Here is a 114613-nt window from a genome sequence, read left to right as displayed (position 1 = left end):
CGGGGCCGCGTGTCCCCTGGGCTTTGCGGGGACCGTGGGGTCCTGGGAGCGCCGGTGAACTGGGACTGAACTGGAAGCAGGTGTTGGGCATGTCCCGGAGGCAAGGGGCTGGTGGGGAGGAAGGGTGGGGGTGCAGGGGGCCGGGGGGGGCACAGCCCATGGAGGGGAGCGGGGTGCACATCTGGCAGCGGAGGGGTGGCAGGAAGCGTTGTGCTGGCTCGCCCCCCCCCCCCCCCCTCGTGCTCGGGGTCCCGGGGGGCCGCGCCGCTGCCAGATGTTTTGCAGCTGTCTCCAGTGCTTCCTCTCCCCCCGCACCCCGCATCCTCCGGGAAGCTCTCCCCTCCACTTCCTCGGCAGGGAGAGCGGGGGGAGACCCCCCCCCAGCCCCCTGCTCCTCTGGCCTCGGCTTCCTGAGCTGCCGGGTCTGTCTGCTCCCGCGTTCGGCTCTTTCACCGCCGGCTCATCCCCCCCATCTCCTCTCCCACCTCTCCCCAGCCCCTCGCTCCCTTTCTTCTCCTGCCAGCTGCCCCCCAGCTCCCAGTCCCGGGGGGTCTCGCCCCTCTGTTGCCTCCCAATCCCGGGCCGCATCCTGCGCTCCAGCCTTCTGCCCTGGCTGCAGAGCTCGCCCCGCTCCCTGGGGCAGAGAGGAGGGCAGGGAGGCGGAAGCGTCAGGCATCATTTATTGCTTTTCTTCCCTCTTCTCTCCAAGCATTTTGCATTTTCCCACAGCGCAGGGGCTGGGCTGGCCGGATCCTGTCCAGCACCCAACCAGCGCCGGCACCATGGGCAGGGAAAAGCCGGGAGAGCCGCAGCGAGCGTGGCCATGGGCTGCCGGGCAGCGTGGGCTGCGGGAGCCGGGGGGAGATGGTCGTCGCCGGCGGCTCACGCCAACTGCGGGACGCAGATAGGATTCGGGGATTAGAGCAGCTTAGGGAGCAGGGTTTTTCCAAGCGGCAGATGGTGCTGGATGGATCCCAGGGCGAGGTTAGCAGGGTGGGAAGCAGGTCCCTGAGCAGCCCTGGGCAGGGCAGAGGAAAATCAAGCAGAAGCGGGGAGGAGGAGGATTTTTGCCTAGCCCGTTTCCGGACAGGAGCACGAGGGAGGGCTGGAGGGCCGGATCCTTCCCCCAGTTCCCAAGCGTGCCGGGTGCCAGCGAGGACATGCCACGCTGATGCCCAGTGCCGGTCACAGCTGCAGTGGCAGCAGCACGGCTCTTGCACCCCGTGCCCCCCGGGAAGCATCCCTTGTGCCCCAGCCGGGCTGCGGAGCTCAAGGTCCCAGGGATGGGACGTGGCTCCATCACCCATTTGGTCCTTCGGGTGTGCATGTCCCCTGTCCCCATGAGTGCACGTGTCCCCATGAGTGTGCACGCACCCGGGTGTGCACGTCACTCTGTGAGCGCATGGGAAGCCCCGGGACCAGAGGCTTCCCCCCACGAACCCCCACGTCCCCCTGCATCCCCCTGGGGGGGGGGAGGTTTGGCCACGGGGATGGGGCTCGTGGGCAGCAGGGTGCTGCCGTGGGGCTGGAGCAGGGCGATCCCTCCTGCCCCACGGCGCTGGCGGCTCCCCGGGCTTTGCTGCGACTGCGAAGATGAGCAGCTTCACCCCAAACGCTGCCGGGGGAATTCCTGGTGACAAGGCTGGAAACGAGAGGCGTAAGCTAGTTCAAGAGGCGGCGAGGTGGGGACCGGAGAGAAACCCCACGGCCGGGGAGGCAGCGCCGGTGGCTGGCAACGGTGTGCTCAGGCAGCCCCAGGAGCTGCTTCGGAGCTGAGAGCAGCCAAACGAGCCAGGGTAACGAAGCAGAAATTAAGGGACTAATTTCCAGGCAGAGGGGTGCAATGAGGGGCCCCAAAACCAGCCCCAAAGGAAGCGGGAGGAGGCCGGTCGGCCGCAGAGAGGAGTCCGACCTGCCCCGGCCGGGATCGGTCCCACGGCTCCTGAGGGTGTTTGGGGTGGGAGCCAGGGGGGCTCCGGCTGCAGGCCGGAAAGCCCAGCCGCCGGCCGGGGAGTCACCGACACTTTCCAGGGAAGAGCGGGACCCGGGCAGGAACCCCTCGGGCAGCCCACGGGTGCACGGGGCTTTCTGCTCGGGGCGGGGAGGTGGGTGCGGGACCCCCCGGGGGATGCCGGGACCCCAGCCCACCCCAGGCTGCTCCATGGGATGGAGCCACACGGTCCTTGCATCCAGACCAAGCCATCCGTACCGGTGGGGAGATGGCAATGTGGGGAATGTTGAGTTGGTCCCAGCAAGGAGCCGGGCATCCCACAGAGGATGCTCCGGATCCAACCCACGGGCCCCACGCCTGACGTCTGTGGCCGCGGCTGCACCCACGTCCCCTCGGTTCAGTCCCGCTCGAGAGTCCCCGTCCCTTCCCCAGCGGCGGTGGCTCAGAAAGAGGAAGCGTCGCCCCCGGCATCCCCCCACCACGGCCCCGGGGTTATTTTGGGTCTGGAGAAAAGAGGAAGGCAGCAGCGGGCGGGCGGCTGCTGCGGCAGCGGGTGGGCAATGCCCCCAGCACGCAGGGGACGGTGGCGGACAGGGAAAGAGGAACACCAACACCGCCCCGTGCCCCGTGCTCCTGCCTGGGGGACAGGGAAAGAGGATCCGTCTCACCTGAAGCGTAAAAGGGGGGTTTTGGGGAACACAAGGGGGGGCTCGGGCAGCCCCCGGGGTGACGCCTGGGGAGTGACGCTCGCAGGAGACCCCCCAACGCTCCCAGTTCCCAACTGCCGCCTTCGTGTCCCGAGACCGCAGGAGCAGAGGAGGGGGGGGGCTGCTGCCCGCGCCATTTTGTAACGCTGCTTGTTGCACTGAAGTGTGTGTTTTGCCACCAGCGCCCAGGTAAAACGGCACCCTGTGCGGCCGCCCGGCGCCGGCGGCAGTGAGCGGGCAACTGCTCCCCGGGGAAGGGTCGGGTCCGTAACCGCGAGTGGGGTCTGGCTCTGCCGGGGAGCCACGGATGGATAGATGGAGGGAGGGAGGGAGGGAGGGACAGATGGATGGATGGACAGATGGATGGATGGATGGATGGATGGATGGATGGATGGGCAGATGGACACAGGGATGGATGGATGGATGAAGGGATGCAGGGACGGATGGATGGATGGGCAGATGGACACAGGGATGGATGGATGGATGGACGGATGGATGGACGGGCAGATGGACACAGCAATGGATGGATGGATGGATGGATGGGCAGATGGACACAGGGAGGATGGATGGATGGACAGACGGATGGGCAGATGGACACAGGGACGGATGGACGGATGGATGGACGGATGGGCAGATGGACACAGCGATGGATGGATGGATGGACAGACGGATGGACACAGGGATGGATGGATGGACGGACGGATGGGCAGATGGACACAGGGACGGATGGATGGATGGATGGATGGGCAGATGGACACAGCGATGGATGGATGGATGGATGGATGGATGGATGGACGGATGGATGGGCAGATGGACACAGGGATGGATGAATGGATGGATAGATGGATGGATGGATGGACGGACACATGGATGCACGAACGGACGGATGGGCAGATGGATGGACGAAATGATGGATGGACAGACAGGCAGCACAGTCACGCTGCACCCACACTCAGCTGGAGGCCGTCCAGCCGTGCTCCCTCCCCGCTGCACCCCCCCCGGGCGATGCTGTGCCCCCCACGTCAGCCCAGGCACAGGCGCCCTGCTGGGGCCGAGGGGTGGGAGATGCCGGGGGCTCGGCGGGAACGGGGGGCACTGCCGAGGGGGGAGCAGGCAGGGCCGAGGGCTGGCCGTGGGCCATCACCGCTGCGTCTGGGCGCCCGTCTGCAGAGCAGAGATAGCCCCGCCGGCCGCCCCTCCGGCACGGGGGATGCTCCGTCCGTGCCTCGCACCCGGGAATCGCACTCGGCCGGGCAAAACGTGATAGGGCTCTATCAGCCAGCGCAGGCTCGCTCCCGACGGGGCTAATAGCCACTGGCTTAACGAGCAGGAGCCAGGACTGCTCTTGCTGGGCCCTTTCCAGCCGCGGGGAGGAGTGACGGGGAGAGCAGAGCCCAGCCGGCTTTGCAGCGGGCAGGGAAATCTAGGTCAGAGCTTGCTTTAAAAGGGGGCACGGAGCCCAGATCGCGTCAGCTTCCAAGCGAAGCCACGGAACAGCGGTGCCTGCCCGAGCCCGGTGCGGACGCGGGGAACCGGTGGCTGGGAAACGTCCATGCTCAGCCGGAGCATCCCCATCCCGGGAGCTGCAGCGGCCGAGGACGCCCACGGGTGCTGCTTCCCGTCTGCGCGGCCGTTCACGCAATTCCTCGCTTTGCTGGGAAACAGCGGTGATTTGTAACTCGGGCTCTGCCAGGGCTGGAAAACAACGCGCTGCCCAGGGACGTGCGTTTTCCAGAGACACGGAGCGATGCCCGGGCACAGGGAGATGCCGCTCACCTCCCAAACGAGACATCCCACCGCCCGTCAAAGCTGGCCCCTTCCCGCCCCTCCGCCTCCGCACGGCTGGAAGGGGATCAGCAAAGGGAACCGGCCCCAGGCCTGACATTTCAGCGTTCGCCAGCAAATGGCAAAAAAAAACCCCCAAAACCAAAAAAAAGCCCCAACCAGGCGAAAAGCCCAGCGGCAGCAAAAGGGGAACTCGGGGGAACACGGAGGGCGCGAAGCTGAGGGCTGCCAGGGCGAGCGAACGCCTCTGCAAACGGCGCAGACATTTTGCCCCCAAATTACCGCCCAGCCCCGGCGGAGCCGCAGCGGTTTCAAACAAAAGCAATGATCCTCCACAAAGAGGATTTTTTTTTTTTTTCCTTCCCCTCTGCAAATGCAGGATTGCTCTCCGCTTCCCAACACCCTTCAAGGGCTTGGGATGGGGAATAATTAAGTTGGCAGCGTGATGCATTTAATTAAAAGCCAGCGCTTGAAGGTAGAGCGAAATTAGCCGCTGGAGCAGCGGCTCTTTGGAGGGCGATGCTCCGCGTCCCCACAGCCTGATCCCTGGCCGTTCGGCGAGGCTGGACTTGGCAGCGGGGTTTCACGCCTGGCAGAGCTGGCAGAGGCCGCCGCAGCTCCCTGCGAGCCGCAGCCCTCCCGGCTCCTCCTGCTGCAGCCGCCTCTCAGGGCCAGATTTTCAGGAATCCAAGCACTGGCGAGCCCGGAAAAATCCAGATTTTTCGCATGGGCTCAGCATTCGGCCACTCCCCGCGTTTCCACTGAGCTCAGCTTCAAAATGAGACCTGCGCCGAGGCTCCAAACTTCACAATAACTCCCCCGCCCCCCAAAATCCCCCCCAAAAACAAAAAGCTGAGCTATTAAAATGCTCCTCCTTTCCAAGACAAGCAGACATGCAGGGCGGACAGCAGGGCCGGGCCGGGCCCAGAACGGGCATTTCCAGGAGCGCTGGCGAGCGCTAACTGCAAACCCTCTGCTCGGGCGGCCGAGGCACGCTGTTGGAAAGGGATCTGAAAAATTCATGCCCCTTTCCCCATTTCTATTCACTTCCCTTTTCACGCTCATCCTGGGCAACGCCAAGAGACCCAGTGGAAAAGGCTCTGAAAATGAAAGTAGCGGGAAACGAGACTCCAACCGAGCGCCGAGCGGGGTTTTCACCCAGGCGGGTTGCAAAATGGATGGAAGCGGAGCAGCCCAGGGCTTCCCCGCGCCCTGACGCGCTTCTCAAAACCGAGGCAGAAACGGAGGCGGCACTGCCGGGGCGTCTGGGCTCCCCGCTTCGCTTCCAGCCCCTCCAAAATGAACGGCAAGGTTTGTCGCCGGCGGCCCCGAGCTCTGCCTGCCCGCAGCGGGGAAGGGCGAAACCTTCCACTCCTGCGATCGGTTCCCCGTTTCGGTGCCGCTGCCGCCAGCTGCAGGTGGGCACCTCGTGAAAATCTCATTTTTGAGGCACATCTGGAAGCGGGCGATGGCCCCGTCCCCGCCGCAGGGCACCCGGGGGTGGGCTGGGGGTGCTGGGGAAGGCCCGGGGCACCGCAACCACCCTCAGATCACCACGGGAGCCCCGAACCCCGCAGAGGCCGGTAGGCGGGAAGGGCGGAAACGCAGCGCGGTTCACGATCGCGGTGAATTACCAGGGTTAATTAACGAGCTCGGCGGGAGAAGGCCCCAGCACCGGCCTGCAGCGGCCCCCTGGGCTCCTGCCTCGGCCGGCTGACAAGGGCCGGGGCACGGAGCCCGGGACCGGGGCTGCCAGGGGGTCGCCTCCGGGGGATCCCGGAGGCGGCGGAGGCTCTGAGGAGCCGGCTCTGCCCGGTGGCGCAGGCCGGGGCGGGCGCAGGCCGGAGGCGGCAGGGCCGGGCCGGCGAGGCCCGTGCTGGTGCTGCCCCCTTCCCTCCGGCCGGGCGCACGGCACCGCCAGCCCCGCCCGGCCCCGCTGACCCCCCCCCCCCCCCCCTCCCCCGGGGGAGCGGAGCCACCGCCCCCATGACGTCACCCCGCCTTGCCGCCGTTTCCGGTGGCGGGGTAGAGGTAGGCGGTGGCGGGGTGGGAACGTGGCGCCGTCGCCGTGGCGACGCGGCGGGTGACGCGCTCTCCCCGCGACACTCCCCGGAAGCGGGCGGGCGGCGCGGCGCTGATTGCGTCACGCGGGGGGGGCGGCGGCGGCGGCGGCTGGACGGGCCTGGGGCGCCGCCATGGAGAGCGCGAGCCAGGGTAGGGGCGGCGGCGATGGCGGCGGCGGCGGCGGTGATGGCGGTGGGCGGGGGGGGGGCTGCCCTCCAGCGCCCGGGGCCGGGCCTTCGCCCTCGGTCGCTTTGTGAGGGGGGGCCCCGGGGACGAGACGGCCCGGCCCTTGAGGGGAGCGGCCATGAGGGGGGGAGGCGGCCCGGGAGGGGGCTGCTGCCGGGGGGGGGGGACACGACACGACACGGCCCGGGGAGGGCTGCCGTGCGGGTGGGCCTCTCTGGGGGCTGCGGTTCCAGGGCCCCGCGGAGGGCGGTGGCGGCCCCGGGGCTCATCCGTTCCCCCCTCCCCGGGGTTCCCCCCTCCCCGGGCTCGCGTGGGCCCTGGGGGTGTTTAGCAGCCGCTGCCTGGCGCTGGGCAGAGGAGCTATTTTCGACGAGGAGGGCTCGGTGCTTCTGTCGCTTCTGGTAGGTGCTCATGGAGGAAACTCCACTGGAGGTTTCTCTTCCTCTTTCTGCGAAGCCCCTTTCTTCACCTTTCCCGTCAGACTGCCCAGGTTTGCATAACGCGCTTCGCTTGCTGGCTGCTTATTCTGTCTGCCCTCTGCTCCTTGTCTGTGACAGATATCAACCTTAACTCTCCCAACAAAGGTCTGCTGTCGGATGCCATGACAGACGTTCCCGTGGATAGCGCGGCTTCGGCCAGGACCTCCGTGCCCGAAGGGCTGACTCTGGCTGAAGAGGAGGAGTTGAGATCTGAGCTTGCCAAGGTAACGGGGTGCTCGCGTTTGTCAGCGGGGGCCGTCTGTGGCCGCGGTTGTGTTCTGCTGGGAAGGGACAAACAGGAGACAAACAGAAGGGACAAAAGGAGCCACAGGAGCAGGACTCCGGGTTTTGGTTTTTTGGTGTTTTTTAATTTTGCAGTGGTGTTACCTTTGGATCTCTCAGCTAATTGTTGAAATGCACAAAGCTGGCAGATACTTCAAACACTGCGGTGCGTTGCGTGCTCTTTCCCAGAATGACTTAATTTAGGGCTCTAAGGAAATAAGTGGCTTTTGATGCCGTGAGCTTAATCGAGGCTTTTAGCTCCATTTGAAGCGAGAAAACACTTTAGGCAAGTGGTATGCAAAAGAAACTCGTTTTTCCTTGGGAAGCTGAAACAATGGAGTGCTTAATGTGCTTTCTTTTTCTACCTTTTTCTCTTAAATATTTATTACACTTTATAGGCAACTATTTTTGGTGCCTATATGCTTTTGAAAAGCTGAGAGTTTGTAATGTAATATCCTAAATTTTGGGCACCTTTTGGGCTTCAAAAGTCAGTTTATAATTTCTGTCTGAAACGTAGCTGAAGATAATTGCAGCTGTCCTGCTGTAGTCCTTTCTTTCGTTTGAGAATCTCGTGGTAGTTCTTTGACTTGCAAGTTTCAGCAAGGGAGGACTTCGCTGCTCTGGGTGGTCAGACAGATCTTGGTGAGCTGCAGTTCAAGGAGAAATGAACCCTCTCTGCCTGGAAACAACTCCAGAGTACTTTGAAAATGTTGTAAGAAAGATCTCTGAGGAAAACCTCTTTGCTTTAATGACGTCAGAGGAAAAGAATCATAAGATAGAAACCTTAGTTAATAAGGTTTGGCAACTGATTTTTATCTACCATTGAAATTAAAACACTAGAAATGCGTTCTGTTAATGGTGGTGCCATTAAGTGACCAGTACAGTGACTTGTATGGATGTTTTCCCGATTGAAGTCTGAGCTGGAGGCCTCCCATTCTGGCAACATTCATGTTCAGTTGAATTGTTCTGCGTGCACCTGAAGTTCCTACCAATTCTTTATGTTAACGAAATCTTGCTAGTTTTCAGGGAGGTAGAAAGTTGGCTTTATTTTCAGAATTTTGCTAAACTGTGATCCAAGACAAACCTCTACCCCTCTCTAAGGTTGAAGAAGAAATTGGTACTCTCAGGCAAGTTCTGGCTGCTAAAGAGAGGCACTGTGGAGAGCTGAAGAGGAAACTAGGTTTGACTCCCTTGGATGGATTAAAGCAAAACCTGTCCAAAAGCTGGCATGATGTCCAAGTCTCCAATGCGTAAGTGTTGCTTGTGATGCGCGTTTATTTAAATATGACTCTGTAGTAATTATTTCCCAGCAGCATATTCCAGGGCTCTTCCAAGTGGCTGGAGGCTTTTGCTCTGATGGGTATACAGAATAAAAGGCACTTTAAAAAAAAAAAATTTTTTAATTGCTCTTATATGTCAGTGTCTTTATGTCAGCATAAACAGAAGTTTCATATCTGTGATTGGGATAAATTGTTGCTGGATGCTCTTTCCCATGATGTTAGAGATCTAGATCACCGCTTAACAGTTCAGGTTGCCCGTTTCTGCCCGTTCTTTGAGACGTAGGCAGCTGCTACCTAGTTCTGAACTCAGGCTCAGAGAGAAGTGCAAGAAATTTCAAAGCTCTACTGCGTAGCGCGAGTTCAGAAGCTGTTTCCTGAGTTGTATAGCTTGAATTAAAAAGCCTGCACTTCCTAGGAAAAAAATGCTGTAATGTTAGCGTGCATTACGCATAGTCATCTCTGCCTAAAGAAGATCTGAAATTAGACTGACTGTTCCTGAGCAGGCATTAAGGATATGGTCACTGCCATGCTTGACAGTGCCAAAAGGAGAGTCAGAGGAAGTTTGACCCTGCAGTTGTGCCTGGATGAAAGGGACTCTTCGGTGCCCTTAGAGATATCGTTCAGTCTAAAAAGTCTCGTGTAACTTAACTGGGATTTGGAGTTACTGACAGTGCTACTGCACAGCAGAGCGTTGAGCTGTTCATCTCACTGTTTATTTTTTCCCTTTTCCTCATCTTCCCTCCTACATCCCTGCCCGATTTCTGTTATTCCTTTGTAACTGAAATCTGTGTCATTGTCTTCTAAAAAATGAATATTAAAGTTATATTCATTAACACTTTCTGTTTCTAGTTATGTGAAAACATCTGAGAAACTTGGAGAGTGGAATGACAAAGTGACACAGTCTGACTTGTGAGTGCCTCGGGCTCCTCAGCAACACCTCCTTGCTCCTTGCTGCGTTCCCCGATTTGTGCTGCTACTTGTTCTCACAGGCATCAGGGGTTGATTGGGAGCTGGAGGCATGGTGAAGCAGGACTGTTATTAGCAGCATGCCCGGCTTCCAGCTATAAGCATCCCTCAGTTGCAGAGGAGATGAGTAAATGTTACTGCTATCATCTCTCTCATGGTCTTGCTATCGCAGAAGAAAAATTCCAATCAGTTACCAGACCACATTTTATTAAAAAAAAAAAAAAAATTGCAAAAAAATCAACCACAGTTTCCCTTTAGCTGGTCATTGGTAGGTTAGTCTGTTGTTATTGGATGTCTTATTAGTGAACCTCTATCTTTACTGTGAAACTGTTTCTCTTCTCATCATCGGACGTGGTAGGAATCAGTTTGATTATTGCCTTTCTGTACGGCCACCCAGGAGAGAAGGTGCCTGAAGGCATTTACCTGCAGCTGGAAACAGGGGCTGTGCAAATGCAAATATGTATATTAGCTTTTGAAAGCTGCCTCAGTGGCTCTTCTGCATTGATGTATGTGAACCTTTTTGATGGTGTCAACACTAGAAAGCCATGAATTTTAGTCTTTGCAGTATATACCAGCAGGTGACAAAGAACATCTGGCTGCTTTTGTCTCTGGAATATATTCTTTAATTATATTAGACCTCCATTCATACTAGACGTGAATCATTTGGATTCCTGCTGCATAGCTGAACGTAAGGGAGCCCTTGAATGTTTTCTGCACTGAAGATTCTCTCCTTTCTATGTTTTGTGTTGAAGGAGATGATTATTTAGCTAAGAGGAAAATGTGGATTGGGAGCATCCCATCGTTAGGCAAGATGGCACTGATCTAATTGGGGAAGGTTAAACTTCTGGGTGACGCGAGCTGCCTGCTATATGTCACCTTCTCTGAGCACTTCTGCGTGTTGCCTGAGCTGGGAGCAGATGCTTTCTGTAGTACTTGTATTTGTTCTATATCTCCAGTGTTAATTCTCACAACCCCAAAGGTACTGTTTTGTATGTAGAGAAACATGATTTCTAAAGATTAGAAAATGAAACTCAGTTTAACAGTTTGTCCAGGTCATGCTATGTTGGTAAAATACAGCTTTGGGTGCGGCAGTCAGATTTTTTTGGGGCTTGAGCTCAGTTCACTGCTCTGTGCTTTTAATACATAGCCGCCACGCAGCATGTAGGAAGGGAGCAGAAGATGCAAAGTCTTTCAATTCCTGACACCTTCTGCAGGCTTTGTTTCTTTGTGCTCAGTGTTTGAACGCGCTTAAATAAGAAAGAACCCGGGGTTTAGGTGTCTCCCGCCTCTCAAACAACAGCTCTTTTCCTTCTGGCTGTAACAGAGAAGGGGGGAAGCTATTGTCAGAGAAATAAAGCCTATGATACTGTAAGTGTAAAGAGACACTAATAATGTGGAAAGTGTCAAAAGAAGCATCTGTCGTGAATCTTGGCACCGTATCTAACCTCCATTGTGTTTGTAGATATCTTTCAGCCAGCAGCACACTGGAGGACTGGAATGAAAAATTAACTCAATCAGAAGCGTGAGTGTCTTAACCTTCAGCGTTAACAAATGCTTTCGTGAGAGTCTGCTGCCACTAACGTTCTGTGCCCCTGCTCACAGTCCTCTGCTTTGACTAGACCTATTTAAACATTTCTCTTTTCTAGCTTTCACTTTTTTAACCCAATAAATGCCTCTTCTGGGAGAGGGAGCTTTTCCTCAGGTCAGTATTTGAATGATTTCATTGTGGTCCAAGGGATACTCTTCAAATGCCTGCCTGCTCTCAGAGGAGAACTGGCTGAAACCGCTGGGTAGCTGAGACCTGTGTGCCACACGTTCTATCTTCAGCTGACAAGCTGTGGAATACCCAGACTGACCTCTTCTTGTTACCCTCAACATGCTCTGCAGGGAGCAGGAGCTTTTCTTTTTGCTGTCGTTACCTGATGAGAACAAATAGAGCTGTAGTGTCCAAGGCAACTGTTCTGTCATGTCGGGGCCCCAAATGGACTTGAACAGCTTAAACCTCACAGCTGTTAAACTCCAGTTGTTGGCTGCGAAGGTCTCTTAGCTGTGTTTTTATTAAATGCCTGAAATTAAATTCTCATCTGGACTAAATTACGGAAGCATATTATGGCCTTCGTCCTCCTCCCTGCATCTTTCCCACAGTATATAGGGGAATCCTTTACAGTGAAGCAGTGGGAGCAGGTAGCTAGTGTCATTGTTTTCTGAACTGATTTAAACCATGGTTAAGGTAGGTCTTAGGAAAGCCAGCTTTTCCTGTTCTCTGGAGTGGGTATGAAATTCTGTCCTTTGAGCTTGTTATTGGCATGAAAGGTGAGCAGAGATAAAAAGTAGGAGTATTGGAAAAAACTTTCAAGTACGCAGGTCTACTTTCAATGTTCTGTGTATGTTTTCTATATTAAGAAGATGTAAATTGTCACTATTTCACTTGCTAAATAGGATGACCTTGGTGTTCATGCTTGCTGACAGTGTAACCGACTCGGTGGTGTTTAATCAGAGTTCCTCCCTGGGTGTGCCTGCTAGAATAGAAAACATCTCGTTATATCTGTTTCCTTGTACTTAATAAGTGCCAGAAATGTGGCGGAAGCGTGCTTTTGTAGAGCACTGAAGGCCTGAATAGCTGTGGCACGCTAGTTTTCCTGCTTGCTTTGGCACTAGACAGAGTGACAATTCGTGCTAGCAAGGTAGATGCTGATTAAAATGGAGAGGCAAGGGGGATTGAAAGGTAAGATTCCAGCATCGTTTCAGAAAACAAACAGAATTTCTACTTCCTTTGTCTAAAGCTCAGTAAATGCGAGGAGTCAAGTTCAAGAAATCAAAGGATGAGGTTTTATTTGGATGGTTTGGGTTTTTTATGCAAATGCATCCTCTTTCCTGTTTCAGAGCTTCTCTGCATTATAACTAACAAGCATCCTGACTGAACTGGGAATGGACCTAACTCGTGACCTTACGGTGCTTTTGTGCACTGCTGAATTTCCTGGTAGTTGCCATTCCTGGCCACAGACTTGCCCTCTGCCAGCAGCACATAGACAGGACAGAAATCAGCCCAGTCCGTCCCCAGCCCCAGTTTCATTGTAACTGGGACGCAAGATGACTTAGATGGTTTCTGTACTTAGCCAGACAGCACAAATGGTGATTGCTGGATAAGAGCAAGTGAGAGGAAGCTGGTATTAATGGATAAAGGAGGATTTGAGGGTGCAGGTCTGGCTCCTCCCTGTCAGGGTTTATAGGAGAGGGATGCAATGAAATGTTTGAATACCGCAGGATGAACGCCACAGGGCAGAGATCGTTTCTGCAGCTTCTGCTGCAGCCAGTTGCCTGTTAGTAGAGCAAGGTATTAATCAGCGCTCATATTTATTACTCCCAGATTTTCATTATTCTATTGTGCTTTGTACTGGTGCTAAGGGAAGAAAGTGAGTGAGTGTGAATTTATAGCCATGGTAAACCTGGCCGTGTCACTTGCAGGAGAGTAGTTGCGACTTCTAGGTCAGGGCTGGGTATAGCTAAGTTGCATTAGAGTCTTGTATAACCTGATCCCTGGTTGTCACAGATGCAGTTCCACATGTGTGTCTGATGGCAGTTCTGGGTTAAAGAGCTTCTCATCTCAGCTGCACTTTCCTGGCTCTGCCTCCTGCGTTGCAGCGGTGGAGGTGTGTACGTGTGTGCGGGAGCTGTGGATGCAGGACTAGACTGGCGATCTGATCTGGCTGCTGCTGTCTTTTTTTGTTCTTCCAAGTTTATATTTCAGCCGGATCGTTTCCTTGATCTAGATTACTGTGTCAGCATAAACAGTTGTGCTGGCATCAGGAAGGAGCACACTCAGGCAGAAGGAGCAGTGCTTGAGTGCTAGATCTTCAGTTATCTTAATAATACTGCTGTCAAGTGTGGAAAATACGGTTGGAAAATCTCTGGCCTTTGTCTGCTGAAGCTAGACGTAATACCTGGGAGTTTGCAGTGTGTGCGTGGCATGATGGTGTCCTTTGAGTCTGTAAACCATTCCTCTTATCACTGCTCTGGTGCTCAGTGCTGATCTCTGCAAGTTGAGTACCATGCAGACGTAGAATCAGCACAACATACTTCGGTGAGCACAAGGTCTTCGATGTTTCTCTTGTGCAACTGTAAATCAAATCCCATGATAGGAGTCAGCCAGGGAGGAGCCTGACTGCTGAAGGCAGGGATTGAGATCCTCCTCTTCCAAAGCAGCTTTGGCCCTAGGGTTCAAACATAGTTATTGCGATAGGAAGGCATGTGTAAGAGCAAGCAGCGTTGATGCTGACCAATTCACTACTAAATTGTCCTGAGATGGCTACTTCTTGCAAAAGATTGTGCTGTGGAGAAGCAGTATTGAGGTCTTGGGCCACGCTCAGGTTCTTCTGGAGTCACTGAATTCAAGAGGAATTGGTCTGAAAAATGTGTAGGTTATAGAAATTTTCTTTCAGGAGCAGGAAGAGGGAAAGTAAAGCTGATGCGGTTTTGCCCTGTTCTGCGTAAGTCTCGTGTACGTTCTTGATTCAGAAGTACTTGGCTGTGGTCTTAAACAAAAAAACCCTAACAAACCAATGTGTTGTAATTGGTGTTGCTTGAATCCAGTTCAGGTGCTGTGGTGCTGTCTCCCGCACTTCTCTCTGGAGAGAATGAGATGTAAATAAGTCAGCTGTCATCATGGTGCTTCTAGCCTTGGGAGCTCAGGCATGAGAGAGAACGTCAGGCTGTTTATAATGCCCTTCTGCTAAATATCCTAGTCAGACAAAAAAAAAAATCTCAAGCTGAAATATTTGGAATAAGAAAACTTGGCTTAAATTGTTGAACTTATTTTCCAGTCTGAGGGTTTTTTTTATAATGTGAAGAATGCCATAAATCTAAATGTTAATCACCAACTGTGGAGTAGCGTAGAGAGGATGAGTTAAAGTGGCTCAAAGAATCTTTGTTCCTCAGATTAGTCTCATCTGAGGGAAACAAAGGTTCTCAAGTGTCTGTCTTCTCCAGCTCTGATATAAAGTCAAATGTAATCAGCTGACAAAATACAAGCTGTCAGACTTCTTATGTATTGTGGTTAATGGTAACTGATAGGAAACTTCTCTACCAATTTATTTCTAAACTGCAGTTGTAGAGACAATGCTGATTCCTCCATTTCTTTTCTATACGGTGATGTTAGTCTTGCCTCTTTCCTCCATAACCTAACACTACAACAAATGCTGTAACTTCTTCAAGGCTGCAAGGATATTATGGAATAGGTTCCTAGACTTATTTTTCAAGGAGACGAAGAGATAGTTGTAGAGCAAATAGGATACGATGCTATGGTATTAGAGTTTCCACATGGAAAATTGGGGTTTGGTTTTGTTTGTTTGTTTGTTTTCAAATGTTTGTCAGATTTAAGAACATATGGTCAAAATGGTAAAGTGAGTGTATGGAAAGGTTAATCCTACACTTGCTGCTTTTTTACAACTTCAAGTCTTTGAATATATGCAAGACTGGAAGGGGCTCTTTCAGTGAAGTCAGTGCAGCTCACTAACCTAGCTTCTTTCCTTTAATATGGGTTCCTTTTTCAAAATGGGGGGGGGGGTACTTCTTGCTTTCATATCTGACCCATTAGTTCAATTTATGATGGTTTTTTCTATTTAGTTACAAGAAGACCCAGGAAACCCTTTCCCAGGCAGGACAGAAGACTTCAGCAGCCCTTTCCAACGTAGGTTCTGTTATCAGCAGGAAGCTTGGTGACATGAGGTAAGATTTCTGTTTTGCGCTCTGGTGCTTTGATCTTGGTTTCAAACAGTAATGAGACTTCAGACAATAACTAGGCGCTTTTTCCATTTTTCTGCTTAGTTGGCAGCACATTGCTGTTGATGGACTACCTTATTCTGTGTGGCCCTGGACTTCATAGTTTAGGACAGATTAAACACTTATTAAAGACTTGTTGATGGGATAAAACCTGTTCTAAGGCATTTAAGTTTGATTTGGCTTAGGAGAACTGACAGAACATTTTTAGCAGCCTTTCCCCTTTTACTGTCATATGGTTTCACTGCAGCTTTTATGTCATATTTAAGAAACTAGTACTAAAGTTTACCTTTTCCATTCATTACTGGATTATAGAGGTGCATTTTTCTCAGTGTTAGTGCTTAGGATTAGAAAGGGGTCATCGGTCCTGTGCTCTGTTATGCTTTAAAATGGAGAAAAGTCTAGATGCTGCATTTCATGCAGTTTCAAGCCCTGTGTGTCGACTTTCTGCGGAGAAGGGCAGTATGCCTTCCAGGCACAGTGATGTCATGTTGATTGGAAGATACGAATTGATTCAGAAGATCATGACAATATTAAAAATTCCTTCTTGTGGTTGGTGGTTACCTAGATTCCTTAAGCAGATGACCACTGAAGTAACTGCAAATTTAAACCTCTCTGAATTGGAAAGTGGAGGGCTGGTTCCCTCGGTTGCTGGCTGAGGTTCTTGCTCTGTGAGTTTCTCAGCTGTACAGAGTTGAAGGTTAGAATTGGTGATTTACCTGATCTTCAGAAATCTAAGCTAAAGATTGCTTCCCCATTAATGGTGACGTCCAAGTTTTTCATGCAGAATACCTCGACCACATTTTTTCTTGGAATTGAGAGCTAATTCTGAATATACAACCTGTCTAGGCTACTGAGGAAGTATTCTTAGAGCTTGTATTTAACATGATGTATCAGACCTTGGATTGAATGGGTAGCTGTCATTCTTTGTAGGGAATTTCCTATTCCACTGTGGCTGGGACTATCCAAGTGGTAAGAACTTGTTGGCCTCTGATCTCACAGTACTGATTTATTCTAGTTTCGTCCCCAGTGAGTTATTTACTGTGTTCCTGGAGGGTAATTTTTGGTGTTCTCAGTAGCTCACTTCTCTGAATTTGGCAGAGGACTAGCTGGCTTCCTACCCTTTCCAGTATTCAAGTTTTAACTTTTTTTTCCTGGAAACTACCTAGTCTGCCAGAAGAAGAGATTTACATGTAATCACAGTAGATTACAGATACTGGCGCAAGATGTGATGGTAACACATTTTGCTAAACTGATAAGTAAATTTGGTGCCTGGCTTCGTCAGTCTGGTCAGGCTGTTGTGGCAAAGGGATGGGAACTGTGCTTTTGGGACCAAACGGGGAACTCGGGATCCAGTGTTGGCACCAGAAGAAGCCGTTTTGACAGGCTTGGTCCTGCCTGTTGTGTTTTGGTTGGGAGAATCCAGTTCACCATGCAACTGCAGAAATGTTTGTGCCATCCCAGATGCATGGCCGAGTGAAGAGTGCGCCTGTTACTCCTGGTGGCAGCTGCCCTGACACAGTCGTAGTGAAAACTAGCTGCGTAGTCAGCTGGCCTGCAAACGAGTCAGACCTTTGGAGCAATGGTATTGCTCAGCATTCATCACCAGTTTAAACATCTGCATTCCTTTTTATAGCTAATACCTTGGGTGATGTATTATGAAATAGAGGCAGCTTCTGTCTTAGAACTTGGGAATCCCTGCCAAAGTTATTTCAGCAGGATTTGCTTGGTGTATGTCGCCCTGTGGGGGAACACAGTAATGATTTTTTTTTTTAAGCTTTCAGTTTTTCTATATGTATATAAACAGACTTCTGTCTCCTGTGCTGCATTCCAGCCTTGATATTTCTGATTCTGAATAAGGTTTAACTCTGAGCATAAGTTTCTGCAGGAACTGTCCCACTTTCTACCCTTGCCAGGTGAAGCTGAATGGTGTTCTGATATGTGATCAGAGCTGACGAGGAGTGAAGTCTGTTGTATTGTTGTGATCACTTTTCTGAACGAGTGGGGATGCTCTCGGTTCCCAGAGAATCTCTGTAACAGGCCTCGTAGCCTACACTGCAACCTCCATTACTGTACTTTCTTTTTTCTTCTTACACTACAAATTCACTTGTAAAGCAGGTTTATTTTCCGTCACTGGAAGTGTTGAGATAACAGAAGGGATTTCCTTGTTTAGTCAGCCTTCACCGGTTGATAAATGCAAGGAAGGCGTGATGAATGGTACAGACGCCTCCGATACATGGAGGGCGTAGTCGTAATTCCATTAAAAATGCTTGGACCAAAATGCTATGAACTACAAGTAATGTGTCCCTGGGTTAAATCTTTAGGGTTGCTGTATTCTGGTCAAAATAATTTTAAATGTTATAGCTGTGGATTGTCAGGAGACATTGTGAAGTTAATGCAGTAACTGTGCGCCAACTGTATTCATGTTGTTGCTCTGTTAGTTTGCCTTGAGGGGAGAAAATGTAGCTTAATTAGTGGGTGGGATTTTTTTCAAATCTTGGCCAATTCAGCTTTTTCTGTTATCTCCACTTACAGTTAAAAAGTAAATTGGCTTTTAGAGGCTCTGTTCCTGCATTTTACTGACCCCAGTAAACTGCGAAATTGAAAGTGTTTTCTTTTTGTTGGTAACAGCTTGCTTTGTGGTATTGTGTCCCCCAATACACTTCATCTTGTCTGAAGTTTGCTGCTGTACATAATACTACAAGCGAATTCATTATGAAATGTTAGCCTGAGCCCCGAAGGTGCCTGCAAATTCCTGAATTTATGTAAACTTTAAATCCTTTTGAAAGGAGGAACAGGGTTACTGTTAGGTCCAGGCCAAGATACTGAACAACCGAACCAGTGCTTGTGGTATTGCATACAGAGTAGCATGGTGCATGGACATGTGTTATCTGTGGTGTTCTCCTTTAAGCAAGAGTAAGTAGAAAGTTAATTTATTTCGCATGCAAAGACAGCATTTCAAGGAGTCTGCCCTGCCAAAGAGCTGACTTGGATGCATGGGGAAATGAAACCACAAAGCCTAACGTCTTTGCTCTGGCTGTAAGGAAAAGCCCTTGTACTCCTTGCCAAGTACTTCAGATCCAACTTGCTGCGACTGCTTCCTGCTGCAGAGACAAAAATTATATTTAAGTGGAATAAAACACTGCTTCTGGTCGGAGAAGCTCTTTTAGAGCATCCTGGTAATCTTACTAGTAGAAGTAGGAAACTTTTGGTCTGTTATTTCAGACTGCTGAGATGCTACTGCATTGCAAAATCACACGTGGAAATCTGGTAACCTGGTGGGGGATAGTTCGCCTTGAAACCTAAAAATGGGCAACCAGGTTGTGGGGTAAACATGATACCTTTAATCCAGATACTTTTGTCTTTATTATGCTGAGATGTGTTTGTACTCCGAGCTGTAACTTTGAGATCTGCAGGCTTGGCAAGATAACGTGCAGGTATCCATCGCAGGTTCCTGTTACAGAAGTTCTCAACCAGAAGTCCTAGCAATGCTGTCTTTGTATGAGAGCTCGTGGAGGGAAATGGGGGAAGGAGGTATCTTTACCAAATTAGCTAGCGCTTGGTAAAAAAACCTCAGTTTAGGAAAACATACTCTAAAAAAAAAAAAAAAAATTCCCATGAAAGCAATGGATAGGGGTAGGTAAAATGTTTTGGTTTGTTGTTGCACACCCACTCCTTTCCCTCCCCAGCACCCTGGCTCTAAGTTGCTGTAGGTGCTGTTACTGTTTTCTGAAAAACATCTTCGCTTGGCTTGAGTTAATAGAAAGCAATTGTTTTTTGCTTGCTTCTGTCATTTTGAGAGGCTTCCTCCTGGGTAGTTGACTTTGCTGTCCCATGATCCTATGACCATGTGCCTGCGTAGCTGCCCTGCATTTAGTGTTCAGATCTGCACAAGTGTCTGACTGTTGCTTCCCTTTTCTCTCTGCTGCCCGTGGCTTCTCCCAGGGCTCACCCCTTCTCGCATTCCTTTAGGTAAGACACTCTTCAAGGCTGCTAAAAGAGCATTTGTTTCTATGCCAGGCCCTTGCAGACGTTAAAGGGGAAGCTGATTATTTAAGCCTTGCCTACACTTTTGACACAGGTTGAGAAACCTACCACAAACCAATGCCCTGTAATTGACTTGATATCACAGTTGCAGTTTGCAGTTAAATACTCGTGCTTACTGTCCTGTGTCTGGAAAACTAAGTTCTGGGCTGCAGCTGTTGAATAAGGGAAGAGAGGGCTGGCTCTTACCGCTTCGGTTGTCCACAGCAGCCTGTGTGTGGACAGTAAGTGCTTAAGAACCAGGGGTGTGCTGCTTTTGCACGGTGTCAGTATAAAATTGTCATTTAACTTTTTCCTCCTTATTCTGAATGCTTCCGAGTAGCAGTTACTCCATTCGCCACTCGATAAGTATGCCAGCGATGAGGTAACGTAGCAAATACTCGTGTCTCCTGAGTGGGGTTGGTGGGAGAGTACCGCTGACTCTGCCATTATTGGGTTTTTTTGTTCTGATTTGTACAACTGGTTCCCTCCTTAAGCAGACCCCACTCAGAGTATGGGGTAACCACGTCCTGCAGTTCGAGTAATTCAGGGTGGGTTTTTTACCCAATCTCTTTTTAGGGTTGTTAGCACCTGTGGTGTTCTTGGACTAAGCGCGGTGTCGCAACTGTACCAAAGTCGAATTGAAATTCGCAGCTTTCAGAGGTCGCCGAAGGGCCAGGATTACAGTCCTCCCCTCGCAACGTACGGCATGGCCATTGCTCATACCGAGACGAATCCTAACTTGAACCCTCTGTCTCCAGCCTGGAAGCTCAGCGCCCTTCTCGGCGTGCCCTTGTCGTGCATTAAGTGGTGATCTCCTTGCAGGAGAAACGACTGCCAGGGCTGGATGAGGCCCACAGAAGCCTCCTCTCTGTTCATCCTCGTTCCAGATCGACGGAGGTTATTCTATGGGCGCAAATATAAAGCGATTCTTTGGAACAAAAATAACTGAGATGAGGCTAGTCAGCTCCCAGCGCTCCCGCAGCCTAGCCCGGGGAGAGCAGCTCTGTATGAGTAATTGCTTGGTCTGAATGCTCGGTACAGAGCGCTCCCTTGGAATCGTTTGCAAGCAAAGAAGCTTGTCAGGTTATCAAACAATTGACCTGGTTTTCTTGCTAGAAATGTGAAATCCTCTGATTAATTTATTACGCTGTGGGTTTTATGAGCATTTCCAGATGTAAATGATCACTCCTGTGGTAATAAAGCTGCCCATAGGTACAGGCACATGGCCCTTCCCCTTCCTGCCCACGGGATGTAATATGGGAAACTGAAGCCTTTGTTTTAAACCCTTTTCAGCTTTTCCTTTCCATTATTTAAGACAGCATGCTTTTAGTTGGAAGCCTTGTAAAACGGAGCTAGTTTCTTCTCTACTTATCGTGCATTGATTCCCTAGTGAACTAGGACTTGTTTCCCTCAACATTTTAGCCTGAGCCGTTGAGTGGATCGCACATGGTATAAATGTTTTCCTTCAGAGCTTGTACATGGTGGTGTTCTTCTCTGGTGTGCCTGAGAGATTTGTGTGAAAGGCTGTGAGGAGCTGGAAGTGTTCTGGGCGCTGCTGTCACTGCATGGGAATGGCCGGAGAGCCCAGTCATGCTGCACGATTTGAGTTAAAGAACTAACTTGTCTTGATTTGCTCTTTGTTTTTTTCCTCTCCTTTCTTCAAGGAATTCTGCAACCTTCAAGTCATTTGAAGATAGAGTTGGGAGCATAAAGGTAACAGTCTGCTTTGTCTTGTAAACATGTAGTGTGAAGCCTTATGCAGAAACTTTAATTTCTGCAATGTTTTTCTTGTAGACTAGTATTCGGGCAAATGGCCTCTCAGATATGTGAAGTCTTTGCTACAGTAGGTGACCTTGACAAGGGGGAATTGACTTGGTAGTCTCAGTGCTGGTTTCTTGTTCTCCTAACTCTCTTCTCTCCTTTCAGTCCAGAGTGGTGGGCAGCAGGGAAAATAGCACTGACGGCCTCCACTCCCCCTCGGGAGCTGGAGACAAGCCTCCACAAGACAACGCTCCTTTCTAGACCTGCGACGCGGCTTTGCACGGCTGTGCACAACTGTAAGAGCGAGCCCCCTCCCTCCCAAATCTTCACAACAGCAACAACATGCGAATCCAAGAAGGGGCTGAGAGCCAGTCTGGAGAGATCCATCGTTCATTCATAGACACTGCTGCTGGATCTAAGTCAAATAAAGAGAATGCAAAGTTTTGTACACAAATAATATTTTACACTAAAGTTTGTAGATTAAATGTATCACTGCTGTCCTTTTGGGAGAGCGTGTAAGATGGAGTTTCTTTCAAGTAGCTCAGAAATGCCACTGGTATAGATAAAAGTTTTCCCTTGTCTGACAACTTGGAACAGATACATCGCCCTGAGCAGCGCGAGGAGGGCAGTTATCGGAGAAGCCAAATGCATGGGCACCTTAGCTTCAGCTTCTGGCTGCGTTCTCCGTTCAGGGTATGCCATGCAGCTACTCGGTGAGCTCCCAGGCTTCTCCCGTTACTGTTTTCTCTGGCTCTGATTGGAGTAGTCTGGTAAATGGGGTAAATAGTTGGGTTTTTTTCTGGGCTCCCAAAAGGGAAACTTCACTTAGCAGCTGCCTCGTTATTACACTAATGCTCTAGCTTTAACAAAACTAAAAATCTTTATTTTTAAATGCAATGAACTTTAAAGAAATAAAGCTTAAAAAAAAAAAAAAGCTTCAGCATCATATTAGGGAAATGCTCCCTTGGACTCTGAAACTGAATTGCAAGCCTTACATCACCTTATGCTTTACTTGTTCATGGTTTTTTTTTTCTATAGAGAAGACTGTAAGGATTATAAAGCTGGATGTTGAGCACTGGAGTTTTGCATCCTACAGTAGTAGCAGCATGCTTGTAAGCCAGTCCTTGTGTTAAATTTAGTGGTGCACTCCATTTCCTGAGTGTATGAAACTTGCTTCTCCCCTCTCGGTTTATGCCTTCGTTCTTGGAGGAAGAATTTCTGAAGGCGGCTAGCAACAGGGCCGGATTAAAAAGGCCAAAGCTGTCTCTAGCAATGCGGACACCATGTTGGAGGGACTCTGCTCTGCTCTCTATGGACTCCTCCATCTGGTACATCTGACTGTGACTGCATGGGTGTTTCAGTTGAAAGCCCCAGCTCTAATCTTGGTTTACAAAACTGGCAGAGAGTCATGGAGCTCAACCAGTTCCCCCAGGGGCTGGAAGTTTTGCTCGTTTGATGTCCAATTTCATTGCTCAGGAGCTGAAAAATTCTGAGTTTTCTTCTAGAGGCCTGATCTTATTCTAGGCAAGGTGCCTCCACATAGAAATACCTAGAGCGAGCAATTCTGTGCCTTAGAGGCGAAGTGGGACTTACTCAGGTCTTTAGACTTGCTTATGTACATATCTGGGTAGTTCTAGTGGTTTATCACCCTCGAGGGACTGAACTGTCTCCGACCCCTCTTTAGAGAAGCAAGTTTTGACACTTATCTGGTGATTAAGCTCCGTTTCCCCCACCCCTGCTCCCCTCCCTCTGCAGACCTGGGGACACAGGATGGAAGGTTCGAAGGCAGATGTACTAGGCAGTCGGTGGAGTGTAGCGTGTCATTTACTGGCGCTCCTTGTTTGACTGAAACTGGCCTCCCTGCGAGGAACAGAGCCAGTGAAACGGGGACTGCTGGGCCTTGGGTATTGGAACTGTTTCTCTATACAGATAAATAGTGAGGAAACTTGTCAATAAAGCATTCCTTTGGGAGAAAATGGGGTGAATGTTCTTGTCTCGTTCTATCTAACGGTACTGAAGTCTGCTCTTGGGTGCGTGTTATGAACTTGTCAGGCAAATACCAACTGCCTGCAGCAGCTTGAGGCGAGAAGCAACTGAAATATTCTATCCTATCCCTCTGGCTTGGGTGTCCGTCGGCTCTCCGGATGCTTCCTCATGAAGGGATGTACTCAATAATATTTACGGTCCGATGTTTCCTTTTCAAGACGCCGAACACCAGCTAGTTCCCAAGAGAGATCTGTGCTCAACCGAGGGCTGGGGAGCTGCGTGCCCACGCTTATCCTCCAAGTACCATCACGTTGCTCCCTTCACGGCCGGTGCCGCAGGTGAACCAGATGTGCCTCGAGCTCCCTCACGCCGTTTTTCCTGAGCTCGGAGCGTGGGACCGCAGCCGCAGCGGTAACCTTGGCGGCAGGGACCGAGGCTGGAGAAACTTCTAACGTGGAAAAGCAGCAGCTGCGGCGCTGGCTCGGATTTACGGCGTGATACCTTAGGGAATCGGCTTCTTGGAAGCTCTGGCAGTCGCTACTGATTTAAACAGCACGGTGCAGGGGGAGCAGTGAATGTATGACTGGAGCTGGGAGCTGCTCTCTTAAATTTAAAAGGGCAGTGGAGAGCAGGCAAATAGGTTGTGAGAGAGGCCAGCAGAGCTCCGTAGCTGCTTGGTGTGCTGTGCTTCCAGAGGAAGGATGCCTGGCTAGGTTTGAAACATATGCTTGGTGGTGAGGGTTTGGGTTTGTTTTTGTGGGGTTTGGGGTTTTGTTTGTTTTGAAGGTCGGGGGGTTTTTTGCTACTCGACTTCCGTAGGTAAAACTATATCTCTGCAACTGGGTCTAAGAGCAAAGGGGTTGGTATGATACCTGATCCTGGAGGAGAGATGCTGCAGGGAGCACCCAGGCTGCAGAGCCGGGGCTGTGAGCTCCCCTGCGAGAGCCCCAGGGGCGGGAGGATGCTTTTCCACCTCCCCAGTCCCTTCCAGCGAGGGATCTCGGGTGTTTTGAAGGAAGGTTAATTAAGCCTTCCCTTCCTGATTACGGGCTTGACAGTGTTTTTGTCACTTCCCGGTTTCTAAGTGTGCTCCTGGCAGCTCTCGTGGGTGCAAAGCCCCGGTTTCCTTCAGGGCTGGGCTGCGGACTGCAGTGTCCTGTGCAAAGGACAGGGGGGACGCAGCTTCCTTCCCTGCCAAAACCTGGGACCAGGAGCGTACGAAGCCCCGGCAGCCTCGTGAGCACCCGCCTGCTCTGTTGTAACCGGGGGAGAAGGCTTTGACAGCAGTACTCCTCTTCTGTTCATCCCCTGCCAACAGCCTCGCTGGGCCAGAGCTGCTCCGAGGGGCTCGGGGGCAGCCCGGTGTCCCTGGGTGGCTCTCCTGCTGCCTTGGAGCCTGGAGGGGGTTTGTCCTGGAGCTTTTTCAGAGTCACTTCTCTCTCCTCCTTCTTTTTCCTGTTGCTTCCCTTAAATGAAACATCCCGGTATTAGATCTATGCTAACGAGGCCAGCAGATGAGACCCATCAGAGCTGGGATCTTTGCAGGCAGCGACAGAGCCAGCAACCAAAACAGCGTCTCCTCTTTCCTGCTCCTCTGGTTTTACCGCATGATTTTCCTTTTCTTTCCTCATCGCTGAGGACTTGCTGGGCCTCCTCTGATGGCTCCCATGTTTCCAGGGGGTCCAGGCTGAGCGAACGTTATCGACTGGGGACGCGGTAGCTGACGAGAGGCTTTTCCCACGGCGGTGCCTCCGGTGCTGCTGCCTCGCTGGGAGGATGCTTGTCTCTCCCCACAGCTCCTGCTGCTGCGGTTGGTCTCTGCCGGCTCCATGGTGCAAAGCACGGGGCCAGGTGTCGCAGACGGCCCGTTCCCGATGCGTTTCCAAGCCGGGTGCTCATGCAGCAGCGTCTCTGCATGGCCGGGTCCCGCTGTCAGCCTCGGCTGCTCTGCTGGATGGGTTGGGGGGATAATTTAGGTCCGTAACTGGGTGAGCACCCAGCAAACAGGAGGGAGCTGAGGTTCACTGGGGAAGGGAATGCGGCAGGTGCTCCCGAGGAAGCCTGAAGCCGCATTTTGGGATGTGGTGACACATGAAAGAGACTCAGCAGTTGTCATTGTCCCCTGCCAGCAAGCACCCAGGGACAGGCTCACCCTCTTGGCTTGAAATGAAAACTTCCCAGGGGATTTGGGATGTTTGTCTCCTGCCCGTGAGGAAGAGGATGGGAACCCTCATCCCAGCAAAGCACCGACCCCTCACTCCTGCATCGCTGGGAGTTTTCCTAAACCCCAAAGTGCAAGGTGACATGCGGTGGCTGGGCAGCGCAGTGTCCTGTGCCCTTGCTCTCGGTTTGTGCACCGTAATCGCCTGGCTTGGAAAGGAGAGTTTGGGAAAGTCCAGCGCAGGGCACTGGGATACCTGAGCCATCAAAAGGAAACCTGCATCGCTTTAAAGGAGGGGGTGAGCACCCACACCCAAAGACGGGACGGCTCGGGCAGAGGAGTGCGAGGTGCGGAGGCTTCATGGGGAGCATCGAAGGTGGGGGGAAGCCAGATCGCTCCATCCCACAAAGTGGGAACAAGCAGATAAACAGCAGAATCGAAAAGTAACTAATTGCAGAAAGCTAGGAGCCACTGTTCCCTGCTGGCACCGTGTCCCAACCCTCAGCCAAAACCACGGCAAGTGTTTCATGAGGAATTTGACATTTATGCTCATGAGATGGGTTGCACAACTGCTCCAGCAGCCAGGAGCCTGCGCTCGTCCCCGGCTGAGCGGGCAATGTCCAGAGCCAAGCGCTGGCCCAGGGCTCCCAGCCTGGGCCCACTTGCTGTGCCCCTGTGGGTGCAAGCAGCCGGGGTTGGCCCTGCATGGGTGCTGGGGTGGGTTCAGCATCTCTTCTTGGGTGCAGGCTCTGTGCAAGGTCCAAGGTGCAAGGTCAGTGCTGGGAAGCCCTGTGCGTAGCCCGTGTTTTGGAGGGGGAGAGGTACTGGGCATCCTCTGGAGCATCAGTGCTGGAGCTGGGCTGGGGCTGGGGGCTCGGCAGCCACCGAAGGAAGCCGGGGCTGGAGCGAGGAGAGGGCGCTGGCATGTGATTAACGGCGATGACTCCATTGGCAAATGGGATACATCATCGTTCATTTCTTTAAAACGTGAGTCAGAGGCAGCAGACGGGAAAGGCCATTAGAGCGGCGCAGGGATGTCATGTCGGGGGGCCATGCCGGGGCGGCAGGAGGGACGGCCGGGGCGAGCTGCGGTGCCTGGGCAGCGTTCCTGCACTGGCACTGGGGTCACCCGCTCCAGGACACGCTGGATGGGGGGAAGTCTGGCTTTCACCCGCTGGTGGGAAACAACAGCGTTCCCCAGGGAGCGGCCAGGAGTGCCAGGAAACTTGAGCAACTGGGAAAAACACTCAGACTCGTGAGCTTAAAAAAAACCTGTTTTCCTCTAACTGTAAGTGCTCGTTTGTTCATTAAAAGGAACTGGCTCAGCACCGTGCTCCTGGGGCACGCAAGGGCCGGCAGCCCGCGCGGGGGTGGCAGGCCGGGCGCAGCGCCCCGAGAAAAAGCGCAGATGCCGAAGGCGCTGCACAAACCCGATTTAAAACCGAGGGTCGATGTGCATGAGCTCCCTGGACACCGCCCGGAAAGGCAGGGAACCCCCAAGTCTGCAGTCCCAAGGCGATGCGCTGCTCTTGGCCCCGGCCCCGCTGCAGCCCCTGCCCGGCCCCGGCGGCAGCGCGGGAACTGCGGCGCGCGGGAATGGCTCTTATCGCTCCCTGGTGGTCTAGTGGTTAGGATTCGGCGCTCTCACCGCCGCGGCCCGGGTTCGATTCCCGGTCAGGGAAGTTTCTTTTTTTCTTTGGTTTGCCGCGCTCTGCCTGCTTTTCGCCCCCCTCCCATCGCGGCCCCCCCCCCACGTTGCGCGCTCCACGCACCCACGGACACGCGCGCCGCGTGCCCGCGCCCCGCGGTGCGGGGGGGGTGTGTGTGGAGTGGGGGGCCCTGCGTGCCGGCGGTGCGCAGGCGCGGTGCGCTGGCTCCTCCCCCGCCCGCCGTCGGCGTCGCCGGGTCCCGCTCGGTGTCTGGCGGCGGCGGCGGCAGCGGCTGAGGGAGAGCCGCCGCGACCCGGCGGGGGGCCGCTCGACGCCGGGAGTGAGCCGCCCGCATCGTGGGGCCGCCCCCGCCCGGGGCTGCCCGGCCCCCGTCAGCCCGCCGGGGCGCAGGTGAGCGTGACGGCGGGGCCGGGCCTCGCCGGGCCCGGCCCGCGGGTGGAGGCCAAGATGGAGCTGGTGCTGCCGGCGGAGGCGGCGGAGGGGGGGGGGGAGGGAGCCGTGAGGGGAATGGGGGGTGTGGGGGGGCCGGGGACCGGGCAGGGAGGGGGCGTTTTGGGGTGGGGGGAGGAGATGGAGGAAGAGGGGACCGGCGAGGCAGGGTGTCCCGGGGGAGGGTGGGATGTTGCTGCCCGCTGCCCTGCCCGCATCTGCCCGCTGCCCTGCCTGTGCCCGGGTGGCATCGGCCGGCGAGGGGCTGTGGGCGGCTCTGCAGAGCATCCCTGCCTGGCAGGGCGCCGTGTCCCCCCTCCCCGGGAACCTCCTGCCCCGGGAGGGGTGGGATGTGTGTGGAAATCCCTGCTCCCCTCCTCCCACCCACATGCGCATTCCTCCGTGGCGGTTTAGGGGCCTGCGTCCTCTGCCTCGGAGCTGTAAAGATTGAGGGGGGGAAAAAAAAAAAAAGAACCCAAACAAAAGGCCTGGAAAGGTGAATTCTAAATGAAAGTCATTCGTGTTACGCGTGAGCCGTGATTCACGATGACTGGTTTTTCGCTGGAGGGATCTCGGATGATTTTTGCTTCCTGTTCCTTACATTGTTCTGCTTAATTTTTAAAAAAATAACTTGTAACTGCTCAGATTATTATGTGCTTAATGAGTGACGTATTAGCAACGGGAAGTAAATCCAGCCTTTATAATGAGAAACTTGCAAAGGCAGCATAATTCTATTTATTTGTGCAGTGTCTTCTGGTTCTCGAATTAAGAATTCCGGTCAGGTAATTCTGGTGATACGGAATGCAACTGGACGAAGCGGAGACAGCGAATTCACTGATAACGCCTCGCTCTTGCTTTTATGCTTTATCAATATCTTGCTGTTATACACATCATGACACAAAGCCGTTGACTTTATTACCAGTGTATATTACACTGATGGAGCCATTTCTCCCTTGGAGAGCAAGGTGAAAGCCATCCGTATGACACAGAAAGGAAAGGCAAACGTTTTTATCTTTTTTAGATTTGTTTTTATTGGCGTATTAATTTTCGTGTGCTGTGAGACATTGCTGTAGAGCTGTGTATGCTTAATATTCTCTCTCCTGCAGTAAAGCTTAAAAAAATGGCATAAATTTGGTACATCATCTTACACCGGTATGAAATAATACAATTCTCGTAGCTGATGTCTGCCTAATATCCTCATGCTAGCTTATCTTAAGGAAACGGAAATGTTATATGTGTGTTTAAATACTGTATTAGTTTGCTGCTGTTGAAGCAAAAACTTGTAGGCCGCATTCACCCAGTGGCTGACCAGTGGTGTTTCACCCATTTCATTGGGTAAATTAAGCTATCAAAAGTATGTAAATCTGATGGGATTTCCTTTTGAAATGCGTCAGGATTGTACCTGTTTAAATTCTTGAATAGTAGGAGCCACCTCTAAGTGGGATTTATTCTTTTGACCACAATTTCAGTAGAGGCATTTTCAGGTTCTAAGGCATCTGTTGGTTTCAGGCTGCTTAGGATCAGTGTTTGCATTTTTGTTTGCTTTTGATAGAAAATGATAGAGTCCTAATCTGACTAAGAGATCGCGAGAAAGAGATGCCAAATTAATTTGCATTAATGAATTAGCTCTAATAATTCAAGTACGCTGTGCTCTGGGAGGGAGAAAAGAGGGGAAGCAAAAGCTGGAGTCGAAGAGAAATTGACTTTAATATATAGAGTGTAGGATGAAAAGAAGTTTATTTTTATTGAGCAGCTTCCTGTGGTTTTCTGGCGGTGCTCTTAGGACTCTGGAGAAACTTGTCATGATGCTGGCCATGCAGAATCTGCTCTGTGGATAACCCCGAGTTAGGAGATGAGATTTTCTGTCAAACAGCTTTTTATAAGCATAAATAAATGCTTCTTTCCCCCCCTCCTTTATTTCACCTTAGTGATTGTCCACGGCATTTAAATGAAAGGGCAGATGCTGCAACGTGGTCATTCTCCTCCTAAATTTTTCATGTATTGTATTGATAAATTGCAGGCTGTAGGTTCAAAGTGCGGGTGAAACCAAAGTAGAGATTTCCCAACTTCACAGGGTAGCTGTGCTATGTTTAACCATCTTTTATCAGTGAGCGTCTGAAGAAAGTAATGTCTTTGTAGTATGTTTTGTCTCGTAGCATAGACCTGATATCCATGTTGATTATTCCCCAGAAGTATAAACTCTCTTTCGGTCTTCCCTAAATGCCAAGCAATCCGCCTCCTGGTCAGTTGGTGGTGTGCCTGCTTTTACAGCTGGGTTGCAGTAAGTTGATGCGGTTTGTGGCTGAGGTGGCACAGTCAACCGACCTGGCTTCGGTTATGAAGTTGCCCAAGATGGTTGGAGCCTGCCAGAGACTGGTTTTGCAGCGGGAGATCAGAGCAGGGGTCGAGATACAGCTGTGATACAGACAAGCTCTTCTTATCGTGCCCTGTGAAGGCATCCATCAGGTCAGCGGTGGCGTTTGGATCTTCATACTTCGGAAAAAATTGAGCGGTACTAGAATTCGACTTAGGAACCTAACAGTATGAACGTTGATTTTGAGACTTTTGGCCTAATTTGCAGGTTATGCTGTTAAGGGAGGTGGTAGTTGTCAGCAATGATGCTGTTAATCGTCATGTTTCTTCTCTTTGTGAGCTTCAAGAAGGATTTTTGTCTCTGTTTAAGCATTTTGATAGTGAATACTAATGGAAGCCTAACTGGATTACTTAAGAAATCCAGGTTAAATGTAAAAGTTGCTGATATGACTCTTTTTTCTGAATTTAGGAATTCAGTTGCCAGAATATCCTCTCTGGGAAAGTGGGCACAATTTAAGACTGGAAGGTGGTTCTGCAAATCCAATCTGTTCATTGAATGACTTGACTTATAATAACAATGCTGTAACTGGCCTATGATAATTGCCGTATTTCCCTCTTTTGATCGGTTTGCCAGTGTTTTCTCTTTTTTAAGTATCATTAATAACCAGATCAAAATATTTTTTCGGTTTGTTTGGGAAGGGAAGGGGTTGGCAGAACTTTTCTGCAAAGCCTATACACAGGACTGAGCACTCCAGTATCCTCCCCAGAGCATGCAAAATGGCATCTGCCGGCATTTTCACTGCTCTCCCGTCAAACACGCAAGCATGGGGATTAATTTAAGGTAATTTTAATCCACTAACTGGTTTCCTTCACGATTTGATCTCGAGCCATGCAAGTCCTCTTTGTTTGGCTTTGCCGCTTGCAGTTCTAGCTCAGGGCTCTGCCACAACTCCGCTCACGGCCTCTCTTCTCCACGTTTACCTGCCTGGGTAGAAAACGAAGCAGCGCTAGAGAGGGATTGCCTCTGCCCGGGAAGATGAGGCTCTTCTGTCGCTCTCCACTAGTGTGAGGAAAAGACGTTTTCAGGGAGCGGGTGTGTGCAGTTTGGCGCATCGCTTGGTTTCCGTGAGGTGACCCCCCAACTTGGAAGCAGATGGCACAGAGGGCTGCAGTGGGCCAGTCCACGGTCTCAGGAAATAGTTGTGTGGCCACCTGTGCCGTAAGACAGATGGGTCATGGCAAAATACAGAGGGATGAGGAACGTGGCTAACGCTGAGGACCGAAGCGAAGTGTAGCACTATTTTTTTTTTAACATGAGAAAGTTGTTTTCCTTGTGCTCCAGTAATTGAAGTAATTTGAATTAAGCAATATGGGTTTAGAAGTGTCCATGTAAATATTTTTTGCATATTTAACTCTAGCTACCTGTCCCGGCCATCAAAGCTCTTCCACACGTTCAGGATGATTTGGTGACTGACTGGACATGTGCAAAAGAAAAGACTTGGAGGATAAAAAGGAAGTTGAGGAGTGATCTTGATGCACCTGGTGAGCGTATGCTGTCAGCAGGTTGCCAACATTTATAATCTCTCAAGAGCTGTTCAGGAATTCTTTCCATTGTTTTAATATATTTTTTATTCTTACAGTTTTGTTACTATGTCAACTACTATGTGTTGATGCTGGTTGGTTAAAAGCAGTCACCGGTTAATGTTGAAAGACAGGAGTTTGAATGGTGTGCTATATCTTAAGATTTACTTAGGAGTTCTGTTAAAGTATTTTCTTAATCAATAAAAACATACGAAGCATAGTTGTTAGAAAGTACATGTTTTAGTTTCGGAGGTGCTTTGTTTCCTATTTCAGGCAGTGTAAACTGATATAAAAGAACTGCATTCCAGAACAAAAGTGCCTCAAAAGACTGTTTAAATATTTTTAACAAAGTGATAGTAGCTACCAAAAAAGGTAACAGATTTTTTGTATGTGCTTAGAATAGCTAAATAATAACAATTACTGGTGTTAGATTGCAGGGGTTTTAGTGCATTATTGATGTGTAGGTTTTTCTTGGGAGAGAACGTGAATAAGATTGCTTTAGCATACATTCAAATTTCTTATGTCCTGGCAACTTCTTCTAATTGCACTTACCTTGTAACGGCATTGCACTAAAATGTGCCTTTTTAAAGTCCTTTTCTGCCTTCTTCAGTAATGCTGAAACACTTTCAGTGCCAGCATGTTGTAGGGCCAACTGTAAAATTTCGGTATGTTTTTCTTCCAGGTGCAAGTCTTTCATCCTCTTGTGCATGCATTGGTAGAAGAAAATTGAAGGCGTGTGGTGCACAGCAGTGCGGTAGCTCCCATGCAAACAGAACGAGTCTTCTAGGCCCAAGTTAACTTAAATTAGCAGCTGCTCTCTCCTCTTTCATAATCTGCTCGAGGATTTTGTAATGAGAATAGAGTTTTTTGATGAAAGATTGTTGAGGGGTTTTTTTTTCCTTTTTAATATACTTCAGCACCGTGATCTAAACTTTGTTGGATGAATGGTTGAGCAAACAAAAAACCCAGTGGCATTTAGTTACCTCTTATCAAAGCACCACTAATGAACCTTTTTTTTGTGTGTGTGTCGTGGTTTAACCCCAGCCGGCAAGTAAGCACCGCACAGCCGCTCGCTCACTCCCTCCTGGTGGGATGGGGCAGAGAATCGGAAGGGTAAAAGTGAGAAAACTCGTGGGTTGAGATAAAGACAGTTCAATAGGTAAAGTAAAAGCCGTGCGCTCAGGCAAAGCAAAGCAAGGAATTCATTCCCCGCTTCCCATCGGCAGGCAGGTGTTCAGCCATCTCCAGGAAAGCAGGGTTCCATCACGCGTCACAGTGACTTGGGAAGACAAACGCCATCACTCCGAACATCCCCCCCTGCCTCCTTCTTCCCCCAGCTTTATGTGCTGAGCATGGCGTCCTATGGTCTGGAATGTCCCTTTGGGCAGCTGGGGTCAGCTGTCCCGGCTGTGTCCCCTCCCAGCGTCTTGTGCACCCCCAGCCTCCTCGCTGGTGGGGTGAGGAGCAGAAAAGGCCTTGACTCTGTGCAAGCACTGCTCAGCGATAGCTAAAACATCCCTGGATTATCAATGCTGTTGCCTGCACAAATCCAAAACACAGCCCCATACCAGCTACTGTGAAGAAAATTAACTCTATCCCAGCCAAAACCAGTGCATCGTGACATGATATAAGTATGCTTTCATTAACTGGTATTTTTGTGATGGTGATGGTCTGGTGGCTTCTGACAGATGAACGATGCAAGTAAATAGTTCTATAGATCTGATTGCAATGACGGGCAGTATCTAATACCGGTGGGGAGAAGTTGATAGAAGAGCACAAACCAGAGATCCAGCCAGCACCGCACGCTTCCCCCCGCCAGCCTTCTGGGCTTCCTCTTCCCTCCGAGAATATGTCTTTATATATCCGTCAAGAACCGTTTTTTAACTGCTTGCCCTAGGAACACTGACGTACACCATCCTGCTTTTGCTTTTGTCACACGGGACTTCACAATCCTTACTTGGTTTCATCTGTGTCTTACTAAAGTTGTGTTAGGTGGCAGTGGTGGGGATTCTGGAACGTTTGTGGCTTTGACAGGACAATCTGTAGGAAAAGTGAATTTATAGGACCTATATGTTGATAGTATCTTGCAGTGCGGATAGGAAGAGTCCAAAGTTTACTGATGTCATTACAGTAGCCAAATATGCAGTTACATAAAGTAGAAACTTGCACAAGTTTTCTGTTTGCTTTTCCCCTTTTATGTCTTTAAATTTTTGGCTGTATTTCAAATGAAAATATTCTTTTCCCTTCCATCTGTCATTACATATTTTATGTCTTAACAGGATTTTCTGTTACTGTGGTGGTAATATCTTAGCAATTTTATTTATGCTCAGAAATGGTTTGTAATTTTGTGTCACAGTTCCAGTGCACGATGTGTAATGCGGGCCTTTGCCTAGGCTGAATCAGTCATTAAAGAATTTTCCTTACGAATCTGCTTCTCATGGCAGGAGGATTTAGGGACACTTACTGTAAAAAGACTATTAGGTTTAAAGCTGCTTGTAGAGAGGAGGGGGACTTGGGAGCCTAACTTCAAACCTTTTCATGGGCAGTTACTAGTGACAGCGCCTGCAGTAATCTAGAACGTGCCAGGTGCAGGAAATTCATTCTACCAAGACTAGGTTGCACCAAGTGAGATACTTACAATTTCAGGTTGCATCTAGTGTTACTTGGTGGTATGCAATTAGGGGAATTTAAAAAAAAAAATGTGAAGAAATGTCTTAATTTTTCTTTACTTCTCTGTAGTTATGAGGTCAGCGTCAAAGTTGGCAGTCCTGCTTCTGATATTTAGAAGTGTGAGAAGGGGGATCAGCGGACAGAATGGGATGTGTTAAGATCTTGTTCAGATACTGGAGCGTGGCAGTGTGTCTTTGGGAGACACATGATGTTGTGAAAACAGCGGGTAGAAAGGGAATAAAATTAATGAGTGTTCATGTGTTTTTACAAAGGGCATACAGGATCCCTGTGAAATCACCTGGTATCTGCACAGGGAATTGAAGCAGTGCTTTCTTTTTTAAGTTCTGCTCTAGTTCAGGTCCATCAGGGACTGGAGTTATCCTGATAGAGTTCCAGGTCAGACTGATAACCGCTTTGATCCGAAACAGTTGGACTGATCCGAAACAGTCGGACTGATCCGATACGCCTCAACTGACTTGATCTATGTGACGTTTTGGGCCAGGGACCTCGCTGCATACTGCGAGCTCTGGAAGAGGGTGAGGTGGTTCAGCATGGTTGGTGGGGCCTCGGTGGGAGCAGGTGCCTGTTCCTTTTCCTTCTTGCCTGCATGGTCTAGCTTTTGCCGCTCCTAGATCCTCCGCTCTTCCCAGCACCCCTCTGGCATCTCCTCGCCTGCTACTCCTTGAGGAGGAGGGAAGGGACCGCGAAATTGTTCAGTGCTTCCATTGAAATCTGAGGCAAGCTGTTTCTCAGAAGCTATAACCAGACATTTTTCCCATTCTAAATTGAGTTAAAAAAATGGATTCAGTTACTGTTCAGAGCAGTGGATTGATTTAAGTTCCAGGTTCATTCTGAGTTGCTGTTCTTTGTGAACTTTAGGAATATATTCCATCTGATAACTAATGAGCTCTGTCGCACAGGGACGCTGCTTCTCTGCACGTGTACGATTCTGATACGTGTCTCGAGGAGTTATTCTGGTCTGAGTGGTGAAAGAAAAATAGGGTATGAACCATGTCTTTTCTTTAGAAAATGTCTTTTGTCATCATTGGGGTTTGGTTTGACAAATCAGTAGTAAATCAGTCATTCTTTTGAAGGCCCTCACGTTAATGTTGGGAAATAACGTTCTTGCTTTGGGTAGACCATTTTTATCACCGAGCAAAATAAATGCATATTGAACAGAAATATTTCGCCTGGACCATAATTAGTGAAAATATTTATCTTCCTTAATAACTGTCTCACTCCTCCTTTCTTTTCCTACAAAATTCCTGATTTCCACACTTGCTCACTTCATTCTTGTTGCACTTCTAAAAATTGCTTTGCCACAACATTTGCTATTCACAATTAACTTGGGAAAACCAGGCAAACAGAGTTTATTAAAAGGTGTTTGGAAAGTGCATAGTTAAAATTTCCCAAGCATACCTCACTATTTCACTGAGTGGTTTGGATAACAGGCACAACAATCAACATGACTTTATTTTTTATTACTGGTCCTGAAATGGAATATATGTTGGATGAAATATCTTGGATGATGAAAACCCAGCATCTTCTGTCGTTGTCCTATAACGTGCAACTCCTTAACCCGGTTCCTGCATCTTATCTTAAAACCATGTTTCTTCCAGTGACTTGTTCTGTTGACGTCTTCCAGTTAGTCCCTCTTGCATGTTAAAAATTATCTTTCTGTGATGGCTTTCACTCTTCCTTCCTTGCTATTTTGAGGCTGTTCAAATGTGTAAATGTATAAAATATTATTTAAAAATAACCCTAAATGAGGAAAGGTGCTATTTTGCAACTAACTCTGTTCCTCTTAAGGATCTTCAGGAAGATGTACTCTTGGTTTGGGGAATATATATAAGAATAACACTGGTTTAACACTGCCTTGACAGCATTGTGTCATGTATACAGGCAGACTGAAGAGACATCTGTCGTGCTCCGGTGTTAGTTAAGATCAGAGGGAAGAATAAAAGCATCACAGTCACAAAAACTATGGGGTTTTTTGGCTTTGTTCTCAGTTACTACTTCAGGTGGAAAAAAGACTAAATGTGATAATTCTATACTTTACACTGAAAGTAAAACGCATGTGCATTGGGAATGGCAGTGATTAAATGATGCATCAGTATAATAGTGGCCTTTTTGTTCTAAGTCCTCTGAAGTGTGATTCCAGTCTGAAAATTTAGTTTATAAAATCTATGTGCGTTTAGATGTTCTATTTCTTATCCCAATTACAATGTTAGAAAACTCAGTTACAATTAAAGTCTAGAAATATGGTTTTTCCTTAAGTGCCAGGTTTGCAAACTAAGTCTACGGTCTGAAATTCAAGCTGTGTCTTTTCTTGTTAATCACTAGTGAGTTAGTGGGAAAATCAGTAGGACAAATACCATTCTCAGTTGCCGTATTATTTCTAAATTATGGGCTGGCTTTTTTTTTTTTCTTTTTTAAGCAGCCATGAAATACTGTTGCCAGACTGCATGGCGGAACTGAGGACATACTTCATGCAGTTTGCAGGTTAAATGTGTGCAGAGTGAGAGAACAGTGGAAATAAACATCAGTATGGTTTCTGTAGGAGTAGTATAAAATAAATCTTTTTGTTGGTGAAACCACACTGTATAGTTAGAAAATACCAAAGAGTTTATCTCCTGTAAGAAAATGTCAGTTTAAATTAAAACCACTTTTAATCCAACCCTGTGATTTGTTTGGATATTTCTAGCCAAATGAGCTGGGTGGAGACGGTGTACAAGGTCTTAGGTCCTGAGCACCTCACAATCCAGACTGACTCAAACGTCTGAGTTGTATACCGGTTAATATATTCTGGGTGAATTATAAGACTATAGTTACATTAGCAGTGCATTCATAGTGACTTTCTTCAGTGCTGTGAAAACTTTTGGATCGCTAGGGAATCAATGCGTCATTTGTCCCAAGGTGCTTTCTGCTGTGTTTTACTGTGTGTTTACCGCTGGACATGGGCTCTGTTTTAGTTGACCTAAGAAGAAACAAAAATACTTGCAATGAAGGCATGCCTCTCCAGCATCGCCCAGCCTTCAAAAGAAAAGGAATTCTGTTGTATTTTCCTGCCAAAACAACAAGTAAAAGTTTGAGTGATACAAGCTGTGTTGGTCAGTTCCGATTTTATTGTGAAAATCCTAAGTCTTAACTTCCTTTATGCTGCTAAATGTCTATGTGCTGGGGATTTGAAAGGGGCAGGTGCGAAACTCATCTCCTCATGCATTTTAAACCATTTTCTGTAACATCTGACACTATCCAGTGAGGAGAAATCTGTTGTACGAAGATGACTGAAGAATGTCTTGCATGTCCAAAATATATATATTTTATTTATATCAATTAGTTTCGTAAATCTGTATTTATGACTTGCCATTTCACTTGCAGCTTTTTCAGGTCTGTTCTACCGCTCTGCGTTTGTGCAGGGATAGTTCTGATTTGCAGAACTGCGGGGTACGCTTTGAGGTCTTGCGATCGCTGGGGGAGCGTCGTCCTTAATTCAGATGAGACTGGCTGCGGAAAAAGCCATTTGTGGTTTCTCTTTTCAGTTGGCAAGTTGTGTTGGGGGCAGAGGTTTACCTGGGGGCCTGGAGATGGTCTGCTTGGGGGCCTTGGTCTGCTTGGGTTTGTGCTCACCCCCTCACCATAGCACAGTGTTTGAGTTCGAAGGGTTTTTATCTTACAGCCTGTGCCCTGTTTGTAATGAGGGGACCACTTATTCCTGGTGATGTCTTGTTTTGGGGTTTTTTGAGGCTTAACTGGACGATGCAGTTTGGTGGCAGGCAGTACTCATGTCAGTATTGCAGCTTGCTCCCAGCACTTCAGTTCGTGCAGAGTCTGGTGATCCTAGGGTGGAAAAGAGCATGCCATTTAAAAAATGTTATTGGTGTGATTATAATTCTAATCTGTACGTTTTTTGAAAGCAGTGGTTTTGAGGGTGTTTTTGAAAGTTATCGAAAATGTTATTTTCAAACTTTAAACATCTTTTACAACACCGATTGCTCTGTCCTGGCTTATTTTTCTCAGCTGCAGGACTGCAGGAGCGACTTCCTATTGTGTTTGTGATGTTTGCCTAACAGGGAATGGTGACAATCGGTGCCTTTACGCCAAGGACTTGTCACCTGAAGTTGCTGTAGCTCTGCTGACCTGGATTCCCGAGCTGTTGTCATGGCTTGGAGCGCCTTAACGTGAAGCTATGCCGGCAAGTTGCTCGATTGCCAGATCTGCATCAGAAAGTTATGTCAGTGCGTACCTCTTGAATAGAACAGGTTGTTATTAAAACTCTTATTTCTTGGCGTATGTATGTCCTTACTAGGCACGACCACTAGCACAGCGGTTGATCACCAGTACAACTCTTCTCGTCTTTGACTGCTCTGCTGGCTTTTCTGGCTGAAGCTTGTGGTGTTGGATGCAGCCTTGCAATTAGGAAAGGAAAAAGAGTGGTGGGTTTTGGTTTTTTGTTTGTTTGTTTTTTGCTTTGGTTTTTTTTTTTGTTTGGTTTGGTTTGGTTTTTTTGGTTTTGTTTGTTTGGTTTTTTAAACATTTCTTATTAGTGTTCGGTCTTACCTGAAAAGACAAATCTGTTGTGCTGTTTTTGCCTTTGTTTCTTTATGATCTAATAAAGAAGTCTTTAAATGTACGTTAGAAGCCTATGTTTTCGGTTTTTACAGGAGGAAATTAAAATGTTCTTTTCTCTGGCAGTTTCTGTGAGGAAGTGAAATAATGAAATAGTGAAGTCTCCTCCCCGCTCTCCACAAAAACTGGGGAAATACGGTTGAGCAATTAGGAGAAGGGATTTTTAGATATGCTTAGTTTTTAAACTTTGCAAAAGATAAAAATCTTTGGAACTAAAGTCTTACTGAGCGGATACAAGTGTTGCTTGAATAATTACGCATCTTCTTAGGCTGGGAGGACCTGATCAGATACATGAGGTAGAAGTAAATTGGGGAAAAAGTTTCTTTTCTGCCTGTATTATTAAATAAATAAGCTTAATTTTTTAGAGTAAAATCTTGTAGGTTACTAAAAACTAATTACCCTGTGAAGTAGAAAGAAAGGCTCTGACGTTACAGAGACAATTGCATTGGATTCCTGGTGGTCGTATAAAGGCCTTTTAGCTTTTCTTTTCCTGAGCTAGGTGGCTTGGTGGGTGGTTGTTTCTGGAAACTTGGCTTTATAAATTCTGCTGTTCAGTTCTGCTTGTTTTGCTTCTTTATTCATAACTTTTTAAGAGGAAGACTTGTGTGCTTGGTGAGGGAAGAGAACTATTAAAGAACTGAATGGCAGAGTTTAATAACCTGAAAATGGAGGTAAAATTTCTCAAAGGGAAGCACCAGACCTGATCATTTTGGATCAGGTTGAAGATATGTGAATTACCTTCTGCTGTTGGTACAACCTGGTCTTCATTTTTGCTTTTTTACCCATTAAAATAAACTATTCATTTCAAAGTCATTAACAAAAACTGTTCATGATTGAAACTGCCAGGAGTGTTTATTTGACAACAAAACAATTCCAATAACAAATTAGTTGTGAAATAATTTTGGTCTACGTTTTGCAGTTTGTAAAACCATACTTTTACTTTATTTAAATTTGGGGGGGGGGAGAACCTTTATTTACCTTTTCATCTGCCTCCGCAATTGATAGCAAAAGAAGATAGGAACTTTATTTTTTTTTTTCCCCCTCCATCTCCTGCTACTGTAGATGAGTACAGAGGGTAATCTTCCCCTGCCCTGCCCTTCCAGATTAATTTCTGATAAATCTCTTTTTCTTTCCCTTTGCCGACCAACTTGTGATTTGAAAGATGTGTTCAGGTCTGGGAAGATCATTGCGTCATTTCTTTTGCCTCTCGGAATGCTTATATGGCTTTTTTCGATCTACTCTGTAACCTCACTTTGTTCCTTCTTTTTGACCAGGCAAAAACTGCCTGTGCTGTAACAGGGTGCTGCTTAGATCAGCGTTGTCTCCTTAACCTGTTGCTAAAGTTTTGCTTTTTTGTATGTTTCTTGTACAGTTACTGCTTCATGCAACGGAGGACTCGTCCTAACCTACCGAAAGTGGCGAAGCATTCGGAGCAGGCTGTCGAGAGGTGGGTGAGCACGTTTTGACAATTGATCCAATTTTGCTGAACGTGTTGTCACATGAGACAATAGATGTTTTTTCTTTTATTGCTGTTTAAAAGCCTTTAGTTGTCTTACCTACGGGTGTGACATAATAGTATAAATCCCATTTTTATGTGAGTAAACCCATCTGTTTGTTCCAAGACTTTTTCTATATTTTAAAGGTTTAATGCTTTGACTATATTGCTATAATAATTAGCAATGTGATTTTTTAATTGGTACAGTTTATTCAATGCACCTGGCACAAACGGAGTTTTACCTCTGCATTGATGCTTTTGAAGAAGTTTAAGATATTTCTTCTCTAGAAGAAATGAGTGGCATCAGTATCACTCTACCCACAGTAGTGAATGTTGTGGGTTTTCTGATCTGTTCTAGTGCACTGGCATGCTACGAGTAGTTACAGCAATTCGTGGATTTATATAGAGAAAGAATTAAGAGTAATAATGAGGCAAGCAAACAGAACCACTGTTTTTTCATGAACTTTTAAATAGCTGAGTAAGCAGATGTAGGGTTTTTTTGTAGCTGTATGCAGTTTGTGACACTTGCGCTCTGCCATATAAACTACTGTAATGCCATAAACAATAATTTAATTTTGCTGAAGCATTAAATAGGAGCAATGAAATCCTAAGTAGGGAATCCGCTAAGAAACCCAGGGTTTTAAAGAGTAATTCTTTTAGTTGAGGAGAGAGGATAGAAAATGTGAATCTAATACTTTACTTTCCCCCCCCCCCAATATGGAAAACCTTCTTTAGTAGGTTTGAATCTTACTCTTGTATAGGGTACAAGGTCACAAGTCTTTATAACAGGTTGGTCAATCAGACTTAAATGGCTAAATTTTAATCTGCTAAGCTTATTAGAGAAACAACACTTGTATCACTGTAGTTAAGTTTGTCACAAGTTTCAGTGTAACATCTCTTTCAGTTGTTAATGACGGATGTTACATCAATTTAGACTTGGATTTAGCAGAGAAGTTGTGCTGTCCCAGATTTCATTTATTTAAAAGCTCTGTGTTGCTGTTTTTAAAAAAAACCCTCATACTTAAGAAAATTTAATGAAGATTTTAGCATCGCAGTCTTTCAGTGTTGGAGACCTATCTTCTGTTCCCAAGGCAAATGAATTTGGCCATAGTAAGGTTCTCTTTTTCTGGGAGAAAGATGTATGCATTTGAATTAATTCCCTGGGTACTAGGTTAGCTTTACATCAGGGTTTATATGTTAAAACAGAATGTTTTTATGGATATAAAATTTCTCACATGACCTTTAGCAAAAGGCTACAAACTGAATAGCAAAATTTAGCTAAAAGGCTTTTGTGCTGTGATATAAAAAAATATAAGCAACACCAAAACACTCACTCTTGGATGCTTTAATGAAATAGTAAATGTTAGTGCTTCAATTAATAGGTTTAAAAATTACTATTTCAAGACACTAGGAGAATGTTAATGAAGAGTACTTTAAAATAGTAGTAGTCTTCTGAGTGCACTTATTAGCTGGTTTGCTTTGCCTTCAGCCTTGTCACATGATTTTTCCAATACTGATTCATTTTGCAAGTGATAGGAGCAAGTAAGGATGTGAAAGTAAAGACTTGGGAGTTTCTGTTTTGTCTATTGATTTTTTTAGATTTTTTTAAATTTTATTTGCTTTAATTGCAGCATTATTTCTTTAAATACTTGGTAACTATGACACAGCTCATGTACATGATGGAGGTGGATTATCAAGCAAGGTATCCTAAAGATACTTACCTCTTTTTGTGAACAACATACGGAGCAGGTTGATGACAATTCTGTTAATAGAACTGTTAAATAAAAATGGTTCTCCTGCGTCTGTCAGAGGAGGTTAGGGTAGACAGAAGAAACAGATGTGCTTTTTATCAAAAAGAATAGATCTGAGAACATGTCTGATTTCTGTAAGGAAAAGTAGCATATATCTCTTGGTTAGAGGAAGAAAAGGTACTGAGCGCTATTTATGGTTGCAGTATATAGGGAAAATATAGTATTAGATAAATCGGATTCAAATTTGCAGGACAGATGAGGCTAGAAGAGCTGGTTTTGGTATGAGCAAAATGGTTGAACGAACAGGCAAACTTCCTAAGCGTATTTCTTCATTTGTGTTACAAAACTTATCACAATTTTAATGTGTTGCTGAATTTAGTTTGCATTCGTGTAGCTTTGCTTGCTTTTGTTATCTTCATCATTCTTTACTCCTTTCTTCTGATTTTCATGCTTATATATGTATTCTCTGCCTCTGAAACAATTACTTATTCCCTTCCCCAGACTCCTTTTCTTTGAATTTTTGTGGTTTTTGAAACGGGGTAACAACCATTAATCTTGATTTTTAAACGCTTCTGTTTCTTTTCTGGCATCTGTCCTTCCATTTTCTCTCCTTTTGTTTGTGTTGTGAATATCGTGTAATAAGGAGGGGAGATATTTACAAGTAATTACAAGCAGGGTATTATGTAGAGCTCTGGGTCAGTGGATCTGGCCTGCTGAATAATGAGATTGGATGGGTAGATCAAAACATCCCTGAGTCACTAAATTAGAATTGCCAATTGCAACAGAAACCAAGCGAGCAAAACCCCAGAAAGGCGTGCTGCGGATGGCTGCCGTGCTGGCAGGGAGCGCGCAAGAGAGGATGCGGTAAGGAAGGGGTGATGCGAAATAGCTGGCATGGGTTTCTCATGTACTTCGATTTTTTTATTAGTAGTAGCTTCCTTTGGAATTTATTTTGGTGGTCTTTGGTTATTTCCAGCTGTAAATCAGGCTTTCTGCTGTTAGTGAAACTTTGTACTGGCATAGCTGAGAGACTAAAGAAAATACTGCTGCTTGCATCTATATTAAGATAAAAATACTCTTCTATATATTCTGAGTTCTGTACATGGCTAGGTATTATGTATGTATGCTGTAAAAAATAAAGACTTTTCTTCTGATGGAGTTTTGATGAGGCCTGGGCCAGAATCTTGTATTTGAATCATTTGAAGCTTCTATCCACACATCCTTGTATTTTCGTTTACTTCATTATATGCCAAATGCTGACTTTAGCGGGATAGCTCATTTTGTCAAAGGCAAGCAAGTATAATCAAATCTCCAAAGTACATTTGGACTTTGCTTTCTTCCCCTGTTTCACTCACAGATTTCCAGCTGTGTACCTCCATAAATTGAGCATACTGTAGCTGTTCTTCAGTTTGACTGTCAACATTTCTGAAGCTTAGGTTGCTGACTGAAACAGAATTAGTGGTAAATTTAAAGATGGTCTTCACCTAGGTATGAAGGCAGAGCTTATTTAGGAAAAAAAAATTACTGTGCATCTGCTAGCTGGAGATTGAAAGAAAAGATTTCCAGTGACCACAGGCAAAACTGGTGGACTCGTTCATCTGAGTAAGTCTGTTCTAGTCCCCACTGTCCTAAGAGCCTGGGCCATAACTCTAGTTGCTAACCCTGTTAACCATCCGCAGCTTTCTAAAGATCGCTTTGAAAATGTTCTCTTGTTGATTACTTTGTAATGTAGGAAGCGGTGGTCAGGGAACCTGGAAGCTTTTGTAGGTTCACAAAATAGGACATTTTGCATCTGAGAGGTAGTCTGGCCTTTAATATTGCACACACTTTGAGTGGGAAAGTTTAAATTCTGCCTGTAGCTTTGTCCTGGTTTCAGCTGGGATAGAGTTAATTTTCTTCCTAGCAGCTGGTATAGTGTTATGTTTTGGATTTAATATGAGAATAATGTTGATAACACACTGATGGTTTTAGTTGTTGCTAAGTAGTGTTTATACTAAGTCAAGGATTTTTCAGCTTCTCATGGCCAGGCAGCAAGAAGGCTGGAGGGGCACAAGAAGCTGGGAGGGAGCACAGCCAGGACAGCTGACCCCAACTGGCCAAAGGGATATTCCATACCATATGATGTCATGCCCAGTATATAAACTGGGGGAGTTGGCTGGTAGGGGGGATCGCTGCTCGGGAGCTGACTGGGCATCGGTCGGCCAGTGGTGAGCAATTGCGTTGTGCATCACTTGGTTTGTATATGCTAATTCTTTTAGTATTATTATTTTAATTTTATTATTATTATTACCATTATTATTTTCTTCCTTTCTGTCCTATTAAACTGTCTTTATCTCAACCCAAGAGTTTTACTTTTTTTTTTTTTTTTTTAATTCTCTCCCCATCCCACTGGGTGGGGGGAGTGAGCGAGCGGCTGCGTGGTGCTTAGTTGCCGGCTGGGGTTAAACTGTGACAAGCTTGTGCACTCCCTGCCTTTCATTTTTCAGGAAGAGTCCTTTGACGGTATCTATTAAATGAACTAAATAGATCCATCAACAGTAGGCTGATTATTTTCTTGTTGTTTGGTTCATTCTTACTCATTTATGGATATGCTGCTAAGATGAAGCAGCTTCTTACAGATTGCATAAAACAAATTCTGTGGTCAGTAATGTTGACAGCTTACTGGGTGTATTCCCAACATCTCTGTTTGCCACACCAAAACCTTCAAGTTCGTGAAAGGCATACTTTTTAATTGAATGGGGAGTTTATTTCTCAAGTGCATTCAGAGCTTGTTCTTTGGAATCTGTTGAAAGGGTTTGGATGATGATTAAGCGATGACTTGCTGGGTAAAAGCTGCTCTGAAGTCCCACTCATGAAGTTTATTGTTTGGTAATCTAATTCATAAGTGACTTTGTGACTAATGACATGGGTTAGATGTATCCTGTACCTGCTTAATCGGAAAGATATTTTAATCTGTTGCAGTGATTTTTCCCTAAATTTTTCCATAGCATCATCTAGCATTTCCCAGGCTCCTCTTGCCCATTCATTGTCTTATTTTCATGTGATTGGTGATCCACAGCAATCTGTCTGACTTCGCCTTGACCGCTGAAAGAAGGGGTTTGTGTTGCTGGGTCATCTCAGGTTCTCTTCCTGCTTGTATGCCGAAGTGAGACTTGTTTCTTCTTTGGGTAATCTGCTTCAGGATGAAGGAATGTGCATGGGATAAAACTGTGGTTTTCTTGATGGAAATTTGTCCTGGCAAAAAGAGCTGGTATTGCTCTACAGTTTAAGTACAGGAACCAATTTTTATGCCAGGTAGAGTGTCATTAGAAATGGCATAGTGGCATTCAGCTACTCCATGCGCTTGCACATCTCCGTCATCTTAGTGGCAGTGCTGTTAATAACTTGTGAAGAAAGGTGCCGTACAGACAATACGGGGTTTCTATTGAAATAAAAAAAAATTACGTTTATTTGTCAGGAAGGCATCTGGAATCTGAACACCACTAAACCTCTCTGCGCTGTTGCAGAGTCTTACTCTGCTGTGGTTCGCCTTGCCCTGTGCCCGTGCTTGACTGCTCCCTTGCAGGGTGGCACAACAGGCTGCGTGCCTGCTGTTCGTGTGCCGGAGCTTGCAGTCCGCTGTGTTAGCTAAGCTTCTTTTGCAGTCTCTCTCTAACAACATTACAGATTATCAAGACTTGAAAAACACGCTTCTCTTGTGTTAAGTTGTCATGGTTTAACCCCAGCCAGCAGCTAAGCACCACACAGCCGCTCCCTTGCTCCCCCCACCCCGCTCCCGGTGGGATGGGGAGGCAAATTGGGAAAGAAGGTAAAACTCGTGGGTTGAGATAAGAATGGTTTAATAACTAAAGTAAAATATAATACTAACAATAATAATAATGATGAAATATAATAGTTGTAATGAAAAGGAATATAACAAAAAAAAGGAGAGGGAAAAAGAAAGGAAAAAAACTAGTGATGCCCAATGCAATTGCTCACCACCTGCTGACCGATGCCCCAGCAGCGATCCACCCCTCCCGGCCAGCTCCCCCCGGTTTATATACTGGGCATGACGTTCCATGGTATGGAATATCCCTTTGGCTAGTTGGGGTCAGCTGCCCTGGCCATGCTCCCTCCCAGCTTCTTGCTCACCTGCTTGCTGGCAGAGCATGGGAAACTGAAAACCCTTAACTTAAGATAAGTGCTACTGAGCAACAATTAAAACATCAGTGTGTTATCAACATCATTCTCACACTAAATCCAAAACACACTGTGCCAGCTACTAAGAAGAAAATTAACTCTATCGCAGCTGAAACCAGGACATTAGTACAGATATTTCACAAATGCCTAAGTTGAGAAAGTCTAAAGTCTTAAGCAGATAATGGTCATTAGAGTTTCTGTGTGACTGGTATCTTTATTTTAGATAAGTGTGTGTCTTTCACATTGTAAAAGGTTTGGGAAAAGAAGCTCAAGCTACAGATAAAAGCATAGAGCCCTTGAATCTATACTTTAAAATATTTGTTAACTTACTTTGACGGTTAATCAATTCTAAAGATAAGTATTTACATTGTGGAGACTTGCTGTAGTATAAAATATTTTGCACAGTAAAAACACTTCTGTTTATTCTGGACTTTCACATCAAGGCAGCGTTTGAGTGAAAGCATAATGAAAATACTTAAATGCAGCCTTTAAAATGTCTTCTCTGATGCCAGCTGACTGTGTTGTAGGAAGGTATGTGCCTATTAAATGCATCCAGACTGCAGCATGCCTCCACATTACTGGTGGCTTCAATACTTACCTGCTTTAAGTGAAAATTCTGTATAAGTATAGAAGGTTACACTTCTGTTATTTCACTTCCATCTTGCCTTTAGCATATTACGAAGGATAGTTACAATAAAATAATGGGATGATAACTTTGCAGTGAGCCCTCAACATATGAGTTAGTGAACAATTGATTTGCTTCTGTTTTGTCTTTAGGAGTTTCAGTTTTAGAGGTGTGTGGAGGCTGTTACCACTTACCTTAGAATATTCGAACTAGATACCAGGTAAGTGCTGTATTTTTTTATTTCTTGTAGCTAAAAAAAAATCCACTCATTTAAATGCAAAATAATGCCGAGGAAACAAAGTTTGAAGTTTCTTATAGGAACCTCTAATGCCTCATCAAGCCAAGCTTAAAACACCTCGTATTTTTCTTGATAATACATTCTTGTGTGTGTTTTTCTCCTCTCCCCTTTAAAAATGATTTTTTTCACCCTAGAAAAATACCAGATTGTGAGAACGACTCTAAATGAATCTGAGACAGATGGACAGGATGCGGAGGCCAGTGGTGCTATTTTGTTTTTTGTGATAAATCAATATTTACTAAAGTGTTTTCTGGCTTCGTGTTTTTATTTAGACTTTTACTAGTAAATACTGGTTGAGACAGAATAATTTAGTTTAAGATTAACACCTGTAGTTAATTTTCTGCACTGGAAATCTTTGAAAAGCTAGTAATCTTAAATTTAACTGACATTATATTTTACCACGTAGTCAGTAACCAGAAATACTTTGTGGAATACAAATCTTTCCTAAAATACTCTAGTGCTTCCTAAAGTTGTATAATAAAGCATCAACCAGACATAATTTTTGTAAGAGCTGGCAAAACATCAATTCCAAGCTAGGCTCTTTAATCATCTGCTAATATGCTCTTAAAACTGTCACTGCAGAGGGCTTGACAACGTTACAGATAGTTTGTATTAAAGACTCTTGCAGGGTTGGTGCCTCGGTGGTGTTGGGCCGTGCTAGGACAGCAGCCTACCTCTTCTTTTCCTGTCCAGCACTTCCAGCATGGCTTTGAGCTTGTCTTTCTCATTCCTCTAGTTTCTTATTTGTCCCTTTTGGGGATTTCTCTATTCTTTGTGTTACTGGCGATGTATGGAAAGACTGGGAAGCTGTTTTGTTCTTCTGGTTTCAACCAAATTCATTTGCAAACGTGCAATTTGGATAGAGAGTATCCATTAAGGTTAATGACCTTCCATTATCCTATGTCTAGTGGGTAAGTATCATTTACCATGTCAGGAGGTGGTGGATTTTGTCTGTTACAGCAGGATTTCACTTTTTGGAACAACTGTTGACAGTCAGATTCCCTACATTGAAGATAGACACTTCACTAAAATTGTTGTGAACACGTATTTAAAGGTCTGTGGATTGGCGCATGTGTTCATGGTGTGATATTTTTTTTTTCTTTTTCAGTAACTTAAACTTATGAATATACAGGTATTAAGAAAATTAAAATTCTGGTGAAGATTGTACCCCATTGTCCTGCTGTAGTAGTGTTTTTAAAGTTAACATTGTTTGGTTTCCTCTGCCCCTTCTGATTTTTATCAGTGGAGCTGAACAGCCACAACTCCTTTCAAAAGCAGTTTTTCCTCCAGTGAGGAAATTCAAGTGAGCGGCTGTGCCTTTGTGACTTATGTGGGAAAATGTACAGAATTAATTGGAAATGTGAAAAGTGATATTTTAGGCAACTTGGTACTTTACAGTTTCCAGAGGTTTGTTCATGAATAAATACTTAATGCTTCAGCCTTGAAGTGAAATGAAAAGTACCGCTGTTAGCCTGCTTTCAGATGCTAACGACACTGAAATATTGTTGATACCGTCCATCGAATTAGCCCTCCATCCCTTTGTTGCTACAAGGCGGTTCTTTCTAGCAGGGATCTGACTCCTGCGATTCAGTGTTGTTACGAGCATCTGCTCCCTGCGTGAGCAGCGTCAGTAACCTCCACCCTCCGTCCTGCCACACAGCTAAGCACGTTTTCTTGGAAAAGTTGATCCCCCCTCGCTGCCCCCTTCCAGTTAAATTCTTTGCAGCATCTTGCGGTGGGATCAGATGAAGTTTTAGTCCTCCCTCCTTGCTTCTGCCCACCTGATCTGCTGTCATCCTTTTTGGTGCTGGCATTCATTGGGATGTTCTGCGAGTATTTAATTCCCTAAACTGACAGAGAACTATTCATTTTTCTTGGCTGTAATAATAGTTTGCCATTTTAATGAGTTAAATACAACTTATAAAAGGATCAGCAGACCTGGCAGAAACTAAGATATCACCAGTTTCATGGAAATTGATAGGATTCTTTTGGGAAGCTAAAAAGAAAATTAGTCTTTCTAAGGTTCAGTTTACCACTGATGTATTTAAAATGTTAAGGCTGGATTCCATATAACCTATCAGGTGTAATCTAAGTCTTTTCAGCAAAGTGGTACCAATTATACTTACCTGGTCATGCTGAAAACGGTTGCATTTTCTGGTAAAGCTGACTAACACAGGATATTCTGGTACACAGATGGTTAAAAACTGTGCTGTTTAATCCAGGGGATTACCTTTCTTCAGAGCCTTCTGAGAGAAACCTCTTCAGGGCATCCTGCTTGGTTAGAATATGTAGCAGATGGCTTGTTGCTGCTGAATACAACACTTTTTTAAAGATACAGAGCAGCTTTGAGTATTGTGAATTAGAGCCACTTGTAAAAACAGTAGGATAGATAATATCCTGGTTTATGAAGTACTCAGAACTTAAATAACTTGCACCTTTATTGTCTGTTTCATATTTGAAAAGCCAAAGGTTGCGTTCCTAGTAATAATACTCTTCTGTTCCCTTAAATAACAAGCTTCCCAGATGAATTCCCATTACCACCTTGTCCTCCGCTCTCCTGCCAAGGCCAACGTGTCCGTTTCTTACCAGTTTTGAAAAACAGACACCCCATTACACGGAACTCCAGATACCCTGAGCTGTTCAGATTGAAGCGATTAAAGACTGCAGCAGCGTGGAATTTTATTCCTATGCCTGTCTTTATTCATGACAGGCAGCCTGCAGGCTGATAGACATCGCCTGGGTCAAATTGAATTCATTTTTATTAAACAAATTGGCCCTAATTTAAGAGTAGAGATTTTCTTAAGCAGAACATAGTGTATAGCTGTGATCTGCTGCATCAGTGCACCAAGGGCATGTTGGATTGATTTTAAAGGAAGCTTGTTACCCCTAAGTAGAGCTACAGACTTTAAACAACACAAAATGTTCATAATGCCCTTGAAGCTCCAGTTTGAAGCAATACCTTTGGAAGAGCTAAATTAACATGTACAATCTCAACCAGGATGTTTGGGGTTTTTTTTCTCCCCCTGGCCCCCGACTTCGGATTAATCCCACAGGTCCCTGGCAAAGAGCAGTAGCGATAGACACGCTCCCCTTGGCTGGATGCTGCTGACAGGTCACCGGCGTGATAGAGCTGCAGGAGAGTTTCCTGGGAGGGCTGCGAGGATGCGGTGGTGGTCGTGGTCGGAGAGCAGGAGAAGCTGCGCAGGGGAGCCGGGGCAGCGGTGGTGAGAGCAGGCCTGTGCGATTAGCTAGATTACCAGATAGACGTCAGGATCATCAGTCTTTGACCTCAGCAGTGGGACCGGTTGGGTGGAGGGGGCTGGGAGGCTGTGGCCAGGTTGACCCATAGCTGCGATGGGAAAAGGCTGTCGTGGAGGGTTGTGCCTGCTGTATTCCTGGAGGTGGGATTTCTTTCCTGAAAAAAAAAAAATTTTTTTTTTTTTCCTTTCACTGAATTAGATTGTGCCCAAATAAATGAATCAGTTGTATTGTGTCTTGCAGCACTCAATAATTTTCCTGTCATACAGAAAGCTTTTGGTAGCTGAACAGTATCCTTGAAAAGAAAAGATTTTCTCTCCCTGCCCACATACTCACCTTCCAGATTTGGGGTATATTTTGAATTCTTAACCAAAGCACTAGAGTTTAGACCTTTTATTATTACTAATAATAATTTATAGCTTCCGTATTAGGTAGCTTTTAATTAAACTTACCAGAGCTGCCAAAGACTTCTTGAAGGAAATTAGATGAGAGTTTGCTAGTTTAGCCGGTGTATTCCAGTCAAAGAAACTGGACGTAGTGCCCAGTGTTAAACTAATGTAAAGTTGGAGGGGCCAAATGTGGAAGAGTAGTTAACAGTAGGCTCCGAGATGAACAAGAAAGTTGTAATGTCTATATCCACATCCTTGCCACCTAGTCACACGTGTACAGGCATGACGATACTCATGTGTTGGTACAAACAGAACTGTGTTTTCTGTGAAGCCTGTCAACAGTATGAGGTCATAGCAAGAACCAGGCAGTGCAAGATGCGACGTCTGAGAGCATTTCTTTCAGGTAGCCTTTTAAAAGCTGAAGTTATTAACTTTGTTATATAAGATAAAGGGTTAAATTAGAAGAGTCTGGTGCTTTAAATATCTTTTTCAAAGACTACATAATCTGGTGTAGGCTAACTGTAATGACATAATCCAAAAATAGCCAATAGTCTTCTCTTCGATGCTCATCCTTGCTGCAGTTCTGCAGCTAAAGAATGGTAAATGCTAATCTCCTCGGCATGTTAGAGGACATAACCGTATCCGTCCGTGGCATGGCACAGGGGAGACCTCTGGGGTCTTTCACATTTGAATTTGGAGTGGGAGGTTAATCCACGTTCAAGTAGCATGATTTTAACTAGAAAACATGTTAAATGTTTGATCCATGACTTTAAATGAAGAGAGGGGAGATCTCCTCCTCTCTAAGTGGGCAGGTGTTCCCTCTTTCATAGTGGGATGCACAGGCCTAGTCAAACTGGATTTTGTTTAAAGGATTCTGCTCGACCTGGTGTCTGTGATAAGATGGGAGGCTGGGGTTTTGGGAGGTGCGTGGAGGCTTGGTTTTGGGTTTTTTTCCTTAATGTAACAGAATGTCTGCAATTGAAAACGCAAATGAAATCACTTACCCCTATGCAAGTGTGGTGCAAAAAGGCAGCCTCAACATAATAGCAACCTCTCTGTTGTCAAGTTGTTTTTATAGGTATTATCACAAATAAATAATATTAAGACTAAGAAAGAAGATGAATTAGCTTTAGGGATGTGTTATGTAGTACATATCTATAGCTATACCTCAGGTGTTGATGTTTAGTTTTTGGAAAGAAAAGTTGAGTATATACAGCAGTGATTCTGGGGTGCCTGGTGGTGTGCTGAAAATGTAATGGTTGTTTTCGCTGATAATTCACTGAGTTTTGTAACTTTTTAACTTCCACACATGTTAAGAGCCTTTTCTTTTCAAATCACATTTAAACCTTATAAAAGATGAATTTTCACGCGCAAACTCTGGTTTTAAGGATGATATGATTAATGAGGTCTGTGTTGTTCTTTGTTTAAGCATTCCATAATCTTTTTTTGGCAGGGGCCAGTTCTCTCTTCAGGTTACTTCAAGATGGCAGACCAGAGGCAACGTTCGCTCTCTACCTCTGGAGAATCATTATACCACGTGCTGGGCTTGGACAAAAATGCCACTTCAGATGATATCAAAAAGTCATACAGGTAAAGGTTCAAGTTCTATGCCTGTTGCCCAATAGCACAAATAGCTTTAATTAAGTGTTCCACAGATGGCCTATTTATGTATAGGCTGGAGTTGGTTTATTTAAAACCTTTTGCAAGAAAAACATGTAAGAAAACCAGGTGAAAACATGGTTGTTTCTTGCAAAAATTAGTGTGAAAACATGCCTAGGCTTTGTATATAAGTGCTGTTAAATTTTTACATCTTATCTTCAGTAAGTTAAATTCTTAAATACGGAGTATCATTCTGAAACGTCTTTATCTAAAGTTGAACGGAGTTTTAAGACAGTGTAGCCTTGTGTCTGGCTTACAGGGAGCACAGATGTGCAGTACTGCCCTTTTGTCCATCACTTCCAGTTCTGGCACATAAAGGTATAGATTAAAGATGCAAATAAGGATGAAAACTGAGTATCACAATGACTTTTTTCCTAAAAATCCATTCAAAATTTCTTATTCTATGTGAAGTTACTATTTTAGAAGAGGATTTTTTTCTGTATTTCTTTTCTTAAAGAGTTAGACACATGAAATGGTTTCATATTGACCAAATAAAAACAACAACAACAACAACAAAGAGTCCTGTAACATCCTCCCTTCCCACATTCCTCCAAAATCTGCTTAAATGCAATTGCTTCTTCACCTTAAGCATGAACTACGGTCTTGTAGACTATTTGACAAGTGGCAATGTATTTAACATTACACTAGGGGTCAGTAGTAATCTTTACATGAGGATACTCTTTTTCGAAGTTGTTTTCTTTTAGTCTTCAACATTTACCAAAACTTTTTCCCTTTCAAAGTTACATCTTAATACTGATGGCAACTACATGGTGAAGTATAAACTGGGTCCACAGATTGTCAAAAATTAGCTGTGTCTTCCTAAAACCTTTAAGTGGATGTTTCAATCAGTAATCTTCAAGCCTTAGCAACTGGAAAATAACTTTACCTTCTTGGTGGAAAAACTGCAATAGTTTTTCCTTTGGAGAAATGGCCCAACTAGATCCTAGGGTGAAATGTAGCCACGTCATACTTACCTGAACCTTCATCTAATCTTGTTTCCTCTGCTGCTCCTTTACAAAAAGGGCACTTAACCACCTCGTTTTCATTCCATTTGAACATCCTTTGCTGGCCTGTGGGCTATGGGGTTGGTGTACATGTAGGAAATGGGAAATGAAGCCCTTTCCAGGTTTGTATAATTTCCCTCTAATTATAAAAATTGTTATTTTCAGTCCTCACTGACACTACGGCATCAGTGGCAGCCGTGGACGTTACTTACCTGAGCAGCATCATTTACAGTTTGATTGTTTCAAGTGCACACTCAATTTATTGTTTGAATGCTGTGATGATATTTGCATGCACATCCACATGTGTGCTTGCACAAGTCTTTGTTTTATGTTTGTCTAAACATTTCCTCACTGCAAAGCTGATGTGTAAACGTCTGCAGGTTTCTAGTGCATTTCTCAAATATGGGACTTCATGGTAATTTTCTGTAGGAGGACAAGTACCTTTTTTGGTGGAGGAGAACTGTTAGCATACAGTTCTGTATCATTTTTCTACTTGGGAGCACATTTTTTCTGTTTATAAGGAGGTGTTTGGCCAGTTATTTCTGCTGATTTCTATAAATAGCCTGGGCCATGTCAGAAGTAGCAAATTTATCAATGTTTAATCTGATTTTTTTTTTTGTGCTATGTTCAGAGACCTCCAGGGACTGTAAACTGCTGTCATTTAGTTGTAAGAGATCTAGCATGATTAGGGGAGGTACGTTGTGATTTCCTGATATCTCGAAACTCTGAAGTGTTTTCTGTTCTAGGAAGCCTTGAACTGAAAAGTACTTTGTTCCTGCAGAGGAGTTGGTGAATTAACCAACCACAAGTGATTGTCTATTCTATTTTTGTGTTCAGACACTGCAGATTAGCTGTGGCAGCTTGCTTTTGTTTTGTCTTTGGTACTATATCTTAGACTTGTGGTGTGTCTTTTTTTCTGTTAGCTTGGTCTTTGCTTTAGCAGGAGCAAAACTTACTGGTGGAAATTGCTGGAGCTGAGGGGTAAAAAAAGAGTACTACTTTTCTTCAATGTCTCTCTTTTTTCCCATTGGATTTCTGAGGGCCAAATCCAACAGTCTGAAGTCAATCCTGTGAGCTAAACTAGACACTGCTGCAGCCTTTTGTTATCATCTAAGGAAGAATCATCAGGGAAGTTGAATCACAGATGAAGGAAACCAACTGGAACTTGAAAGTCTCCCTTGAGTGACAGGCTACGGAATTAAAAAAAAATAAATCAAAAAGCAGGAACCCAAATCCCAGTTTTTAATCTGTCATGATCTCTTTTTTCTTTCTGCAGGAAACTGGCATTGAAATATCATCCTGATAAAAACCCTGATAATCCGGAGGCAGCAGAAAAATTTAAAGAGATCAATAATGCACACGCAATATTGACCGATGCCACAAAGCGAAACATTTATGATAAGTATGGTTCTCTGGGTCTGTATGTAGCAGAGCAGTTTGGTGAAGAAAATGTGAACACATACTTTGTGCTATCCAGCTGGTGGGCAAAGGTAAATAAAAGTGCAAAGAGAAGTTATTCTGGATTGGCATTTAAAACTCTTAAAGAGCTTCATTTGATAATTGTATTTGGTTTTACTTTTGGAAATTGCTGAATTTCTGACACCTGGTAATTAACCTTCTCTTACTGTGTTGCAATCTCTAGTTCAGAAGTATTTTTCTATTATCTTTCAGTGATACAGGCCTAATAAGCAAGACTTAGCTTACTAAGAGAAGCTTGGACCCTTCTAGTGGATTTAAAAGTGATGAGGATTTGGGGGGTGTTCTCTTTGGTAATATCTGCTAAATGATTTTGCAAAACGAGTCCTGGCTGTGAACTTGAGCTCACACAGGAGATGCTGTTTAGAAGTATGCTTACAAACTTACTCAGAGGCTTCCCTGAACAAATGTCATTTCTTCAGCTCTTCTCTGATTTGAGAGACTCCAGGTTATTTGTTCCCTTGCCCATCCTTGTTTCTTGTGCAGCAGAGAGAGTATCACCAGTATACCAAAATTAGGCGGCAAGCCAATGTTTCCTCACAAATGCACGCAAAAAGCTGTTTGAAAGTGTTGCATGCATGCAGTAGATGTAACAATTATTGTATAGATGCCTTGTAGGAGTCTTCTGCCAGTACCAAGGAATTACTATATTTTACTGGACTCGAATCATTTTTAAGCATAATATGCTTCTATCTTTTTAAGTATTACATTTTAAGATCACCACATTTACTCAAAAGTGTGAAAAACCTCTACATTGCACATTACACATTTCTCATACTGAAATTGTTCAGGCTTTTGCATTTTGGAGTTCATGTGATTGCAGTCTGCTTGCACAGAAAGTAGTAAGTAAAAGACAGCGTGACTATGAAACTGAAGTATGAAACCATAACTGCACCAACTTACTTAGTGACGTGACGTTGTTCACGGTGCTTTATGGCTGATTGATTAAAACCTTTTCCTAGTTTGGAATGCCTCATTTTGGCATTTCATTTCATGGGTTCATTTTTCTGCCCTTTGCCAGCATTGTCTCCATCTTGATTCCCCTGCAGTAAGAGAATAGGAATATCACCGTGCTGGTTTGCTATTTTTAAAATTATTTTTTCGAACAATTACACAGTGACCTATATGAAAATTTTAATTTTGCCTGTTGTCACTGTGATAAGCACCCGGCAGACTTGGCTAGCTTCGGGTAGCCTTGCTCCCGTATTGGTAGCATCTAACCTCAGCGCCCCGAACTTCAGTATGGTGAGCTTTGCAGCCGTGCCTACAGCCTTGGGTAGGTCATTGTCCCTGCTGTAGGTGCATCGCGACCTGTGCGTCAACTAGCTAGCGTAAATCTTTTCCAGGGTTATTTATGCAAGCTACAATCTGTCCTAAACTATCGTACCTCTGGATTTTAATACAGATACACTTCTTAGACCTGCATCTTCTTCCAGATGTAGCAGAGTGGTCCACTTAAATTGTAGGAATTCGTCAAGTAGACCAGGTTGGCAGTATTTCCCTCAGTGTAAAATGTTGAGAGCCGTAGCCAGTTTTGCACATATTTTTAAATATATCTTGGTGATGAAGTATAAAACTGTAGCTAGTAAGTCCTGTCTCTACATTGCTGTATTTTTGGTCTCTGGTTTCTGTATCTGAGTCTCACAAACTCAGTGGTCACGGCGTGGTAGGCACAGGTTATGAATATTTCTTTGTCTTCTGTCCTCTGCAGGCCTTGTTTGTGTTCTGCGGGCTCATCACAGGCTGCTATTGCTGTTGCTGTCTGTGCTGCTGCTGTAATTGTTGCTGTGGGAAGTGTAAACCTAAACCTCCTGAAGGTGAAGAGCAGGAATACTACGTCTCTCCAGAGGACTTGGAGGCACAGTTGCAGTCAGATGAAAGGGGTAGGTAAAAACGCTGTTGAGATTTCTAGAATGACCGTCAGTCTCTGACCGAGCGCTTAGTGTGCTGGTTGAGGAGCAGTGCTTGCTTTGTAGAGATCAGCCCGGGTCTCGGATTGTAGATGGTGGTGAGGGAATTACTCGTGGCGCAAGAATTAATGTGGGTAATGCCAACACTGGAGATTTAGTTGCTGAAAACTCCTGGAGGGTCTTTATTGAACCTGGGGTCAGCTTCAGAGCAGCAGGTCACCATCTTTTAGCTTCCTTCCCGCGTCGCTGGAGTAACATACCAGCCAGACACGCGTGGTTGTACAAGGGGGCTCTTTTACCCCAAAGGATGGGGGGTGTCAAGGCAGCTTTGTTAACTGCGTCAGGCACAAAGGAAGTGGGACTGCTACCCTAGTAGCTATATCTGATACTGTTTAGGAAGATATAATGCTATTTCTGTAGAATTAGACCGATCATTTAAAAAATTGTAGAGCCTTGTGTATGCTCTGATCATGTTTTTAATGGGCATTGCTGAATGGTGGGCAAGGATCAGCTGTTGTTACGTGAAGAAGGAAACATAAATGTTCCGCATATAGACTTGAGTCGAATGGCATTGTGTGCAGACTGAAAAACAGTAAATTAACATCATGCTCTTAGAGGAGTGTAAAATTGTGTTATCGAAGTGCTGTAGGGAGATGTAACTTATCCTTACCAAAACATACGATGCTGTTTTTTTTCCCTTGGTGTGCTAAGCCTTTTGTCTTCGCTTTTCAGAGGCCTCAGACGCACCTATTGTGATACAGCCAGCATCAGCCACAGAGACAACCCAGCTCACAGCCGACTCTCACCCCAGCTACCACACTGATGGATTTAATTAAGTTAAGGAAACACTGTAATTAGAATGGATAAAAAAAATTCATGGCCAACTCAACACTAGATTCATGAACATTAGAAGTAGAGAATGGGGAGGGGGAATAATTCTGCCACAGTAAGAAGGCAGCTTTCCAACCTGCCGAAAATATTTTGTAATCCCTTCAGCCTTTTGTCACCTTTCAGTGTCGTATCTTGATGATACGTGAAGTGCTGTAGCATGCAGTATTTAAAGCAGTTTAGCTACGGTCTTATTTGTTTCCTTTCTTTCCCCTCCCCCCGTTTTTTTTTATAGCATGTATGGAGTTATGTTAAATGTCTGTGGTGTAATGTATTGAGTGGTCACAATATAAGTGTGATGGAGACATTCTGCATTTTAAGCAGTGGTACTGGCCTAAAAATGAGGTTTAAAAAGTTTCACAGAAGCCACCGTTCTTCCGTACAGCTGAGCTGTCGAAGACCTTTAAAAGTTCATGATTTTCATTTGAGTGCAACAAACCAATTCTTTTATTCCTCCTTCTATTCCTGCGTTGTTACCTAAGCAAGTTTACAAAGCCAAGAACCAAAAAATGCCAGTCCTGCAGAGCTGGAGTTCTCTCTAATGCTGGTTTTCAGCTTAAATAAATCTACCTTGAAAAATAAAAAGGGAGAGTTTCCAGTCTTTGAACAGTAAATTGATGAACAGCTCTCTATGTGTAAGGCGATCCTCAGTGACAATGTAACCACAAACAGTAGTTTGCCACAAAACCAACTGTGAATGGGCTTATTTGGTGGTGGCGGTGGGATTTTAACTTCAAGCACAATCCTGTTTTGGTTTGAGCTCAGTCCTTTTCCTGAAATGCTGAAGACCAAATAGTGCAGCTTTTTTTGAATGCATGAGAATCTTAAAGTGAAACTGGTTAATTGGTTTTCACTGGGCAAGTGAGTAAAATGCAGGCAGTAGGCAACTGCATAAATGTTTAAAAAAAAAAAAAGTTTTTAAAAAATTGTTCTAATAATTTGAGATTTTAATAGGCAAATGGGGTATTACGTGTCTTTTTTAAAGCTTTTATAATACACTAGCCCTTTAATTTTCTCATGAACATCTTTGTGGAGTACTTAAATGGATTTTTGAGAACAAACCACCTTTCTTTGTGTTTATATTGTATAATTTGCACATTGTCTTGCATTTAGGTTTGTTTACACCAGTGTTTTTCTTTTCCTCAGAACAACTATGGGGAAACCATTGAAAGGTTTCCTGTACTATTTTGAAACCAAATCATGTTTGAATACTGCTCTAGAAACTGTGGTTTATTGAGATTTAACTGTTAAAAAAGCATTTTAGGCAGCTGCCGAATTGCTGGTACATTTTGTTGTTAATAATCCTGCTTTCGATGATACAGAATCAGGATCTAGAATGGCTACCAGAGAACCTACACTTGGCACTTTCAGCGGTTAATTATAGCCTCTTTAATTTTGATCTTTATGGTTTTATATCACAATGCCTCTACCGTCCTTTGTATCCCCCGTCTCCCCTTTTCATTTTTCACCTATTTCTGTTGAGAGGCTATTTACAGCCTTCCCCCTGCTGTTTGCTGCTCTTTTACAAGATCCAGGTGTTACTTTTGAACGGGGTAAAGCACTGTCGGTCTGTAAGAAAACCACCAGAAAGGGAAGGGGACTCTCCTGCCAGAGAACCGTTCTGAATATATTTTCACGCTATCTTTGCATGAGCCGAAAAGGACGGAGCACGTAAAATCTGACGTGAAACCGTGTTAAACATGCTGGGTAGAAGAAAATGTTCTTAACGCAGTCTCAATGCTAAGTGAGGGATGTTTGCAAAGTCAGGCTTTCCTGTAGCTGTTGGTACAAGCACATGCTGGTTGCCTGCATGTGAGCTTGTTGCAAATAAGCATGCTTGTGATACCACATCGGGTCCCAGAAATTCAAGAAGAGATGTTACTTTTAATTAACTGGCTAGATTTCAGTAGCACACTTGTTAAGTCATTTCTTCCTCGTCGATAGTCCTTTGAGACCTGAAACTTGGTGGTTTACCGGAAGATACTTTTAACTTTTTCTGTCTGGAAAAGTCTCTTGGGTGGCCTTGAGGACAGTCGTGTATGATTTGGCTTGAGGTCCTTACTTAATTAAAGTCTTTGTTTGACCCCTTGGAATGAAAAGCAATTTTTTAGGCTTAAAAAAATAACGTCCCATTGGCTGTCCTTGTGGATTTTGCCTGAAGCCTGTTCTTGATGTTGAATTGCACGCTGGATTATGCTTGAGTTATCTGCAGGCTTTCTCCCCTAAAAACTCACTGGTTAAAATTGCCCTTATCTGTGCAAATTATGTTCTTGGTAAAAAAAAAAAAATAAAGTGTTAGGGGGGTTTTTTTGGCTTTGTAAATGAGCATAGTTGGTCAGAGTGACTCATTAGAATGAGGAAAGGGCTGTTTCCCTTGTGCTGTAGTTTGTCATACTCCGTGTCCCCGTGTTCATCTAGATGGGTGACACAGAGCCAGTTGTTTCGGTTGTTGCTCCACTGCGGAGCAGCTGTGACCCCCGATGCTGGAGGCTGGTTGTCGGTGTTAATTTGGAATAATACTCTTATTTCTTAACCCCTCTGGGCTACTTCTACTGAACTAGAAAGGCTGGCGGGAGGTTGTGGCTCCGGGGAGGTGTGTAATGCAGCTGGAGTTGCTCCGCAGGCTCCTGACAGCGGAACCGAAATGTGGGCAGCAAATGAGGATTAGAGGCGATACCGTTACCCGTGTTTCGCACTGCTTGGGAAAAGATGACATCCAGGATAAATTTGCTGGTTTAGTTCTTCGCTTAGCGAGGCATGAGTTTGAGAGAGACTGCTTTCCTTTCAGCTGTGTCCGTGGGTGGTGTGTGAATAGTAAATTAGTCTGTATGCTGTTACATGCCAGAATGATGTTAGATGCTCCAAGGGAAACTACTCTGAGATCCCAGTTACAGAGAATGACAGGAAAACACGTTTTTAGATGAATATTCATGGGTTTTGAAACTGTTTTAACTTTACCCGTGTTATTCTGTAATCTCTGAATTTAAGATTATTGTGTATTAATGTAGTTCTTCTTGAACTATATAAGAAAGCTATTTAAACATTGCTTCTTTAAAACAAAACTTGTGTAATTGGAAAATAAGTAGGTTAATGCCCACTTCTTTTCTGCTCTTGTAGGTAAGGTACAAGAGTATCCTGGGCTCTAACATGAGTTGCACTTCAAAATGGCCAAGTTGAATCCTAGTGAGTGCAAAGCTGTATTGGAAATAATGATTAAAAACCTGGTGCAGAAGATCACCCAGCAGTTCTGAGCTTGGGCGGATGGAGCTGCAGTGTCCCCGCCAGAACTGCAGTAGCAGTAGCGTTGCAGGCACTGCAGCCCGTTACCTGGCTTACATGCAGAATGTTTCCTTCCAAAATTAAACCTGAGCGCTGTTGATCTCTGTTGAGCGTGTTGCCAGAATTCAAACTTGAGCTTTGCTTTTTTTTTTGTTTGTTTGTTTGTTTTGTATCTTAAAAAGTTGTATCATCTTTTACAAGTTGCCTGAGACCTCCGTTTCAGTAGTTCAGCCACCTCCATCTAGCTCATCGAACCTCTTCAGCACCAACTTTCTTAGCACTTGTAGCTCCTCCTGACGAGGAGGAGTATCTGATCTGGAGAGCTTCCGCTGGCTGGTGTTAAGGACCACTGACTTTATTCCCGAGCTGTGTTGCGTGGAGAGCCGTTCGTAGCTTAGGGTGAGTAGGGAAAGCTACTGCCTCGCTGCAGAGAGCGCTCAGGTACCATCCCTCCTGGCCGCCGCAGAGCTGCTGGCGAAGGAGGTGGTGCTGGACCTGCGGTGCCCGTCCTCCCTGGGGATGGGGAAATCCCCAACGCACTGTAGTACAACCAGTTGTACGCTTCACTTGAAGTGAATGAAGGGGCGTTGCACCCTTTAAATGCCAGTTTCATTTTGTTAGCGATGTTTGTAGGAAATCCTTTAATATTTATCTGTATATAAATTTGTTTATGTAAACCTCAGTGGCGTCTGATAGGGTGTCGATTTCTGCTGATTCCACGCAGTGATGTTTTAGAGCCATGTTACCTTTTCAGTCTTATTTTTAGATTTGTAATATTTTTAAACTGCTTTAGATATTAGTGCTCATAGTGTTCTTAAAATGTGATGCTGTTTGAGGTTTGGGTGAGCACAGCCTGCAATCTGAACAGAAACACCTGCTGAGGAGGAAGGCTCGAGCACGGTACCGAGAAATACCGAGTCCTGCAGCGGTGCCGTGGTTGGGGGAGCACAGTTTTCAAACCCCTTCATTTCAAAACCCTTCAAAACCAGGGCAGGAGCCTGACTGAAAAGATATTCCTGTCCCATCTATGAAGCGGTTGTGTCGTGTGGTATAGAGGGACACCAGTGTGCTTTTGGGGGGGTTATATCGGAGCGTTTGTACCCTATGCACTGCTTGAGAGAGGTACCCGCTTTTCTCAACTACTTTGTGCCCTTCGTCTGTCCGGTGCCCTTCGGTGTTCTTGACGTTTCCAGATAATTTAGGAAATGCGTTTGTGCTGCAGGTTTTCCTACCCGATGCAACTGGATATTGGCGTCATGTTGAACAGGAGATTCTTGCAAGGTGGTCAGGGAGGCTTTTGCAGCCCCCGCCTCGTGTTAATAATTCTGGATGCTGTTTAAATCCGCATTAATCTTAGAGCACTGAAACGTAACCCCCCCCCAGTACAAGTGTTTATAGTGTAAGGTTGGTATAAACTTAACATGCTTAATCATTTGATGCCGCTTCTCTGTATTATAGTGGAAATCATCTAGTTTGTAGTGTATCATTACACCAACAACTGCTTAAAATATCTTGAAAGAAATGTAACTGATAGCTAACAAGGTGGCAGGAAATTTGTCAGTGTTCAAGTCCTGCAAGAACCGTGGTCTGCTCCACGTCCTGCGTTGGGAGGCTTACGTGCTATCTGGGACTCGGCAAGACTGAAATTCCCGTTTCCTTCCCAGAAGATGCTTTCTTTACAAGAAGAAACTGTGTGAGGGAAGCCGTCTGTCTTTGACGTTTGCACAAGCCAAATGCCATAAATCTGGAAGACAAAACCTTCATTTGGAAATCAAATGCCAACGTTACATGCACAGCTGATTTTGTTGTTAAAAGGATAGACGCTGGGAATTTCTGGTGGTTTTTTATATATATATGTACATGTATAGAGGAAGCTCTTATATAAAATGGCCATTCATTCTCGAGTGCTGTTGTCTTCTCTGCTCCCTTTCCCCCACAGCCAGCCGTGTGGGCGTACTTTTGAAGTCAGCCAGTGGTTGCTTGTCATACCCTTCCAAAAATTTTGACCATCTACTTGAATTCTGCGAGCTGCCCCTTGTCCCCAGCCCCTCCGGCCGGAGCTGGGCTTTGCCTGCTCCAGCTTTCCTTCGGAGGAAGGAAGGGAAACCCGACAGTAACGAGGAGGGCAAGGGGCCGTCTCTGGAATGACTTGGAGTTGTGCAGGCTGGTACGTGGGGTGTTCTAAACGTGGTCGATGCGCTCCTCGCTAGAGGTGTGATAGAACACGCTGAATTGGGTTTTTTCCTCATACTAGTTTTCACCACGTTGTACTCTCCCAAGCGGGACTTGGTAAGCTCACAGAGCAAGGTCCAAACCCCCGCTGTAGGCTTTGGGTTGCAACATCATGTGTGTGTATGTATGTATATATGCACATATGTATATATTTATACAACAGGGGTGCACCTAGTACTTGCTGCTGTTTTTTTCTTTGGTGGTAAAAACATGAAATTTGGCTCAAAGTACTGCTACGAACTCTCAGCCAGACAAGCAGAAGGTGCGAGTTTTGCGTGTCCAGAATTGTGCTTTTTTCCTTTCAGCTGCAGGAAAAACCAAACAAGATCTGTCAGGTTGAATGACTGGTGAAGGAGATGGTGGAAGGATCCTGTTGTATAAATAAGTGGGTAGTACAAGTGGGAGAGCTGTGCTGTTTGAAAAGGAAAAGCAATCTTCTGCTCCCGAGGTCTTCTCTCTTTGCTCGAGTGGGTTTACGCTTGAACAGCGTTTGCACAGTCCGGTCCGGTTACTCAGTTTGCAGTGCTTGCAGGTTGGATTCGTAAGGACTTGGAGTTACTGCACGTCATAAAAGTGAAGCTTAGGCGGTGGTCTGTGTAAAGGCACGACGATTGTGGCCAGCGTACGTGTGAGTACCACCGAATCGCTTCTAGTCATAGTGGGTAGAGCCCGCAGCCTCTCGTTCGGGGGGCCGTTGCCTGACATACAAAACACCGGGGGTTTCTGCGTCACGGCAGAAACGGGGGAATGTTGGGGGGATTCCGTTACCGCTTACACCTTTGAAGTTCTGTTTCTGTCCGTCACGGTAGATGAACCCCGAGGTTTGCCAGGTTCCAAACGCTCCGTGTTCCCTCGCCTGGATGCGTGCCGCCTGAGCCGATCGCTGTCCTTCCTTCCTTCCGCTCGTCCCCACCTTCGCCCGCTTTTCTGGGGCTGGGCGTGGATGGTTTGGTTTGTGTTATCGCAGACATCCGAGGCGGTTTTTATTCATTTTGCATGTGAGCAAGGCCCTGAATTAAGTAATTCATCACGGGGTTTGGTTGTATTGGCCTCTTTATGAAGCCTGAGGGAGCTGAGGACGCCGGGAGAGAATGCGTTCTGCGTTTGCACTGTACTTCAACTCGGGCGGGGTGGGGTGGGGGTGGGGGGGAGCCCATCTTTAAGAAAGAAAAAAAAAAAATTGTAAAAAAAAAAAAAAAAGCCAAACCAAACCCACAATCGAAGTATAAATGCATCTGAAAAGCAATTATAATATAGACATATATATATTTTGTTATGTTACTAAAGGACCATACTTTGAACTGTATGTAAGTAGATGTGGCTGTCTGAACTTTTGTGGATTGTAACACTCGATACTACTGAGCTCCTGTACATACACGCAGTTATGGCAGAAGGAATTATTTTCTGTTTTAGCATGGTAATTTGTGTATTGTATGTCTGAATATAAACTAAAATAAAGATTGCTAAGTTATCTGAAACCACTGTTGTAAAATAAATGTTTTCAATGCAGAAACGCCCATCGGCTTTTTCTTTCCTTATCTGCAACGCTGGAACTCGTCGCAAGAGGAAGGGTCGGCGCGGCCCGAGGGACCTGGTGCGGCGTGGAGCTGGGTGGGACGTGGGAGAGGTCTCCTGTCTCCCGCTGTCCCCGCGCTGGCCACATCGCGGTGCCCAGCGGCTCCTCGGCTCTGTGGGTGCGGATGGGCGCAGGGTCCCCATGGCAGGGACCGTGGCTGCTCCCTTCCGCCCCCTCTTGCACCTGCCATGGGGTCCCCGGCATTTTTTGAGCGTTAAAAGGCCAAAGGCATTTATATGATGCCAGACCATGGCCGGTATTTGGGGTGTAAATACAAGTTATAGTTGCCAGGCGGTGCGAGAAATGATTGCAGGGCACCGGGGAAGGGGCCGGCTGCTCCGGCCTCGGTGGAAGTCTCTCTGTTTGCAGTAAAAATACCCTTTTCTGAAGCAGCTCACATTGTCGGAGGCTGGTTTTGCTCCTGGCGTTGCCGGTGGAGAGACGGAAGCAAAGATGAGTCAAAGACTGCCGACGGCTGCCATGAGACTTCTTTCCAAGCCAAGGTGGGGACCGAGGCAGCGTAAACCTGAGTCCTGCACCCCTGCCTGGGTCCGTGGCGGGTGAAAGGCTGCCCGTGGTGAAAGGTGGCACCAGCGGCTTTTGTTACCCGCGCGGCTTCCCTGGGATCACTCATTTTGAAGAGGTTAATTCCGCATTTGACGGAAATCCGCCAGAAGGAGGTAAGCACAAAATCGCGCTGTTTCAGCTCAGCGCGTGCTCCCCGGCAGGGCTCGCCATGGGTACGGCCTCGGCGCAGCCGGGGGACGGCGCCCGGTCCCGCTCCAACCCCTCGCCTTGCAGGACGGTTCCCTGCGGGCAGCGGCCTCCCACCACCCTCCCCTCGTGCCAAAGCCGAGCCGTGTCCTGGAGCCACCGCGGCAGGGCAGGTCGGTGGCTTTGGGCAGCTGGGCTGAGAACGGAGGAAGGGCTCCCGTCGCACCGTGCCCTGGTGAGGGTTATCCGTGGCTGGGGATGCCTGGCAGGGGTGCAGGCAGGGCAGGCAGGGCACAGCGAGCAAAACGCTCCCGCTGGCAGCCTGAAGTTGGAAACATCCGAGCCGAGGAGGGACTATTTTGGCTCCCTTTCGCTGGGAAAAGGCGTCCGTCCCATCATGGGGCACCTTCTGGCCGCGCTGCCCTCGGGGCGCTGGGGGACCGAGCTGGGGGCTGGCTCTTTACATAAAATGACATTTTCTATTGGAGACTTGGGGTTATTTTTTTTTTTAAACGATTGTTTCCCCCTCGTAACAAGTTAAACCCCTTTACGTGTCGCTTTTGGGGGTTTGTATCATGGGCTACTTGGGTGTAAGAATTTCATCTTCACCCCAACTCGGGATGAAAGCTGGTACCCGCATACGGCCATTCATCGTGGGCAGGCTCCTGCCTCCCACCCCGCAGCCGGGCCGTTGGCTCCCATGGCCGAGCCCTGCTGCTGCCCGGCTACCTTCCGTTTCCCATTGCTTGGAAATGCTGAATACAAACAGTGGCCCGTGTGCTGTGCTTCGGACGGGCCGAAGGATGCTCTGCCTGTGTGCCGACGGCTGAAGGATGCCCTGCCTCTCTGCCTGCCGGCAGCGTGCCCTGGGCTCATCCCGGCCGGCAAATTGTGCTCTTGGGGACTGTGGGAGTGAAATTTGGCACCACGTACGCCGGCCCGGAGGGGCGAAGGGAAGCGCATGATGCAGAGGGTCACCGACGAGCGGGAGGAGATCCAGAGCCTCAGGTCCCTCTCTGGGCTCTAGGGACCACCCTGAGCCGGGGGACACGGCACCGCGGAGGAAGGGGCTGCGGGGCGGTTGGGCAGGGGAGGGGACGCAGCGATGCGGAGCCGGGGCTGGAGCCGTCCCTTGCTGAAAGCTGGGGTTTGGCTCATCGACCGTGAGCTGCTGCGGCCTCGCTTGGAAAAGGCGCTGCCGGGCAGAGGAAAAAAGCTGCTGGGGTAGAGAAGACCCTCGGGAAAGCTAGGCTGGGGGGTGCAGGGTCAGGGTCAGATTGTCCCCTCTCTGATGTCCCCAGGGTGCCAGAGGTCCTGTCTGTCCCCGTGCCCACCGCCGGTCGCTCACCCAGGGCTGGGCTGGCTGAGCTGGCTGCGGGGAGGGGACGCTGAGGACCCCGCAGTTTGCAGAGGGCTCTGTGCACGGCCCCTGGCACACCCTTCCTCCTTCCCCCAGGGGATGCAGTAGAGCAAACCCTCCTGCCACGGCGGTCTGTGCCTGGCAGCCTTCCCCAAACCTGCTTCAGCTCCATCTTGCCCCAGAGCTGCAGCACAGGCAGGGGCCGGCAGCACGGGCAGGGGCTGGCAGGCAGTGGTCCCCCCACCGAGCACGGGGCTGTGTTTGCGGGAGGGAGATCGAGGCAATGTGGGGGTCCGTGCCGCAGTGCAGGGGACAGCGCGAGGAGGGAGGGGGCCAGGACCCCATGGAGGGGCTATGATGCTCTTGCTGCTGATGCACAGTCAGGAAAGCTCTTACACGGATGCTCGTCTTCCTCCAAGAGCCACCAAGCTCAGGTTTCATTAAACCTTGTCCCAAACCGCCAGCCGTGACACTAAAAGGCACAAACTTGCTGCGAGGCCGGGAAGCGGCGGCTTTCAGAGCTGTTTGCAGCAATACTGGAGGAGGAAAAGCCCTGGCCGGGTCTCGGGGCGCAGCTCCCAGCCCGGGACTCGGAGCAAACCCTGTTTGTAAAAGCCGTGCCTGCCCTGGGAGGGCTCTGCGGCCGCTGCGGCCGGAGGACACGGGGCTGCTCCAGCCAGAGCTCGCTGGCACCCATGGACGGTGCAGGAGAAGCCACCAGCGCCTGCCGAGCCGCTGTCCCCGGTGCAGCGTCCCAGAAACGTCCCCTACAGCCCCCACGGACGGACACGCACACCCGGCTGTCCCCCGCTCATGTCCTAGGTCGCTCCCTGAGCACTTGTCCTGCCTTAGGCTGCTGCTGGCACCCGGCACCCTGCAAGCAGCAGAAATCCTCCTTCTCCTCCTCCTCCTCCTCCTCCTCCTCCTTCTCCTCTTTCTCCTCCTCTTCCTCCTCCTCCTTCTCCTCCTCCCGCCAGGTTTGGGGGTCTCAGCTCAGCTGGTCCCAGACCCCCCTCCTGCCCCAGCAAGGCCCCAGCTTTCCAGAGAGGGTTAAAAGCGGTTCTGAGCCACGCCGGCTGCCTCAGGCTGTGTGTAATTGCCTCTGGTTTAACAAACTGTTCCTCCCTTTCCTTGCAGTAATTACTGCTTTTATGTATTCCTTACTTTTTTTTCATAATGGGAGAAAATGTACCTTTACAGAAAAAAAAAAACCCCAGCCCACAAAGTGATCACAGTGCATTAGCAGTGCGCGGAGAAGCTTTGTCCCATGTAACCACTGGCTTCAGAGAAGATCAAACTTGGTTTGAGAGACCCATGACTGCTCTCCGGGATATTTTTGGTTGCTGGCACCGGAGCTGCTGCTAGCGTAGCCCTGGAAGGAGGATGAGGAGGATGAGGGACCTTTGGGTCCCTGTGGGATGCTGTGTCTGGCTGCATTGGCGATGGTGATCGTTCACGAGTGACGGCAATGGGCTCGTGGGTGATGGTGATGGGGTCATGGGTGATGGCGATGGGCTTGTGGGTGATGGTGTCGTGGGTGATGGTGTCGTGGGTGATGGCGATGGGCTCACGGGTGACAGTGTCATGGGTGATGGCGATGGGGTCATGGGTGATGGTGGTGGGCTCACAGATGATGGTGATGGGCTCGGGTGACGGTGTCATGGGTGATGGCGATGGGCTCACGGGTGATGGTGATGGGCTCGTGGGTGATGGCAATGGGGTCATGGGTGATGGTGATGGGCTTGTGGGTGATGGTGTCACAGGTGATGGCGACGGGCTCACGGGTGATGATCACTCATGGGTGATGGAGATGGGCTCGTGGGTGATGGTGTCACGGGTGATGGCAATGGGCTCACGGGTGATGGTGATGGGCTTGGGTGATGTTGATCACTCACAGGTGATGGTGATGGGCTCGTGCGTGATGGTGTCATGGGTGATGGTGAGGGGCTCACGGGTGATGGTGATCACTCATGGGTGATGGAGATGGGCTCGTGGGTGATGGTGTCATGGGTGACAGTGATGGTGTCATGGGTGATGGCGATGGGCTCATGGGTGATGGTGATGGGCTCACAGGTCATGGTGATCACTCATGGGTGATGGAGATGCACTCATGGGTGATGGTGTCATGGGTGACGGGCTCATGGGTGACAGCGACGGGCTCACAGGTGATGCTGATCACTCACGGGTGATGGAGATGCACTCGTGGGTGATGGTGTCATGGGTGACGGGCTCATGGGTGATGGCGATCACTCACGGATGATGCTGATCCCTCACAGGCTGCTGGTGAGCTATGGTGGGACACAATCCCCAACGCCACATCCCAACCAACTCAAGACCCTCTTGCAGGACTGACCGCCAGCCCCTCTGCAGCACGTGCTGCTCCATCTTGATACCGGGGGCTGTTTGCACGGCCTCACTTCTTATTGTGCAGCTGATGGTGGTTTTTCACATGCATGCACGTGTGTGCGTGTGTGTCCACATGCACGTGCGTGTCCATGTGCTCCCATGGCTGCTGAGTGGTGCGGCTCGCGCCTCTCCCGCCCGAGGAACGAAGTTCCTCGGGCGGGAGAGGCGCGAGCCGCACCACTCAGAGCGCTTTCTGCCGGTGCCTTTCATCCAGGGATGCATCTGGGATTGCTCCGGTGTTTTGGGGGAGACCTGGTTTGGATTCATGGGTGGTGGTAAGGACCGAGCAGCTCTGGGAGGAGAAAGGATGCTCGGTACCCACAGTTGCTGCAACGCCGGTACGTCAAAGAATTCCCAAACCCTGTGTCTACGAAGGGGATGGATCCGGAGGTGCATGGGGGGGGACGGCAAGCGCAAAAGCACGGCAGCGGGGCAGGTGCGAGGGCGACTTTAATGCACAACAGCGAGAGCAACACGCGGGACGCGGCGACGGGGACCCCGTCGGGCAAGGTGGGGGGGCTCCCTGGGTACGGCTCCAGCCCCTGGCTGGGTAGCAGCATTCCCCCCCCCTTCTCTGCTCTGCCACGGCCGCTCGCTATGGGGTCGGTTTCCTTCGTTACCCCCCCACCACGATCCTCCTTCATTTTCCTATACTCTGCAGCAAAAGCTTATTGCTGAGCGCCTTCTGGGCCAGCCTCTCCTCCCGGGACATCTCCAGGAATTCGCGCAGGAGGTGGAAGGTGAGATCCAGCGAGTTGGGTTTGCCGTCTCGCCTCTTGCCGGTTTGCAGCGCTCGCGGGGCGCGGGGGGCCGGGGTGGGCTCTGCCCCACAAGGTTGGCATAGTCTTTGGGGCAGGAGGCCGGCGGTAGGGACCGAGGGTCTTGGGGCTCCTGGCCAGGGCTCCCAGGTGGGTTGGGGGGCCAGGGTCAGCCTGCGGGATGGGCCCCGGGGCCACTGCAGGGGCGAGCAGGTCTCCGAGGGCAGGAAGAGCAGGACGAGGACGGAGGCAGCCGAAATCATCCTGACCCGCATCGCAGCCGCCGCTCCGGGGCCAGATGCCTGCAAGAGACCCCCCCACCCCCACCCCGGACCCCCACATCCCCCCCGCTGCGGTCAGGGGGCACCCGAGGGGCTTCACATCATAGGGGACCCCCGCCCCAGGGATGAGACCCCCTGGGGACAGAGACCCCCGCAGATGGGACCCCCCCTCCCCTGTCCCTGGGACAGGACCCTCCTGCGGACAGGACCCTCCTGGGGACAGGACCCCCCCGTGGGCTGGAAGACCCCACCCGGGGATGGGACACCCCTGCTCCCGGCATAGGACCCCCCTCCCCAGCACCGGGTCTCCCCCCGGGCATGGGACACCCTTGCCCGCTGGGACGGGACCTCCCCCCCCCCGGGATCTGGGACCCCCTGGGGATCTGGGACCCTCCTCCTCCTGGCACGGGACCACCCCCCCCCCCCCGGGGATGGGACCCTCCTTGCTCCCGGGGATGGGATACCCCCCCCCCCCCCCCCCCCCCCCCCCCCCCCCCGACACGGGACCCTCACGCCCCCAGGACCGGACACCCCCCGGGATTAGGACCCCGGGGGTCCCCGGGTGGGGTGGCTGCCCCGGTTCCCCGGCCTCGCTCACCGCTCGCCGCCGCTCCGCCGGGCAGGACAGGACGCGCCGCGCCGCGCCGCGCTATATAGGGGCGGCGGCGGGACCCACGTGACCGCGCTATAGCCGGGCGGCGCGGGGCGGCCCCCCCCTCCTCAGGCCCCCCCCCCCCCGGTGAGGCGGAGCGGGGCCCGGCGCGGGGCCGGGGCGGCGGGAGCTGTCCGCGGTGCTGAACGGCCGCGAGGCGGGGGGGACACGGGGGGTGGGGGAGAGTCTGGGGGGACACGGGGGTGCGGGGGGGGGAGAGTCTGGGGGGACACGGGGGTGCGGGGGGGGGAGAGTCTGGGGGGACACGGGGGTGCGGGGGGTGAGAGTCTGGGGGGGACATGGGGGTACGGGGGGGAGAGTCTGGGGGGACACGGGGTACAGGGGGGAGAGTCTGGGGGGGACACGGGGGCGCGGGGGGTGAGAGTCTGGGGGGGACATGGGGGTACGTGGGGTGAGAGTCTGGGGGGGCATGGGGGTGCGGGGGGGAGAGTCTGGGGGACACGGGGGTACGTGGGGGGGAGGGGGGTGAGTGTTGCCGGGGCTGTATGGGGGGGCCCATGGGGGTGCGGAGGGTGTGCAGGGGTGTGTGTGCAAGCAGGCACACACGGTTCGAGGGGTGTTTCTGTGAGTGTGTCAGAGCGGTGGGGGTGTTCGGGAGATGGGGGGGGCAGTGTGTGTGTGTGTGCGTGTGCACATGCGTGTGCATGACGGACCCTCCGTGTGTGACGGGGGGGGGGGGGGAACTGGGGGTGCAGCAGGACCAGCCGGCCGAGCCCCCCGCTCCCGCGTCGCACCGGGACGTGTTTCCAAGCACTCAGACACGAATCCACGCTCCGTCCCCCGGACAGCCCCACGGAGCAGGGTGCTCCCCACGGCGAGGGGCACGCCGGGGAGCACACGCGTGTGCGGGGTCGGCCCTCAGCTCCGCAGCGCTTCGTCTCGCAGGGAAAGTTTCACCCCGCCGGCACCGGCGGCTCCTTCGGAAGTTGCCCAGCGAAGGCAGCCCCGGCACCCTCCTCGGCTCCTCCGAGTGATTCCTCTCCTGGTGTCACGCAGATGAAAACTTCACTTCAGAAGCGTAAAGGAGCTTCTGGAGCCCCATTTTCCCCGCCTGGGCCGAGTACAACAGGCACGTTCTTCCCCCAGCCCCATCGCCCAGCACAGACGCACACCTCTGGATGCAAATCGGCGTCCGAGGGATTCGTGCATGTGATCCATTTGCCTTTTCCTCCCTCCCTGCTGGAGCTCCCATCATTCGGCACTTGGAGCTCGGCAATCACTTCATCTTGCAGAAGTGCTGCTGCCTCTAAAATTAAAATTCCCTCATGAGGAATAAACGTTTCAAGAGAAGGGGGAAAAAAAAAAAACCCAAACCCAAGCCACATTAAATAGAACATGAATGAACGGCAAGAACCTTCCCCATCCTGCTCCAGGTCAGGAGCCACCCGAAAAACAAGGGCTCTGCCGCTTTCTGGAGGGTCATGGAAAAGGGCGAAGGGGATTTGTGGGGGTGGCGAGCGGGGGGCTCCCCCGTGCCCCCCTCAACTGCAAAATAACTCCTAGCAGAAGCAAAGCAGCCATCGGGCGGGTGGGAGGGGGGAGCATCTGCCTCCCACTTGCTTTGCGCGTGGTGCATTTTGTAAGTCCTTTTCTTTACCGAATCACCGAGAACTGCCGTAATTTCCAGTGCTCCACCCGAGCCTGCTTTTCCCTCTGTCCCCCGAAGCCTGACCCCGTGCCACGGCTGTGCCAGGTGCTGAGCCTGTCCCTGCCGCGCTGGCAGGAGCCCTCGGCCGGGAGCTGCCGCTGCCCTGCCTGCAGCTCCCAGGGCATCTCCCAGACCTGGTGGGTGCTGAGGGCAAACGCGCCCCCCCCCAAATCCCAGGAGGAGAAGGAAGCAGCTCCACCAGCGACTGGAGCCCTGGCCCTGGGGAGCCCCAGTGCGGGGGAGTGGAGCTGCCTCCCCCCGTGCTGCCCGACTGCTGGTGGGGGCTCCCGGCATGGTTTTAAGTCTCCTCGAAGTCGGGTTGGGACTCGCAGGGTGCTGGTGCTCTCCTGCCTACCCAGCTGCTCCCCTGCCTGCCTCCCTGCTCCCCTGCCTACCCAGCTGCTCCCCTGCCTGCCTCCCTGCTCCCCTGCCTACCCAGCTACTCCCCTGCCTGCCTCCCTGCTCCCCTGCCTACCCAGCTGCTCTCCTGCCTGCCTCCCTGCTCCCCTGCCTACCCAGCTGCTCCCCTGCCTGCCTCCCTGCTCCCCTGCCTACCCAGCTGCTCCCCTACCTGCCTCCCTGCTCCCCTGCCTACCCAGCTGCTCCCCTGCCTACCCAGCAGCTCTCCTGCCTGCCCGGCCGCTCTCTGCTGTGGGGCAGCGTTGGTGCAACGCATACAAGTGAGTCTGGGGCTTATTTTTATGTAGGCCAAGCACGGGGACAGGTGACCCCAGATGGCTCGGGGCCACGGGAGCGGAGGCGGCAGAGCCGGGCACCGGCAGCCAGGGAGCCCTCGCTGCAGGGGTTGGCCCACGTTTCGGGGCTGCTCTGCCTTCTGGCTGCAGTGGCTGTGCCCGGGTGTGCCAGCGGCAGCGATTTCGGCTGCTCCCCTACACGTGGGGCTGGGCTCTCTCTGCAAAACCCTTTTTGCCCCGTCTCCTGCGGCTGCTCTGCAGAAGCAGCACTGGGGAGGGCCAGGGGCTGTGTGTCAGGGGGAGAGCTGCAGCAGGAGGGGCTGATGCCCGGAGCATCACCCGTGGGGTTTTGGGGGCCATTCCGGCTCGGGAGGAGCGAGCCAGTGGCTCTGGGCAGGGAGAGCTACTCCTGCACTGACACCCTCATGGCCAGGAGCAGACATGGGGAGATGCAGCTCGGTTCATCTGTTACCCCCACGGCCAGCACTGGGGCTGGTAATGCTTTAGACCATTTTTCTTTTGGTCTGTGTGCTTTAGGATTAGTTATTTAATTGTAGGAAAGACAGTGAATCCAACAAGTGCGTCCTGTACTCGTGTTTTATTTAGGAAGCTCAAGTTGGAAAATTAAAAAAAAAAAAAAAAAATTTTTTTTTTCTGCTCCCTTCATAAATTACTGACACATTCAGCACTGAAGGGCCCCGTGTGCTGCCTGGGGATTCATTACCGTCACTTTTAGGGATGTCACTGTCTCTTCCTCTAGTCAGGAGTGCGAGGAGCGACGTGTTAATGATGCTTTCAGGGATGCCAAATTCACCCCTCGGCTGCGCTCGTTGGCTCGCAGAGGCGTGGATCCGGCGGCCTCGCAGCTGGTGGGAGTCACAGAGGCTCCTCATTAGGCGCTTTTAGCACTCGGAGCCTTCTGTCTCGTGAACAGCAAGTCGCACGCGGCAGCCGGTGCTTGGCCGACTGTGACAGCTTCGGCGTTAAAGCGTGGCCGAGCTTCCAGCAGCTTCTCCTAAGGAACGGGTGGGATTAGCCGGCCACTTTCCTCCCTTTGCTCCCTGGGGGCTGGCACCCACCCTGCTCCTTCCCCATTGTCACAAACAGCCGTGCCAAGGTTCACACGTGCATCGGTGAAAGGCTGCAGGCAAAGCTCCGGTGCCCCTCTGCTCCCCGCCGTCCATCCCCGCCGCGTGTCGGGTGGAGGGGGCGGCCGTGGTGCCGGTGGGGGCCGGCGCTGCCCGTCCCGCTCTGGAGAAGGCGTCTCATGGGCTGACGAACCTGAGATTGACCCTTATGTTTCACCATTCTCAGGTTAGACAGTCCTCGAGGTGCCCCTCGCTTGGGCAGCCGCCGAACCCCACGCCATGCGCCCTGCGCCCCACGTCCCGTGCCCCATGCCACGTGCTCGCCCAGACCCCTCAACCTTTGAGGAATTTGGAAGAGAAAGCAGAGAAGCAGCCCCGGGGCTCTGCCTTCCTACAGCGGCACTTCAGCTCCTCTCTGTCCCGGCTTGACCCCTGGGCTCTGCCTGGAACAGCCCCTTCCCAAAGAGATGCTGGTGGGAGGCTGTTTTCCCCTGGGGACGCCTTGATGCACGGGGCCAAGGCTGTTGCAGAGGGACAGGGGTGTCTGGCAGGGCTGAACCCCTGCCTGCACACCCCCTGCACCGGGCTGGCAGCTCGCCTTCCATCCTTTCCCCTTCGTTTTTTTTCCTTCCTGCCGTTGCACATTGCCGGGGTGGCTCACGGCAGCACCCGGGACTGTTTCTGGGCTCGGCATCCCGAAGCGGGTGCTGAGAGGGGCAGGAGGAGGGATGCGTCCCCAGGCTGGGGACGTGCAGCCGTGGGCCAGCTGAATGGCCTTGTCCGCGGGTTTAACAGCCAGTGGTGGGTTTTTTGGTCTGTGTTATCAGGTAGCACTGGGACTCTGGTTCTGTGGTGGGGTTGCCTGTGGGACCTGCCTGATCCTCCTAACATCCCCAGCCACCCAGCCCTGCACGTTCCCATGCGGGCTTTGAGTCACTTCATTGAAATTCCTACTCAAGCCAAACTGCTGCAGCACGTGGGCATCTCCTGATTCTAACTGGACCAGCCAAAGGGCTTTTTGCTCCTGTAAGGAACTGGTCGTGGCCTTGCAGGTTTTGCAACCGCAAAGTGCGGGCAGGAGGAAGGCTTGTGCCACGCGTACAAGACTTGTCCCTCTCCATCCACCCGGGGTAAACGGCAGGAGGTGCCCAGAGCCTCCGAGAACGTGAGCAGCGTCAGGCAGGGACCCAGAGAGAGCGGTCGGTGTGAACCATCTCCAGCTGATCCATATGCAAGGACTTAGGAAGGTCAGGAAGGAGAAGCAGGGATGGTCCCGGCCACCAGACAGTGGCAGGGGCTGCGACTCCTCAGCAGCTGAGCTCTGCCCGCCCCGCGCCATGCAGCCCGGGCTGTGCGTGGTCCTGTGCTCGGCGGTGGAGGAAAACTTCGCCCTTTACCTTGACGGGAGCGGGGAGGAGGGCAGCCGCGTGAGCGCGGGCCCTTTGAGATCCTGGCCCTATTTCTCTCCTGTGTGGATTTTTTTTGGTTTTAAAAGAAAGGAGGTGCATGCCGGGGCGTGCTACAGCCTCTCGGTAAGCACACGATGGGGGCTGTGCAGAGTGGGAAGGCTGCGCGCCTGCTCGAACAGGCATCGGCTGCTTTTCAACACATGTAATGAGTTGGGGACAGTCTCGGAGAGGGAGCACGTGGAGGTGCTGAGGTCTGCGTCTGGCTGTGTGGGGCAGAGCACCAGGCTCCATCAGCCTGGAGGGGCTGAAATCACCCAGTGCCGCTGTCAAACGGGGACACTGGGGCTCAGGGCTGCAGTGCCCTGGGCCAGGAGCATGCAGAACGATGTATGGGGCTGCAGGGGAGCAAAAGGGCTGGGCTCAGGAGGGGTCTGGGCTTGCTACGGGCTGCGGGGTTAATTCTGCCTTAACCATTTTTGAGAGCTGCCTGTTCCTGGAAACACCACTAATGGAGACTCTGCCTGCACTCCAGGAAATCCTCTAGCACCTCATTATCTTCAAATTGTCTTCACGTCTAATGCATTTCCCTTGCTGCGATTCCTTGGGCCATCAGCGTGCGAGGCAGGGAAGAGCAGATCTCCTTCCCCTCGGCAGCAGCCGCTCCCGGGGTTGCAGACGGCAGCACCCACGCGAGCGGCAGGAGCGGCAGAGCGTGACTCTGCGGGGGCTGCCCTGGATTTTGAAATTCGGCAGCACAAAAACCTTCTGCCCATGTCTACAGGTAATGGGGGGGGTTTTCCCGATTCGGCTTCCTAACGCTATGGGATGCTGAAAATCGCTTCTCTGGGGAAGGGGATCTCTGGCTGCCATTTCTGGCAGCGTCGTGGCAGAGCGATTTGCCGTAAGAGTGGAAAAATGAACGTTAAAAGCTCATCGATTAAAGCGAGTCAACTAACTACAACATCAAAGGGAAGGATTTCTCAAGCTTGGCACCGACAAGCTCCATGCAAGCGGTGAGTGGGCCTAGAAAAGCTGTCAGGAAAAGGCACAGAGGAACCTGTGATCCATTTTCAGCCCCTTTCTGGATTTCGTGCTTCGTTTGGGCTCTAACACGTTCCCACGTGTATGGTATGGACTGAGCCAGATGCATCTCTAGGTACCCCACATGCAGCCAAGCAATCTGCTTCAATGGAGCGACTCTGGATTTGCCCAGCAGCAAAGGAAAAAAAATCTTTCAGGCAGGGACTAAGGGGATTGCAGAGCCACAGCACAGCTTTTTCTTATCGAATAACTCCATTGCAAATCTGTGATTGGCTTTGGGGGCGTTTTAAGCTTTGCGTTATGGGCTTGCAAAGACCGAAAAAAGAGAAAAAGCCAAATAGAATTAGTTTCTCCGCACGAGGTTAAGTTTTAGTAAGTTTGGGACAGAGCGATGAAGCAGCGGCAGACTCCTCCCGACCTCCCCCGTTGCAAGAAAGAGCCGAGCAGGAACACGGCGAGGACTTCCAAGAATAATTAGAAATCACTTCTGCAGAAGGGAGAAAAAGAAGGTGCAGGGCAGCACCTGCCTTACCTGCGAACCCGTGTTGTCCCCGGGGAGGCGAGGCCAGAGGCCGGCTCCCCTGCGCCGGCTGCCCAGCCCCGGCCCATCTCGCCTGCTCTCCTCTACCCTGCCACCCCCACGCCGGCTTTTATGGCCTTTCTTGTCACTCGGCTGAGTTGAGCTGGGCTACAGCACATTGCCACACTTTCTGCCGGCTTCCTGTTTGTTCATCGCGAGCGTCTGTGGTAAAATTTCCATTACACGCTGGACAGACAGGGCGGCAAAGAGAAGTGAAGCTAAAAAAAAAAAAACCAAACCAAAAAAAAACCCAACAAAAAAAAAAAAACCAAACCAAAAAACCCAACTCTGTGTTTTAGTGATTCTCTCAACTCATTTGAAAATGAGAAAGCGCCCGGCTGCTGTTAGATAGAGGGAGGTGAGGAGGGATGCCCTGGCTGCGGGAGCTGCAGAGCATCCTCCAGTGCCTGGGTCCAGCCTGGACATGAAGCTGCTCCAGGTTCCCCCTCCCCAGCCCTGGGGGGATGGAGAGGTCTCGTTCCTCAGTTCAACAACCAGAAGACCCTCATTTCCACCCCACCCACCAAAAAAGTGTGTTTCCTAAATGCTGCCTCTCTGAACGGAGCCAGAGCGCAAGGCAAAGCTCCGTCCTGCCCTGACTGAGGGCTGCGGCATGTGTCTGCCTCCCCCTCCACCCTAAAGCCAGCCCAGCTCAGCCAGCAGATCCTCCAGTGAGGCCAAACCCAGAGCGGAGAGCAGCTCCCGTGTCTCGTGGCTTTAAGAGAGCAGATCTGGAGGGGAGTGATTTATTTTGATTTCTGCATTTATCCTTGGCACGCCCAGAAGAGCCATTTTGGCTGTAGAACAGAGGAGAGCAAAGGAAAGGGTGCAAAACTGCCTGCCAGGAAAATACGGATGCTACCAAAGGATCCAGGCACATCTGAAGCAGTGTCCCTTGGTCCGGAGGGCGACAACACATTTCTGCGGGGCTGGAGCAGCGTGTGTACACGGCAGGACACACAGCTGCGGGGCAAGCTCTGCTTCTCGCCGCCTCTGCAAAGGGCGATTTCCATCGGCCGTTGCAGAGTCTCCGATAGCTCCTGGGCTGCTCCAGCCCGTGTTTCTGCCTCGGCCCCACCGGTGCCCTGGGCTGCCCCTGTCTCATCCTGCTCTGTGCTGAGCCCTGCTTTAGAGGGTGTAAAACACCCCGTGTGCCGCTTTCCGAGCTGAAATGGGGCTGCACGGGTGAGCAGTGGTAATGGTGGAGGGAGGCAGTCTGGTGGCTCAAGGACCTGTGTTTGGTTTGCTACCTTCTTCAGCGCCCCTTTCCAGGAGACCCTGCACGACGGCAGAGGGGTCGTGGAGCCGCGGCCCAGCTCTTCCCAAGCTCTGTGTGTCAACGCCGTGTTTTCCCTGGGCAAAGCTGCAACACTGGGAGTACGCTGTGGCCTTGGTGTACGTATCTGCATGGGATCCCTGTGGTGGGAACCATCTGCAAAGCCTCCTCGGCTGCAGCAGGCAGCGTACATGTCCCTCTGCACCAGCAAAGGCAGCGATGAGGGCGGGAAATGCCACAGTACCCGCACCACTGGTCGGTGCCAGCCATTTGAAGGGTTCATTTAGCCAACCGAGCCACATCACTTCCCTCAGACACGGCTCAGAGTGGAGGTCCTGGTGTCGGAGCGGCTCCCGGGTGCAGCAGGCTCAGGGTCCTGCCACAGCGAGTGGAGATCTCCATCTTGCCCCCAGCTCGGGCTCACCCGCAGTCCCTGCGGACGGCTGCCCGCAGGGAGGCTGGGAGCCCGTCTCCTTCCCTGCACGCTCTGCCCTTGCAGTCTCGCCTTTCGGGGCTTTTGTTTTCCTCCCTGTTCGTGTCAGATGAGGAAGCGACCCCAGCCCGGGCTGCTCAGGGGCTCAGCGGTACCTGTAACGAACTCGTTAGCGTGGCTCAGCGAGCTGCTCGGAAAGGCTGCGCTGCTCAAGCCCTCCTTTTCTCTTACCGCAGCTATTGTTCGCACGAGAAAGGAAGGGAGGGGAGCGCGTGCACGTTCTTTGTTTTTCCTTTCAGTTTATTAAAAGCAGAGAAGGAATACTCGGGATCCAAGATTTCTTCCTCTGCTCTGACTGCGTGTGTTTTAGCGCCCGTGCTTTTCCCAGAGCACGGCTATCTCCCTTAGAGGTGCCCGAACTCGGCAGCGGTGGGATGCACGGCAGATCCTGGCACGGCAGAGACCTGTGTCCTTAGCACGAGCCAACCTGGCAATGAGCTACAGAGAAAAACTGACGGTCAGTTAAATAATGTGACTCTCTCAATAGCTATCTGTCTTCCCAGCTGTGGTGTTCAAGCATGCTGCTGCTTTTGTACCTAAGACCCTGCAATTTATCAGCAATACAAAAATATTATTTCCCATTAATTAATATTAAAACAATTGTGGCAGCAGGGAAGATAGATGAAACAGCACAATTTTGCAAATGTATTTGCTGGGCACTGGGAAATGAAACAGCATCTGAAAAAGTCCTGAAGCCCTCACCGCTCCTTTTCAGGGATGTTGTACTGAGTTTCAAGGCGCATAATAATTTTACTGGCTAACGAACTGTATAAAACATTAGGGATAAGGCTTAGAAAAGAAAGCCAGATGAGCTTGCACTGGCTGCTAAAAGCTACCAAATGCACGCATGCAAAACTGTGACCGCCGTTAACCAAACTCCTGCACATCGCAGCCCGCCGCGACCGACCCCCCCAGACGTACGACATGTGGAGCAGCCCCGTGCCGGCGGCCGGTATGGCTCTGCCGTGCTGGCTTGGCTACGGCAGAAATTTGGCACCGAGCATTTCAGTGACCAGATATTGCTCTCTACCTGCACAAGGCCGGCGATAACAGCAAGGCAATTGCACAGCCCTGCTCGGAACGTGGCTGAGACATCTGTATCCGTGGGGCTTGTGAAGGACTCCCAAAACAAGGAGAAACTTCCCAAAGCGCTGCACTGCAAAATCCCGAATGCTGGAAGCTTGAGCTGCAGACACTGCGGTGGACCACAGGTTTTTCCTGTGCTTTGAATCTTTTTATTGAACTCTTTCCCAACCCTTTCTTTTCTTATTGCAGTTATTCAGTCTACGGGTTAATGGGGTCAAATGAATCTTCAGCGTACATTTGTTGAGGTTGAATAAAGTCTTCTAAATGTCTTTGATTTTTATAAATGTCTCTGTGGTGAGTGAGCTTGACCAAGGATTGCTTTCAGCAAGAGATGGCGTGAATTTAACTTAAGGTGTTGGCGAAAAAGTTTCCAGTTTTCCATGGTTTAACCCCAGCTGGCAACTAAGCACCGCACAGCCACTGGCTCACTCCCCCCTGGTGGGATTGGGGAGAGAATCAGAAGAGTAAAAGTGAGAGAACTCATGGGTTGAGATAAAGACAGTTTAATAGGTAAAGTAAAAGCTATGTGCTCAGGCAAAGCAAAACAAGGAATTCATTCCCCGCTTCCCATGGGCAGGCAGGGGTTCAGCCATCTCCAGGAAAGCAGGGCTCCATCACGCGTAACGGTGACTTGGGAAGACAAACGCCATCACTCCGAACGTCCCCCCCTGCCTCCTTCTTCCCCCAGCTTTATGTGCTGAGCATGGCGTCCTATGGTCTGGAATGTCCCTTTGGGCAGCTGGGGTCAGCTGTCCCAGCTGTGTCCCCTCCCAGCGTCTTGTGCACCCCCAGCCTCCTCGCTGGTGGGGTGAGGAGCAGAAAAGGCCTTGACTCTGTGCAAGCACTGCTCAGCGATAGCTAAAACATCCCTGGATTATCAACGCTGTTGCCAGCACAAATCCAAAACACAGCCCCATACCAGCTACTGTGAAGAAAATTAACTCTATCCCAGCCCAAACCAGCACATCTCCACCCCTTATTCCATACCATTTATGTCACGCTCATGTCCCACACTACCCAATACATCCTCATTAACCACCGCCACCCTTCCCATCCTTTGATACAGCACACAGATATCATTCCTGTAGTCTATCGAGCACCCCTATAAAATGTCTTTAAAATGTCCACAAATGTCCACAAAACATCCATTAAGTTAATTTAGTCCATGACTTTGGGCTCCATCTGTTCTGGTGGTCACTCAGGACAGGAGAGGTGGTGTGTTGTGTGGAGTTACAGGGCACCAAAGCCAGCTCAGGTCGGGTCGCTGCTGCACTGGCACTGCTTCTTCTAAGGTCTGTCCTCCATTGGTTCAGGTGGTTCCTGCTATAGTAATTCCCATAACATGCAACTCAAATCCCCAGTTACAATAATTTAAAGGTATTTCCATTACAGTCTCCACCCCTGGTCCCTTTGGACCAGACCATTGGGTTTAACACTGCAATGAACTCCTCCCCTTGCCCCTTGCTCCAGCTTGGACTTATCCATAGGCTGCAGTCCCTTAGGGTTGTACCTGCTCCAAGTGGAGCCTTATCTACGAGCCACCGTCTCTTCAGGGATATACCTGCTGCAGCACAGACTTACCCACAGCCCCATTCGCTTTGAGGTGCATCTGCTCCAGCGTGGCCTTCTCCATGGGCCACAATGCCTTCAGAGATATACCTGCTCCAGTGTGGCCTTACCCATGGCTGCAGTCCCTCCAGGGGTGTACCTGCTCTGTCGTGGGCTTATCCATGGCCACACGCTTTGAGGTGCTCCAGCATGACCTCATGCACAGCCACTGATGCTTCAAGGTGTACCTGCTGCAATGCGGACTTATCCACAGCCACAGATGCTTTGAGGTGTACCTTCTCCAGCGTGGACTTTTCCCTGGGCCACAATCCCTTCAGAGGCATACCTGCTGCAGCACAGATATAACCACGGCCACAGACGCTTCGATATATACCTGCTCTGGTGTGGGCTTATCCAGGGCCACAGATGCTTCGGGGTGTCCTGCTCCCACGAGGATTCATCCACAGGTCACGGTCCCTTTGACTTGAGTTCACACTGGAGTTCCAGCCTGGCCAGTACAGCAGCAGAGAAAGAGCAGCGATGCCCCGGCCATCTGCCAGCCCAGGCGCACGGCCATTGCTGTTACCAAAATGTTCCCAGGCACAGCAGAGTGAGATGATAAGCAGTACAGCAGCACAGCAAGCAGCGAAAGAAAAAAGCAGCCACTAACGAGCACTAAATTCTAATAGACAGTAAGGCAAGCAAGCCCCATGGCAAGCACAGGAGCCTGCCAATTAATAGCTAAACAGCAATAACAGCTATAAATTCGATCTAGCGCATTTCAATCAAATCTGCCGTTATTTTGAACCCTTCGAGCCGCACGTTGGGCGCCAAAAAGGACTGTCGTGGCTTAACCCCAGCCGGCAAGTAAGCACCGCACAGCCACTGGCTCACTCCCCCCTGCTGGGATGGGGGAGAGAATCAGAAGAGTAAAAGTGAGAAAACTCGTGGGTTGAGATAAAGACGGTTTAATAGGTAAAGCAAAAGCCGTGCGCACAAGCAAAGCAAAACAAGGAATTCATTCCCCGCTTCCCATGGGCAGGCAGGTGTTCAGCCATCGCCAGGAAAGCAGGGCTCCATCATGGTGCCTTGGGAAGACAAACGCCATCACTCCGAACGTCCCCCCCTTCCTCCTTCTTCCCCCAGCTTTATGTGCTGAGCATGGCGTCCTATGGTCTGGAATGTCCCTTTGGGCAGCTGGGGTCAGCTGTCCCGGCTGTGTCCCCTCCCAGCGTCTTGTGCACCCCCAGCCTCCTCGCTGGTGGGGTGAGGAGCAGAAAAGGCCTTGACTCTGTGCAAGCACTGCTCAGCGATAGCTAAAACATCCCTGGATTATCAATGCTGTTGCCAGCACAAATCCAAAACACAGCCCCATACCAGCTACTGTGAAGAAAATTAACCCTATCCCAGCCCAAACCAGCACACAGCGGCACCAGGTAAACACGTTAGTGCGTAACGTGTCGGATGCATCGTCTGATCGCCATCTCAAGAACTCCTCATACAATAGCTTAAAAATACCCCATTTTCCATTGCTGTTTTGATACCGACTTCTGAAAAACCGCCTCTGTGAGCAGAGCAGTGTTTTTAATGCAAGCCCCGCCAGCGGTTGTTCGCAAGAAATTTCCTCATTTATAATACACAGAAATTAAACATTTTTTTTACAATTGGCCAAGATTGTACCCTGCAGAGCTGTGGGATGGGGCTGCCAGGTCCAGAGAGCCACAGCCCGCTGCTCTGCCCAGACCCAGGTGCCGGGAGGTAGCAACGAGGCTGCTGCTCGTGCTCGTCGGTGCAGCCCACTCCTGCAATGAATTGCCAAGTTCTCGGATGAGTGGTGGGGTGAGCGCACAGGTTTCAGCCCACAAGTTCTGCCTCTTTCTGTACAAATAGGAAACAAGCGGGTAGCAAGCTCGAAAGGAAAATGAGTCGCTTCTTCTGACCTGATTGATCACTGGGTTGCTTTCCAGCCCCACCAAGCCCACGAATGGGGCAGCCACCAGCCCTGGAGATGCCTCAGGCAGTTACCTCGGGCTGGCGGCAATGAGATATTTCATCTATTTCAAAGAAAACCAAACCCATCTGCTGCAGAAAGAGAAAACACAACCCGAAAGCTCTCCTCTCAGGTGCTCCTGCCTCGAAATGAGTGCGTTTTCTCTTTGATGGTCAAGCAGATATTGTTCTCAATTTTTGTGTGTGTGTGGTTGTTTTTTTTTTTTAACCGCTCCAATCTATTTTTGGTGACGAGAGGATGATGCTCAAGAGTCTCTGCCGCTGGTCAGATCAGCTGTGGTTTGGGTTGCTCTGGACGCTGGGCAGGAAGTCGAGCAAAGCCGGTCCTGGTGCTGCGCTGGGTCTGCAGGCGCTGCCGAGACTGGGGGTCCCGTGGCGGTGGGGTGGGACCCCAACTATGGTGGGGGGAGGCTGCAGCCGAGCCCACGGGCACCTTGCGATAGCAATAAATCAAATGCCGTTGGGAGTTTTTTTGGCTGCTTTAGTGGGAGAGCTGGAAGTGTGGCATTGCCTGGGCGTGTAATGAGAAAAAAGGGATTTCCCCCCCCCGCCCTGGCTTTCTTCAGTGTCCCCATGTTTCGGGAGGAGGCCGTGGAGAGAGCGGCTGTGGCTGCCCCAGGGGTGGCTGTCCTGCAAGGTGTCCCTGTGTGCTGCACGGTCCTGGCCGGGCTGGTCAACAGAGGCAGCAAGCTGGAGCTGGAGCAGTGCGCGAGGGAGGGCGGCTGCTGCATCTCCCGGTCAGGGTCTGGGGAGCGCTGTGCTCAGCCATGGCAGCCGGCCACCGTGCTACGGTTCAACAAACCACCATATTTGCTCTTTTTTCCACTTAAAAAAAAATGGCATGACCCTCATGGGGCTTTTTGGGCTGGTGAGGAGAGCAGTGCTGCCAAGGGCTGTAGCAGCAGTGCGGGCAGCACCAGTTGCCCCACTGTGATGCAGCCTCATGGCCGGGGCTGCCTAAGAAAGCCTTAGATCGATATCTTGGCAAAAAAAGAGTGTTTTTTTGTTCTCACTCTCACCGCCCCAGCCTGCGAGCGGCCAGCATGGCCAGCGCTGGGGAGCACGCATGCCTCCCGGCCGGGAGGACAGAGAGGCAGAGGCGGGGAGGGGAGCCGCCCGCCTCCCACACAGTGTTTCCGACGTGGTGTGTTTGCCACCAGCAGTTTGTCACAAACAGATATTCAGTCTTGTAGCGCTGGTAATGGCGGGGTGGGGGAGAGGGGCCTTGTGGACCCTCCAGACTACAGCCGTGGGAGGCTGAGGGGATCCAAGATGGCGCCGTGGTCCGGGGACAAGGGCAATGGCAGCAGGGATGGGGCTGCCCAGCATCAAGGCCGCCCGCCACGGCGTTCAATATTGAATTCGCCATTGCAACCTCAAGCAGGGTGCAGAGAAGGAAGGGAGGGGAGAGGAAGACGCCATGTTTTCGAGTGGCGGGAGCAGCCTGCACCGGTAGAAGCGTTGGTGCGCGTGCACAGCCGGTTTGCTGAGGTAAAATACGGCTGTGTGGCGGCAGAACCTGGGTTTGCTGGTGTGAAATGTGGATGTGCTGAGTGAAAATGCGGATCTGCTGAGGGAAAGCGTGGATCTACCGAGGAAAAGTGCAGATCTGAGGAAAAATGTGGATCTGTTGAGGAAAAATGTGGATCTGCTGAGGCAAAGTGCAGATCTTCTGAGGCAAAATAGGGATCTACTGGGGAAAGATGCAGATCTGCTGAGGAAAAACGTGGCTCTGAGGAAAAACGTGGACCTGCTGAGGAAAAATGCAGATGTTCTGAGGAAAATTATGGATGTACTGAGTTAAAAGCAAGAGTCACCCTGGATGCAAAGGTCTCCAGGACCTTCCTCCATGCCGGGAGCACCTAAGGTGGAAGCTCCTGACGTGGAGGAAGGTCCCTGAGACCTTTGGGCTGTGTGGTCCCTGTGGCCATGCCCATGGGACAGGGTGTGGGTCACTTGGACCTTAATGTAGTGGCAAGGGGGGCCATGCCACACTCCACTGTGCCATCATGGGTGTGCCAGCCACCGGCCGTGGGTGCTGGGGACTGCCTGGGTGCGTGGGTGGCATTCAGCAGCCTGGAAGTGCTGCAAAGCAAGACGTGGTCTGAGGCTCTGGTGATGCCTCCTCCTCCCCACACCCTTCACACCCCAATTTTTGTCTTCCCATCCCATGGCTGAGTATCCTACAGCTGCTGTCTATGCCCATCACAGGCTCATTGGGGCCATGGGATGGACCATGTGTACAGGACACCTTCTGATGCTCTACGTGGTGGGTCACAGCCCCATTGCACCCAGTGCTTCTCCATCCACATGCTTCCCTGGGCCACTTCCTACATGTTACCCACCAAGGGCTGTTACCAGGGGCACAGAGAGGCTGCTTCCATGATGTTTCAAGGCGTTTGGGTGTGTGGGTTGGGATGAAGGATGTTGGGAGAAGAAGAGGTGCTTTGCTCCCCCAAGGAAGTGTTGTGGGATCTTCACCCCCATGGTGGATCCTGGGGGCAAACCCTGCTCAAGACCCACACGTGGTCTTGTCTCCCTCAAGGAGGCCAATGGCACTGCTCAAACAAGGTCTGCTGGAGATTTATGCATGAAGAATGATGGCAGCTTTCATTCATGGGGTTAGGCATGGTCTAGAAAGAAGACGCCAGGCTCCTCCAGCACTGAGCTCCTGTGCTGACGGTTGCAGCCCAGAGGATGGACTCCAGGTACAGACATGTTCCTCCATGGGCCTGGAGATCCTGCCATCCCTTGTCCCACCACTGCTCACCTGCTGCCCCAGCCAAAAAAACCTGCGTCTGCCTATCCTCCTGTGTTTGTGCTTATGAGCTCTCCTTCCACCTACGCAAGGAGCTATTTTTAGCAGACACTAATCAAGTGTCAGTGCTGGCTCTGAGCGTGGCTTTCAAGCCGAGGGCTCATGCTTTCGCCGAGCGCTTGCAGGAACTCGGGCGTGTGTTTTCTTTTAAATTTAGTTGAGAATTTATACAACGTGCTGCAGAGCAGTGGCAGTTATTTCGGGCTCATCACACCTGAGCCCACACCGAGTTATCACCAGGCGACTCTCCATTTTGGCAAGGGCCAGAACATCCCCCTCCTGGCTCCGCTCTCCTCGCTGCCGGCAGCGCCTGCCTTGCCTTGCCTAACCCCTCAGGAGCAGGCTCTGAGCCAGGGATGCCTAGCCGAGGGGTAGGTTTGCTCCTCTTGGGCCGTTTATCTCCAGCACAAGGATGTTGCATTGGTACTTTGAATCACGCAGGAAAGGAAAATACTCTGTGTTCAGCCACAGGGGTCACAGCCTCCTCTGACTAAATCCACGTCGTGGGGCTGGCCGGCTCCCTTCCGCTGAGGTTACTCTGTCCTGCTAACAGCTTCCTGGAGACCGTTACGAGACCTGCTCCTCACCACATCTTCAGCAGCTCTGATTCAGCAAGAGCAAGCTGGTGTTCGGGTGAGCTGTGTTTCGCTTCGGCTGCTGAACTGAAACGGGGCCTTGGTGCTTCTGAAGCTAAAGCGTGACGTGATCTGAGCGGAACTTCAGCTTCCTTGCAGACATGAGGAACTGCCTCTCCTCTGGTACCAACCCTTCACTTGGATCTAGAGTGTGGTATTTCCTCCCCGGTGCACGGCAGCAAGAGGAGGGAGCTGGGCAATGGGAGTGGTGGTTTTTTTCTCCTGCTCACAGCTCTGCTGCAGGCAGGAGACCTTGGTCTGAGGGGGGTTACCCTGTCCTCGCAGAGAGGCCACAGGGTGCTCTCTGTCCCCACCAGCTCCCATGAGGTGAAGGCTCCCTCCCTGCCTCAGTAACATCAGACAGAGCAAGTGTGTCCCGTCGGGCAGGCTCTCCCTGGGGTGCAAGAGCTTCAGTGTTCACTGAAGAGAAACAACCACCAGCTGCCTGTAACCAGCACAAAGACAGAGCCGTAAGAACCGCTCCACGGCTGCAGGGTCACCCTGCTCCTCAACAGCAGGGTCTCTACCTCCCACCACCGCTTGCAGCATCTCCCCTCCCAGGGCAGCAGTCCCGAAGGGCTGCGAATCCTTCTGGGCACCCATGGGAAGTGACAAAGAATGGCTCCATTCAAGAAAACCAGAGAAAAAATTTATTATTTTCCTTTATAAAATATCTCCAATAAGTTATATAGGCAAATATTTAAATTAAAATAAATTAACTCCGCTCTATGCTGGGACACACGACTGTCCACGAAGTCAAACTAGGATTTGTGTTTCTTTGAAAAAATATGCCCTAGATCTCCAATGTAAGATTTGAAAAAAATATCTATGCTTGGTGACGAGGAAGGAGAAATCTGCAATGGACAGAGGGGTTAAGGTGCGGTGCTGAAGCTGCCTGTCGCCAGTGGCATCTCCACATCCAGCTAAGTGCTAAGAGCATCTTCATCGTCGCTCCAGTCGGGAGGAGCGTCCGTCCCAAAGTACCGATCGCCGAAGTTCCCTGCAGGAAGAAAGAGAGAGATGCAGTCACGGTGCAGTTCTGCAGGGAGCCCTGGGACCCGTCCTCCAGCCTGCCCTCGTCCCAGCAGGCAAGGGAACAAAAGCAGGTTTATCCAACAGCTTGAAGAGCTCTAAAACTCGTAGCAATGAAACTGGAGCAGCCTGGAGTCTGTTTTAGCACCCGGTGGCAAGGGTGTTTCCTGGCACAGCAGAGGCGAGGACAGCAGAACACCGTGAGCTTGTTTTGGATGAGCTTGTTTAAGGTGGCAGCTTAGGGAATGAGGTGGGCACAGGTCCGCTCCAGCTGTCCCAGCCCAGCTTCTCCACCCGGGGCCGGAGGAGGCTCACGGCACGTGGAATGGCTCCTTCTGCCAACAAGGAGCTCATGAGCCTGCATGTCGATCCCAACACCCACATGGCAGCAGGACCCAGGAGAGGCAGTGGGTCCCGGGGTAAAATAAGGCCAGACCTAAGCTGCTGCTGACAACTAGGGCTTCAGCTCCTCTGGTGAGTGGGCCAGAAGCACCAAAAACCCCCGATTTCATTCCTACCCAGATACTTACCAATGCCGGGGATTATCCGGAAAAGGTCATTCACCTTCTTGTCCACAGCTGTGGTGATGATCTTCACCCGGGGGAAAGCATAGGCGACTGAGTGAACACCCATCTCCGCCATAAGCAGGGAGAGGAGGAAGATCTTGTCTTCTGGGACATCATGATCCTACAGGAAAGGCACAGAGACAGCTCGGGGTAAGGGTATCTAAGGCATGTTATGGCCCATGCCTCCAGGGAGCAGCACTCGGAGCACTCGAGGGCCTTTTCTGGAGCCACTTTTTCTCCTCCCCAATCTGTGGCAAGCTGGGGTTACTGGGCACAGGACCAAGAAACCAACTAAATCCAGGCTGTTACTACACAAGGGAGGGGTGACTTTGTCAACGCCTGGTTACAGAGTCACCCCAGCTTGTGCGGTCTCCCATCACACCCTCCTTTGCAGGGAGAAGCCAGTTTCAGCGCAAAGCCCCTCAGCATGGCTGCGGCCGGTGTTCTGCACGTTACTTGGGAGCAAACTACCAGCCCTCTGCAGCGTGCCCGACGTCCTCCGTACCAGCAGCACCCGCACTGCCATCATGGCTGCTGCGCCCGTGGAGACCGTGCAGTCCATCAGGATGACGTGGTCTTCGCTGATGTCCTTCGGCAGCCGCAGGTAGTGGAGCTGGGCAGGAGGAAGAGAGACCAGCTCAGAGGCTGCAGGCTGAAGGCGAACGGAGCAACCCGAGCCCTTCTCTTAGAGGGGTGAAGGACCTTTCATGCATCTCTATCTGTGGGACCCCAGCTTGGAGCCAGGCGCTGGTGCAAACACTTGGACGGCAAACCAGCCCCTGCGTGCACAAACACGCTGGCAAAGCCCACTTCAGAAGCTTTCAAAGCACTCGCCTTCTGAGCACTCAACCCCCGCCAACATCAACTCTCGGATCGCTGAAGAGCTCTCAGGAAATACTTGAGTCACCCCCTGCGTGCAGGCTAACGCCAGGAGATGTCCTCGGCAGCCAGGGCCCCGGGCTTTACCTCCGGCTCGCCCGTGTTGCAGTTGGTCTGGATGAGGATGGTCCCGATGCGGACGTCCTTGCACACCGCTCGCAGCGCTGGCTCCATGGTCTCGCCCGCTCGCAGGATAGACACCCCGGTGATCTGCAGCACACAGCGAGGGTGAAGGGGAAGGCGCGGTGTAGGAGGTGCATACCACCCCAGTATGGCATGGGGTCTCGACAGTGGGGGACTCTAATGGGTAACCCCAAAGCACATCCCTTCCAAGAGGGTTGTGCCGCTCCCAGTCCAGGCTGCCTCCCTCAATGGGAGGGCAACAGTGGCACAGCGACATTGCTGCTGGCACCCCTGGCCACCGACCTGCCGCCTGTCCCCATGATACAGGGTATCGTACTCATGACAGCAGGCACCAAACCCAGGCCTGACGGAAGCCCTGAGAAGCCAGGGGTGTCCTTCCCCTGCATCCGCAGGGCTTTCAATGTAACACCACGGGGCAGGTCTGAACAGTACTTTTTGCTTCCACTTACTTGCTTCCCGCTGTATGTCCTCCCTTCGTAGTCCTGTCCCTGAGGGGTCTGCACTGTGCAACTCTACAAAAAACCACACGAGAAGCATTACCAGGGGCTCCAACGTGGCTCTCAGAGGAGCCCCGGTACCGGGAAGCCAGCCAGCTGCGGGCTGCTCTGGACCCTTGGAAACCGAAGCTGGACAAAGAGTTGTCACCCAGGGCCACGCCACTGCTCCAAGGCTTAGGGGAGCCCTGCCCCTTTTTAATCTAGGAGGAAAGGGCTGATAGATGGGGAAGGCTGCAGGAGCAGCACCAGGACTGTCCCAGCTCCCTGGCAGTTACAGGTTAGGAATCGGAGAGGAAACACAGCGCCTGCTGCCCACCCTCCCAGCTACAGCCCTGGACCCACCTGGAACGGGAGAAAGGAGAGCGCGTGCTCAATCAGCAACCGCATCAGCCTCTTGGAGTAGAAAATGAACTCATCTCTGCTGGTCTCCTTGTTTCTAGAGGGGAGGGAAAGCCAACGTAACCCTTGAACCAAAACGTGCCGCGGGAGATGCTGACAGAGGTCAGAGGCTGTGTGGAGGAGGGCAGCCCCTGCCCCTGTCTGGCTGTCAGTGCCTTGTTTGCATGGGGCCCACCGGCTGAGCCTGGAATTGTGGTGGCAGTTTTAAGGCAAAAAGCAGAAAAATGGTTGGCAAGACCATGGAGCACTCACAGCACAGCTCCTCTACGCAGGGCCCACCACCATCTGCCCTGTCCCGTGTCCCCAAGCCGCGAGGACAGGCACAAGTGGGATTCGGGAGTCCAAAGCAAGCCGAGCCCGCCCCAGCCGGCAGCCAAGCCCCATCCCACCCCAGGAGGCCACGGCGGCGGGGGCTTTACCTGATGATGGTGTGCATGCCCCTCACCTGAGGGGTGCTCTTCAGCACACTGAGGGTCTGAGGAAGGGGGTGACACTGGTGGGCAGAGGCCAGGGCGGCCCTGAAAACCAAACAGATGGTCAGAAGGTCTCAGGGCAAGGCTGCCCGAAGGCTGGTGCACAGCACACGGCCGGAGCCATCCTCCCAGATGTCATCTCACACTGCAAACGCACACCAAGGCCATCCAGCCGAGCCGAACGAGCAGCCAGCCCTGCTCAGTCCCCCGCGATGGCCAAGGGACCGGCTCCCACGAAGGGGGCAGGCAGAGGGGGACCTTGCAGCCCAAGGACCTGCCCTTCCTGCTGGGCAGCTGACCCGTGGCTAGCCCATCTTGGTTTCCACTGGTTGGGAAGAAAGTGGAAAACAAAATCAAAACCTTCTCCTGCTCGGCAGTCTTATCTGGTGGTGGATCCTGAACTCATGCGGTGAGGAGGAGCTGCTGTGATTGTCTCTGTCCTACAAGTGCCAGATGTCACCAGGAACGGGGCAGGCAGCCAGGCCTGCGGCGCTGGCACACGGCTCGATCCGGAGCCAGGCTGCAACGAGACCATTTCAGAGAGCGCCTGGTCCATTCAAGGACAGTCAGATCGACACCAAATTGGGAACAGCTTCAAGACTTTACAGCTGGACAGGACTGGCTTTGTGTGACTCATCTCCACATAACTAATAGGGTTGGGAGCTATTCTTGGATCAAGGGAACACCATTCATGGGGAAGCGCACAATGGAGCCCCATTAGTCACCTCTCTCTTTGAGAGCGGCAGTAATGAGATGACGGTCACATCTATTTGGCTTCCACAAGGCTGGGCAGGATGGACAAGCGACTTTGTCTGGGAGGAGGGCTGGGGTCCGAAAGCCACACGTCAGATCACACACGTGCCAGCGGCTGCACCCCGGTCAGAGAGATGTTGGGGAGGAGGAGAAGAGAGCAAACAAACGAAAGCACCAGGTGATTAAGACTTCAAATCAAGCAGAAACCTGGATTAACTGCACACACATACACAGAGGCACACAAGCGGAGAAGAAGACAGAGAAGATGACTGGGTAGGAATGGAGGAGGGCAGGGCTAGATGACTTGAGGCCTCCATCCACATAGCCATCTCCTGGTCTTGGCCGACCAACATCAAACGAGACATTCCCAAGGCCTGTGGGTACTTAAGGGCTCCTTCTTGCTTTTGCCAGCTCCGGTCCTGCATAGCAGCAAAGAGCCCCTACGTGGGGAACGCTCCCGAGAGCTGAGACAGCTCGTGGCCCTGCGGAGCGTGTGGCATGGGTTGTACTCCCATCGCAGGCTTGCCCGCCGCCGGCAGAGCCCGGCTGGGTTGGGGCCAAGCCCAGCACGCTCCTGCTGCCCGCAGACCCCACGGCCTGTTTGGGACAAGCAGCCCTCAAGGCCCCGGACCTGCTGTCAGTGAAGCGAGCTCACTCTGTTAGTCACTGCAACTTGGGTTAGCTGCCTTCGGAGATGCTCCCACGCCAGGGCTGTGCTGCCAGCAGCACCCAGCAGCTCTGCTCCCGCAGCCCCCGCTTCCTTCCTCCTGCCAGATCTGGCCCAGGGACAGATCCTGGGGGCACAGCCCTGCCTAAACCCCTCCTGGCCCCAGGGGTGCAGACCCACGCGGCGGGTGAGGACCTGAGCCCTGCCTTTGGCAGACGCTGGTGCCTGCGCAGGGGCTGCCTGCTTGCCGCCTTCTAGGGGGGGGCAGAAATGAGCCCCCCAGCACAGAGCCACACACCCACTCCTGGCCCCAGCCAGGTTTGCCAAGGTGACAAACCGCTGTCGCCCAGACCAGAGGAGCTGCAGGGGTCGTAGCCCACAGGGCTGTCTCCCACCCACCACGGCTCACCCAGGGGCACAGGCCTGGGTTTGCCACGGGCACCTCTCCCCTCCATCACGGCCGGGTCAATGTCACAGCATCCCACTACACCAGTGGGATGGGCAGCCCCTCTCCTGGCCTGGTCTCTGTGGTGCTGCAGGTGAGATGCGGTGTGACCCGGCTCCTGCTCCCTGCCGCAGATGCCAGCAAGCGCTCCTACCTCCGAGAGCGGCCTGGGAACACCTCCCCTGCACCCCGAGCTGTCAACAACCCCCGGGGAAACACTGTCAGCGTTTTGTCACCGAGCTTTCCGCACCTTCCTGCGACACCCGCGCAGGGGCTGGTGCTCAGTGCGGGGACGGGGAGGTCTGGATGCAACCTTGCTCAGGCCCCTGTCCCTGACAGCCCAGGGAAGCTGCTCAGTGCTGTGGGGATCCCCACGGCGCTTTCCGGGGGGACAGTGGCAAGTCCCATTGTTGGGGTCAGGATAAAGATGGTCTCTCAAGTCCCCCCACTCCCGTTTCCCCTGGACAGCCCCAGCAAAGCAGGACCCTGTGAGCTGTCTGCCCGGGTTAGTAACGCGGCTCACACTGCACAGCCCTCGCCCCCATTCCCCGGCGTTAGTGTCACAACCAAAACACTGCCGTTGTTAGCGTTTGTCTCCTCACATATCCCAGCGCAGCTTCCTCTGGTCACCAGGTGGGAGGGATGTTCGGGGGACACAAGACAGGAGGCACGAGAGTTTAAGGGGAGAGGGACAAACAAGACATGAAACAAAGGAAAAAGCACTGTCATTAGTCAAAGGGGGGGGAAAAAAAAGCCCTAACTGATCTACGGCTCTGGGACCTGTCTGGTGCCCAGGTCATTGCCGTACAGACCCCAGCGCTCCTCTCTTGGTCACCAAGTCATGCCATGGCTGCTCTCCACAGCACCGGCTCCACTCCTGGTTCCACGGGGGCAAAGCTCTGTCTGCTCTCACCGCCCCACAGTCACGGCAGAGACACTGTCCCATCTCTGTCCCAGGTAGTACCACACTGCAACACCAGTTGCAGCTCTCAGAGCCCGGAGGGAAATGCCCAGCCCTCGCCCGGGGCTCTGCTGCAATCCCAGAACAAGTGCAGGCGCTCAAGGCCAAGCTTGCAAAACCTTCATCCAACCCCTGCCCCGCACCCATGCAAACCGCTTGTGGGCTCACAGGGGTGCCCACCTCCTGCCACGCTGGAGAGATGATCTGCTCAAGCCTCAAAGAGCCTGGGAAGCCAAGAGCACTGGGAACATGGGGAGAAACCCAGCTCTCAACTGAACATCACCGCCCACCGGGAAGACTTTCCTTCCCCCGAGTTCACCTGGACCTGCCCTGGGATCGCCATCCCTTGGAAAGGGGCTGCCGGTTGAGGCAGAGAGAAGAGCTCAGCCTCTCCGGCAGCCGCCCCGTCACAGCCGTGTCGCCTGCGATGAAACCCCTTGCCCAGCCCTGCCGGGAGGGACGGAGGGAGCGGGTCTCTGCCGCCGCGACCTGCAGGCAGCCTGCCTGCGAGAACAAGGCTTCCTGTCCCTCCCCCTGCCAGGCAGGACCGTGACGGAAAATTCAGACGGGCAGCCATGAACACGTCAAGAAAACGTCTCACTTTGGACACTTATTTTTTCCCCCCAGAACAAAAGCTTTAAAGGAAAAAAAAAACAAACCAGAAGAAGAAAGAAAGAAAGAAAGAGAGAGAGAAAGGGGTGACCATCTCTCAGGAAGGCTTCAGGGAACATCCTCAGCTCTTTGTTGAGCATGCTATCAAGCAGGAAGCAGACAAGAGACATCCAGCTACAAAGGAGCTAATGCAGTCAAGGCATTTCAAACACGTACAGCGGCTGGCTTTCATGGCTGACATTTCAAACAAGGGCTATTAAACTGCGCCACGGGTTGATATTTAAAGACACAATTGGCAAAGGGCATGCCAAGCTGATCGAGACCTTGGGGGTGGGGAATATTGATTGGTGAGGGGAATTCAGCTGAAAAGAGCACTGGCTCCGAGAGCCGGGCTGGTTGCTGAAATAACGTGGCAGAAGGGATGGAAAACAGGCTCGGCTGAGAGCACTGTGCCTCGGCAGGCATGGGCTCACCGGTCCGGCTCTGGCTGCCGGGCTTGAGGAGAAATACTCACCTGGGAGTGCCTGTACGTAATTACATCTCCAGCACACGTACGGTTAAACATGTGGGAAGCTGGACAAGAAATATCCCAACTGCAAGGACGCTAAGGTCTGTCCTGTGCTCTGAGGGAATACAGAGGAAGGCAGCGATGCTCCTCAGCAGCCAGCAGTTACAGGAGGAAAACAAGGCTTGCAGGTCCAGGGAACGGCACCACTTTCTTTAAACTCCTCAGAATTCACCCATTTGATCAGCTGAGAGGCGGGGAGAGGCACTCCCTGCCCGTCCCAGCCACCCTCTGGGTCAGGAGAGGCAGCCCAGGGCCAGCCCGGAGCACAAGGACCACAGAAGTACCTCGGACCGGGGCCAGATCTAAGCATCCAGGTTTTATTCTACCAGCTACAAAGGCCTCGCTGCGTCCCCACGGCCGCCAAAAGGCGGTGACATCAGAAAAACAAGCGTGACATTTAGATGAAGCCATTCAAGACAAGAGGATAGGGAATTGTTTTAGATGAAAAGCCCCGTATTTGCCAAGCACATCTCACTTGACACGCGTCTCTCCATCCACCTCGCTCCTCTTGCGAGCGTGGAGCCGCAGAGGAGCTGACGGGAAACCGCAGCAGCAGTAAAAGCACTGGGACTCCAGGAGTGTAAACAGATTTTTTTGCAGGAAATTTTTTCCAGACTTTCTGGCAAAGGCATAAATGGAAACCACGAGCCTTAAACAGAACATAAAAATGTCTGTGGCTGTGGTTATCACGGAGTTATTTCTGGAGGTCAGAGTTACCTTTCCAAACTTGCTATCATAAAACTACTAATACTTACTTGACCTATTATTAAATGCCTGATTTTTAAGGTGCACAAAAAGATCCCCTGTACTGAGTGCCACTTTGATGAAAGAGGAGAATCACTGGAGAGAAAGGAAATTTTATATGCGTGTGTGTATATATACACACACACACGTGGGCATATATACATACACACACACACACACACACATTAGTCTACTCTGTTATTCCTGCAATTTTTTAAAGCAAGAGACTTCTCTCCACGCTAAAGAGCACCTTCCCACCTGGACCTCCAGACACACAGGGAAGCTTACGCTGTCTGTGTGGAAATGTCAGGCCCCATGGTGTTAAACAAGCAAACAGAAATAAAATAAAACATCCAGTTGCCTAGTCTAGGAAATGAGTGGCTTAAGCAGAAATAAGTAAAGCAGAGTCTTTTTCCTGTTCATCTTGGGTATTTTAAAAGCTTGTTGTATGCCAAATGTAAATTTTAGGGTTACTTCAGTTAAATGTCTCCATACAATGATGGAGATCTAAATGGAAACCCATCTGCAGTAATGCATCCTCTCTGCTTCCTACAAAAATACCTGGAAACTTAGCTGGCTGCTTAATGGAAGCAAGAGAGCTAAAGTCCCATCTGGATCCACATGCTGAAGAGGTGAAGTAAATCAACGTATACTTTATAGCATCCACCTGCAGATACTGAGAAATTAGAAATCCTGCTGGATTAGGGCATAAGTATTTTCTTAGTCCCCGAGTAGCTGCTGTGTAGTCTTTAGATACCGCAGGAAAGCGGGGACCTCTCGCCACGCCGAAGCTGCTACGCTCCTGGGTGCCACCAGGCTTGCAGCTGAGAGCCTCTGCGCGCGGCGAGGGATCCGGGGCTCCCACCACCCGCGAGCCGCTTTGGTTAATCTAATAACTGATGTTTAATGATGTTTAATCATCAGGGATGGAGAGCGGCTCTGAACAACTGTTCGTCTTAAAGGATGAAGGGAAATAAAAGAGAATCCCAGGATGCAAAGCCTCCCCTCTTGGAGAGACCAGGAGTCCCCAGCTAACAAACCTGGCCCTGCCCCAGCTTCAGAGGTCTGCGCTCAAGCTGGGGGTACCCTCGCAGGACGAGTACATCCCTGGGGAGCAGCCCTGTCCCTGCTGGTCCCAAAGCCAAGGACAAGGCGGCCTTTCGTCAGCTTCGAGCGTGACGAGGCCGTGCGTTAGGTGAGCCGTTGGTCTCGACTGCAGGTCAGGGTTAGGCCAAGCAGTGCCTGGCATTGGAAATGCCTCGGGCTGCACAGACAGGACAGAGTTAGGGGCTCTTACCTGACACTGAGTTCACGCTGCGGCAGCAACACAAAGACACAATGCAACCGGTATTAAGCATTGTCAACACCAGGGTCGTTTCAAGATAAAAGAAAAGGAAAAATAGGAATATTTTCCTGCATTCACATGTAGCCTTTTCCCCTTCTTCCCCTCCCCAGGTAAACGAAAGCCTCCCCAAGCCAACCCCTCGCCTGGCTCGCAGCAGCGCCCTGGGGAGGAGCTGCCGTGTTTGCTCGCTGCAGCATCCAGCCGCAAGCTTTCCTGACCAGATCCCAGGGGCTGGGAGAAACAGCCATTTCCCCCCTCCTGGCCTGTGCCCCGCGGCTGCATGCCCTCCTCAGCCCGGTGCTAGCGACGACGCCAGGGCTCTGATCCTTGCTCCTGTGACCTAGGGTTTAGAAACCAACTTCCCGACCTGCCAGAGCTCAGTGCTGTAAATCCGGGCAGTCAGAAAGCCCCCGACTGCCGCCTGCAGCCCTGCGGAGAGCGGGGTGCTCCGGGAGGGGGAACCTGCCAACACGCCTTTGCATCAGAGCGATCCCTCCTGAGCAGGCGTGGGAGGCACGATGCTGTTGCGTGCCGGCTCACACCCAGGGGCCGAGCGGCTCCAGCCGTCTGGGAGCTCAGAAAGGCCTGCGGGAATCCAGCCCTTTACTTTCAAGTGCATCCACCTCCAGGTCACGCTCCTTCCTTCCACCTCCCAGGACATCACTCTGAGCATCTCCGCAACTTAAACATCAAAGCTACAAACGTGGGGCGGGAGGAGGCTGTGCTGCTCAGGGAACAGCAACACACAACAGCATCATCTGATCGAAGGGTCCCAGGCTCAAACCACTGGTCAGGACTGGCCCAGGACACACAGAAGACTCGTTAAAGCCAGTGATGGGGAAGTGATGGAGCATGTGCCTGGATCGGGGCTCAGGCTGGGCGTAAAACATGACAAGACTTTGAGTTTTGAAACCCAGGGGCTGCACCCAACATATAGAAGTGGAAAAGTGGGCTCTTGAGTGGCAAGACTGTGCAGCAGTGTCTGCAAGGGGGTGAAGAGGAGAAGCCAGAGCCAGAGAGCTGAAGTATTGCAGGGTTTGGGGCGATGCTGGCCCCAGGGGGGCTGCAGGCAGGGAGGGTACATCACTCAGATCACTGGAGGATGGTTGGTTTGTCCCCAGATGACTTGCTCTCCCAGGGAGGGAAGGAAGCTGCTGCTGGACCACAGCTTGCAGAGGAGCCTTGCACTAACCAGAGCACAGGGACAAGGCAGTCTCCTTCGCTGAAATGGAGGGAGCAGGGCTGGGAGGAGGTCATGGGGACAGCCCCGTGGCTCACACGCCTGGAGCACGGAGGGAAGCCAGGCCATTCCCACCTTGGCACCCAGAGCACTGCGTCCTGCAATGCCACCGCTGCACAGGCAAGGCTGACCCCACCACTGACACCCGGGGGACCAGGCAGCTCTTACCTCTTCCAGCTGGCTGTGGACGTGCTGAACGATCAGGTCGATAGCCACTGTGTTTCCGCTCCCTGGAGTGAACCAAAAGCAAAAGAGAGACAGCCTGGTCAGGACCATAGTGCTAGCAGTGCCTGAAAAACATTTCTAACCCAAGCTCCCCACTATGTTAAAAAATACACCGTACCCCAAACATCCCTTCCCTAGCAAACCATTACCCAGCAGGAGACATTCCTGCTATTATTAAATTTTTATTTAGTAATCTATTGTTGAGTATCTAGAAGTCACCTCTAGCTTTTAAATCGCTAAGCTGCAGGAGCTGGCAGGGCAGGAGACCGGTTGAGGGAAAAGTGCAGACTTTCCCCTAGGAATCTGCTTTCAGCCAGTGTTTGGAGACGCTCAACTGGAGGGACCTTCGCTTTGGCATGGGACAGCCACTCTTCTGTCCTCGCCAGCCAGCGGTGGGACTGGCCAGCAGAGCTGAGGGCAGAGTGACGGGGTCTCTCAGGTCCCACTCAGGACTGAGCCACGCGGCAGCTCGGGGCAGCCCTGGGCAGGTACCTCGGGGGACGACGATGTCGGCCAGCCGCATGGTGGGCTGGATGTACTGGTCGAAGGCGGGCTTGACAAACTTGTTGTACTGCTTGATGACACCCTCGATGTCACGGCCACGCTCGCTGATGTCCCTGCGCAGGCGACGCACCAAGCGGATGTCCGAGTCCGTGTCCACAAATATCTTCAGATCAAGGAGCTGAAACGAGAGGGGAAGGAACAAACCCCACCAGGTTAGGTGTGTAACTCAAACCGACCTTCTCCACCAGCCATAACCAGAAGGCTTGAGCCCTCTGCACAGCACACCACCAGTTTAACAGAACTCGGCTCAGCTCTGCTCCGGCCTGGAGGGAGCTTTGCAGCCCCTGAACTTGAACCTGGCTGGCAGTGCAGATGCTGCAGCGAGTCCCTTGCTGCCACCCGCCCCTTACTCTCATGCCCCCCGAGACCTGTCCTCCTCCAAACCCTGTCTCCGCTTCTAAGCAGCTCCAACACTTTGGCTGGATGTTATTTAAGAGCGAGGAGGAGACAAGAGAAGTTAATGCCCCCGACACAGACCAACAGGCTTAACCCAGGAGCGCTGGCTTGTTAATGCTGGAAGGGAGCCAAGCACAGCAGGTCAGCTCATGACACTGCCCTTAATTGCGAGAGACAAGAGCAGGGATACTCAGAGGAAACTCCTGGGGGATTTACCCAGCTGTCCACTGGAGGTCATCGTTGCTCCAGGAAAGTGCAACCCAAACGCTCGCTTGGCAGGGAAGGAAACTTTCTAGACTGAGCTTGGCTAAGTTTGTGCATTATCACTCCCTCCTATAGCATTTTTCATGTATCCAAACAATTCCCAAGAAAGCCTGAAGTGCTGGATGAGTCCACCCTAGGAACACCAGGCTTTGCGCAGCAGAAGTACAGCAGACACTGCTTCTGGCTGTGCAAGCTGTGGCATGCAGCGTGGAGGTGGGCTATTTCTGGTCACATTGATGCACCACCGCTGCCAGGGACCGGGTCACCACTCGGCTCCGAGTTCCTGGGAACAAACGGCTGAGATCAAGGTCTCTGCTGAAACGCTTGACCTCTGCCGGGGGCTCTTCCCCTGCCGCTGCAAGAGCCGAGGCCTATTTCTCCTGCACAGTGAAGTGCCGCAGCAGCCGGTGTAACCTGGAAGGGAAGGTCATCTCCCTGCTGCTGAACCTCAGGAGAAAGCATCCTCCCACCATCTCCCCCCAGCTGGCTATGGGGTGGAGGGCTGGTTTGTAGGGGTGATGCTGAAGCGCTGTGGGAGGACAGGGTCCCGTCCAGCGGTGCACAGGAGCCCCCGGGCACCTGGGACTCTCTTTGTGCTGTGATATAGGGCTGCAGAAGAGGGGGCTGCAGCACTTGTGCCTGTCAGGCTTCCCCAGAACCGATTCTAAACCCTTGCTCACCTTCAGGAGCTCCTTGTCCGCGAATGCCATGATGCCTTCAAAGATAATCACATTGGCGCCATATAAGGTTTTCTGCAGAGTCAAAATGGATGCGGTTAGACACAGAACACGTGTTCAGAGATGCCCCATCCCGGGGAATCTCTCCGGGTTGTTAGTGGCTGTGACAGCTCACCCGAAAAATGCGCCCCGGGCCAGCCACAGAGCAGAGGGCGACTGCACGAGTCTGACTGCAAAAGGCAGGGACTGGAGGGGTCCAGTCGGCACCCCCCTCCCCTGCCTTGGCAGTCCCCCCACCTTGTCCCACCCCCCTCAGTGTCCCGTACCCATTCCTTCTTCCGGCTGTGGGTGGTGAAGTCGTAGATGGGGATCTTCACGCTCTTGCCTTGCTTCAGCTTCTTCAGGGTGGCGATGATGAGGTCAAAGTCGAAGGCATCGGGGTGGTCGAAGTTGAAGTCATTGCTGGCTGCCTGCTCCTGCTGCTGCTTGGTCAACACCTGCCCACAGAGAAGAGGTCAGTGCACGTGGCCGTCCCCACCGGCAGCCTTCCCTCCCCACCGCCATGCCCAGCAACTTCTCCCCCTGCCCCAAGAACCATCTAGAAGGGGAAACCATGAGGCTGTCACTAAATCCACATTGCGTTTCCCCATCTGGGGGTTATGCCAAGGGCCACGGCAGCCCGAGGAGCCTGGCCACGATGACGCGCAGCCTCACCTTGTAGAAGGAGTCCATGGACAGCAGAACCACCCAAGGGACGTCAAGAGCCTCAATGATCATGGTGGCCACCGTGGTCTTCCCAGAGGCGCTGCCTCCTCCCAGGCCTGCCAGGGAAAAGGGGATGAAGCCACCCACCCCACAGTCTGCCTTTCCAACCACAGGCTAGAGCCCAGGTCCTGCTCTGTTGCACTAAGTTGGAGGAAACTCCAAAGAGGGAGATCGACAGGCACTACCAGAGAGAGATTATCCTCGAAAATGTCAATTGGCACGTACTAGAACTGCCAGCAATGTGCACAGCAAAAGCTGGGAAACCCTTCGTTAGAAGGTTGTGTAACAAGGCGAGAGCTGGCATGAGAACCAGCCTAGACTTAATCCCTGGGAACTTGTGACAACCCAGGCAGCAAGAGTTGAGGGAACAACAAGCAAAGACTGTGGTCTGCCCAGCGCCTGCTGTAATCCATCACCCCCATCTGCAAACTCTCAGCTTCTGCCCAACCCTACAGCTCACCCAGTCAATGCCGGACTAAGCATGGGGACTCTCCCCGCTCCTGTCCGGGCTGAGCAACTCACAGCCTGGAGTCTGGAGCCAACCTCAAGTTTCCAAGGAGGTTGTGGGGCAGGAATCCCCCCAAGATCTCCTGGAGAGCCACCGGGCAGGCAGCACCGATGCTGCCCGTGCTAGCCTGCACCGGATGAAGCGTAGAGGTGAGACAGAGCCCGGACACGCGCTGCCTCTGCCTACCTATCACGAAGGCCTCTTTGGACTGCGTCCCATGCTCATTGTACCACGGTGGCCGGCCAGCTGTGTAGATGGTCCTCTTGCTGGTCCGCAGCAGGGGTGGCTCAGACTTGCACTGGCTAGTGGTCCGCTTTCGGGGTGGCTTGGTGGAGCCCACCGTAGGGTACAGCCGGTCTAAGGATTCAGCACTGCTGTTGCTGGGGATGGGGAGAGGAAGGAGCTCGGTTACCGGTGGTGGGGAAGGGCCCGCGTTCCCAGTGTGTGGGAGCAGGGTCTCCGGGTGATCCCATGCTGTACGGGTGAGGGACGCAATGGAAAAGGGGGAGAGGCAACCACAGCCCTGCTGCAGCGCTACCAGCACCCACACCTCTGCAACCCCAGGCCGTGGCCAACATCAAGAAATTCTCAGGCAGGATCGCATTTTAACCTGGAAAAGGTGCAGCGCAAGCATCACTTCCTACAGCCTTACTGCTTGGGGAACGTCTACATTAAATAAACGCTCCAGTGAGCTCTCAAAAGCCCTGAGGAGTGTTATTACAGAAGGCAACAACCTGTCCTGACGTGCCGAGGGACCTTTCTGGGGGATGGAAGCCAAACACATGGGCTACAACTCAACTGTCCTCGTCCCCCCACGCACAATCCCTTTCCTCTCCCCACTTCAGATGCTCCACTCCCACCCAAACCTCTAGTATTCCCACCCTTTAGGCCTGAAACCCCTGGGGACAAGCCGGTGAGCTGGCCAGAGCCGGGCAGCAGGGCTGCCAAGCCATTTGCATCTGCTTTGCTGTGTGAGCTGAGCGAGAACTGAGCACGGCCAGAGCCCTGGAGCTGCTAAATGCCTCTCTCTTATCTCCCCTCCCGCCACGGCCCTGGGGAGGGAGAGGAACGAACCACCCTCGGGAGCCCTTTTGAGCTTGGCAGCAGGAGAGCAGCGACTGGGAGGCGATAAGTGGCCTCTGGCCAGGAGATAAGCTGCAGCCACGCTGCCTGGTCAGCACGGGGATGGGGAGGATTATTTATACCAGCTCCCGCTCCTCCCTGCTTGCTGTTACGCCGCCTCGGGAGGGATGTCTCCTGCCTGTGAGAAGGTGCAAAGGGCTCTCCCTGCTCATGCTTTCCTCTCCCCAGCTATGACCGGGTTGGAAATGAAACCCCTGCAAGGTCACAGAGCCCCGGGTACTGAACGCTCCAAACCTGGCACCGTTTGGTACAGCCCAGCCGAGCTGGCGGGGCTTTGCTGCCTCTCTGTTATTTTTTGCTCTTGAAGGGGCTTAAACTGCAGGGCTTTACAGATTTTGTTTTGATTTTAAGCTGTTTTGGTATGAAGATTAATTCCCTTCTCTCCCCCAGCCCTTTTTAGAACAATTTTAGATAAAGATCAAAATTTGAGACTGGCCATCTGTGCGTAAAGCGACCTGGCAAACCCCTGGAGCATGGTGGGATCCCGCCGGCACGCCATCCCCACCTCCCGTACCGGCATATCCCTGTGGAGCAGGCAAGGAGACAGCGATTTGCCTGGCTTTGCCAAACCCCTGCTAGCAAAAGGCAGGCTGCAGCTCCTGCCCCTGCACCAGGACATCTCACACCGATGCCGACCCTACAAGTGTGCACCTACAGAGTCCCCCCGCGAGAGCCTCCAGCCACCAACACCCCGTCCCTTGCACGAGCCCATCGGCACGCATGACCAGCATCGAGCACCGCCGACCTCCGGCTCACCCAGGACCTGTAAACACCCCAACCATCGCTTTTAAAAAGCAACGTCAGGAGGTGAGACCCGCCGGGAAAGCCTTCTGGGGTTTCTTTCTGTGTGAAGATGGCTCCTTCCACCAGAGAGGCAGGAGAAGCAAACCCAGACGGGGTATTTCGGTCTCCTCTCCCACCGGTGACGCTGCAGCAGCAATTAGCCACCGCGCGCTATTCCCAGAGCGGGGCTGACATCAGCCAACGATGCCGGTGCATAAACAAAGTCATTTTGGCTTGATAAAAGCAAGAGATGACAAAGACACAGTTGTTTACCAGAAAATAAAACGGTTCCTTTCATCTGTGTCCCAGCCCCTCTCCCGGGACTGCGGTTACTCGAGAGCTGTGCCGCCGGTGCTGCCGCCGAGGGCTGCTCAGCCGGTTTTCCTCTGGGGATAGACACCGGTCTCCATGCGACAGGCGAGCGTTTCGCGATGCTCTGCTCTTTGGTGTAACACAGCACCAAGCTCTCCTGTGCCAACCTCAGCCTGCAGATCCGCACGCTGTGATGCTGACTGAAGCCACGATTCCCAAAGCGACACCCGAGTTGGGCAAAACTCTGGTTTTCGGAGCCCGAGCGAGAGGCTGACCTCTGCAAGGTCTGCTACCGGTGCCTTCGATCAGCATCAACGTAACCCAGTTCCTGGCGGGGATGAGGAGGTTTGGACCCCGACGGCTCCGGCTGTGCCCAGAATTACAGGCTGTGGCCACAGCTGACATCCCGCTTTCCCGTGTGTCCCAGCCCTCCGTTCCCTGGGGCGCCCGCAGCACACCAAGGGTGCTGGCACAGAGGGGACCCACCCAGCAGCTCCGTGCCGGGGCATCGCTGCGGGACGCAGGGACACGCGCGGGGACGGGACGGCGCAGGGACGGCCCTCGGTGAGAAGCGGAGCCGTCCTCCCCCCGCACACCCGGGGCTGCTCTTGGATGCAGCATTTTAATCCTGTTCCAAGAGCTGGCCTGCTTTGCCTCCTCTCATCCAAATACTCTTGGACTTTCACCTAAATTCTGTATCTATAGATATCTATAGATACAGAATTCTCTGTCTGTATCTATATAAGAGGTAGATATTCCACAGCTCTTAAATCAACGTTTCCCATGATTTATCTCAGATAAGCACGGCCGTGGGGAGGGCTGTGGGACCGTCCTGGAGTTCTGCAAAGGTCACGCATTTTCTCCTAATGTTACACTTCAAGGTTTGAAGATGTTTTCCGCGGCTGCCTTTGCCAGGAAGGGACTCTCCTCCCCTCCGGAGGAACGGCTGATCCCAGCCATCTCGCACCTATCTCACTTGGCCACTTCTTTCTATCAATTTTTAAGAATTCCCTGCAGCAGCGACAAAGCCCGTGCAATGCCCCTACCCGCAGGGTAAAGCCCCCGGAGGAAGGGGACTTTTTATTTACAGCTGAAGTTAATGCCATTGCTCTAACCAAAGGACGGTCCTTGTCCCACGCAGACCCTCCCCAGCCTTCCCGAGCAGAGCGTACCCCCTGGGTTTCAGCGGCACAATGCCATAGCAAAGCAAATATGAAAGGAAACATCGCCCTGGGCTCGGTGACGCCTCTCCTGCAAAGCCTTCCTGGAGCACTCGGCTGCCACCAGCTCTCCGCAGACTGTCCCCAGCTTTTGGGGACGCTTTGCCTTCCCTGTAGCTGGTGCAGCCTCACTGGAATCTGCCCACATCCCTCTGCCAGGAGGAAGCCTGACCCTGCGGGATGCCCGGCAGCGGGGTCTGCTCCCCAAAAGGGCTGTCCAGCTCCGCAGACGTGCTGGCACAAACGAAGGAAGCATGTTGCTCCCGCTTACCCCAAGCATAGATTTACAGGGGTGAGAGGGGCACCCCTCTCCCTTCCCCACTGCCGCTCCCGTCCCCATCCCTGTGCCCTCCGTGCTAAGGCTCTCGGCATCCCCCTGCCCTCCGAGACCCCCGACCATCCCAGATCCGTGCTGGGCTGGGAGGGAAAGGCAGCAGGTCCCAACAGCTCCCGCAGCCAGCAAGGAAAAATGGCAAAGCCCCAAACCTGAACTTGCAAGCAAACAGGAGAGCTCGTCCTCGGCACCCCCTAAACAACACAACCAAGGGCTCAGCCCTCCAAAGCCACCCACCGAGCCCCCGCAGCCTGCCAAACGGCGCCGAGCTGGCTTCATCCCGTGTCCCGTGGGAAGCTGATCTTTCCCCCAGCTGCTGCCTGCTCTTTCGCAGCCCTCGGCCGGCTGGGAGCCGGGGAGCGGGACTGGGGGATCAGGACCGGGGCCCCTGAGGGTTTGCTCCAGCAAGCAGGGACTGAAAGCAAACAGGTGAAAAAACAGTAAAAACCCACCCAAAACCGAAGCAAAGGAGGAACTCACCCGCCGTCGGGCCCGAGGGCCCAGCAGCCCGATATGCGGACGCTGGAGAAGGCCGGGGGACTGCTCATCTCCACCCCGCCGCGGAGCGGGAGGCGATGCCGGGCAGAGGGTGTCACCCCCCGTCCCTGCCCGCGCTTCCGCTCCTGTCCCCCAATCTCCCGGTGCTACCGTGACGAGAGGGCGGCCGCGCCAGTGGGGCTCCCCGGGCGAACCTTGGTGCAAGGAGCCATGCACGGGAGCATCCGTGTCCCCCCGGCACAAGGACCGCGAGTTCCCGAGGGGCCGGGGCGACGTGGAACCCCCCCCCCCAGCAGATCCGGGGGGCTCGGGACGGGAAGATGGAGGAAAGAGAAAAGAGCGCTGCCGGGGGAGTGTCTTTTGCTGGGAGCTGTGGAGCGGTCAGCACGCATAAGAGGATAGCTTAACCTAGAGATTACGTTCATTACCTGATATTAATAGCACTGGCTTGATTAAAGAAAAAGCGGGGGGGGTCGGGGGGGCGAAGTGACACCTCCCCTCGCCGCCCCTTGCACAGGCAATAAACACTCGCCCCCCCCAACGCCTCTGCTCCCTGGGACTGGGGCTCGCTCAGCTGCCTCGGACGCTGGGGGCTCGCCGGGGCAGCGGGGAGGGCAGCCCTGCCGCCCACCCGGTAAGTGCGTGGCCGCGGGCACCGGCGAGCTCCCGGCACCGGTGGGGAGGAAGCTGCAGGGGGGGCAGGAGGGGACGGCCTCGGGGCAGGGATGGAGGGGGTACCCAGCCAGCACCCCGCTTCTAGTCGATGGAGCCGGCTGGGGCTCGGGGTCGGGGTGCTGCTGGCCATGCCGGGGTTTTTTGGTTCGGGACTCATCCCCCTCCCTTAGCTCCCAGCGGCGGGAGGTCCGGCTGCGAGCCCCCCCCGGCGCTCAGCTCCCCGGGGAAGAGCTGCCCCTCGCAGTCCCCTCCGCCCCGGAGTAAACAAGTGGGTGAAACTCAACACCCCGGGGCTGCGGGCAGCTAAGAATAACGTCCCGCTGGCTGCTCAGGCCTTGCAATCTGCTCTCTCAGCCTTCCCCCTGCCAGCTGCCCGTTGCCCCCCCCCGGCCATTTCAGCTCCTCTCCCGGCGCCAGCCTCGCCAGGGAGGGCAGGGAGCCCGGGCACCCAGCACCCAGCTGCCCTTGGGGGGAAGCCGGGCAGCAGCTGAAGGGCAGGACGCCCGGCATGGGGTGGGAGACGCCGGGCACCGCGGCAGAAGGTGTCCCGGCCGGCCCTGGAGCACAGGGACTGGGGCAGAGCAGCACCCACCACGCAGCACTCGGCTGCTGAGAAAGGGAGGAGGTAGCGGAGGACACACCAGAACGCCGGGCAGGCAGCAGCGGGCAGGCTCTGCCAGGGACGTGGCTCATCATGACGAGGTCCTGCGGTCACCGAATGAGCCCCCAGCCCACCCCGGCATGGCGAGACGAGAGCTCGGCTTCAGCACACCCACCTCCGAGCGGGTACGGGGAGGATGCTCCCCCCACACTTAGCATCCAGCAGGGCTGAACGTCTGGAGATGGGGCCAGAGATGGGGAGAAGACCCCTTCCTCCTCCTCCTCTACCTCCCCGAAGCACCGGGGCTATTCCAGAGGCGGGGGACACACGTTGCATCCCGGTGTCCTTAGCAAACCCCAGCTGAACATGTGGGGCACCGGGCACGGCCGCACCGGCCCCCTCCCACTCCTGTCCAGCAATGGGACCCACAGAGGAGAGCATCGCCCCGAAACATGTCTCGAGTGACTACAGCACTGATGGGAACCAGGGACAAGGCTCTGGTCCCCAAACAGGGGCTGCGGGAGCAGCAGGACGGGGACGGGAGGGTTTCAGAGGTAACCCGTCCCCAGCTTGAGCCGTGGCTGCTGCCCCAACAACGCCAGTGAAGTGAGCGACGATCAAAGGAACCTTTCCCATCCTGTGGTTTCAGCACAGACTCCCCTTTCTCCCTGAAAGCTCTTTCAGAAGTTTAAAAATAAAATTCTCTTCCGCAGCAATTTCTATTCTTTCTCATTAAAGAAGCAAAAAAGAAAAGGGACAAAGAACTTGGCGGTGCGGAGCCCTCGCCCTCGCCAAGGCGACATTGTTCCTTATCGCACGCTCCCCGGTGCCTTTTTTCCTGCCTTTGTTTAAAAAGTCCAAGCGACGGGAGCAACTCTCCCAGCGGCTCACCCGACATCCCAGCCGGGCTCCCAGGTAGGATGGGAATCGCCCGCACCGGCTCTGAACCCCGGCAGCGACCGAGCCTTCCTCCCGGCACACGCTCCTCCGCAAATTGCCTCCGCTTCCCAATTCCCTTCCCGGTTTCTAAGCTCCCACATAGGCTGAAACTCCTGGATTTTGGACTTTTTTTTCTTCTAGATGATTTTTAAGCCCAAATCCCTCCTCTGTAATCGCAGCCTCCAGGACCTGGGCTTAAAATTGGGAGAAATAGCAGACCCCGCGAAGGCTGGGGTCCCCTTTTCCTTCCAGTGACGGAAAGCTGCTCGGCGGGTTTTCCTTGGGATTTAAGGATGGAAACTGAATCGCACGTGGATTTTCTTGGTTTAGTTGTTGTAACCCAAATATTCTCACTGGATCCGTGTAAAAGCTCAGGACACACCAAACCCCAGCGGAGGGGTGCCTGGCCCTGCGGGAGAGGGTCCCTCTCTCAGCTCCCACCCGTAAGCAGCACCCACAGGTGCGCGGAGGCCAAACCTGCTTCCCTCCATCTTTGAGCGTGGTCTTTGTTGGGCCTGACCTGCGCGGGCCAGCCCTGAGCTGGGCCTTTCGTGTCCTACGGCATCTTTAACTTAAGCCGAAAGCGGTTGCATTGCAACAGCCTGGTGCAAAACCCTGGGGCCCCACACCAGGAACCCCCCGTCCAGGGCCCGGTGTGAGACGGGGCCGGATCCCACCACCCTGCGAGCAAGCCAGGCCGGAGGATGAATTTCGTTCAAGGAGCGCACAAGGAATGGCTTCAGGAAGCCCTGAGTGTTTGGATGGAGGAACCTGCCCGTGGGATGGAGGAACCCAGCCATGGGATGAAGGAACCCAGCCATGGGATCAAGGAACCCGCTCAAGGGATGGAGGAACCTGCCCATGGGATGGAGGAGCCTGCCCATGGGATGGAGGAACTCAGCCACGGGTGGAGGAACCCAGCCATGGGATCAAGGAACCTGCTCAAGGATGGAGGACCCAGCCATGGGACGGAGGAACCCACCCAAGGGATGGAGGAACCCAGCCATGGGATGGAGGAACCTGCTCAAGGGATGGAGGAACCCGCCCAAGGGATGGAGGAACCCAGGCATGGGATGGAGGAACCCAGCCATGGGATGGAGGAACCTGCCCAAGGGACGGAGGAACCCACCCAAGGGATGGAGGGACCCGCCTGCCACCCCACTGCCAGCAGCTCCAGGGGTGCCAAGACACTGCCCGGCAGCCCCGCCATGCCGTGCCCGTGCTGTGCCCCTCCTGCAAACCCATCGAACATCCCACCCGCTTTTCCCCCGCCTCGCACCAAGCTCTGCCACCGCCCAGCCCTGCCCAGAGCCACCCCGGAGCAGGACGGAGCATCCCCGGGCAGCTCAACACACACACGCGCTCTTCCAGCTCCATTAAGGACTCCGATTCCTAATGACAAGAGGACAAACATTTCCCTCTTCAAACCCAATTATCTCGCTGTTATTTATACGGAGCGAAGGCCACGGGAACTGCGTGGTCAGCCTAACCGGTGGCTCGCTCCGCGGTGGAAGGGGCTCGGTTATACAACCCGGTTACTCATCTCCCGCCTGGCCCGTGTTACTCGGGGCGGCTCCTTCCTCCCCTGCTCATCCTCAGCCTCCCTGCTACCCACCACTGACTCACAGGAAGGGCAAAGGCAACGCCGTCACAGGCAGCTGCCGGCTCCGTATTTGGCTGCCGAAACACGCGGGCTGGTTTGGCACCGGCTGCGGCGGAGCCGGAGTCGGTCGGTGCCGCGGGCGATGCCCCGGGTGCCGGTACTCTACAACCAAGGATGCTCGCATCCCTATAACCAGGTTTGCCTCCGCTCCGGTGATGCTCTGAAGTCAATTCCCGGATATTTGGTGTTTGGGAGCGGTCACGCTCCTCAGTGCCTCAGGATTCCGTTGAAAATGGGAGTGGAAAACCTAGAGAAAACCTGAGGGGGGGGGGAACCCCCAAAAAACCCCGTCCCGCGTGTTTTCTTGGTAGCAAACTCGCAGTTTTTCCCGCTCCGCCGCACCTCGTGCTCGCTGGAGCCCACGCGCGCGCCAGCTCGCTTGCAAACGGGCGCCGCGGTTCATCCGCTGGGAAATGAAGGCCGGAATAAAAAAAAAAAACAACCAAACCCCCCAAAAAAGGGGGGGGGGGGGGGAGAACCCCAAGAACCCAAAGCAAAGAAGAACTAAGCTCGGTTGGGAAATAAAAATCTATCGATTGGATCAATGGTTCCCTGATGCTGCGCGGATGGGATGTATCCGTGGTGTTGCTTGTTGGGATGGGGAAAAGGGAAAGGTTTTTTTTTTTTTGGGGGGGGGGGGAAGGAAGGAGCGATGGGATCGGGAGGCCCCACTCGCGGAAGTAGCATCGTGGGACGGGACCGGGATCGCAACGCCCCGGAGCCGCCGGTTCCCGGCGGCTCCGGGGCGTTGCGATCCCGGTCCCGTCCCGGGAGGGGTTTTTTTAACGGGGATGGATGAGGGTCCTTACCTGTCGTGCGGTTCTACCGGAGCTTCCTCGGTCACCGGAGCAGCGGCCATGGCGGTGCCGGGGAGAAGGGAGGACCGGGCGGGAGGGAAGCGGCGGGGACCCGGGCGGAGGCGGTGCCGCCGCTTGGCTCCCCGGGATTTGTAGTGCGGGGATGGGGAAAAGGGGGTGCGGGAGGTGGGGATGGGGGGTGATGTGGGGTGGGGAGGGTGTTGTGGGGTGTAGGTGGGTGGGGGGGGGTGCTTTGGGGAGGGGTGGGGGGGGCAGGTGGGTGCTGGGGTTTGGAGGGGTGCTGTGGGTATGGGTGGGTGTTGTGGGGGCAGGTGGGTGCTGTGGGCGTGGGTGGGTGCTGTGGGGTGCATGTGGGTGCTGTGAGCGTGGGTGGATGCTGTGGGGTGCAGGTGGGTGCTTTGGGTATGGGTGGGTGTTGTGGGGTGCAGGTGGGTGCTTTGGGGATGGGTGGGTGGTGTGGCATCGGTGGGTGCTTTGGGCATCAGCGGGTGCTTTGGGCATGGGTGGGTGTTGTGGGCATGTGGGTGCTGTGGGCATGGGTGGGTGCTGTGGAGTGCATGTGGGTGCTTTGGGTATGGGTGGGTGTGTGGGCATCGGTGGGTGCTTTGGGCATCAGTGGGTGTTGTGGTGCAGGTGAGTGCTTTGGGTATGGGTGGGTGCTGTGGGGTGCAGGTGGGTGCTTTGGGTATGGGTGGGTGCTGTGGGCATGGGTGGGTGCATGGGTGGGTGCTGTGGGGTGCAGGTGGGTGCTTTGGGTATGGGTGGGTGCTGTGGGCATGGGTGGGTGTTGTGGGTGCAGGTGAGTGCTTTGGGTATGGGTGGGTGCTGTGGGCATGGGTGGGTGTTGTGGGGTGCAGGTGGGTGCTTTGGGTATGGGTGGGTGCTGTGGGCATGGGTGGGTGCTGTGGGGTGCATGGGTGCTTTGGGTATGGGTGGGTGCTGTGGGCATTGGTGGGTGCTTTGGGTATGGATGGGTGCCGTGGAGTGCGGGTGGGTACTGTGGGGTGCAGATTGGTGGTGTGGGCATGGGTGGGTGCTGTGGGGTGCAGGTGGGTGCTGTGGGCATGGGTGGGTGGTGTGAGGTGCGAGTGGGTGCTGTGGGCATGGTGGGTGCTGTGGGGGCAGTGGGTGCTGTGGGGTGCAGATGAGTGGTGTGGGCATTGGTGGGTGCTGTTAGCATGGGTGGGTGCTCTCGGCACGGCTGGGTGCTGTGGGGCTGCCGCACAGGAGCACCCTTGCCCAGACAGCTGAGGGGTGCAACACACAGCACCCCCACCACCCCCCGCAGCTGCCAGCAGAGCCGGGGGGCAGCGGGGATTTGGGTGGCCCCAGGCTCTGAAACGGTCACTGGGTGCTGGGGAGTGGAGAGGCTGGGAGGACCCCGGCCCCGCGGGGGCCCGGCATGCCGGGCACTGGAGGGGATCTGGTTTTACTCGGCATCGCGCTCCCTTCTCGCACCCGGGGTCCCCCGGGGCTGAGGTTTGCGGTGCCACGTGTTTGGGGGGGGGCTGGGGCAAGCGCCGCTCCCCGCGGTCCCCATCACGTCCTCGGGGAGCCGAGACCGTCCGTCGGGAAACGCAGGGTTAACGGTCAGCAACGAGGAGATCGGCCTAAATCTGGCGTTTCTTTGGGTTCGGTGCCAAAAAAGACATTGGGAAGCGGAAGAGGATTTATTCCCACGCTGGGGCGGCCGGGGGGTGCCCCGGGTCCCACAGAGCTCCCCGGGGAGGAGAGGTCCCGTGCTGGATGCGGCCCCTTGGGGCTGGGAGACGCTGGGTGCCGCTAATGGGAGGACAGGCGGATCGGGGGCGGCTTTGGAGGGGGATTTTTGCTGGGGAGTGGGGGCATTGGGCATCGGGCTGTGGGCACCAGGGATCCTCCTGGCACCGGGGATCCTCCTGGCACCGGGGATCGCTGGCTGTGCCGAGCGCCGGTGCGGGAAGCATCACCGGTCCTCACCCCGGCCACCCTGCCCCGGTTTTGGGGGCACCGCTGGGATGAAGACGGCGAGCTCCATCCCCGGCACAAGGCCAGGCCGTCCTGGGAGGTTTCCTCGGCCACCACCAGCCGCCCACAGAGGAAGGGCAAACCCGGCCGATCCCACGTCGAAGCCTCCCACCGAACTGCAAAATAACGATGATAATAGTAATAATAAAAAATCAATAAACATTTATTCGATACAGCTGTTTTTAATACATACAGTACATCGAGTTACCCCTCCGCGGTGCTCGGCGGCGCGGCTGTTAAGAGCTGCTGTTACAGTACTCTCCAACTGAGGATTTGTCAATGATTAACAAAAGAACAGATCGTCACAAATCGGGAGTTTATTATAAGATAGTTTACTGTTAAAACAATTTTATTTTTTGCAAATAAACACTTTTTAATATATATATTTATATATTTATATATATGGTTACAAGTGATAAATTGAAAATTCTTTTTTTTTTTTTTCCATTTTCTTTTTTTCCCCAAAATACACTTATGCACTAATAACTGGCATCGACGAGAAACATTCGGATATGCCGTGGGATGGGTGTCACGAGGAGAGAAAGAAAAGAACAAAACGCTCCCAATGTTCATGGGCGCGAGCGATGCTCCCGGCCAGGGCAGCTCCACCGCGGCCGGACTCGGCCCTCGCTCCCTGTCCCGGGGGGCGACCGTGCCGGCACGGCAGAGCCGACCTCACCGGTGTGCCATGTTGGTGCCGAGGGTTTCCTGCCCGCGGCAGCCCCCCGCCATCGAAGCTTTCGGGGACGGCTCCATGAGGTTTTCCCGTGGGGTCGCAGCCCCCCCGTCCCCAACCCCACAGGGGTTTAGCCCTTTCCTCGGGGATGCGGGCGACAGGACGGCAGGTCTCTGCAGCGGCGGAGATGCGGGGCCACAGTGTCACGGTCCCCAGGGTACTGCAGAGGTAGGTGCCACCCGGGGACGCGCAGGGCTGCAGCCGGAGGAGCCGCCACGCAGCCCCCACCGCGCTCCGAGCCCCCGCGCTCCCACTTACTCACCGTGAAGGACCACCTGAGCACCCCGGGCAGGGGGTCAGGACCGCGGGGCTGCCACCACGCCGCTGCTCCCCAGCACCCCTCTCCCCTCCGCGGGGCTTTACCTTAACTGTAGGTTATTCCCCGTCGCCGCAGGGGATGACCCTGTGGCTCGGGCCCCTGGCCGGTGCACGGAGGGCAGGGGGGTGCCGGGCCCAGGGGGTCCCGCGCTGCCGGACCCGAGGGTCTCCAAACCCCCACGGGCAAGGGGACGGAAGGGGAGAGGACGTGCTCGTCCCCCGTCTCGCCCCGCAGCCTCCGCACGCCCCTCCGGGTTAAGGTGAGTTTCTCCCCCCGGCCGCTGCCTCGCCGGGAGCTCCCCACCGGGCACAACCCACCGGGCACAACCCACCGGGATCCCGCCATGCCACCACGGCTCGTCCCCACCAGCTTGCGTGCCGCAGGGCGGGGAGCTGCCGGTATTCCCAGTATCGCTCCGGAGCCTTCCCTGGACAAGCAGGAGACTAAAGGATGTCTCATGGAGAAGGCGGCAGTGGGAGAACATATTCCTCTTGAGTGATGACTACTGGGGGAAAAATACCTTTTAAGGGGAAAAAAAAAAAAACCCTGAAGATTTCACTTTCTCATAAAAATTTCCATTTGACCAAGGCGCTGCTTCCACA

The 114613-nt window shown here is 51.6% G+C and overlaps 4 protein-coding genes and 1 non-coding gene across 21 annotated transcripts; 3 read left to right on the top strand and 2 right to left on the bottom strand.

Annotated features, from left to right (window-relative positions):
• The first annotated feature begins 6614 nt into the window (after positions 1-6614).
• Positions 6615-23235, top strand: TPD52L2 (TPD52 like 2). Of its 13 annotated transcripts, XM_050907097.1 has the most exons (9): positions 6615-6657; positions 7251-7396; positions 8556-8704; positions 9584-9643; positions 15323-15424; positions 19421-19447; positions 19842-19883; positions 21166-21214; positions 21428-23235. In XM_050907097.1, the coding sequence occupies exons 1-9, from the start codon at positions 6639-6641 to the stop codon at positions 21521-21523; spliced, it is 690 nt and encodes a 229-aa protein (XP_050763054.1). In that variant the 5' UTR covers positions 6615-6638; the 3' UTR covers positions 21524-23235. The 13 variants fall into 13 exon arrangements, with proteins under 13 accessions (XP_050763054.1, XP_050763061.1, XP_050763055.1 ...); XM_050907104.1 differs by lacking the exon at positions 9584-9643; XM_050907098.1 differs by lacking the exon at positions 19421-19447.
• A 3784-nt stretch (positions 23236-27019) lies between these two features.
• Positions 27020-27091, top strand: TRNAE-CUC (transfer RNA glutamic acid (anticodon CUC)). The gene has a single exon. It is a non-coding gene; the product is annotated as a tRNA-Glu (tRNA).
• Positions 27092-27412: 321 nt separating this feature from the next.
• On the top strand, positions 27413-62816 carry DNAJC5 (DnaJ heat shock protein family (Hsp40) member C5). Of its 2 annotated transcripts, XM_050907092.1 has the most exons (8): positions 27415-27469; positions 38382-38508; positions 40074-40148; positions 46904-46971; positions 52150-52286; positions 54636-54849; positions 56547-56718; positions 57478-62816. In XM_050907092.1, the coding sequence occupies exons 5-8, from the start codon at positions 52180-52182 to the stop codon at positions 57579-57581; spliced, it is 597 nt and encodes a 198-aa protein (XP_050763049.1). In that variant the 5' UTR covers positions 27415-27469; positions 38382-38508; positions 40074-40148; positions 46904-46971; positions 52150-52179; the 3' UTR covers positions 57582-62816. The 2 variants fall into 2 exon arrangements, with proteins under 2 accessions (XP_050763050.1, XP_050763049.1); XM_050907093.1 differs by lacking the exon at positions 38382-38508 and having other exon boundaries at positions 27413-27469.
• Positions 62817-69840: 7024 nt separating this feature from the next.
• LOC127023491 (corticoliberin-like) lies at positions 69841-77402 on the bottom strand. Its single transcript, XM_050907606.1, is given in 4 exon segments — positions 69841-70260; positions 70838-70857; positions 70860-70924; positions 77326-77402. Coding segments are annotated over 4 exon segments (582 nt in total).
• Positions 77403-87866: 10464 nt separating this feature from the next.
• On the bottom strand, positions 87867-106303 carry UCKL1 (uridine-cytidine kinase 1 like 1). Of its 4 annotated transcripts, none has more exons than XM_050907461.1 (15): positions 106236-106303; positions 102150-102343; positions 101405-101511; positions 101017-101187; positions 100694-100765; positions 99282-99471; positions 98733-98794; positions 97277-97293; positions 91176-91274; positions 90700-90793; positions 90310-90372; positions 89804-89926; positions 89343-89450; positions 88802-88958; positions 87867-88239 (listed from the first exon to the last, which is right to left on the bottom strand). In XM_050907461.1, exons 1-15 carry the CDS (start codon positions 106301-106303, stop codon positions 88163-88165), a joined length of 1602 nt encoding a protein of 533 aa, XP_050763418.1. In that variant the 3' UTR covers positions 87867-88162. The 4 variants fall into 4 exon arrangements, with proteins under 4 accessions (XP_050763418.1, XP_050763416.1, XP_050763419.1 ...); XM_050907459.1 differs by lacking the exon at positions 97277-97293 and adding an exon at positions 93697-93716; XM_050907462.1 differs by having other exon boundaries at positions 102150-102337.
• Positions 106304-114613: the final 8310 nt, after the last annotated feature.

Source organism: Gymnogyps californianus, chromosome 17, assembly GCF_018139145.2.
Source record: "Gymnogyps californianus isolate 813 chromosome 17, ASM1813914v2, whole genome shotgun sequence".
Lineage (NCBI taxonomy): Eukaryota > Metazoa > Chordata > Aves > Accipitriformes > Cathartidae > Gymnogyps > Gymnogyps californianus.
This window is presented reverse-complemented; position numbering and strand designations above follow the sequence as displayed.

What these genes read in the sequence shown, in the direction of transcription:
- TPD52L2 (XM_050907097.1), top strand. An exon ending in TGAGATCTGAGCTTGCCAAG is followed by an intron (nt 7,397 to 8,555) that starts GTAACGGGGTGC and finishes CCCCTCTCTAAG; the next exon opens with GTTGAAGAAGAAATTGGTAC. An exon ending in ATAAGTATGCCAGCGATGAG is followed by an intron (nt 19,884 to 21,165) that starts GTAACGTAGCAA and finishes CCTTTCTTCAAG; the next exon opens with GAATTCTGCAACCTTCAAGT.
- DNAJC5 (XM_050907093.1), top strand. Translation starts at nt 52,180, where the DNA reads ATGGCAGACCAGAGGCAACGTTCGCTCTCTACCTCTGGAGAATCATTA. An exon ending in GATATCAAAAAGTCATACAG is followed by an intron (nt 52,287 to 54,635) that starts GTAAAGGTTCAA and finishes TTCTTTCTGCAG; the next exon opens with GAAACTGGCATTGAAATATC. An exon ending in GTTGCAGTCAGATGAAAGGG is followed by an intron (nt 56,719 to 57,477) that starts GTAGGTAAAAAC and finishes TTCGCTTTTCAG; the next exon opens with AGGCCTCAGACGCACCTATT.
- UCKL1 (XM_050907459.1), bottom strand. Translation starts at nt 106,303, where the DNA reads ATGAGCAGTCCCCCGGCCTTCTCCAGCGTCCGCATATCGGGCTGCTGG. An exon ending in CCATGGACTCCTTCTACAAG is followed by an intron (nt 101,188 to 101,404) that starts GTGAGGCTGCGC and finishes CTCTGTGGGCAG; the next exon opens with GTGTTGACCAAGCAGCAGCA. An exon ending in CCGGATAATCCCCGGCATTG is followed by an intron (nt 88,240 to 88,801) that starts GTAAGTATCTGG and finishes TTCTTCCTGCAG; the next exon opens with GGAACTTCGGCGATCGGTAC.